General features: G+C 43.5%; 2 protein-coding genes, 1 long non-coding RNA gene and 1 other non-coding gene across 5 annotated transcripts; all 4 read right to left on the reverse strand.

Annotated features, from left to right (window-relative positions):
- Positions 1–10,599: 10,599 nt before the first annotated feature.
- Positions 10,600–14,632, reverse strand: KCNA2 (potassium voltage-gated channel subfamily A member 2). Its single transcript, XM_055403535.2, has 2 exons — positions 14,025–14,632; positions 10,600–13,570 (listed from the first exon to the last, which is right to left on the reverse strand). Exon 2 carries the CDS (start codon positions 13,405–13,407, stop codon positions 11,908–11,910), a length of 1,500 nt encoding a protein of 499 aa, XP_055259510.1. The 5' UTR covers positions 13,408–13,570; positions 14,025–14,632; the 3' UTR covers positions 10,600–11,907.
- Positions 14,633–48,946: 34,314 nt separating this feature from the next.
- LOC148778082 (uncharacterized) lies at positions 48,947–57,660 on the reverse strand. 2 transcript variants are annotated; one of them, XR_016037122.1, is made up of 4 exons: positions 57,354–57,660; positions 53,291–53,501; positions 51,003–51,370; positions 48,947–49,893 (listed from the first exon to the last, which is right to left on the reverse strand). It is a non-coding gene; the product is annotated as an uncharacterized LOC148778082 (long non-coding RNA). The 2 variants fall into 2 exon arrangements; XR_016037123.1 differs by lacking the exon at positions 57,354–57,660 and adding an exon at positions 56,852–56,869.
- A 20,090-nt stretch (positions 57,661–77,750) lies between these two features.
- Positions 77,751–100,855, reverse strand: KCNA3 (potassium voltage-gated channel subfamily A member 3). The gene is made up of 2 exons (XM_055403088.2): positions 97,339–100,855; positions 77,751–83,634 (listed from the first exon to the last, which is right to left on the reverse strand). The coding sequence occupies exon 1, from the start codon at positions 100,707–100,709 to the stop codon at positions 98,976–98,978; it is 1,734 nt and encodes a 577-aa protein (XP_055259063.1). The 5' UTR covers positions 100,710–100,855; the 3' UTR covers positions 77,751–83,634; positions 97,339–98,975.
- Positions 100,856–141,165: 40,310 nt separating this feature from the next.
- On the reverse strand, positions 141,166–141,238 carry TRNAK-UUU (transfer RNA lysine (anticodon UUU)). Its single transcript has one exon. It is a non-coding gene; the product is annotated as a tRNA-Lys (tRNA).
- Between the last annotated feature and the right edge of the window lie 2,941 nt (positions 141,239–144,179).

Below are 144,179 nucleotides of genomic sequence, written 5' to 3' on the forward strand. Positions count from 1 at the left end.
TGCTACAAAGGGAACAGATTAATGGAAAGAGATGTCCCAGGAGCAGGTCTGGCTCTGAGTTGGCTACTAACTTACTGCTGGTGAATTTCTGTCTTGCCCTAGAAGACCCACAAGGGCAAATTATCCTAAGGGCCAAGTACAAATCTACTTTTTGAATAAATGAAAATGACTCAGAGGAAATCACTTTTTCTTCCTGGACATTGTGGAGGAGGTGATAGGTCTAACTTTGACCAATCATTCTAAGTTTAGGGGCCATGGACAGCTGCGGACCCTCTCCATGGAAAGATGACCATATGGTAGCACATTGTACATAATTTCAGAAGTTTCCTAGAAACTTTGAAATAAATTCTTGTACCTTTTAACCCAGATGAGGAACCTCTGGATCAGAAGAGGTGGAAAACTCCTTTAACTTTTACATCTTAGATTTCTGAGAATCCTGGGCCATTCTTTCTGGAAGTATTCGCTATTGCTGTTGGGCTCCCAGTATGTGCCAGGCACTCATTTAATCTTCAGCAGATAAGGTAGGCATCAGATTCCTTTTACAGAGATAAGAAACTGAGGTCAAGGAGAATGATGTGGTATGCCGGGGTCTCAGAGCTGATGGACAATGGAGCTGGGATTCAAACCCAAGCCTTCGGCTCCAGAGCCTTTCCCCTCTCACTGGGATTAAATTAGTTTCTCAGTTGTTCCAAAGCAGCTTCACTCCTCCAGCCCACCACACTGGCCCCAGGAACATATGGGCTGTCCCTCTCTCACCCACCCCCCAAGCACCCCCCTTCACTGGAAGGAACTAGGTGGGCAAATGCCAGGGTTCCAGCCTTTGTGGTGGGGAGTGAATAGGGCAGGTGCTCCAGGCCTACTGAGGAAGGGCCCAGTGTGCTCAGGTGGCCAGGCTGCTCTGCACTTGAACTAAATGAGCCCTCGCCCCAACACAAGTGAAGAATGGGAACTTTGAGGCTGTAGCTTCCACGCATTCTTGCCCCCCTCAGTTTCCCCTTGAGGTGTTTACCTGACAGAATCTAAACACTCAGGGAAAGATGAAATCCTCCTGAGCTGTCAGCTCTCAGCTCCTTGGAGGTGGGAGTTCCCTGTCTAGCAGGAGAGACTGACCTTGGAAGCCTGACTCAGCGTCCCATTTCTTTGGGGAGAAGAGCCCCTCCCCGCAAGTCTGCCTGGGGCTGTTCTGCAGCTGTCCAGAGCTCTTTGGGGGTACTTCACACTCCCCCTCCATGCTGGGCGAAATGCCTGTTGGGCAAGGGTGCCAGCAGCAGCCATTGTTGTCCTAAATGGATCTCCTCTCTTTCTCACCCTCTCCCTTGCCACCTCAGCACCTGCTGCCCAGAACAGAGCTTTTCTGAAGGTGAAGTGGGAGGGAGCGGGAGGGCCAGGTGCTTCGGTTGGCCTGTTTCCCGGGGGCAGAGTGTGGCGGACCGGAATGGGTATAAGTCAAAATCATTAATGAGAGACTTATGTGAGGGTGGGAGTGTGGTTAGGGGTTAGGGGTGTTGGGGTGGGGGGAAAACACTATATTGTCACAGCCCACACCATGGCCCTTTTTGAGCTCTGTGAGTACAGGGGAGCTCAGCTATGAACTAAGATAGCCCTCAGAGGAAATGCCTCAGCAACGTGTGGGTGTGTGAGTGTCAAAATCTTCTCCAAGGAGGTGCCACTGCATGGCTGGAAGGCCCCTCCTCCTTCAAAGGCATTGGCAGGAATGGGCAGAAATGGGGGTGGGTTTGAGAAAAGGATCTGGAAATGTGGGTGCAGCTGGAGTTCAGTGACTCCCAGGGGTCTGATTGCCTCTGGCTTTCAAATGGGGTTTCCCTTCCCCACACATCCCCGAGCTCCACAAAAGACACAGGAAGCACTCGTACAAACGGGAATCTCAAGCCCTCCACTGACTCCCATCCCCACCTGCTTCATGAGCACTGAGCTCTCAGGACACGAGCAGGTGAGCACGTGGCCGGGGCAGTCCCTGACGCCTCCAGGAGAGCCCTTTCCTGTCCTGCCCTGGTCTCTGGATGGGCCCTCACAGCTGTAGAGACTGGACTGAGGGAGGGGCAAGCACACGCGCTTGGTGGAGAGATGGTAGTTCAGTCGGGCAAGAAAGAAGTGGAAGCCATCAGGGTCTGTCAAAAATTTTATTTCTTTCTTTCATTTCACACAGAATGATGTTAAAATAAATCCTCAGTAATATATATTTATATACTTATTTACTTGTGTTGATATTTACAAAAGACTGTGGAGCTCCATGAAGTCTATGTACACCTATGATCAGGTGGACAGGCAATGTTCATTGAGGCACATATGTACACATTTATGTATAACCTATGTACAAATATCAGACCCTACTGACACAGAAACTCTCAGCTGCAGAAGTCCTGGGCGGGGCAGTGTTGGTGGGGCTGAAAGCTTCCAGAATATGTCAGCAAGAATGATAATACCTATACATCCTGTGCAAGGCGGTTATAGCTGGTGTCTAAATTTTCACGAAGCAAACAAATAGTTAAATGACTCCCAACTCCCATGAGTCTTCCCCACAAGTCCTGCTCCGCCTTCAGCTCCCATTGGTCCACAGTGTCTTATCACCATGGAGACCCCGATTCCCTTTTGGCATCATGCTTACGGAGCTTTACCATCAGCCCTGGAGTTCCTTCTCCTATTGATCCCAGGGAGGCTTATTTATCTGCCTCTCCTCTTTGAGTTTTCAGAAATTATTAGAGCTAGGACACAGAGGCATCTGTGGAGCCATGCCTGAGCAGCAAGGAAGCCAGTGCAAACCCTAATTGGAATCTGTGCTGTGTGAGCCTAAGTGAGTGGCCATTTCCACATTTTATATATATATATGTATGCAATATATAAAATCTCCAGAGACAGCCTATAAAAGCACATATGCACACAGGTCTAGAAAAGGAAATAGCATCGTGCACTCATGAGCTTTACAGCTGTGTCCCTGATGAAAACTAGAGAATCCTCCTTGGTTGCTGGCACGATTAATCCAGATTGTTCCAAGATTACCCTTAGTGGAGCAAGGGGTACAAGGATGCAGAAACCCAGTCAGAGGCCAATTTGGCCAGGGCATTGTTTGCTCAGCAGGCTGGAGCTGGATCATGGGACTCTCCAGCTTCCTGGGGCCCTTCAAATGAAGGAATCATCCAAGCACGACAACAAAGGGAAACTGGGTCGCCGGATCCCACGTGAAGGCAGAACTGGGGCAAGCACGGAGCATGTTCAGACCCTTCAGAGTTGACACTCACCCTCACCACAGCCAGTCAGGCTTCTATCCCTGCTTTTCTCTCCCACTTCTTGGCCTGCGGCTGCTTGCTCCTTTCCAGCCCTACATGGCAATCACAGTCTTCACCCTGTACTTCACAAGCTCAAAAGGCAGGCATGTCAGCACTGACATGGAAATGAGTAGTGGAGTGAACCCCTGAAAATCCTTCCCTCCCAGCTCCCTGTCTCGCTTTCTCTAGCAGCCCAGAGTGTTTATGTGCTCACTCCAGCAAAGTCACTGTCTGGGGAATCATCTTCCAGGAGAGGCAAGGCTTACAGTCCTCTCAGGAGAATGGAGACAAGACCCCAGGACCGAGTGCTCTCTGAGTAGCTGTCAAAGGTCCTAGCTCACAGCCGCATTTACACTGCCCTCAATTACCTAGACGTTGCAGCAGCTGTCCACACTGTTATGTAATTACACCTGCCTGGTGCATCTGTCCGTGGAATGATGCAGGCAGTTCTCAGCTGCACACTTATCTGGAACATATCTGACTATTTTAGGAGTGCAGAGGAGCACAGAAAGTTATATCCGTTTCCTTGCTGAGGTTCAGGCAGTGTAAGAAGGAACCATCCAGAGAAGCTGCCTCAGTTGCTCCAGTTTACCAGCTGGCCACGCTAAGTCTGGTTTATGAGATTCTACTAGCTGACTGCTACTACAAACACTAATGCTGGGAGTGTTGAGAGAGGGCAAGCACCCTGCTCCATCTCAACTGCGTCAGATAACGGGAACCCCTCCCACCTGTGTCCAGGCAGATCACATGCAGTCAGTTGCAGGAGGCAAGGCTGGAGCTGTCTCCCACGGGTCTAACACTCTGCCAGGGAGATGGAGGATGAAAGCGCAGTCCAGCTCAGACCCAGGTGTTCCTCCAAAGAGGCAGCTGAATTATGGGTGCCCTGCTGCCTACGCCCATGACCTAGATTCGCTCAGACTCAACAAGAGGATGGGTTTGTTAGTTTCATGGGTTGCTACACATCTCACCTTCCATGGGGCAGAGGCGTTCTTTAGCTGTTATTTTCAGATCTCATGAAATTCAAGCCTAGGTTACCACCAATGACAAAGAGAAAGGAAAAGAGATCCGTCCTTTGCTAGGTCTTTAAGCTTTCCCCTCACCCAGAACTACAAAATTTGTAATAACTGTTCCTGTCGGACAGGCAGAACAAAGGATAAAGCACTTGGCCCTTAGATCAGACTTCCCTTTTATCCCTGAGTCAGGCAACCATCTGGGAAGGGAAAGATGCTGGAGCCTGATCTTCTGTTATGAAAGAACTACCTTCTAGAGAAGTCCCTGTGCAGGAGAAAAAAGTTGAATTGAAGTGATGGTAAGAATGCAAGGTCATTTTAAAAATTCAAATAAGTGCAGTATTTCTTGGGTTGCCAAATGTATTCCACATTAGTGAAGCTAAGGGGATTGGTCACTGTATAACTGTATAATTTTTTGAAACAATGGTATACATGTATACATATACTATACATATATATACACAGATATATGTATATGTGGAAAACCTCGGATAACTCAGAACCAATTAACCAAAACCTTGACTAACAAGAATTATGTTTTCTTACTCTGCTTCCAGTAGAAAGAGGCAAATGATAGCAAGGGTATTATCTAATGAGCCCAAATGTCCAACTTCCAGAGATGTCTTGTAGCCAGCAGACACTTAGCCTATTTCTTTGGTCTTCTCCACCCACAATTCTGTACAATGAGCACTGAGGTTGAGAATACTGACCCTGAGCAATGCAAGGTCTCCTGTCAACTTCTAACATTCTGCTTACTAAGGCAGGAAAGTTTATACTAACCTACTCAGGAAAGATTTTTTTCCCCCATAACAAAGGTTGAACCAAAACACATTTTCCCCTTCCCACCCCCAAAACCCATAATTGTAAAGCCATCAGATGGCTTCCTTCCCTGAGGATTTCCCCGTCAGTTAACTGAGGTTTTGCTGTATACGCGGGTATAGAGCAAGGTAGATTGAAAAGGAATGTGGTGGGACCCTGGAGTTGCCAGCCTTCCCTGATTGTCTAGTCTGAAAATTCAGCTGCACAGATTTTTTTTTTTCAGGAAAGGAGGCTCTTCTCAAGTCCCCAGTTAACATGTGCAAATATTTGTGCAACAGTACACTATAGTGGGTGGTGGGGTCTTTGATTCGCTACTGTCATGCCCTAACCACCCACAAACACTGTCCTTGTAGACCTCCATCCACAACACTTTCTTTCCTCCACAGCTCTCAGGGCAGACCTTTGGTTAAACAAGTCAGCTTATTTTGAAGGGCAGCCAGAGGGCAAGTCCCCAAAGCAGCCCAGGCGACCCATCTCAGGTGCAGGCCTCCAGGCCATATTCCTCTAGCATCCATCTCCCAAGGGAGGGGAGGGAGGGAAACAAATGGATCAAGTAATGGCTTTTAGTGCATGGAAATGATCTTCCGTAATGGCTCAGGATGCTTTATTCTTATCTATTGGTAAATGCTTTCCTGCAGGCTTCCATTACACCCTGCTAGTCTGACTGAAAGTCCATGGGATGGGCTGGTGTGAGGTCACTCAAACTCAAGACTTCAGTGCCCAGAGGTCGTGAGAATGCCATGTGAGAGCAGGCAGAAGGGGGCAGGTGGAAGGTGAGAGGGACAGAGATGCACGAGAGACAGAGAGAGGTGCTCACGGGGAGGAGTCAGAGTGACAAAGGAAGTCTTCTCCGGGACCTTCCCTGTGCAGATATCAGGCCTGTGCGTGTTTACGTTGCAGAGGGTCAGGGGCTCAGAGTGCAGGGGTCACGTAACCATGTGGGAGGAGAAGGGAGTTACAGAGACAGTGAACTAATGCCCAGAAGCCAAGGGCATTATCTGAGAATCCAGGTACTATCACTTTTCAGTCCTGAGAACAAGGTTTTGAAATAGCTATTGCTAAAGAAAACAGTCACTATTTAGTTTATTGCACTTTTCCTCTTTAAAAAATAAACTATGAGAGATGGAGCTGAACGTTGGTGGGAAGGGAAGCAGAAAGAAGGGAAAAGATAACTAGGTTCATTTGATAAAGAGACTCATTCCAGCTTGTCGGGGATCCCTCACCTCCACCCCTCTCTGCTTGCTGCTCTGATGAGAGAACAGGGCTGGTTTCAACAAGGGCCAAGTCCATGGATCTAGATGAAGTTCACACTAGCCATTTGGACACCTCCCAGCATCCAGCGCTCTGCTGGTTGGCTCAGGTGGTGAACGATGTTAATGAGGTTGAGTTTGTGGGCTCAAATCTGCCAATGGACACTTTGCCAAGGCTGGGGGAACCTCCAGTGTGTAACCAAGGAGCACCCTGGACAGTATAGCCTATGTGGACCAGTCCTCTCAGACCAGATAGTCATCACCAGGATGGAGGCTGTTATGGCAACGGGCTCCAGGAGAACCAGAGCTGGGGCAGGGCTCACCATCTCCACTCCTGGGGAAACAATTCAAAGCAGTGTGCTCCTCCCGCCTGGCGTGGGGGTCTGGGGCCACTCTCATATACAATTTGCAAACTATCCTATGGTTTCCTTTGGGAAAAGTCAGTCTCTGCTCCTTTTCCACTACCGTGGGCAGCAGTGAAGCCCCAGCCTGCCCTCTATAAAGATGCTAATGACATTTTATGGCTGACCATGAGTGAGGAAGTTGGCCAAAGGCCTCAGTACAATGGAGTGAGAGATTCAGGGAGAGAGACAGGACAAGCTAGTCTTGCAGCCTTCCCTACATGGGGCGGCCACACGAGCACCCAGGCTGGAGGTTCAGGCCAAAAAATCTGTCCTGGGAGCCCTTTCCACATCAGGTCAATGAAGTCTAGGGGCATACTCCTTTGGGGCCCCCTTTCAAGGCTAACCTCCTGGTTTCATGCCTATTCCATCCTCGAGGCCCAGCTGAGATGGGCAGAGGAAGGAGAGAGGCAGGGTGTATCAAACACCACAGAAGCTTCAGGAAGCACAGAGCCTTCATTATGACCTTAACTAAATTTCAGCTCCTAAACAGTTGACTCTGAAAGTTACACTTTCTTCCTGACACCCTCTCCATCCAACCTGGACCTCTTTCTCTTTAGACTCCTGAGAACTCCAACTTCCTTGAAAGTTTGAGCCAAGGAGGCACCTGCTGAAGCTAAAGGGAAAATGGGTATTTTGACTTGAAAACAGTTGAAAGGCCAAGCACGTTGCACTAAGCATGCAAATATGGATCCACACGCCTATCCCCTTCTGCTTCCTTCCTGGAGACGGGGAGCTGCAACCATGTTTAGGAGGGCAGGTGGGACACAGCCTGGATGGCAGCAGGAGTAGAGGCCATGAGGATCTGATTTCGATCTGATGCCTGACTTCGACTTCCCAACTTCCACCTGATGTGAGGCCTTTGCCAAAACACACCTAGCTCTCAGCTAGTTCTACTAGTGGGAAGAGCCAGCTCTGTGGGTAACCCCAAAACAGCACATAATCTTACAAAGCATTTAAATCTGGCCTTAGGATATAGGATATGAAACAGGCCTTCTAAAAAAGACTTGTTTGCTTGTGTAACATTAGGTTTACATCCTCAACCAAGTTTTGCATAAGCTGAATTGGTGTTTCCTCAAGGTACAGCCATCAGATGGAAGACAGGTGTCCGGGTGGAGCTGGGGCAAGTGGAAAAGCCTGCCTGGGATGGCACACTCATGGGGGGAACTCAGGAGTTGACCCCACTGGGCTTACACCCAAGAGCAAGTGAGATGCCACAAGCAAGTAAAGGTGACTCGTTTTAAGATATAAAGTCTATACAGGGTCTTGACTTTCTGACCCAGCCCCCGACAAAGCCACTGGGGATGGAGGAGCAGTAAGATCTGTGGGCTGAAAGAATGTTGGGGGCATCTTCACTCTCAATCTGGGCCCAGGATCCTGCAGATTTTTGAGCCAACACTGCTTTCAAGAGGATGGGGATGAATCCAGAGATCCCAGGGGTTGGGAGTGGGGGCGCCTGGGCTATTGCACTGTCTGTGTGGATTTTCTTTGAAAGAAAGGGCATGGCCAGGTGTATATTAATGGGCTGTCAGTTGTCCCAGGTCCTTCCACACTTGGCGCCCGGGTTTCTGGTGGGAGGAAGGTGAATAGGTAGAAACCCAATGAGATTCCCAGTCTTAACCAGAGATCTGCTTGACCATGGTGGCCCATCTTTTTGCTTTAAGCCTTGATGTTATTTTTCTGAAATCTGGGAGTAACAGGGAAAGAGATTAGGGGAAGAGACTTCTTGAAGGATATTGAGGGGGAGAGATGCAGGCTAGGGAGAAGTGATTAAATCTGATCTTTTGTTTATGCCTATTTATAGATATGGGGGGATAGGAATGGATCTCAGGATATTTGAGGTGGGTGTTTGTGTGTAATTTCTTGGGTATGTATGCTGTATTTTGTGTGCCTAATACGAATAGATGTATTGGGTGTATAAACTGAGTTTTTGTGTATTTTGCGTGCAAACAATAGCAAATTATCTTGGGTGTATTCCACATGTATACCCATGTGTCCATTTTTTTTTTTTATTTTGCATCTGAGTTGTGTCTTTGTACATGGTGTATGCAGGTATTTGTGTACACTCTGTATGACCATGTCATTTTGTATGGTTTGCATCCGAGTTGCAGGTTGTGTCTTCTACATGGTGTTTGTAGGTCTTTCACGTATGTTCGATATGTACATTCCATGTCTGGGCTGAGTGTGCATATTTTGGATACAGATATAAGTGTATATCTTTTGAATACACCTTTTTCATTAATTTGGTCTCTGTGTATTTTGCATGTGTGGTGAGTATTTTGTATTTGTGTATGGCAACAATGTAGATCTCTTTTGTGGTGGGTGTGTATGTCTGTGTGCCGGTGTGAGTAAACATTTTATAATTTAGGTCAAGGGCACTGGGATAAAATATCTACCACCCGACCTCGGCATCAGGTATAGGTTATTTTACCATTTATCTTTTCAAAGTCTGCGTCCCTCCAGCCCACGCCTTGGAAATACAGCACCGTCTCCCACGAAGGAGAGGAAGAGAAGCACGGAGGCTTTGTGCTGGGCCTGGGGTGCCCTGTAGACCCCTGGGGATGTGGGTGACCAGGAACTAGCGAGCACCCTGGGCTGGTACCCCACCCCACAAAGTAACTGTAGATGCTAAAGAGCCAACAGTGAGGCCAGGGCTGGAGTGACAACTGGCAGCCTGACCACATAGCGCGCTGTGTTTGGGAAATTTAAGCAATGATGTTGAAAGGCAAAGAAGCCTAGTTTGTGAGGCAAAAGCTTCCCCATCTGCACCCATTCCAGAATCAGCCAGAACTCTACCTTTGGGCGGTGTGGCCTTCACTCTCAGTCTGCTCTAGGGGTGGGGAGTGATTCTTTACCCAGCCTTTGGTTGCTTACGCAGCCTTGGTTGCCAGTTTAATGGGGGAGACAGCTTGAGCCTGGTGACCAAAATGATGCCTGTGGATCAAGTAGGGACTCCATCTCTTGGTCCTGAACTTCAGAAATTCCCACATAGAGGAGGTTCCCTTTTAGCCTAGACCTGTGAAATTGGGGCCCCAGGATCCCTCCTCCTCCGTGTCCTTGGTTTCAAAGCAGGCGATCCATTCTGGCTCTTTAGGGAAAGGTTCATGGAAGTGACTGATGCAGAGCCAGACGACCATGTCATTTTGCGTATTTTGCGTCTGAGTTGTGGGTTATGTCTTTGACATGGTGTTTGTAGTTCTCGTGTGTATGTTCTCTATTAGTTAAATACATTCTACGTCTCAAATGAAAACCAGACAGGGCAGGGACAATGAGAATGGAGATGATGAAGGTGATGGGCTGTAGAGGGGCTGCCTGGGGTGGGTCTGGCCCAGGTCAGCTGGAGCTGTGAGGGCCCTGGGGCCCTTGTGCACTCGGTAAGACAAGCTTCAGCTGAGGGAAACTGAAGCTGCAGCACATGAAGGGCAGAAAGACAATTCGAACATCTAAGAATCCATGAAGACTGGAGTGTTGGAGGCAATGGCAGCAAACCCAGGCCCAGTGGGGTGACCAATGAGACAAATTAACCCATTAGGTCTCTGAGACAACCAACCCACCAAGCAGTGGATTTGCTCCTGAACCTGAACTCCAGAGGATGACTATATATGTTTGTGTGTGTGTGTGTGTATATATACATATACACACGTATGCATGTATATATATGTATATAAATATATATATGTGTGTATATACACTCTAGTGCACATAGTCAAACACATGCATATATTGCCCTGTATCAGAAATATTGCATAAGCTTATACAAGGTTCAAATGCAATTGTTTCTATAGCTAGCTAGGGAAAGGAACTCATGGAAGAGACACTAGTTACATAGGTATATACACTGGATCCACAGATCCGCCTGTGCTCAGGACAACGTGCCCCAGTCAGCTGTACAGTCTTGCCCATGACTAGGTTCATTCCTAAGGTGCAGTCACGTGAGGTGTTAGACACTGCTTTCCCTGCTCACTCTCCTGGCTGTGCAGAGGTCTGTGCCCCCACTTGGAAGAACAGGGATGGGGGTGGGCGAGAGGGCCAGAAGTTTTGGTTCCTCACTCCAAACAGTCTGTTTTGTTTTTTTTTCTCTCTTGATTGAGGGCTTTTTATCTTCTGATGGGAAAGGAAAAAAAAAAAAACCCTAGTTCAATGCCATTCCTAGGCTATTAATACTCTAAATATGAATACTGTGTAGGTTACTAAGAAAATAGGTTATCTCCTGTGTTTTAAATATTGAGATTCATGCAACAAACACCCATGCAGCTCTATCGCATCACTGGTAGATTTCACTGCAGTGTCAGTGTAGCTGGGCCACAGCACTAGAAAGCAGATGCCTGCAAACTCCAATGTAACAAAGAAATCAGACATGTTTTTGTGACCCTGAAGTCTGCAAAAATGGTGAAATCTGAAGCTGAGAGGTTCCTTGGTTTGTTAGCTTCTCCCTGTAGGGCGAAGGGAGCAAATGTGAAACTTGACAACTCACATTCGGTCATCCTAACTGTCCCTCCCCCGGGGTTCCCTCACTTCGACACTGCAGAGAAAAAAACCAAATGCAGCATTTTCCGTTATGAAACACAAGCCTCCGGAGCATCTACTTGGCAACTGTAATTCACAAACCCCCAGCCTGTGACACAGAAAGTAATTCCAAAACACAGCACTGTGTGTTCTTTTCAATGCAAAAATGAGAATGACCTTTTGAATAATTACCAGAACTTTAAGGCTAAGCCACCGTGGTTTTTCTCTGTGAAGGGGGAGGTAGGCTCAAGAGGGGTGGTGGGGTGGGAGGGTGAGGGTGGTAGTGGTGGGGAGCTGCATCTCTGAGATGCTGTGTGCATTTCATTAGGAAGAAAAGGTGACACTGATGTGATGGGTTCTGTATCTGCTATGAGGTGGCCTCAATGTGTCCTTCTGAAATCCTGGCTTCCATAGGTGACTCCCATCTTTGGAAACCCCTAAGCCGGTGATGAAGATTTGCATGAAAGCCATGGATAGATATTCTGTGTTCTAAATCAAAAATCAAAAGTCACTTGCACGACTATTGCTTTCCATGCAGAACCAGATACACACTGTAGAACACACTGACTACAATGCAGGCTATTATGCAATATCTGCATTAGTTCCACTGAGCTGTGAGTAGGTTAATAGGGTTCAGTCAGACATCAGTTAACATTTTGGTAATATTCACATAGTTTGTATTAGCCAGAGTGCAGTTGGCTGTTTTCAAGTTTTCCTCTCTAAAGTCCTCGTTACTGTTGTTTACCCCCTCCTGGATCTCCATGTAATCAGACTTACTAATGGTAGAGGCACTTCTACTTTTCTTTAGGTCTGGGGAGGATGGGATCTTTGGACAGCTTGTCACTTGCAAGTACTGGGCCTGCTCCTCTCCCTCTGTCTCCCGGTGGTAGAAGTAGTTGAAATTGGACACTATGACAGGGACCGGTAAGGCAATGGTTAAAACACCTGCAATTGCACACAGGGAACCCACGATCTTTCCCCCAATGGTAGTCGGAACCATGTCTCCATAGCCTACAGTTGTCATGGAGACTACTGCCCACCAGAAGGCATCCGGGATGCTTGGGAACTGGGACTCCCTCTCATCGGCCTCTGCGAAATAGACAGCACTAGAGAAAAGGATGACCCCGATGAACAGGAAGAATATGAGGAGGCCCAACTCTCTCATGCTGGCTTTGAGGGTCTGACCTAGAATCTGGAGGCCTTTGGAGTGTCTGGACAACTTGAAAATCCTAAAGACTCTTACCAACCGGATGACTCGAAGGATGGCCAGTGACATGGCCTGCTGACCCTGCTGAGCATCCTCTGGCTTCTCAGCCAGCTCTGTTCCCAGGGTGATGAAGTAGGGGATGATGGCCACAATGTCAATGATGTTCATGATGTTGGTGAAGAAGCCGGCTTTACTGGGACAGGCAAAGAACCTCACCAAGAACTCAAAGGAGAACCAGATGATGCAGAGGGTCTCTACGATGAAGAAAGGGTCGGTGAAGGAAGTGGACTGCTGGTACCCGATGGTGCTATTGGAGTAGGTATGGAAGGTCACTCCACTGCCATGCATGTCTTCATTCTCATCCCGGAATATGGGCAATGTTTCCAGGCAGAAGCTGACGATTGAGATCAAGATCACCATGACAGACACAATAGCTATAATCCTGGCAGGCCCTGAGCTCTCTGGGTATTCAAAGAGAAGCCACACCTGTCTCTGAAATTCATTTTCGGGCAGAGGACGCTCTTCCTCTTTGATGTAGCCTTCATCTTCCCGAAACATCTCCATTGCTTCTTCTCCCAGCTCATAAAACCGAATTTCTTCAGAGAATATATCTAAGGGCACATTCACGGGTCGCCTTAACCGGCCCCCAGATTGGTAGTAGTACAAAATGGCATCAAAGCTCGGGCGGTTCCGATCGAAAAAGTACTCGTTCCGGAGTGGATCAAAGTATCTCATCCGTTTCTTTGGGTCCCCTAAGAGGGTCTCTGGAAACTGGGCTAAGGTCTTTAGCTGGGTTTCAAACCGCAGCCCTGAGATGTTGATCACCACCCTTTCACAGCATTCGTGGTCTGCTTCCGGGTCATAGGTATCCTGCGGGTGCCCAGGGAGGGCAGCAGCCTCATCCGCTGGGTCTCCGGTGGCCACTGTCATAATTGGAACCGGGAGAGGCGCCTCTCGCTGCGCCTTCTAGCTGCCTGGTGGCCGGGAGCTTGGGATGGTGCTTACGGCCCCAGGAAACACAGCGGCATCAGCCTGGGTTCCAGTGGCAGAGCCCCCAGGGCTCCCTGAGAGCTGGAGAGAGAGCCTTGCTTGGCTGAAAGACAGAGGCGGTTAAGAACATAAGACCACTCAGCACTGGCAGCCCGACCTAGGGTGCTGGTTTGTTTTTTTTTTTCCCCTCTCTTCTCTCAGCCAAGAAGCTTAAAAACATTATCACCACCACCGATACCACAAAAAAGTAAGATTTATGTTTACCTGGACTGGGGATCAGAGGGGAGCAGGTGGTGGTCTCTCAAGAAAGCTCTGGAATGCCCTGAGCTGGGGGCAGGGAGTTGACATAGGTCCCTCTGCACTGCGCAGGCTTCATGGAGCACAGCCCCATACAGGAGGTTGGAAGGGAGCCCTCTCCCAGGCACTAAACTAATGCCTTGCAGATCCCTGCACCCTGAGAGGTATTTGCAGTGACAAGCCTTGGGCCTGGGTCTCCCTCATTGCCCCCACCCCAGTGACTCTACACACGGCTGTTATGAAACAACAGACTGATTTACCTGGCAAGGCAGGAATCTGAGGCTCTCTTCCTTGCAGAGCTGATCCGCTGCTTCAGAAATCCTAGATATACAAACGGGCAGCCCGACACCCCATCACGTCTTCTCACTTGAGCTAGAAATAATGGTGAGTCATTCTGGGCAGGAGGGCAGGCTCCAGGGCCTGGAGGTGAGCTCTAGGGCTGGGCTGGGCTGGAGGGGTAGTGGGATGCCTGGTTAGGGGCACACAGGACTCGGGGACAGGTAAGTTGGGATCTGGAGCCTTTGAAAGGAAGGAGGTAAGATGCAATGCTCAGCAAAAGCCGGAGTCCTCCTGGCTGCCCTCAGGAGGTGTGACGTTGCCTGGAAAAAACAGCAGCAAGGTGGAATCAGAGTTTTTGGGCAGCTGGTGCCAAGATTCAGGAGAGCTCTGGCAGCTTCTCATCCATGCCCATTTTCCATTCTGGTGTCATACCTGAGAACTATCCCTCAGCCTCCCAGCCTCTTCTGGGCAGGCTTCCATCCATTGGAAGCATTTTCTCCCAGGGAACAAGCCTTTAGACTTGGCTGGGCCTGTCTCCTTCAGGGGCCTTCCCTGGCTCAGCCAGGTTCCCCATTGGTCCTCTGCAGCCATCAGGAGGGACTCTGGGCAAAGCCCTCCCATCCCGAGGTCAGGACACAGCATCTCCCAAGGGGAGAGCTTCCCCCACTCCCAGCTCTGACCTCTGCAGAGTCCTGGAGGAAGATCCGCTCCCCCCGAGCCTGGCTCCCCCCAACACACACTCCTCCAGAGCTCATCTAGGGAGACTTCTCACACAGAAAGGTCGATCTCCAAAAGCTGGTTTCCTTGGTCCCAGGACTTCCTCTCCCTCAGGGACCCCTACACTGCAGGCCTCCCTCCGGCAGGGTGGCATTCGAACCGGGCAGCGCCCGACCACCGATTTCTCCCCAAGAGAAAATCCCTCACGTCTCCTGGGCAGTAAGTGCAGAACCAAGTCTCAGGCAGCCTGGCTGAGAGGCAGCTTGGCAGCAGCTAGAGGGGGAGCCTGGAGGAAGCCAGCTTCCGGGCTGGCCCCCTGCCGGCCCAATCCCGCCGGCCCCAGGGCGGGGAGGGGTCCGGGCCCTCTCCCCATCGCTCGGGTCTCCGGCCGGGATTCCGCCCCGCGTGCTCCGCGCTCGGCTCCGCGCGGGTGGACCTGACCCACCAGCTGGCTGCTGCAGCCAGCTCCACCTTAACCCCCTCCTGCCCGGTCCGGAGGTGGGCTCTAGCGGTGGGGCCCGAGCGCAGCCCAGCTCTTTTGCCCCTAGGGTCCGAGGGACCGCTGAGGCTCCATCTCCCTCCGGAAAACACTGGAATCTAAACTCTGGGGGTGGGGAGTAGGATGCTGCCCCAGATCTTGGCTTTCCCCTAAGAGCGGGGGCTCCCCGGCAGCCCACGGCCCCAGGGAAGCGGAAAAGCCCTTCTCTGCCGCAAAGCCGGTTTCGTTCCGAGCCGGAGAACGGAATGCAGCCCGGCCGTCCCAAGTGATTCGGGTCCTCCCAACCAGCGCTATTTACCAGACATGGTTATGTCAGTTGCGCTTCCCATCACCCGCCAGCTCCTCTCTCCGCCCTCCGCCCCGCGGGCCAGGCACTGCCCGGAGGGTCCCCGAGCCCTTTGCCTGTTCTGTCCTTCCGCTGGGCGCCAGCACCCCCATCGCCCGCCCCTGCTCGGTCCGGCCCAGGCTCGCCCGCCCCGGACTGAGCCCGACCCCCCGCGCTGCAGGCTGTGCCGCTCGGTGCCCCGCAGCCCGGACCGGAGGGCGGCGGCACGCGCAGTCGAGCGCCCCGACACCCATTTACCCTTCCCGATGGGCACCCGGAGCCTTCATGTTTCTGGATGACCGCAGGAGGCGGCGTGCGGGCGGCCAGCCGGAGCCGGCTCTGCAGTCCCGCGGGCGGCGCGTACGGAGCACCCGGCCGCCGCCCGCAGCCGCACCGCGCCACGCAGCGCCGCACCTGGCCGCCGGCGGACTCGAATTAAAGGGGCCGGCGGGGGCCCGAGGCGCGGGGTGCCGCCACCCGGCTGTCCGCTCAGTGAGGCCCCCGGGCCTGGGCCCCCTCCCCGCGAGGAAAGCACCCCATCCTTTGGCAGAGCTCAGTTTACTAACCAGAACCTCGCGGAGGGCTGAGCTGGGTGCTGCGGCGGGCCGGGGAACCGGGGACCAGAGTTGAGGAGCGGTCATGAGAGACTCCTGCCAGCCCTAAGTAAGCCAAGGAGGAAACAATCAATACAGCTATCCCAGGCCCGAGAAGGGATCCAGCCGCGTGGGAGACGTGTTGCTATTATTATATGATGCTGCCAGACAGAACCCGCAGACCCTCTCCTTGCCCTCTCGCGCCGGCTTGCCCCCTCCTGCAGCTCTGCCTCTCCACCTCCCGCTTACCCAGCCAAAGCTCAGGCTTCGCAGAGGGGAATACAGCAGGTGTGGGCCGCAGTGTGGCACAAACTCGGTGTTGTGTTCGCCCCCACGGGGAGGAGCCGCAGGAACCCGGCAGAACTGCAGCGCCGGCCCTCTGGACTCCCTCCCCCGGAGGAGCAGGGGCAGGAAAGGCTGGCGGTGGGGGCGCGGGGGGGGGCAGCTGCCCTAGGCAAGCGCCAGCCAGCTCAATTCAGTCACTCAGTCCGACTCTTTGTGACCCCATGGACTGCAGCACGCCAGGCAAGCGCTAGGTTCCTTATAAAATGGGCCCCTCACAGATCTTAGAAAGCCAGCTGGCCTACGGGGCTCTGAAATTGGGGATGCAGCTTATGGTACCCCTGGGTGTGTGGTGGAGGATGCTCTTTGCTTTTGTAAGAGTGTGTGGGAAGCCCAGGCTGCCCTCTGTTCAGATGGTGGGCCTGAGAGGGTCAGGGGTGCTCTTGGAAGGCCCATGACAGCCCCAAACACCTGCCAGTTCTTGTCTCCTGTCTGAATTATGGTTCCAAACGGCGGTTCCTTGAGCCCAGATCTGAAGCAGACATGGAATCCTGCATGCAGAAGGCCTCTAGTCCCAGGGAGGCTGCTGCTGATCCTTCCTTGCTCGGTGAATCCTCCTCTTTAGGCCTGTAGTTTCAGAGAGAAGCTTTGAGAGCCCACAGGGTCCAGGTTTGTGGGATTCCAGTGTTTCATTAAGGTGCATGCATGCCTGCTCAGTTGTATCCGACTCTGCGACCCCATGGACTGTAGCCCACCAGGCTCCTCAACCCAGGGATCGAACCTGTGTTTCTTAGTCTCCTGCGTTGGCAGATGGATTTAAGACTGGGGCCCACCCAGAGCTACAGGGGGTAGTCTGGGTGGGCAGTGACCTCAGTGAGCTCTGGGGACAACAGATGACTATCAGGTAGGACTGGTTTGGTTTAGGGCCCCATAGATGCTGCCCTGGCAGTGTCCTAGCCTGTGTGGCCTGGGTGTTTCAGAGCCAGCCAGGCTGGGACTTACATCCTGGCAAGTTCATTCACATCTTTGGACCTCAGTTTCCTCATCTGGAAAATGAAGATTCTTCACAAGCTGTTGTGATGGCTCAATTGTTTACAAAGAGTTTAGGCCCCGGGCAGACATGCCACAAGTGAGTCTCTCCACTCTGCTTCCCTAGGGAACTCCCATCTTAATACCCAGCTTGCTGCTAAGTTTTGGCTCTTTCTCAATCACCAGGCCCTCTCTGCTTCCCAGTTTGCCCCACCCCTCTCTTTCCCTGAGGTCTCAATCATTCCTGCCTCCTTCACAAGTTGTCCTCCAGAACCTTGCTCCACACTCCTTCTGGAAGCTTCTCCTGACCAGTCCCGCAGGACTCTGTTCCTCCTTCTTGCCACATTGGATCTGTATGTCAATTAATGCACAACAGTCTTATCCATTTGATCAAGTCTATGTATTTTCTTTGCCGTCCTTTGTTGAAATGAAAGCCATGGACAGAGAAAAACTCTCAAGGGAGAATTAATAATCATGTTCGTTGGTGACTTATGCTTAACATGTGCCAGACACTGTGCCAGGCGTCTCTAGACCAATGGGACATGTAATCCCCACAGCTCTAGGAGGTAGGTGATATTTTTTTAAATTTTTTAATTAATTTATTTTAATTGGAGGCTAATTACTTTATAATATTGTAGTGGTTTTGGCCATACATTGACATGAATCAGCCAGGAGGTGATTTCTACATCAGAACCATCTCTTGGGCTTCAATGGTGGCTCAGACAAAAAAGAATCTGCCTGCAATGCAGATCTGGGTTTGATCCCAGAGTCGGAAAGATCCCCTGGAGAAGGGAATGGCAATGCACCAGTATTCTTCTGCATTGAATGCCAGTATTCTTGCCTGGAAAATTCCATGGACAGAGGAGCTTGGTGGGCTACAGTCCATGGGGTCGCAAAGGGTCAGACACGACTGAGTGACTAACATACACACAATCTCAGGGGAAAGGAAATAGGAAGAGAGATGAAGCAACCTGCCCAAGGCCACTGAGTGGTGGCTCTGGGACTTGAATCAGGTCTTAACACATACCTGTAGTCGCCACACTCACTGCTCAAGTAGAATGAGCAGCCCTTAATCATTCCCCTCTTTGGGATATTCCTCTGACCCTCCTTCCATCTGATTGAACTCAGGGATATGTCATCCTTGTCATTTAGTTGCTCTGCTGCTGCTGCTAAGTCGCTTCAGTCGTGTCCGACTCTGTGTGACCCCATAGACGGCAGCCCACCAGGCTCCGTCCCTGGGATTCTCCAGGTGAGAACACTGGAGTGGGTTGCCATTTCCTTCTCCAATGTATGAAAGTGAGAAGTGAAAGTGAAGTCGCTCAGTCTTGTCCGACTCTTAGCGACCCCATGGACTGCAGCCTACCAGGCTCCTCCGTCCATGGGATTCTCCAGGCAAGATACTGGAGTAGATAGCTGTTTCCTTCTCCAGGGGATCATCTCCACCCTGGGACTGAACCTGACTCTCCTGCATTGCAGGCAGAGTCTTTATCACTGCACCACCTGGGAAGTCCAATGTCGCCCCACCTCTCCTCATTAAAGCCTGATCTAAGTGTGAACAACACCAAAAAGAAATTAACTAAAGAAGGAAAGAAAGAAGAAAGAAAGATAACAGAATTCTTACCCCTGACACTTGCTTGCTAGATGTATGAGCTTGAGCAAGTTATGTCAACCCTCTGAGCCTCAGCTTCCTCATCTGTCGGTAAAATAGCAAAACACTTCATGGGGTGGTAAGGATTAAATGAATTAAGCCAGCTAGCTTAACCTAGGTGTTTAATCGCTTTAGCTTGAGGTCACAGTTTTTTATTTTGGTCACAAAAGATCAGCCAGAATGCCCTTTGAAGCCTTCCCTGGAGTGAGTCAAACCCCAAAGACCACTCCTTTCTCCTTCAGTCTGGTTTCCTTCTTGGAGGCCAGACCCTGCTTTCAGCAGAGGGGAAGACTGCTGAGTGGCCATCACAAGAAAGGAGTCCATTGGTTCCTGCCCTCCAAGACTACAGCCATTGAAAGGAGTTTATGACAGTGCGTCCATGCCCACACTGACCCCCACACCCACCCAGGCACCACAGGGACAGGAGGGAGGGTCTTAGGTCTTTCCACCACAATTTATGAACATAGGAGTATGGGGGGAGGGAAATCACTCCTGGAGGACCATCTCCCCCTTCTTGCGTGACTGCCACCTCTGTTGATACTTGCTGCAAAATGGGAATACTTCATAGGCTGTTGTGAAGTTTACCCCCCTACCCACCCACCCAACGTGGCGGCACAGCCTTCAACGGCCCACCGGAAGCAGGGCAGGGAAGCAAGGAAATTGAGCCCAGGCACTGGGCTGACAGCTCTCCATAGATCATTTGATTTAATCCTTGCCACCACCCAGTGGGAAGGATGCCATTATCTCTATTTTACAAATGCAGATCCTGAAACTCAGAAAAGGCCAGTTGCTGTCCAGGGTAATTTAGTTGGTAAGTGGTGAGGCTAGGATGGAACTGGACTGTCTGACTCCGCAAATCACCATTCCTTTCTGCTGGCTGCTTCCACTGTTAGCTAGGAGCCAGGCCTCTGGGCTGACTTCCTGGTTTTAGGAACGTGGATTCAATCCAGCAGAACTTGCAGAGCTGTAGGGCGTACCCACACATCCTACAGAGGATGTCCAACCCAACAGGAGGTCTTTTTAGAGGGGCATTGGTGCTGATGGTGTTTAACTGTTCACACCAAGGGAGTTAGGCAGTGGTACAAGATTCAGGACTTGAAGGCCCCTCCTTGTGCCCTTTGCTAGAGATGCTCTACTGATTCTTCTCTCATCTGCAAGATCCAGGGCTCAGCATCCCTCACCCTGGCAAAGGCATATACAATGCAGAGCATCTGACCAGGGCTGTATTCTTAGCATGTAGAGCTATGTGATCCAAAGTTGCTCACTTGACCTTTCTTGCCACAGTATACTTCTTAAATAGGAAGGATAGAATTACCCTCACCACCTCATTTGTTTCACAGGATTTAAAGTGTACAAGGGGACTTTCCAGGTGGCACTAGTGGTAAAGAGCCCGCCTGACAGTGCAGGAGATGCAAGAGATGTGGGTTCGATCCCTGGGTCAGGAAGATCCCCTGGAGGAGGAAACGGCAACCCACTCCAGTATCCTTGCCTGGGAAATCCCGTGAGCAGAGGAGTCTGGCAGGCTGTATAACCCATGGGGGTCACAAAAGAGTTCGACATGGCTGAGTGACTGAGCACGCACAAAGAGAAAGAGGGAGAAAGGAAGGAAACTAGCATTCGTGTCGGTGTGTATTACAATCTCACTTATAAGGATCAAAGAGAAGAATATGCATGTAAACACTTGGAAAAACCAAAGAAAACCTGATCCGTGTGGGACAGCACACTGCTCTTGTGATTGTCATCACGGCTGTTGTGACTGTGCTCTGCCAGTGTGCCTGATGCAATGCCTGACATCTGAGGACTGCCCCCGGAAGTGCAAGCAGCATCATTCCAGCCCCCTACTTACCTAAGAGCTGCCTTCTACAGGCAGTTTCCTAAGGAGGTCAAGGGCTGCCTTCTGCAGGAAGCCTTCTGAGATTAATTCCTGCTGCCTCCAAGGACCTCCTGTGTGGAGCCGACGCCTTCTGTGTTCCTGGCCACATCCCCTGGACCACCTATAATTTCAGCTGCCCAGGGAGGACAGTTTCTGGGTGTGCTGGCAATGCCCCTTTCAACCACAGTCTCATGGGCTCCTTGACTCAGGGCTCTTTCTGAGGCTGGGGTGGCTCACTCAGGTTGCTTGGCCTGGCCTGGCCTGGATGTCAGGAGAGGCAACTCTGAATGACCCGACCTCCCGGCTGTAAGAGGGACAATTTGAGTTCTCCAGCCGGCTCCGCAGATGGCTGCCATCTGTACGGAGTCCCGGTGACTCAAGAGGAAACCAGCTCAATCCCATGAGCCAGCTGGCCCAGGTCAGGTCAAGGTGAGGGTAGCAAGGTTGCATGACCTCTCTCCTCGGCCCTGCCCAAGACCAGTCCCTGGGAGCTCTGTCTTTGGCCCTGGCCTGTCTCCAGAATTGTAGCTCATCAGCCCCACTTCACAGCCCTGCTTCTCCCTCATGTGCCCTGCATTGGGAAAGATGCCACATTTTACCCTGTTGCCCAAACCAGAAACCTGGAAGTCCTTAAAAGCTCTCTTTGCTTTCCCCATCCTGACATCCTCCATAGCCAATAAGTCACCTGGTCTTGGCATCTGTTCTCTTCTTTCCGACTCCCTCTCCCTCTCCTGCACCCTGGTTTAAGCTGTCTGTAGGCATGATCTGCCCCACTGTATCCTTTCCTGGTGCCTTACCTTCAGACTAGTTCCCTGGTCTCTTCTCCCCTCAATTGCCAAAGTGATCCTCCTAAAGTGCAGACTCAATCATATCACTTACCTCTTAGCTCCTCCTTGGCTCCCTATTGTGTGCTCAGTAGCTCAGTCATGTCCAACTCTTTTGCGACCACATGAACCGTAGCCTGTCAGGCTCCTCTGTCCGCGGGATTTTCCAGGAAGGGATACTGGAGTGGGTTGCCATTTCCTCCCTTAAGGTATCTCCCTGGCCCAGGGATTGAACCTGCCTCTCTTGCATCTCTTGTATTGGCAGGTGGATTCTTTACCACTGCACCACCTAGGAAGCCCCGATTGCTATGATGCAAACTGCATGTCCTAAAAGGCAGGCAAAGCCCTTCCTGATCTGATATTCCTCTGCTCTCCCTGTGTCACCCATTTCAGAAGTCTAAACTGGCATCAAGGACTTCCCTGTAGCTCAAACAGTAAAGAATCTGCCTACAATGCAGGAGACTGGGGTTTGATCCCTGGGTCAAGAAGATCCCCTGGAGAAGGGAATGGCAATCCACTCCAGTATTCTCACCTGGAGAATCCCACGGACAGAGAAGCCTGGTGAACTACAGTCCATGGAGTCACCAAGAGTTGGACATGACTGAGTGATAACATACTTACAACATACTTATACTGGCATCAAACTAAACTATCTTGAAGGCTGGAACTGGCTTAAAACATACAGATTAGCTAAAGATCTGAAGTCAGACAGGCCTGGGGTTGAGTCCTGGATCTGCTGTTTGCCCCTTATGTGACCTCAGGTAGGGTATTTTTCCTCTCTGATTTCCAATCTGTAAAATGGGAATACTAAGACCTAATGCTCACTCCAAGGATCAAACAAGAGGATGTGAACAGGGTGTTTATCCCAGTGCTTCATCTGCAGGGAGGGCTCAAGAACAATGAGCTTCCAGATGGTTCTAGCCCCCTTGCACAGAATACCTTGCCTCCCTGATCACCCCAGTGACTCCTTTTCTAAACATTCAACTGTCACATCCTTCTTGAAGCATTCCTGGATTGCCTCCCTGGACCCCACCCTCTAAGGCAATGCCTGAATGCTGCCTGGGAGACAGGTCATTGCATCAAGTTCTGGGGTCTGTCACTGTCCCCACACTGTCTTCCCCTGGGTGGGGAGCATCCTGAGGGCAGGGACATGTGTCTTCTGCCTGCATCCCTGTGTCTGGTCCAACCAGGCACAGACAGAGCAGCTGGCCCAACAGTGTTTGTGAACTAGTGATTGCCCGATAGCTTAACCATCTCTCCTAGCCTTTCAGCCCCCAGACTTGGCATCTCTGGAAAGCCCTTGCTTCTGAAGAACCCTGAGTCACTGCAGGACCAGAAAGGGCTGTTCCTGACTCTTGCTTTAGGCCTAGAGTGGTCAAGAAGGAGGGCTGGCCATGTACTAACCACCTCCAAGGGTAAGAGTGCTCCTTGCATTCAGTTCAGTTCAGTTCAGTCGCTCAGTCGTGTCCGACTCTCCGCGACCCCATGAATTACAGCACGCCAGGCCTCCCTGTCCATCACCAACTCCCGGAGTACACTCAAACTCATGTCCACAGAGTCGGTGATGCCATCCAGCCATCTCATTCTCCATCGTCCCCTTCTCCTCCCGCCCCCAACCTTTCCCAGCATCAGAGTCTTTTCCAGTGAGTCAACTTGTTGCATGAGGTGGCCAAAGTATTGCAGTTTCAGCTTTAGCATCAGTCCCTCCAATGAGCATCCAGGATTGATCTCCTTCAGAATGGACTGGTTGGATCTCCTTGCAGTATAAGGCACTCTCAAGAGTCTTCTCCAACACCACAGTTCAAAAGCATCAATTCTTCGGCGATCAGCTTTCTTCACAGTCCAACTCTCACATCCATACATGACCACTGGAAAAACCATTGGCTTGACTAGACGGACCTTGGTTGGCAAAGTAATGTCTCTGCTTTTTAATATACTATCTAGGCTGGTCATAACTTTCCTTCCAAGGAGCAAGCGTCTTTTAATTTCATGGCTGCAATCAGCATCTGCAGTGATCTTGGAGCCCAAAAAAATAAAGTCTGACACTGTTTCCACTGTTTTTCCATCTATTTCCCATGAAGTGATGGGACCAGATGCCATGATCTTTGTTTTCTGAATGTTGAGCTTCAAGCCAACCTTTTCACTCTCCTCTTTCACTTTCATCAAGAGGCTTTTGAGTTCCTCTTCACTTTCTGCCATAAGGGTAGTGTCATCTGCATATCTGAGGTTATTGATATTTCTCCCAGCAATCTTGATTCCAGCTTGTGCTTCTTCCAGCCCAGCGTTCCTCATGATGTACTCTGCGTATAAGTTAAATAAGCAAGGTGACAATATACAACCTTGACGTACTCCTTTTCCTATTTGGAAACTGTCTGTTGTTCCATGTCCAGTTCTAACTGTTGCTTCCTGACCTGCATACAGGTTTCTTAAGAGGCAGGTCAGGTGGTCTGGGATTCCCATCTCTTTCAGAATGTTCCACAGTTTATTGTGATCGACACAGTCAAAGGCTTTGGCATAGCCTTGCATTAGAGGATGGCAGAAGAGTGCGGATGATTGCCCAGAGAGACATGGCTCCATCTCTATATCACAGAGGTGTTAGGCAACTTGCTCAAGGTCACACAGCTAGTCCAGGCAAGAGCCAGGGTTTAAATTCAGGCTCCAGAATTCATGCTTTTAGCTATTCTGCTGTGCTGTTTCATAGTTTGCATATCCAGGCATGCTGCGGGCTGGGCTTGATCTCATCCACTTGTCATTCTGTGCTGTAAGATTTTCAAGGATTCCTAAGGACTCTTTGACTCTTGCTTCTCCCGTTTCTGCACACATACCCACAAGGAATGGTGCTTACTGCCTTTCATCATGGGTCATTCCAGTTTTGGACAGAGCTAGCTTTTTGTCTTCTGGAATTTTCCTTCCTGAAGCTTTCACCTAGGGGTTTTTATTCCACTCGTGGCCATAAAGTACAGCTCTGCACCCCCTCCCCAGTACACAGTTGCACTTCACAAAGCTGAAGAGAGTGGCCAGGAGCCCTATAGCCTCTGTTCTTTGGGGTCATCCCCTTTAGGCCCTCAACTCCTCCTAAAATGCCATGGCTTGGGATTTTGTATCACTGTGCCCTTCTTTGAAAATTACCCAACTTTTAAGTGTGCTTCATATAGGTCCCCAGAGGAGAGTGCTTTGACCCAAGCATGGCCCAACCGGCCCAGAGGTGGGGGCAAGGTTCCCTCTTTTGCCCAATAAATGAAGCCTAGCACATGATGTCTCCTTAGTGTCTATGGCCCATGGCCTGATTGTTATGATAACCCCTGTACCCTTCTCTTCTCATTATGGCCTTTGGTCCATAGAGAAGGGGCATGGAGCAGGCAAAGCAAAAGTAACTTGATATCATGGAAACACAGTTGGTTTGGCATTTCAGTCCAGCTCTGCCACCACCTGGGTGATCTTGGGGCATGTGACCTTGAGTAAGTCACATCCCCTCTTTGGCCCTCACCTTCTTCCTTTGTAAAATGGGAAAGATGGATTACATTATATATATATATATATATATATATACACATACATGTACACACACACAAAACCTCTTCTTGTTTTATGACTAGTTCCATGACTTTGCACCAGCTAAGGAATGGGAGCTTCTTATAGACAAATGGACACATCTCATTTATGCTCCACTAGTATTTTTATTTTATTTTATATCTTGAAAGATGATGCTGTGAAAGTGTTGCACTCAATATGCCAGCAAATTTGGAAAACTCAGCAGTGGCCACAGGACTGGAAAAGGTCAGTTTTCATTCTAATCCCAAAGAAAAACAATGCCAAAGAATGCTCAAACTACTGCACAATTGCACTCATCTCACACGCTCATGCTCAAAATTCTCCAAGCCAGGCTTCAGCAATACATGAACTGTGAACTTCCTGATGTTCAAGCTCGTTTTAGAAATAGTAGAGGAACCAGAGATCAAATTGCCAACATCCGCTGGATCATGGAAAAAGCAATAGAGTTCCATAAAAACATCTATTTCTGTTTTATTGACTATGCCAAAGCTTTTGACTGTGCGGATCACAATAAACTGTGGAACATTCTGAAAGAGATGGGAATACCAGACCACCTGACCTGCCTCTTGAGAAACCTATATGCAGGTCAGGAAGCAACAGTTAGAACTGGACATGGAACAACAGACAGTTTCCAAATAAGAAAAGGAGTACGTCAAGGCTGTATATTGTCACCCTGCTTATTTAACTTATATGCAGAATCCATCATGAGGAATGCTGGGCTGGAAGAAGCACAAGCTGGAATCAAGATTTCCAGGAGAAATATCAATAACCTCAGATATGCAGATGACACCACCCTTATGGCAGAAAGTGAAGAGGAACTCAAAAGCCTCTTGATGAAAGTGAAAGAGGAGAATGAAAAGGTTTGCTTGAAGCTCAGCATTCAGAAAACAAAGATCATGGCATCTGGTCCCATCACTTCATGGGAAATAGATGGGGAAACAGTGGAAACAGTGTCAGACTTTATTTTTTTGGGCTCCAAGATCACTGTGGATGCTGATTGCAGCCAGGAAATTAAAAGACGCTTACTCCTTGGAAGGAAAGTTATGACCAAACTAGACAGCATATTAAAAAGCAGAGACATTACTTTGCCAACTGAGGTCCATCTAGTCAAGGCTATGGTTTTTCCCGTGGTCATGTATGGATGTGAGAGTTGGACTGAGAAGAATGCTGAGTGCCCAAGAATTGATGCTTTTGAACTGTGGTGCTGGAGAAGACTCTTGAGAGTCCCTTAGACTGCAAGGAGATCCAACCAGTCCATTCTAAAGGTCAGTCCTGGGTGTTCATTGGAAGGACTGATGTTGAAGCTGAAACTCTAATACTTTGGCCACCTCATGCGAAGAGTTGACTCATTGGAAAAGATCCTGATACTGGGAGGGATTGGGGGCAGGAGGAGAAGGGGACAACAGAGGATGAGATGGCTGGATGGCATCACCGACTCAATGGACATGAGTTTGAGTGAACTCCGGGAGTTAGTGATGGACAGGGAGGCCTGGCGTGCTGTGGTTCATGGGGTCGCAAAGAGTTGGACACGACTGAGCGACTGAACTGAACTGAAGTATTTTATTTTTTAAGATTGTTTTTGATGTGGACCATTTTTAAGGTCTTTATTGAACTTGTTGTACTAGTGCATCTGTTTTATGTTTTGGGTTTTTTGGCCACGAGGCATGTGGTATCTTAGCTCCCCAACCAGGGAGGGAACCCACACCACCTGCATTGGAAGAAGTCTTATCCACTGTACCTCCAGGTATGTCCCTCCACTAATATTCAAAGTGAGCCGATTATACTAGAGGACATAGAGGCTCAGAGAGGTTGTATGACCTGCTCAAGGTCACACAGCTCTAGTAAGTGGCAGAGCTGGGATTCAGGCCCAGGCCTCACTGATCCCCAAGTCAGCAGTTCCACCATCACAGCTCACTGCCTGTTTAAAAAGGGAGGAAGGAATTTTGGAACTGTCAAATCACTTTGAAATGAATCCTAAAATAATTCAAAACAGTGCAAACCTGATGCTCAGCGCATCCTAATAATATTCTCTGAGTCCAAGGTGGGTCATTACAAGGAGAACTCAGGGAGTCTTCAATTCTGAGATCCTATTGAGAGAAAATGGGTTTCAACCACAGTGAGAGTGTTCGGTTAGACATGGGGGGAAATGGTGGACTCTGTGGGACATTTAACCTACCAAGGGACCAAAGGAGACCACTAAGAACAAGGTAGGGGCCTGACTGCCTGCTCTACATCACTTAGGAGTGGCCTCCCCAAGAATGCTGAGAAAGTAGTATTTTGTACAGTCACACAGTTGTGTCTGACTCTTTAGATGGGTGAAAGATTGGACAGGAAATTACTGGCTAGCAAATCTGTGTTTGTTGAATGGAATGAGCTCTAGTTTGGAGAGGCGGCAGGGCCTGGTTCAGGGTACTCAGATCTGGGGTTCTGGATGACTCAGCCTTTCTTTTGAAGAAGGGAAAGAAAGGGAAGATAGAGTATGGAGGGGATTGAGCCATCCTGGCAACTTTCCAGGTGTTGCAGAGCCAAGATGCACCTGGAAAAGTGAAGGGAAGACACTCTATGAACGAACAAGGGGCTGGGGCATGAAGAATGGCTAGTAAGGAGGGAAAGACAGTGGGGATGTATTCTCCTACTCCTCCATGCTCCCAACCCAGAGCCTTGGCTTGCCAGCTTGTCACCTGAAATTCCAGGCTCATCCAACAGTGCCACCCAGCGGCTATTTGGGTGAAATGCAAGAGGTGCTCAGGGTAGCCAAACCAGATAGAGGATCAGAAAAGTACACAGCCACTCAGAAAAAGAAAACTCCGGGCTTCTTTCCTCCTTGAGGATGTGGTGCTGGACTCCCCAGGGGTCTCTGGGTATAGGCCTAGATGTTCTCTAAGACTCCTGCACACCCCAAAGGATTTGCTCTCTTCCCTGAGCTCTAGCCCTTAGAATCTGCTGGGGTAAGACAGAGCTTCCCTGATCCATAGATTCCCAAAGCCTCCCTAACATGTTGTTGCTGAGTTGCTAAATCATGTCCAGCTCTTTGTGACCTCATGGACTGCAGCGAGCCAGACTCCTCTGTCCTTCACTGTCTCCTGGAGTTTGCTCAGATTCATGTCCAATGAGTTGGTGAAGCTATCCAACCATCTCATCTTCTGCTGCCTCCTTCTCCTTTTGCCTTCAGTCTTTCCCAGCATCAAGACAGAGTTTCCCTGATCTGTGGATTCCTGAAGGCTCCCTGGATGTAGACCTAAAAAGGCAAGGGTGTCTGTAGCCCCTTCCCCAGACCTCCCTTTCTGGGATGATAAGAGGCTGAGAAGGCAAATGCCAACTGCTTTCACTCCCCCTGCCCTGTGTTCATTGGGCAGCCAAGGTCATGGTGAGGTCATGGTGGTTGCCAAGTCAGCACAGCGGGATCTCTGGGGCAGCAGGAAGGGGCTGGGAGTCACTTCACAATGAATTGCATACACTTGTCTTCCAGCTTCATCCTGTCCAAGGTCCACGAACTTCCAGGAACTAAGCAAAGTTCTTTCTCTAGGAAAAGTGGGACCCCAGAGTTAGATGGTAAGATGGTGGCATGAGTCCTAAGGAAAACACAATAGAACCTGGGAATGAGAGTCTAATGGAAACTCTTTCCTCCAGGCTTCTGTGATACAGATCATACCTAACAGGGGTGAGTACTATTTTTCATTCCCATTTTACCAATACAGAGACTGAAGCTTAGTGAGGTTGAGTGACTGGCCAATGGCCACGTGGCCAGTGACCAGGCGCAAGAGGCAGGAGCTGAACTTCGGTCTGTCTGACTCACCAGCCCAGTTCTAAACCGAGCATGAGCAAGCACTGTGGGGACATCCAGAGCTTGGCACACAGGAGCCAATCAGATATTAATTGAATGAGTAGATCCTTCTCTAGAGCTGGAGAGGGCAGTGGACTTGTCAGCAGTTGACTTTAACCTGAGGCAGAATGAACTAGCCTACATTCAGGAATGAAGTACAGAAAGGCATACAAAAAGGGAAGATCCCCTGGAAAATGGAATGGCTACTCACTCCAGTATTCTTTCCTGGAGAATCCCATGGACAGAAGAGCCTAGGGGGCTGCAGTCCATGGGGTTGCAAAGAGTTAGGCAGGATTGAGCGACTAAGAAAAGGGAAGCCTTCATAAAAGTTGGGGCACTTGAGAGGCGTCTTTAAGGAGAATGCCTGCAGACTGGAAGAGGTGTTGAAGCCAGGATTGAGGCTTTCTGCCCGGGAAACCTGGATACCTCCCTGCTACTTCATCCATTCTTTCACTCCCCTGCAGAAAGGCTCTCTGGAATAGCCCATCTCACACAGCAAATCCCACCTCTCTGCATCTAATCCTGCTGTTTTTCTCTTCATAGCATTCATTTTGACCTGCTGATTTGCTACATATTTGTTCATAGTCTTATTTCTCTGCTCCTAGAATGCAAATTCCATTAGGAGGGTGCTTGGAATGCTGTGGGTGCTCAATACATAATTGTAAGATAAATGCCTAAATGAATGAGTGAATTCAAGGGTTGGAGGGCAACAGGGACAGAGCACAGAAGCAGCTTCACCTGTTCCGGAAACACAGAGTCAGGCAGCATGGAAGGACCCAGCAAGACACAGGAAGGGTCTTTGGGGAATATTGGGAATGTCATGCTAAGGAGTCGATTTATTTTTGTCCTGTAGGCAAAGGAGAACTCCTGAGGGTTTTGTGTTGGAGTGTGACAGGAGCCAACATAGGTTTCAGGAATGTACTGTAACTTGTAATGAAAACCTGGATGATCAGAAAGGAGTAAGCATAAGGTTGCTTCTCCAGGTGAGAAATGACAAGGGGTGAAGGGATGGAACAGTGAGGTTGGTCGCAAAGAGAAGGCACCGACAGGGAGTCATTACAGAGAGTCAGTAAGGCTCCGTGGCCATGAGATGGGAGAGGGAGGGGGAACTTGCTGGTGCCTTGGACCAAGCAGGGCACTCAGAGGGTGGCGTGTGCAGATGGCAATGCTGGCCTGATGCTCGGGAGAGAGGGGATGGAGAGTTCAGAGTCGTCACCGGGAAGGGGTATTTGAAGCCACAGGGGAGAATGAGATCCTCCTGGATGGGAGCATGTTGCTGTTGCTGTTGTTTAGTCACTAGGTCAAGAGAAGGAGGCTGAAGTATCTAGAACACCTACACTGTCGGGAAGGGAAGGGAGAGGAGGGGAAGGAGCCAGCAGAGCCCTGCTTGGAGGAGCAGGAGGAAGGTCTGAGTGCCATGGCCCAGACAGCTCCTTCTGGGCCAGGGCTGAGCAGACACTTACATCCTCTATTGACAGGACTTCACACCCCATCCAAGTCCCGCGGCCTCATCCCTCCCACACGAGTACCGGACATGGCAGAGTCCAACAGCACTGGGTCTCTGTTTGGGGTCAATGTTTGTACTACATCAGGGTCAAGACTTCTACTTCATGGAGAAAGAAATAACTTTTTAGTGTCATCTGTAGAGCTAAAAATAATACATTGCATATTGGTAAAATTGCATAAGAGTTTTATCCAAAGTAACCTTGTCCTTCCCGTTCATCTATTTGGAAGCATGGACTGCAGCATAGAGATGGGCCTGAGGCAGGAGACAGACGGGTCCCAGGGTGAGCAGCCAGAGTCTGTCCTTGTGGACAGATACTCCAAGATGAAGAGAATAGCAGGAGCAGAGAGGAGCTGAACCCTGCGCAGATAAGAGAAAGGGAGACCGCATATTTCTCATTCTCAAGGTCCGGGAGACAGTCCCAACTACACAAGCACAGAAATGCACCTTGGGGGTCAAAAAGGAAGGGGGTGTCACTCCGCAGTGGGTGATGTCAACCTACCCATAGGTCTCTTTGCCAGACTCCATCTTGACTGAGAGATGCACACATGTGGGGGACGACCCTGAGATAAACCAAACACAGATTCAGAACCAGGCAGAGCAAGGCGATTGGCCAAAGGAAACCGGAAGAAATGCCCTGTGTCAGTGAGTCAAACCATCACTGAGGGCGCCGCTCCCTCCCTGAGTCTGCTCTTGTGAGCCTACTCATACGGACCGTTTTCCCTCCTAATAAACACTGTACTGGCTTCCTAGGTGCCACAGTGGCAAAGAATCCACCTGCCAATTCAGAAGATGCAAGAGACACGAGTTTGATTTCTGGATGGGGAAAATCCCCCTGGAGTAGAAAATGGCAACCCACTGCAATATCCTTGCCTGGAAAATTTCACGGACAGATGAGCCTGGTGGACTATAGTCCATGGGGTCGCAGAGGTAGACATGACTGAGCACGCGAACATTTTACTTCTTTCTTAACTTTCTGTGTCACTGTGGAAATTTATTTCTACAAAGCTGATGGGCCGGGGGTCTTGTCAATGGCTACTGTCCCTGGAACACTAAAGGAAAGAAATGGCAAGGACCTAACAGAAGCAGAAGAGATTAAGAAGGGGTGGCAAGTATACAAAGAACTATCCAAAATGGTCTTAATGACCTGGACAACCACAATGGTGTGGTCATTCATCTAGAGCCAGACATCCTAGAGTGTGAAGTCAAGTGGGCCTTAGGAAGCATACTACAAATGAACCTAGTAGAGGTGATGGAATTTCAGCTGAGTTATTTCAAATCCTAAAAGATGATGCTGTGAATGTGCTGCACTCAATAAGTCAGCAAATTTGGAAAACTCAACAGAGGCCACAGGACTGGAAAAGGTCAGTTTTCATTCCAATCCCAAAGAAAGGCAATGCCAAAGAATGCTCAAACTACTGCACAATTGTGCTCATTTCACATGTTATCAAGGTAATGCTCAAAATCCTTCAAGGTAGGCTTCAACGGTACATGAACCGAGAACTTCCAGATATTCAAGCTGGATTTAGAAAAGGCAAAGGAACCGGAGACAAAGTTGCCAATATCCAATAGATCACAGAAAAAACAAGAGAGTTCCAGAAAAAATTTACTTTTGCTTCATTGACTATGCTAAAGCCTTTGACTGTGTGGATCTCAAAAAACTGTGGAAAATTCTTAAAGAGATAGGACTACCAGACCACCTTACCTGCCTCCTGAGCAACCTGCATGCAGGTAAAGAAGCAGCAGTTAGAACCAGACATGGAACAATGGACTGGTTCAAAATTGGGAAAGGAGTTTGACAAGGCTATATATTGTCACCCTGCTTATTTAATTTATATGCAGAGTACATCATGAGAAATGCCAGGATAGATGACTCACAAACTGGAATCAAGATTTCTGGGAGAAATATCTACAGCCTTAGATATGCGGATGATGCCACTCTAATGTCAGAAAGCAAAGAGGAGCTAAAGAGCTTCTTAATGAGGGTGAAAGAGGAGAGTGAAAAAGCTGGCTTAAAACTTAACATTCAAAAAACTAAGATCATGGCATCTGACCTCATTGCTACTGCTGCTGCTGCTGCTGCTAAGTCACTTCAGTCGTGTCCGACTGTGTGTGACCCCATAGACGGAAGCCCACCAGGCTCCCCTGTCCCTGGGATTCTCCAGGCAAGAACACTGGAGTGGGTTGCCATTTCCTTCTGACCTCATTACTTCATGGCAAATAGATGGGGAAAAAGTTGAAACAGTGACAGATTATTTTCTTGGGCTCCAAAATCACTGCAGATGGTGACTGCAACCATGAAATTTAAAAAGATGCTTGCTTCTTGGAAGAAAAGTGATGACAAATCTAGACAGCAAATTAAAATGCAAAGACAAGACTTTGCCCACAAAGATCCATCTAGTCAAAGCTATGATTTCTCCAGCAGTCAGGTATGGATGTGAGAGTTGGACCATAAAGAAGGCTGAGCACTGAATAACTGATACTTTCAAACTGTGATGCTGGAGAAGACTCTTGAGAGTCCGTTGAACTGCAAGGAGATCAAACCAGTCAATCCTAAAGGAAATCAACCCTGAATATTCATTGGAAGGACTGATGCTGAAGCTGAAGCTCCAAAACTTTGGCCAGCTGATGCAAAGAACCAACTCATTGGAAAAGACCCTGATGCTGAGAAAGATTGAAGGCAGGAGGAGAAGGGGATGGCAGAGGATGAGATGGTTGAATGGCATCACTGACTCAATGGACATGAGTTTGAGCAAACTCCAAGAGATAATGGACAGGGAAGCCTGGTGTGCTGCCGTCCATGGGGTTGCAAAGAGTCGGACACAACTGAGGGACTGAACAACAACCACACTGTCCCCGGGGGTCTAGTGGCTAGGATTCGGCACTCCCACTGCTGCAGCCTGACTTCAATCCCTGGCCGGGGTACCAAAATCCTGCTTCAAGCTGCTGCAGGCCGAGGCTACCTGAGATCAGGACCAGTATCCAGCTGTGGAGAGTTCTGAACAAGGTGTTTGAGGAGGAAAGGACTGGCAGAGGACAGAGGAGGCAGCCTTCTGCAGGCACTGCTGCCTACAAGGGGAAGTGGTGGTTGCCTCCCTCTCAGGGACCGCAGGATCCCACACTCTGCAGTAGGGTGGTCCAGCCACATAGAGAACAACTTGTTAACTTGTGGTGAAAGCTTTTCCTCCTCTTCTAGCTCTTCTCTGGTGAGTCACGGGAACCCAGAATCCCAGCCTCCTCCCCAGCTTTGCCATTCAGGTGAAGTTGCACCCTGGAAGATCACTGAAGCCCTCTGATCTTTCTATTTGGCATTATTGCCCTGGGTGGGCTTTCCTTTGGAGAAACAGGATAGAAGGTGCTTGGCTCTCTGATAAGAGACACAGGAGGGTTTTGAAGGAGAGAAGGAAGAGGATGCTCAGATGTATCTTACACCATCACTTACACTTTTAATAGGCAGCCAATTAGGAACTTGCAATGGAATTCTCATTTTGTCACCACACCCTCAAGCCTGACCCTCTTCCGTGTCTTTAAACAGTGCTCTCTTCACTCAGTTGCCTAGGGCCCAGTCCCTGGAGACAGCCTTTGACTAACCCATCCTGTGTGCATGTGTGTGTGCTCAGTCATGTCCGACTCATCGGGATCCCATGGACTGTAGCCCACCAGGCTCTTCTGTCCATGGAATTTTCCAGTCAAGAATACTGGAGTGGGTTGCCATTTTTTACTCCAGGTGATCTGCTTAATCCAGGCAGGGATCAAACCCATGTCTCTTGGTTTTCTGTATCGGCAGGTGGATTCTTTACCACTGCCTAATCCATCAGCAGCTTCTATTTATTGTCTCTGTTTTCAATGTATCTTGAATGTTTTGTCTTATCTCCTCCAAGAATGATTCAGGTACCAGACACCCATCTCTCACCTGGGCTCTCAACAGGTCTGATTTCTACACTTGCCTCAGGCAGAGGCCAGAGTGATTTTTTAGAAACAGAAATCAGGTTATGTCATGCCTTTGTCCAAGACCCAATGGTTCTCAGCGCCACCTTCAGCCTTTCCGTGGCCTGGAAGGTTCTGAACCATCTGTGCCCTGGATACCTTTCTGACCTCATTTCCAACCACCCTCCTACGTTCATTTGGCTGGACCAGCTGCCTCCTTGCCCATCCTCAAACCCAAGTACATCCCTGCAGCAGGGCTTAGAAGGCCTGTTTCCCAGACAGTCTCAGGACTTGCTTTCTTTATGGCATCTCTGCTTGCACATGACTTCCTAGGAGAATGCCTAGCACATATTGGGGAAATAAATGAATGGATAGTAATACCTATATTAACCTTGTGAGCGGCACCTAAGAAGCACTTACTAACCGGCGTGTAATAACAGTTTGGTCTAAGCGCTCTTATGCCTTTGAAATCTGCTCCCACTCCCAGGGGTCCCACTGGACCTACGCAGCAAAAGGGATCCGCTCGGAACAAAGAACCAGATGCATGAGCAGTCCGTGGCCACCAGAGGGCGCCACAAGCGGCGGCATCTCCGCACTGCGGTACAGTCTGCGGCTGCAGCAATGCTGGAGGTTGAAGCCACCCTTCCCTCTCCAGTACCGGAGAGAAGGGAAGTGAGTATCCACAAGCCATGGTTTCTAAAACTGCACGTGACTCCCTGCATCTTTGCTAACCCAGATCCCGAGGCTTTTTAAGAAAGGGTGGGAGAGATTTTAGTTCAGTTCAGAACAGTTCAGCCGCTCAGTCGTGTCCGACTCTTTGCAGCCCCATAGACTGCAGCACTCCAGGCCTCCCTGTCCATCACCAACTCCCAGAGTTTACTCAAACTCATGTCCTTTGAGTCGGTGATGCCATCCAACCATCTCATCCTTTGTCGTACCCTTCTCCTCTTGCCCTCAATCTACCCCAGCATTAGGGTCTTTTCAAATGAGTCAGTTTTTCGCATCATCCGGCCAAAGTATTGGAGTTTCAGCTTCATCATCAGTCCTTCCAATGAAGATTCAGGACTGATTTCCTTTAGGATGGACTCATTGGATCTTTTTGCAGACAGATTTTGAGAGTAAATTAAAATGGGTCCCCCTGCCCCTACTATTTGTCAAACTCCAAACCTCAGCACTTCCAACTCACCTGAGATCAGCTTGCTTGACAACAGTCCCTTCCTCCCCGCAAACACAGAACCCAGAAATGGGGAGCTTTAATTAACACAAACTCCTCTCTCTGACAAACCCCTGCAGTCATCTACCCACCCCAGGAACAGTGTTCCCAGCCCGCCAGGGTGACTTGGGACTAATCTCCTAGAAGACCACTGCTCCACGTGACACCTTCCGCAGCAAATTCTGCTGTGAACTATGATTCTGTCAGCCTCCTGGAAGCAGAATCTGGCTTAATGAGGGTGGGGAGTGAGGGAGAGAGAAAGAGATTAGCCACTAACATGGGCTAGGAGGCTCCTTTCTGTCTTCTCAGCCCTCAGAAAAAGTCTGACATCTCTAGCATCCAGACTCAGTCCCTGCCCTCACACACCCTGCCTCTTCTCCAGACCCTCCCTGTTCCCTTCCGGGTGAATCCCATGCAGGCAGGTCAGCCCTGCAGCCTGGATGCTGGACAGCATCTTAGAGGTCACCTCACCATTCCCGGGGCGCGTGCAGCATGCTGAGAACCCACTGCTCACTCCCCTCCCTGCAGGTCCTCGTGTGGTGATTTGGCCCGCTGGGCTCCGTGGACCGTCTTTCTGATGGTATGCACTCTGTTTCCCAGGCACAGGCTGCACATGGTCTTGCCTATCTTTCCCTCTGCCCCTTCTAGGGGTGAACTCTGTGCCGTTCAGAACGGGGCCCTCACTTGGCAGAGGGCCAGAGGATGGGCCTGGGCAGGGCAGGGAGTGAGGTGGTGAACTGCTGCTTTAACCAACGGATGACCTGAAATGAAGATGTGGCTGGGAGGTGAGTGCAAGCATCAGGGCATGCAGCATCTGAAGTCAAGACCCCCAGGTCTTCCCGTCTTCCACATGGCTCCTGCTTTTTTGTCCATTCCCCCTGTAAGTTATTTTTAAAATACCCTCCCCAGGTACCCCATGTGTGGGATCACTTTGCCTGCAAAACAGACTGCTTTCATTATGTAACAGTGAGCGTGTCTGTCCACCATTAACAACGTGAACGTTTATAAGGGCCAACACAGCTTCTGGCCAACGTGAGAGGCTGAGGATCGCCTCGCTGAAGTGTGAGAATTCAGCCTAAAGTAAAGTCACTTGACATTCTCTTTTGCTTGGGCAGCCTTGTAACAAGTAAAGGTGTGACTTTTCCTTGGGCTTTTTGAAATTCTAAAATAACTACAGTGCCTCGGTATTACCCACCCACCCTTCGCCAGACACCAGTCTCTGGAGATTTCTGAGTGTGAATGCTGGCTTTGGCACATGACTTGTTCTGTCCTGCAAAGTCCCACTCTTTAGAATGCTGTTCTTTGCTGGGTGAATAAAGGTTCATTTACTAATTTTTCACGAGCTCCCATGAAAAATGGATTAGTGGGCTAATTTTAACCATAGCCCTTGCCGATAGCATAATGCTTTAACCCAATAAAATACAGCTATCTCTGGAACATAAAATTGTATGTACAGCATGATTATAACTCCATTAAAAACAAAAACAACTTTTAGCATTTCCAGCCATGACAGAGTGAAAAAAAAAAAAAGAAAATTGCTAGTCGTTCAGTCGTGTTCAACTCTTTGTGACCACATGGATAATAGCCCACCAGGCTCCTCTGTCCATGGTATTCTCCAGGCAAGAATACTGGAGTGGGTTGCCCTGCCCTTCTCCAGGGGATCTTCCCAACCCAGGGATCAAACCCGGGTCTCCCACACTGCAGGCAGACTCTTTACTGTCTGAGGCACCAGGGAAGCCCCATGGCAGAGTGAAGACACTGGCAAATCCTCTCATCCAAAAATAATGTTAAACTGGACAAAATGGTCATAAACAATCATTTCAGGGCTGGCTCTGAAAATTGATCAAATATAAATGACACATTAAGAAAAATTCATTCATAAAAAAACGGTTGAACTTCTGGCAAGAACAATGAGAGTTTGAGGTGCTCTTGCTTCAGACTGCCCCCTCCCATCTGACTCGGGAGAGATAGATCTAGTAGAATATGACTGGCTGTGAAAACCAGCAGTTTCACTGCTGGAGGAGGCTGCTTGATTCACAAAGGAGGGCAAAAGTCCCATGTTCAATAGAGTTTCAGTAAAAGTAGCAAGCTTGGTGTAAGACAAATGGGAAAGCCCACAGCCCTGCTTGTTTGAAGTTTCAGGTGGGCAGCAGATCTGTAGAGTATCCAGAAACTTAACAGGAAAAGCTGGAAATAAAATAGCTCCAAAGGGACGAGATAAACTCTGCACACATTTCTGGCTGTCTGGGAGTCTGTTCCTGGGAGGACCTGGGAGGAAATAAAGCTGAGATAAAAACCTTCTCGAAGCTTCAGCTGCATGCAACAAATTCTGATACATTCTCTTTTCATTTTTATTGTTACATATATTTTCTAATTTTCCTTGTTATGCCTTCTTAGGAAACACCCTTCATTTAAAAGTGGACATTTAAGTTCTGAATACATGTGGCTTTTAAAGTATCTTTGATATTAATTTCTCATTTTCATATTAACTTCTCATTTAAATACTTCTCTGCAATCACCCTCTGTGTTTGTTCAGTCTTTTAGCTTTATTGAGGCTTTCAATGGATAAGTCTAAGATCTCTCTTAGTAAATGTCACATTGCACTTAAAAATAAACGGGTTATTTTCAAATATCTTTTGATATTGATTTCTAACAAAATTCCACATTGGTAAGAGAACAGACTCTGTATGATTTCAATACCTTTCAGTTCAGTTCAGTTCAGTCGCTCAGTCATGTCCGACTCTTTGCGACCCCACGAACCACAGCACGCCAGGCCTCCCTGTCCATCACCAACCCCCGGAGTTCACTCAAACTCATGTCCATCGAGTTGGTGATGCCATCCAGCCATCTCATTCTCTGTTGTCCCCATCTCCTCCCACCCCCAATCCCTCCCAGCATCAGACTCTTTTCCAGTGAGTCAACGTGTTGCATGAGGTGGCCAAAGTACTGGAGTTTCAGCTTTAGCATCAGTCCTTCCAATGAACACCCAGGATTGATCTCCTCTAGAATGGACTGGTTGGATCTCCTTGCAGTCCAAGGGACTCTCAAGAGTCTTCTCCAGCACCACAGTTCAAAAGCAGCAATTCTTCGGCGATCAGCTTTCTTCACAGTCCAACTCTCACATCCATACATGACCACGGGAAAAACCATAGCCTTGACTAGACGGACCTTGGTTGGCAAAGTAATGTCTCTGCTTTTTAATATGCTGTCTAGTTTGGTCATAACTTTCCTTCCAAGGAGTAAGCGTCTTTTAATTTCATGGCTGCAATCAGCATCTGCAGTGATCTTGGAGCCCAAAAAAATGAAGTCGGACACTGTTTCCACTGTTTCCCCATCTATTTCCCACGAAGTGATGGGACCAGATGCCATGATCTTTGTTTTCTGAATGTTGAGCTTCAAGCCAACCTTTTCACTCTCCTCTTTCACTTTCATCAAGAGGTCTTTGAGTTCCTCTTCACTTTCTGTCATAAGGGTGGTGTCATCTGCATATCTGAGGTTATTGATATTTCTCCCAGCAATCTTGATTCCAGCTTGTGCTTCTTCCAGCCCAACGTTCCTCATGATGTACTCTGCATATAAGTTAAATAAGCAAGGTGACAATATACAGCCTTGACGTACTCCTTTTCCTATTTGGAACCAGTCTGTTGCTCCATGTCCAGTTCTAACTGTTGCTTCCTGACCTGCATACAGGTTTCTCAAGAGGCAGGTCAGGTGGTGTGGGATTCCCATCTCTTTCAGAATTTTCCACAGTTTATTGTGATCCACACAGTCAAAGGCTTTGGCATAGTCAATGAAGCAGAAATAGATGTTTTTCTGGAACTCTCTTGCTTTCTCCATGATCCAGTGGATGTTGGCAATTTGATCTCTGGTGCCTCTGCCTTTTCTAAAACCGGCTTGAACATCCGGAAGTTCATGATTCACATATTGCTGAAGCCTAGCTTGGAGAATTTTGAGCATGACTTTACTAGCGTGTGAGATGAGTGCAATTGTGCGGTAGTTTGAGCATTCTTTGGCATTGCCTTTCTTTGGGATTGGAATGAAGACTGACCTTTTCCAGTCCTGTGGCCATTGCTGAGTTTTCCAAATTTGCTGGCATATTGAGTGCAGCACTTTCACAGCATCATCTTTCAGGATTTAAAACAGCTCAATACCTTTAGACCATGAAATTTTTGCACATTGTTCTTTGTCCCTGAATATGTTCCAGTGTCTCCTGGTTTATGGTCTATGGGAACTTGAATAGAATTTGTATCCTGCTATTGTGTGAAAGTTCTATAAATCTTAATTATGTTAAGTTGGTTCATAGTGCTTTTCAGGTCTATTATATCCTTCTACTTTTCTGTCTATTCATTCTGTTAACTTTTTGAGAGTTTGATATTGAAATTCCAACTAAAACTCTTAATTTATCTACTTAAAAACGATTGTAATATATAGTGGAACTATATGTAACTTTGTTCTATATTTTCCAAGTCTCCTGTAAATGTATTACCATATTTTCACAATTTCAAAAATAAAAAAGAATGAAAAATAAAACCTGCCTGAACTTTGAATATGTTCCCCAGTACACACTCAGATTGTTGGTAGAGGGTGGAAGCCATACTGGTTCAAGGTGCTTGCGCACAACCTCTGACCATCCACTGCTGATCACTAAACTACGTCTACACTGCTCTGTAGATAGCCTTCAAAGACAGGCTAAACTGAGCAGACATATCAGCGGAAACACATGGCAAAATGACTGGTAACCACAGAATAAGTTCAGGTAAATTATTCAACAAAACAAAGCAAAACTGGGAAAAAACCTTACAGGAATAAAATCGGGGTCAAGAATTGCTACAAAATATTATCTAAAAATGTCCAGTTTCAACAAATTATAAGACATGCAAAGAAACTGGAAAGTGTGTTCCATACTCAGGGGAAAAAAGCAATTTAGATGTTGAATTCAGCAGAAAAATCTTTCAAAGCAGCTATTATAAATGTTTAAAGGACTAAAGGAAAATATGACAATGACCCAACATGTAGGGAGAGAATCTAGGTAAATAAAAACTCTAAAACAGGAAGCCCTGAATGTCCAGTTTGGAGAGTTCAAAGGGCTGCTAATGCTAGGTTGCTTCAGTCATGTCCGACTCTGTGGGACCCTACAGACTGTAGCCGTCCAGGCTTCCCCAGGCAAGAACACTGGAGTGGGTTGCCATGTGCTCCTCTAGGGGATCTTTCCGACCCAGGGATTGAACCTGGGTCTCTTGCATTGCAGGTAGATTCTTTACAATCTGAGCTTTACAACCTTGGTTTCCATGGTGGCTTAGACAGTAAAGAATCTGCCTGCAATGCTGGAAACCCAGATTCAATCCCTGGGTTGGGAAAATACCATGGAGAAGGAAATGGCAACACATTCCAGTATTCTTGCCCAGAAAATTCCATGGACAGAGGAACTTGATGGGCTACAGTCCATGGGATTGAAAAGAGTCAGACATGAATGAGAGACTAACATTCAGTTCAGTTCAGTCGCTCAGTCATGTCTGACTCTTTGTGACCCCATGAATCACAGCACGCCAGGCCTCCCTGTCCATCACCAACTCCTGGAGTTCACTCAAACTCATGTCCATCGAGTCGGTGATGCCATCCAGCCATCTCATTCTCTGTTGTCCCCTTCTTTTCCTGCCCCCAATCCCTCCCAGCATCAGAGTCTTTTCCAGTGAGTCAGCTCTTTGCATGAGGTGGCCAAAGTATTGGAGCTTCAGCTTTAGCATCAGACTAACATTAACACACTAAAAAAGGACCACATGTAAATTCTAGAATTGAAAGTATAATAACTGAAATGAAAAATACACTAAATAGGTTTATTTAAGATGTCAGAGAAAAGGAACTGGTGAACTTGAAGGCAGACCAATAGGAATCATCCAACATGAAAAACAAATAAAAAAAGATGGAAGAAAAATGAGTAGAGCTATGACATCTTTGGGACAATATACAGTGTATCAGAATTATGTGTAATAAGACTCCCAGAAGGAAGGGAGAGAGATTAAGGAGCAGAAAGCATTTTGAAGATTTTTTTCTGTGGTTGAAAACTTCTCAAATTTGATGAAAAATTATCTGCATACCCAAGAAGCTAAAAAAACCCAAATCAGGGTAAACACAAAGAGATCCACACCTAGACACACTGTAGTCAAAGTGTTGAAAGTCAAAATAAAAAGAAAATCATGAAAACAGCCAGAGAAAAATGACTCAAACAAGGGAATAAAGAATTAAGAGCTGACCTTTCCTGAGAAAGAGTGGAGACATACAGGCGATGGAAAATAAGTTCAAAGTACCAGGAAAAAAAGTAAAAAAAAAAATTCCTTATCCAATCGAATATCTTTTAAGAATGAAGGCAAATATAACTAAGATTAATTTTTAAAAATCATACAAAAAGATGATTAAAAGAGAAATCTAATGCATCAGAATAATTTGGAATGCCATTAAAGCAGTACTTAGAAGAAATTTATAGCCTTGTACACCAATCTTCTTGAAAAGAGATCTCAAATCAGTAACCCCAATTTCTACATTAAAGACAATGGTAACATGCACACACACACGCAAAACAAATTAGGAAAATAAGAGCAAATGAAACTCAAAGTAAGCAAAAGGAAGGATTAGGATGCAAATCAATACAATAGAAAAGAGTTGATGAAGCCAAAGCCAATTCTTTGAGAAAAATCAATAAAATTGATGTATTTAGTTACTTTAACCAGATGAAAAGAAAAATAAACAATACTATATATAAAAGAGATGATATTATTACTGATTCGGCAGACATGAAAATAATAATAAGGGAAACATTTAGTGAACAACTTTATACCAATAATTTCAACAGCTTGGTGAAATGGATACATTCCTTGAGAGACAAACTACCAAAGCTCGCACAAAAGAGACAGCCAAATAGTCTGCTGCTTATTAAAAACATAAATTTGTCATTGAAAACTTGCCCCTGAATAAAATTTCAGGCTCAGCTGAATGCTACCAAATATTTAAAGAAGAAATAATTCTACACAAACTCTTTCAGAAAATCAAAGAAAATACTCCATCATTAACCTGATAGTAAAACCAGACAAAGACATAACAAGAAAAGAAAACTACAGAGCAATATGCTTCATGAACATAAATGCAAAGCTTGAACAAAATTTATCAAGTCAATAAAAACAACAGAAAAAAGATAATACATCATGACCAAATGGGGTTTATTTTAGGTATGCAAGTTTGGTTTAACTTTCAAGAACCAATGTAATTCAACATACTGAAGAAATAAAAAAGAAAAATCATATGATTATCTCAACAGACACATTTGACAAAATGCAATACTCCCTCTTGATAGAATCTCAGCAAACTAGGAATAGAGGGCTTTTATTTTTCAACCTCGTAAAATGAATCTATAAAAAACCTTCAGCTGGGATAATACTTCGTGGTGAACAATGGAATACTTTCTGCCTAACATTAAGAAGAGAATGATGACCACTCTCACCATTTCTGTTTAAGATTCTGTTGGAGATTGTAGCCAGTGCAATAGGCAAAAAAGAAAGAAAAAAAAAAAAAACAGCATCCATATTGGGAAGGAAGAAGTAAAATTATCCTTATTCACAGATGACATGATTATGTAGAAATCCAATGAAATCTACAAAAAAAGCTACTAGAATCAATAGTTGAATTTATTCACGGGTCAGGTTACAAGATCAGTGTACAAAAATCAACCACATTAGTGCTAAATACTATCAACAACCAGTTAGAAATTGAAATTAGAAACATCATTTACAATAGCATTAAATATGAAATGCATAAGGACAAAACTGATAAAAGGTGTGAAAAACTTTACACTTAAAACTACAAAACACTGCTGACATAAAATGAAAGATCTAAATAAGCAGAAGGATATATTACATTCCAAAGTCAGAAGACACAATATCGCTAAGATGCCAGTTCTTCCCTGGCATTGAGTCAATATATTCAATGCAATCCTAATTATAATCTCAGCATAATTTTTAATAGAAATTGACAAATGGGATGCAAAGGACCTTGGACTAACCAAAATAACTTTCAGAACGAACAAAGAGGGCTAACATTTCTGATTTCAAGATTTATTATAAAGCTACAGTGACAAAGATACTGTGATACTGATGTCAAGGTAGACAAATAGATTCACTGAGCAGAAAAGAAAGCCCAAAAACTGACTTACACATATATGGACATTTTTTATAAAGATGGGAAGGCAATTCAGTGTATAAGGGATAGTCTTTTTAAGAAATAAGGCTGGAACAACTGAAGAGTTGTACATAAACATGTGAACTTAGGCTCTTCCCAATACCATAGACAGAAATCAACCTCAAAATGGATCATAGATGTGTGTAAAAGAGCTAAAGCTGAATTACTGCTTGAAGACATGTAGAAAATTTGGTATTGGGAAATTCTTAGATATGACTAAAAAGACATGACTTATAAAAGAAAAAGATTGACAAAGCATAATTTACTTCACCAAAATTAAAAACATTTGCTCTTCAAAGTTATCATTAAGAAAGTGATAAGAGAGTCAGGCTGGGAGAAAATATTTGCAAATCCTACATCTGATAAAGGACTCACATCCAGAATATATAAAGAATTCCTACATTTATTCTTGAGCATTTATTAGGTTAAATTTATTCCTGAGTATTTTATTATTTTGATGCTGCTTTAAGTAATTTTTTCTTAATTTAAAACATATCTATGAGTCAATAATAAAAAAAAAACCCAATTTAAAAATGGGCAAGAGATTTGAAAAGACATCTTGGCAAAGAACATATACAAATGGCAAATAAGCACATGAAAAGATGCTTGACACCATTAGTTATCAGGAAATACAAATTAAAATCACATTGAGAAACCACTACACACTACCAACTATAATAAAATAATACTGACAATACCAATTTTTGATGATGATGTAGAGAAACTGAAATCTCACACTCTGTTGGTAGCAGTGAAAAATGGTAAATCCACTTCAGTAAATAGTTTGCAGCTTCTTTTAAAAATAAGCATACACCTATTATACTAGTAATTCAATCCTACATATTTATTTAAGAGAAATAAAAGCATATGTCCATCCAATGACTTATATGAGAATGTTCATAGCAGCACTACTCATAATAGCCACAAAGTAGAAACAGTCCAAATGTCCACCAACTGATTAATAGGCAAACAAAATGTAGTATAGCTGTACAATGTATATGTTAGTTGCTCAGTTGTGTCCGAATGTGTGCGACCCCACAGACTCACAGACTATAGCCCAACAGGCTCCTCCATACATGGGAGTTTGCAGGCAAGAATATTGGAGTGGGTTGCCATTCCCTTCTCCAGGGGATCTTCCCACCATGAATCAAACCTGGGTCTCCTGTATTTCAGGAAGATTCTTTACCACTGAGCTAGCTGGGAAGCCATCTGTACAATAGAATATTATTTAGCAGTAAAAAATGAATGGACTGCTGGTATATTTGCTACAAGTGTGCCTCAAAGCATGCTGCTGCTGCTGCTGCTAAGTCACTTCAGTCGTGTCTGACTCTGTGTGACCCCATAGACGGCAGCCCACCAGGGTCCCCCGTCCCTGGGATTCTCCAGTCAAGAACACTGGAGTGGGTTGCCATTTCCTTCTCCAATGTGTGAAAGTGAAAAGTGAAAGTGAAGTCACTCGGTCATGTCTGACTTGTAGCGACCCCATGGACTGCAGCCTACCAGGCTCCTCCGTCCATGGGATTTTCTAGGCAAGAGTACTGGAGTGGGGTGCCATTGCCTTCTCCGCAAAGCATGCTAAGTGAAGTTAAACACAAAAAACACATATTGCATGATTCCACTCATGCTAAATTTCCAGAAAAGATATGTCTATAGGGAAATAAAACAGATCAATGGTTGCTGGGGCTTGGACGGGGGAGAGGTGTGAAGGTTGACTGCTAAAAGGTAGGAGTAAACTTTTTGTTGTGATGGTCATATAATTCTCTAAATCTATTACAATATCATTGAATTTCAGGCTTAAAACGAGTGTGTTTTATAGTGTGCTAATTGTATCTTAATAAAGCTGTTCAAACTGCACAAGAACAGCAACTACTACATAGGCCCCAAAAAAGACTGAAAATAATATACCAACATATCAAACATGGTTGTTTGGAGATTCTGTTATGAACGTTTTTTTTTCCTTTCCTTCCTACATTTTCAATAATCTGTATTACATTTATAATGGAAAATGTCAATATTTAAGCAAAAGTGAATCTGGGACTACCTTATAAAGCTGGACATAGTGGCAAGTCTTGGAAGTGGGGGTTGAAATTGGAGAAAGATCTGGTAGGGAAAACTCTTTCTAGGCTTCAGAACCTTCCAGGGGCAAGGCAACCCAAAGAGCTGGGGCTACCGATCCAGAAACCTTGGAGTTATTCTGACTTCTCATTCCTCCTTCATTTGTTGAGACTTCATCTCCAAGCCCTGACAATTCTTCCTTTAGAGTGGTGGAGCTTCTGCTTCTTTGACCATTCGGATCCACTCAACCCTTGGACCACTGCAGAAACATTCCAATGGGTCTGCTTCTCTCTCTGCTCAGTTGCTCAGCTGTGTCTGACTCTCTGTGACCCTATGGACTATAGCCTGCCAGGTTACTCTATCCATGGGATTTTTCTGCAGTTTCTTTAATTCACCAATAATCTAAACACACTCTTTTAATGAGGGGAGAAAAGCCCCACTAATCATCACGGAAGTGAAAAGTGTTAGTCACTCAGTTGTGTCTGACTCTTTGTGACTGCATGGACTGTGGCCCACCAGGTTCCTCTTTCCATGGAATTCTCCAGACAAGAATACTGGAGTGGGTTGTTATTTCATGCCACACTGTAAAACCTCAATATTTAGAACAATATGGTGATCTTGGATCATGAATAAATGGGCCAATGGATTAGAATAGCAATTTCAGAAATAGCCTGAGTGTCTATATGAATTTATATGTGATGAAGGTGACACATCACAACAATAGGGGTAGGGCTGACATCTTAATAAATGGTATAATAATTATTGAGTAGTCATCTGAAGAAAAAGTTGGATCCTACCTCATACGCTTTCCCAGTGTAAAAAGTTAAGGAGATCAAACCAGTCGATTCTAAAGGAAAGCAACCCTGAATATTCACTGGAAGCTGAACATCCAATACTTTGGCCACCTGATGCGAAGAACTGACTCATTAGAAAGTTAGGAAAGACCCTAATGCTGGGAAAGATTGAGGGCAGGAGAAGGGGATGACAAAGGATGGGATGGTTGGATGGCATCACTGACTCAATGGACATGAGTTTGAGCAAATTGCTGGAGATAAGGAAGGACAGAGAAGCCTGGTGTGCTGCAGTTCATGGGGTCTCGAGTCGGACACAACTTAACAACTGAACAATAACAAAGCTCCAAATGTAAAAAGTGAAATGTAATACTAGAAGAAATCATGGGGTAATGTTTTATGATCATAAGGTAGAGAATGTCTTTTTATATATGACTCAAATTTGTTTACTGGCATTCTCTCAAAATATTAGAGCAATAACATAAAAAATGATAAATTCAACAACAATAAAAATACAGTTGTACATAGCAAAAAATACAGTAAGCAAATTCAAAAGACAAATGACAAATTAGGAAGAATATTTGCAACTCGTAATCCAAAGAGCTAATCTCCTTCATAAATAAATATCTGAAAGAAATCAATAAAGAAAAATATAAGCAACAAAATAAAAAATGGGAAGTGACCATGAATAATCAGTCCACAGGCAAAGAAATGCAAATGTCCCTTGATGTATGAAAAGATACATTCTCTCTCTTTAGTTAGGATAACAGCTATTTATACTACACAAAGGTATCTTTTTTTTTTAACCTATCAATTTGACAATAACTCAAAAATAGGACTACGCATCTCACATTCTGGGGTCTGGATTGTCAGTGGGAGTGATAATTGATTTGACTCCTGTGCAGGGCACTTTGGTGTTAGTTTTCAAAATGACAAATGCATTTACGTTTTGCCCCAGCAATTCCAGGGATTTATCCTATGGGTGTACCTGAGTTTATCAAAATGACATAGGCACAAGGTCAGTCGTGGCAGAATGACCTGTAGTAGCAAAAGACTGGACAATGCCAAAGTGTTTGTCACTAGGACACTAGTGTTCGCAGTATGCTGATGTTGGTCAGTCACCAAGTCGTGTCCAACTCTTCGAGACCCCATGGACTGCAGCACACCAGGCTTCCTTGTCCCTCACAATCTCCTGGAATTTGCTTAAGTTCACGTCCATTGAATCAGTGATCCCATGAAACCATCTCATCCTCTGCTGCCCTCTTCTCCTGCCTTCAGTCTTTCCCAGCATCAGGGTCTTTACCAGTGAGTTGGCTGTTTGCATTAGGTGGCCAAAGTATTGGCGCTTCAGCATCAGTCCTTTCATTGAGTATTCAGGGTTAATTTCCTTTAAGAGTGACTGGTTTGATCTTGCTGTCCAAGGGACTCTCAGAGTCCTCTCCAGCACCATAGTTTGAAAGCATCAATTCTTAGGCACTCAGCCTTCTTTATAGTCTAGTTCTCACATCAATACATGACTACTGAAAAGACCATAGTCTTGACTATACAGATCTTTGTTGCAAAGTAATGTCTCTGCTTAAGTACAAACTCTTAAGCCTGCTTTTGACAGTCTGTTTCCCAGCTTTCCCTCACCCCTCAGCCCTGCCCACGCTTCAGACTCTAGCTAAACCAGGTTGGTCCTGAGTCTCTGAGAACACCATGTGCTCTGGGGCCTGTGTCTTTGTTCTTTTCACCTACTTGGATGGAATGCTAATCCTTTCCACATGAAAAAAATCCATCACTTGCTGTCTGCTTCCCCTGCGAAGCTTAAATAATAAGACTATTACAAGGACGGTGATGAAGATGGTGGAAACGGCTACTGTTTATTGGGTACATTTTCAGTCAGTTCTTTACTACATCCCATTTACTATTCCCACCAGCCGTGTGAAGGAGAAATTGCTGTCCCTATTTCACACATAGGAAACTGACTCCGAAGGTGGTGCAGCCCTTGACCCAAACCTTGATGTTTGGGCTCGCACAGGCCTGGGCGAGACTCCCAGCTCAGCTCTTTCCTGGCTCTGTGACTTTGGAAAGTTATGTAACCTACAGAAACTTTAATTTAATTATCAGTAAAACATGAATAATAAAAACTACTTCAAGGAGTTGTTAAGGATTAAATGAGACCTGGAAGAAAGCACAGTGCTTGGCACATGGTAGGTGTTCAGTTAATGGCCAGTCACAAAGACCCTGTAGTTCCATATTCCATCTACTGGCCCATGTTAAAGTCTCCTTCCCTTGAAATGGGAAGTCCTAACCACCTAAACTTCCTGTTTATATCAACAAGAGTTTGCTGACTCAAGCCATGTTTTTTTTTTTTTAACTTTTTATTTTATATTGGAGTATAGTCTTTTAACAATGTTGTGCTAGTTTCAGGTGAACAGGAAGGGACTGAGCCATACATATACATGTATACATTCTCCCAAAACTCCCCTCCCATCCAGGCTGCCACATCACACTGAGCAGAGTTTCATGTGCTATATAGTAGGACCTTGTTGGTTATTCATTTTGAACATAGCAGTATGTATATGTCGATCTCAAATTCCCTAACTATCCCTTCCTTCCATCCTTCACCAACCCCGAAAATCATAAGTTTGTCCTCTGAGTCTGTGAGTCAGAGTTTGTAAGAAGTTCACGTGCGTCATTTACTTTTAGACTCTGCATGCAATGGATAGCGTATGGTGTTTCTCCTCCTCTGTCTGAGTTACTTCATCCAGTGTGACAGTCTCTAGGTCATTCCATGTTGCTGCAAACGGCATTATTTCACTCCTTTTAAATGCCATGCTATCTTGATCTGCTTATGCTTGTCCTTATCTCATCTGTTAGATTCTAAGGCCTTCAGGACAAGGACTAGCTCCTGGGTTCCTCTATAGTCCATGACTGAAGCCAGCACTTAGTAGATGCTCAATTAAGTGTTTAATGATTCATTAAATCTGAAAAAGGAGAGTAGGGAAAGAAAAGAAAAATGGTGAGAGAAGAAAATGAAGACAAAACTGGGGACATCTAAAGACTCATTTAATTATATAAAATGTTAGTGCCAGGCTTGGGGTGGAGAGGAAATGAGAGAGGCAGAAACTCCTGTGAGGTGAACAGGAAGTGAATAACAAGGACAGGAATGGGGAAAGAGGGTACAGAAAGTCGTGCAATGCCTTAGGGCAAACATTTGTATTTAGAAGGATGGCTCTTGAGCAATACTGAGTTACCCCTTTTCTTGAATTCAGTACAAGGATGACTGAAATGAGATGAAAAATTCACTATCAGTTCCCAAGTGCCTTAACCAACAGAACCTTACTGTTTGGAGGTGATGGTGATGGTTGAAGGGACTCTTAACTGACCCCAGGTTGCACACGCACCCTGAAAAGGGGAAGGGAGTGTGCAGCCACAGTGTTAATCTGTATGGGCCACACAAAGACCAAGGGGCAATCGGCAGCTCTGTTCTCCACAATGGGCATGTCCTGAGTGGGAGCTGGCATCTCAGATTTGATCCATGGGCTTTGAAGAAAAGAGAGAATAGGAGAAGAGTCTAGCAAAATAGGGGAGGAGAAAATGCTTTCCCCATCCTCCATGTTCACCTTCTGAATCCCACCATCTGTTAAGGTTTGCTGCGTGAGGGCTGACTTGACCATCCTCAGTATTCCTACAGCACTGGTTTCTACTCGGAGACAGGGCTCACCCCACACTGTTTTGTATGAGAAAAATGAGAGAGAAAGACTTCATCCCCCTGAATCTGTGAACCCTTTGAGAGCAGAGCTCCGTCTCACTCATCTCTGCACTACCTTAAGGGGCTCCACCCAGTGCCTGGCCCCTTGTGCCTGGCATATAATGGGTGCCCCATGGGTTTCTGTTGGTCTAGTTCTCTTTGTGGAGGGCTGCATAAGAGGAGAGGACTTGAAAGGGGGAAGGAGGCCAGATAAGATGTCCCACTGGAGTGCTTTTTTCATTCCCTGGGCCTCCCACATCTTATTGTCAATCACACAAGATTCTCTTGAATGTTTTAGACCCATCTCCCTAACCAGATCCTTGAGACCACAGATTAGCTGACCTGTGCTCAATGGAGGCACAAGTGAGTGCCAGATGATTGCTGGGTGAGTGGACGCAACTTCACACACCATTGATAGACTTAGGGCTCAGCAAGGGTTGCTTGAAGGTCATGGTCTTGCCCTTCAGACTCAGGAGCGAGTCTCTGGCTGCAGGACCTCCCATGCTCTCCTCAAACTTGCATTTAGCTCCATGCTCCTTCCAAGCCAGATCCTTGAGGATCTTCAAGAGTGGTTCTCAGAGTCAGCCTCCTGAGGGAGATTTTTAAGGTTCCTGGTATCCAGGTCACATTTCAGATCAATTAAATCAAAGCGTCTGGGATGAGAAGCTTGACATCAGAGATTTTAAAAGATCCTCAGGTGATCCTAAGGGCTGATAAGTTTTAGAATTACCTATTTGGGAAATGCATTTTTGTTATTGAAATTGAGTAAGTCTCAGTAAAGCAGAAAATTAAATTTAACAAGACAGCATAAATAGAGGTCCCATCAGTTCAGTTCAGTTCAGTTCGGTCGCTCAGTTGTGTCCGACTCTCCCCGACCCCATGAACCCATCAGAGGACATTTATTAAACAGTCAAAGAACTGGTGTGATGGTCATGATCTGTCCAGATGCTGCTGATGTTTGCAGATCACCCTGAGCAGTAGGCATCATTCGGTGCCTCTGCTCAGCACAACTGTTCTCTTTCCCTGTGTGCTCATTCAACATTCGAGTATTTGTTGCCATGTTTCGCCCTTCCCATGAGTACCGTGAGAACAGGAACTGTGTCTCATAAGCACACTATCTGGACCACGGTGAATAAGTGACTTATGTTTGTGACATAAATGCGTCCGTGAATTCATTCATTCAGTGATTCACTCATTCGTTTATGTAAGCATGTATTCACCAGATGCCGATAATGACACACAGAAAGTTATTGCGTTGGCAGAGAAGAGTAATTGATCAGGAAGAGAGAAAAGAGAATAGATCCCATGAAGAGACAGAAACAAAAGTAGGGAAGTAAAAGCTAAAGGAAAGAAAAGAGAAAAGAGTATACATCTGTGTGATGTGGTGGTAAGTTAGTCAGGCTGGGAGAGTCAAATGTTTTTAATCAGAAGGACTTAAAAGTTAAGATCCCCTGGAGAAGGAAATGGCAATCCACTCTGATATTCTTACCTGGAAAATTCCATGGACAGAGAAGCCTGGTGGGCTACAGTCCATGGGGTTGCAAGGATCGGACACGACTGAGCACGGAGCACACAATAACATCTGTAAGTACTCTGTACTTTTCCTCCTGAATGAATACTTTTAGGGTATTCATCACAATTAAAATCCATTAACTACTATGGAGTTATTTGCATCACCCCTCTCTTCTCCTCACAGGGGTTAACTCTAGAAGAGTTCCCACTCCTGGCCTTCCCCTCCCCATCCCCAGCGTCTAGCACCCTATGACACACGGTGAATGCTCAGCAAATACTCACCGAATGATTCAGTGAATTGCTGTTTCAGTTCCCTCTTCCATTAAAAAAAAATCATACTATTTTCCACCTCAGGGTTGTTATGAGATATAACCTAGATAATATAAATAAGCACCTGCTGCATCGTAGGCCTCCAACAATTGTTAATGAATTATTTTTGTTGGAAAAAACAATAAATACTAAGCGCCTCAGTTCAGTTCAGTAGCTCAGTCGTGTCCGACTCTCCGCGACTCCATGAATCACAGCATGCCAGGCCTCCCTGTCCATCACCAACTCCCGGAGTTCACTCAAACTCATGTCCATCGAGTCGGTGATGCCATCCAGCCATCTCATTCTCCGTCGTCCCCGTTTCCTCCCGCCCCCAGCATCAGAGTCTTTTCCAGTGAGTCATCTCGTCGTACTCTGTGCCTAACCCTGTGCTAAATGGTGGCCATACAAGGGATGAAAAAAGGGCAAGGAAACTGCCCCTTTTAGAAAAACTAGATTTGAGGACCCCAGTGTCACCACTTCTCCCTAAAAGCCTCAGCAAACTCTAGCAGCTAATCACAACACCCTCCCTGGCCGCACCTCGAATTCCAAGGCTTGGAATCACTCAGACTGGCCTTCCGTTCCACCACCACCAGATGGCAGCACAAAGCCCACGGACAGCTGGGCCTATGGCAGGCCAGGCACTGTCAAAGCTCCGGGGAGGATCTCTGTCTGAGAAGAAGGGGACCCAACCTCTGCCCCTCTGGCCTTGATATGCTGGTTGGAATTATAGTTAATGCTTTGGGACTGGTCCCTCCCTTTCCACTTCCAACGCCCAGAGTCTAGCCCCTCATCCTGGGGTCACCACATACCTGCAGTGTCCTTGGTCAGAATCCTTCTCAGAGCACCTTCCTTTCACCTCCGTTCCCTCACAGATCCCTTGCTTTTGTGAAGACTCAGAATGGCCTGTTTGGCTTTTAAGGGGTGCCTCCATCAAAGCTCACTTTCTCGTATCTTATATGCCTCAACATGACCTGAGATTCAGCTTCCATCCTCCCGGCCTTTGCTCACATCATTCTTTGTCTGAAAACGAAAAAAGTTAGTCACTCAGTCGTGTTCATATCTGATTCTGCAATCCATGGACTGTAGCCTGCCAGGCTTCTCTGTCCATGGAATTCTCCAGGGAAGAGTACTGGAGTGGGCAAATAATATCCATGCTCGTATTTGTTGTCCCACTTTTCTCCCACCTCCTTGGAAACTGAGCTGTAGGTTTACTTTTAGGAAATCTTCCAGACTGACACCGGATGATGGTTTACCCTTCTGTGTGCTCCATCAGCACTTCCTTTCTTGGTAACTACTCTCTGGGTTTCAGGTTTGGGTTGACCTGTTTACATAATGCTTTATCAGCAATCTTCAGGCGTTTCCTGTCCCCTAGCAAGGGAGGGCAAGAATGGGTCTCTCTCTTAAAAGAAAAACAAGTCCCTTCTCTCTGCCTAGTCTGTACCCTTGTGTACAGGTTAACTTGCTTCAGTCGTGTCCGACTCTTTGCGACCCTAAGGACTGTAGTGCGCCGGGCTCCTCTGTCCATGGGATTCTCCAGGCAAAAATACTGGAGTGTGTTGCCATGCCCTTCTCCAAGTCTGTACCCTTAAGAACCCTTCATAGTCACGGATAGGCTGAAGGAAGAAAGAAGGAGGTCAGTGAGCAATGATGATGCCCAGGAGCCTGAACGTCAGGGTGACGCCTAGACTCGAGGGGAAGCCTGCGGGGCAGGAGCCAAGGCTCGCGAGGACTGGGGAGGGACAGATTGTTGACAGATGGTCAAAAAGCAAGGGAATCTGGTGCTGCACTAGGTCCAGGAGCCTCCCAAGAACAGGGTTGTAACAGGAGGGCTGCGGGCCATGACTCTAGGGACAGGGGCGTGGGGAACACTAGCCTTCACCATTTGAAAGGGCAGCAACTAAGTGCCGTCAGAAGTGACGGGGTGTCCCTAGGGTGAGGAGTGCAGGAGCATCATCAGGCAGGTGAGGGTCCAGGTGCAGGGGGAGCTATGGGAGACAGGAGAGGCGCAGACGTGGGGTGACAGAAGGATGAGCAGAACCTGGTTGCAGGTGGAGGCCCTGGGGGGCTGCATCCCCTCCCAGGGTTCTGCCTCCTCCTTCCTCCTGTCCTCTGCTTTTTCTTCATTCTCCACTCCTGCAACCAGAGCAGAGCGCCAGTCTATGACCTGACGACAGCCACGGTGACTAAGAACTGCAAGAGAAATGCTGAACCGTCCGGGGTGGGGGTGGGGGGTCGGGGTTGCCAAGCCACAGCAACCTGCCTCCTGGGCACACCCTTTTGTCTGGAACCCTGTTCTCCGCCCACTGGCAGTTCTGTTCTTCTGAGTCCTTGTCATTTTCTAGATGCTGAAGTTTGACCAGGAGAGGCCTCAAGAAACTGCTGGACCTAGCCCCAGTCTTAAGTCAGTTGAGATGGAGGGCTGGTCTGAGTATAGGCAGCTGCAAAATGGCAAAAGCAAAATTAAAATTCATCTTGTGTGCAGATTCTCTTACTCTTCTTACCTGCGGGAGCTACCATTTGTACAGATGTTTTGGTTCACTGAAGGCTCAGTTTACAAGTCCTTTTATTCTGCTGAGTCTGTACTATGTATTCACCATGTGACCTTGGAAAATGCACGACACATGCTCTGGGCCTGTTTCCTCCTCTGAACAGTGAGGGATTGAACCAGTGTGGTGGGTTGTCAGCTGTGTCAGGTGGAGCCCAGGACTCGGCAGAAGAGGCTAAGGGACCCCGCGGATAGAGGTTGGGAGAGTCTGAGTTGGCATGGTTCTGGCTCTGCCCGGGTTTCCGCCTGAGTGGCAGCTCTTGGACCTTGGTTCTGCATAGGATTGTGTTTGGACTGAGGGTTCAGCTACTAACACCATTAGAATCCCTGGTCTTTCCTAATGCTGACGCTGCACGAGCCTGATGCCATTGTGCCGTAAGTCACGTCGTGGTACTGTGTCCCCATATGCAATCCCCAGCCGTGGGTATGCCTAAGCACTTGCGGGGTGCACGGGCAGCTTCAGGACCTCTCTGCTCAGTGAAAAGCTGATACTCTTTGGTGGTGTTTGTGATGCTATCTCAGAAATCTGCTTTTATTAAAGTGGTTTGATGGGCTGAGGGATCAGGTTCCCCATAGTCACCTTGCTGATAAATTACATCCTGAGTCTAGTGACTGGGGAAGACAGGTTCCATAGCCAAAGGACAAAGCCCAGATCTGTATTTTGTCACCCTGCTGCACCAGCTGGAATCCCTTGTCGCTGGGCTAGCAGCTGTGAGGAATCACTTGGCCACCAGGAAACCTCCCCAGCTGGGACCTTTCTGAGAGTCTGTGCCAGACATACGACATCTGTGAGTCTGCTCAGGGGAGAATCCAGCTGCTCGGCTCAGTCCCAGCCCCAGTGGTCATGGGGAAGAACCAGGAGGCAGAGTGAGAGCAGAAAATGGGCTGCTTTGCTTTTCTCAGTTTCCAGCTCGGCTCATCAGATCTACATTTCCCCCTTTCACAAGGGAAGTTGGCAGGTAGGACTGGAACCAAAAGAGGCCCCTCATTGCAGCAGATGGTGAAGCCCACGTTTGTCAAGTATGGACGGTTTGTTCCCTCTGACCCTCTGAGTTTTCACCTTTGACTCATCCCTTTGGCTTCTGACCCATGGTGACTCCAGCCAGGCTTTTAGTCTGCGCGTGGTATGTTTGGACAATGAGTATCAGGCAATGGGGAGAATCTTTGAACGTAATGAGTCATAGAAAAGTCCCCCAAACACTGGGACAGAGGCATGGAGGGGGGTGGGGTTTGTTTCACAACTCAGCGAGTTGGATTATTGGTGGCAAGGGCTCTCTTCTCTCAAGGGAAGTTTAGCCAAGCGTGGGTTTCACAGCCATGGGTGTTAGAGGGCTAACCCCGGGGCAGTCCCTGTAGGACTCAAGTGATTGTTCAGGGCCATCTGGTGAAGGGCTGGTGGCTGGGGGTGACACAAGGGAGACAATGGACACTGGGGAGAGGGGCTAGGAACCTTTCACTAAACGTGAGGTGAATTGTCAACCGCCAAAGAAGTCAAGTGACTTTGGGTTCCATTCTTGGATGAATCTTTGTAGTAAAGAGAGCCGGCCTTGTTCTCCATGGCAAAGACCATTCAGGGAAGGTAGGGCTCAGTTCCAAGCAGTGGATTTAGGGAGTCATCAGAGTGGGCAGGAGTGAGTTTGGGGTCAGCATGGCAAAGGTCCTGCCAACCAACCAAAAGAGGATGCTTAAAAGGGTTGGGGTATTTAGTCTAGTGAAGAGGATAGGAGAAGAGTGATTTGGAATCCCTGCTGCTCCTGATGTCAGAACTGAGGCCACAGATGAAATAACAAGAAGAAAAATTCTAATTCACCAGAGCTAGACCTACATGATCATTTGAAGACAGCAAATCCCACTGGCCAAGACCCTGGGCTTTAGAATAGCATTACAGTGAGCACCATCAGATGTGGTTATGAGACTTTTCAGTGTTGGCCGGCACTGCAATTTAAAAAAAATTGTGTCAATAACCAAATGCAATTGGGAGGTTATGTTTATAAATCTATCCTTATAACCTCAGATCTGAAGATCTGATCACCTAGGTTCATATTCTCTCATGGAACGAGAAATGGAACTTGGGTGGCAGCTGCCTCCTCCGAATAAGGTAAATACACCCCAGACCATCACAGGTCCCACCTCCCTTCACCTTTCCTCCTGTGTAATTTCACTGATCTCCAGGCAGGGATGATAGTTCACAAGCCTGTTCTAGTTAAGAACTCAGAGTGTGAGTCTTGGTCTGGCCACTTTTGAGCAATCGTGATCTTAGACAAGGAAATCTTCTTCTGTAAGCCAGAACTTCATTATCTGAATCTGGAAATCATAACAGTACTTACCTGGGAGAGTTAGAGAACTCCTGGAAAGCAGCTGGCCCAGAGTGTGGCACACAGCTAGAGCTCACCAACTCGGAGATGCTTGGGAACTGTCCACCAGTGGAGGGGGGCAGTCTCACAAAGATTTGGGGACTCCATCACCAACACCAGCCTTGCAGAAGCCAGGGACTGCAGAGGATGGAGAGCCCCGCCCCGTGCCACACCACCCAAGAATCTCTGAAATGAATGGGCCATGCACCAGTTCTTCTTGAACTTTTCCCAATGACCAAGTCAATGGTGTTGGTTTAGGGCTGTCCTGGATGCTCACTGATATCAGATTTGATCTGGGGAAAAATGTGAGGAGTAGGAAAGAATGTGTCACTTAAAGTAACTTGCACCCACTTGGGAGGCTGTAGTGTGCTCAGTGAGGCAGGGGTTCCAGCCCCAACTGGCAGGTGGGAGTGTCTCCCTGCCACTTCCTTTTCTGTTGCAGAGTTGCTCTGTGCTCACTGGCAGCACTTCCTCCCTGGGTAACAGCTCATCAGCGAGCTCTGCAGGTAGGTGGACCCATCACCATCCCTCAACTCCATGATAGAGCATTGGTACATTAGGACATGCCTGAACCTTGATTCTCCCCACACCACCCCCCACCCCCCCACCACTGTGTCCCAGGTGGGGTCTGGTTGGTGTGGATGGTCTGGACCCATCTTGATAAGAGACACTTTGGTAACTGGTTCCCACTGGGCTCTGAGAAATCCCCTGTTGGAGCATCATTAAGTAACTAAGAGATTCCATTCTGTATCCACCTCCATGGATTTGCTGGCTCTGGGAGCTGAGTCTGCTTTATGGATTTGGGATGCTGAGCAAGGAGTGGACCCAGTCTTCTCAGAGAGGGATCAGAGGAGAGGAAACTGAGTCTAGAGGCTGTGAGCACAGAAGAACGAGGGAAGAAGGTCCCTGAGCAGAAGCATGGGAGAGAGGGAGAAATCATTGGGAGGCTATAGGAAGGCAGTTTTTTGGGATCAGGGACAGTGGCTAAGATGACATGGGTGCGAAGAACTAGCAGGGGAAGTGAAGTGAATTGAGTAAGCCGGGAAATTCGTGCTCTGAATTTGCTTCCCTCACTGCCTTTCCACGCCTCCATCCTCCATTCCCTCTCCCCTTTGGCATTCCCCGTGGCCCTGACACCTAAACACTGTTACAGCCTCAGTCTTCTCACCTCAGCCCTAGGTAATGTTTCCATGCTTGTATCTCCCTTCTGGCTGGTCTGGGGAGAATGGAGCAGTAAGAGTCTGATGCTGCTGCTGGTTCAGAGCCCAACCTCCTACAGAATCATCAGACCAAGCCCTGACTTGGCAGGCTGACTTATCCAGATGTCAGGGCTCAGGCTGTTTGGTTCCTACACTTGAGCTAATTGGTCTCTTTGGAGAAGCTTTTCAGCCTCTGCCCTCTGGGCACTTGTCCCAAGGGAGTGGTTCCTCTTTGGCCTTTGCATTGGGCCTCTATGGCTGCTGAGTATCATCACAAGTCTTGTCTGATGGCCTCTGGCTTGCATCTGGGAAGTTGGGAAGTAACTCAGACAGTAAGTCTAAATTAAATATTAGGTCTAAGAGACTTTCACATTTTTCATAGCATGACCTCATTGGGGTATTTACTTTTTGTTCTCCTGGTTCTCCCAAATTAATAATTGATTAAATCCTGTTTTGACATTCATAGCTGATTTGCTTACATTCTACTGAACTGCACCTGTTCTGTGAGAGAGTAGGTGTGCATCAGGAGGCTGGGAGAAGTCGGGGCAAACAACAGAAGCTTTAAAGGAGGTGTGTAGCTTGAGAACTGACTTTACACATGAAAATACAATTCAGTTCTAAAATTGTGGGTCATCTACTGTATGATAAGCCCTAGATTAGACTCCAGAGGCAGAAATAAATCATGGGGCGTACTGCCTCCTCTCTGGAAGCCTGTGTTGGGAAAGAAATAGCAGATATACAAACACCAGCTAAACTGAAGAATGCAACCCGGCTCCCCCATTGCGTGGCTCATACACTCAAAATCACAATCACAATCAAATACACATCTGTGCATGTCAGGTCGTACCTGTGAAGATCAGCCCAGGATGTGGTTTTGCTATTTTGGCCATTAAAACCTAGGAGTAAACTGTCACCATTTAGAATCTGCATTTCATTACACCATTGTGGTCAGAGCATGGGCTTTGGAACCAGAGGTTTGGGGGTGAGAATCCAGGTGCCTCCAGTCTAGCTTTGTGAACTTAAACATACCATTGAACCTGTCTGTGTTTCAGTTTCCCCATCTGTGAAACAGCAATTACCATGCCAACTTTGCAGGGTTGCTGAGAGGTTTAAACAAGTTAAACAAATATGTGGCAGTGCTCAGAAGCTATGACCATTATTCCAAAGATCTCACTGCTGGCAGAGGATAGCTAACCACCTCATCCTCTGCTGTTCCCTTCTCCTTTTGCCTTCAATCTTTCCCAGCATCAGAGTCTTTTCCAATAAGTTGGCTCTTTAAGTCAGGTGGCCAAAGTATTGGAGCTTCAGCTTCAGCTTCAGTCCTTCCAGTGAATATTCAGGAATATTCAGGGTTGATTTCCTTTAGGATTGACTGGTTTGATCTCCCTGCTGTCCAAGGGACTCTCAAAAGTCTTCTCCAGCACCACAATTTGAAAGCATCAATTTTTCAGCACTCAGCCTTCTTTACAATCCAACTCTCACATCGGTATACGACTACTGGAAAAACCATAGCTTTGGCTGTACAGACATTTGTATGCGATGTGATGTCTCTGTCCATGGGGTTATCCAGGCAAGAATACTGGAGTGGGTTGCCATTTCCTTCTCCAGTGGACCACATTTTGTCAGAATTCTTCACTGTGACCCATCCATCTCGGGTGGCCCTGCACAGCATGGCTCATAGCTTCACTAAGTTGCCCAAGTCTCCTCACCACAACAAGGCTGTGATCCATGAAGGGGAAAAACAAAGAGGAGAACATGATAGATACCTCAAAAATTTAAGAAGCCTCATTAAGTTGTCAGTAAGGGGGTTGGAACACCCAGGATTGATCTCCTTTAGAATGGACTGGTTGGATCTCCTTGCAGTCCATGGGACTCTCAAGAGTCTTCTCCAACACCAAAAGCATCAATTCTTCAGCAATCAGCTTTCTTCACAGTCCAACTCTCACATCCATACATGACCACGGGAAAAACCATAGCCTTGACTAGACAGACCTGTGTTGGCAAAGTAATGTCTCTGCTACTTTGGCCACCTCATGCGACGAGTTGACTCACTGGAAAAGACTCTGATGCTGGGAAAGGTTGGGGGCGGGAGGAGTAGGGGACGACAGAGAATGAGATGGCTGGATGGCATCACCGACTCTGTGGATATGAGTTTGAGTGAACTCCGGGAGTTGGTGATGGACAGGGAGGCCTGGCCTGTTGTGATTCATGGGGTCACGGAGAGTCAGACACGACTGAGCGGCTGAACTGAACTGAACTGAACTGAAGGGGGTTGGAATCAAGATTGCTGGGAGAAATATCAATACCTTAGATATGCAGATGACACCACCTTTATGGCAGAAAGTGAAGAAGAACTAAAGAGCCTCTTGATGCAAGTAAAAGAGGAGAATGAAAAAGTTGGCTTAAAGCGCAACATTCAGAAAACTAAGATCATGCCATCCAGTCCCATCACTTCATGGCAAATAGATGGGGAAACAGTGGAAAACGTGGCTGACTTTATTTTTCTGGGCTTCAAAATCACTGCAGATGGTGATTGCAGCCAGGAAAGTAAAAGACGCTTACTCCTTGGCAGGAAAGTTATGACCAACTTAGACAGCATATTAAAAAGCAGAGACATTACTTTGTTAGCAAAGGTCCATCTAGTCAAGGCTATGGTTTTTCCCGTGGTCATGTATGGATGTGAGAGTTGGACTATAAAGAAAGCTGAGCCCTGAAGAATTGATGCTTTTGAACTGTGGTGCTGGAGAAGACTCTTGAGAGTCCTTTGGACTGCAAGGAGATCCAACCAGTCTATCCTAAAGGAGATTAGTCCTGAGTGTTCATTGGAAGGACTGATGTTGAGGCTGAAACTCCAATTCTTTGGCCACATCATGTGAAGAGTTGACTCACTGGAAGAGACTCTGATGCTGGGAGGGATTGGGGGCAGGAGGAGAAGGGGATGACAGAGAATGAGATGGCTGGATGGCATCACTGACTCGATGGACATGAGTTTGCGTGAACTCTGGGAGCTGGTGATGGACAGGGAGGCCTGGCGTGCTGTGGTTCATGGGGTTGCAGAGTCGGACACGACTGAGCAACTGAATTGAACTGAACTGAAGGGAGTTGGGAAAGACCTCACGTGTGCTGGAAGGGGTGTTGCAGGTATCAGGAACAGCAGGCGTCAGAACAGGGAGGCAGGAAGGCTTGGGATGTGTTTGAGAAGATGGTAGTGGCTAGTGTGGTGGGAGCAAACTATGGTAAGAAGGGTTGGTTTGGGCTACCAATGGAGAGATGAAATGCATGGATAGTGTGAGAGCCGGCTCCTCATCAACAGGCAGCAGAGGACCCCTGAGGGTTTTTGAATAGACTAGTAATGAGAGAGATGGAAGGAAAATCTTTATACTTTAAAACTAGCAGAATACCATGGGTGAGGAAGATGGAGAAATCTGAGATTACAACACATTTTTCTAGCTGGGTGACTGAAGGTGGTATTTCCTAGAAATAAGGAGGACAGAAGGGGCTGATTCGGTGAGAGATGGTGAATGCTTTACCTGGACAGGTGGGATTGGAAGTGCCAATGAACCATTCCAGGTGCTGCTCCTGGCAGACTGTTGCAAGTGGAGGAGCTTAAGAGTGAGGCTAAGGATAGAGATATGGATTAGGGAGTTAGTCCAAAGAGAGTAAACCCATGGAATAAATTTGATGACCCAGGAAGGGATTGGAAGAGAAGAAAAGAGGACTGAGGGCTGAACCTTGAAGATATAGCACTGAAGGGAAAGGCTGATGAAAAGGACCCATGAGGAAGATAAAAGGAATGATTAGTATCGAGGGAAGCAAGGCAGTTCAGTGTTGTGGAAGCCAAAAGATGGAGACATCAGGAGGGCAAGACCTTGAGAGAAAGCTACCTGAAAGCTGTGGTGACCCTTGAGCACAATCTGCGTGGGGTTCTGGGACAGTGCACTATTGAGGGTCTAAGTAGTTTTTGGTTATTGAAGGAAAAAGAGACTGAAGAATGAGGGAAAGCGAGGAGAATGAGAGGATAGTCTGGAGAGGAGGCAGGTCAGAGAGGAAACTCGAGAGCCTTCATGGAACTGAAGGAAGAGATGAGCTGCTGGCCCATTTAGTCCTGCCTACCTTCCCAACATGCAAAGTTACGATCAGAGAAGAGAACCAGAGCAAGATGCCAAGTGGTTGCCGGATGCCAAAATATTAAGAAGTTCCTGTTAGTGGATGTTAGTTGCAGAAATGGAGAGAGGGCATATGTTAACTACCACCGAGTAAACATGACACAAGACAGAATAGCTTGATTATGAACTGAATGCTAATTCAGTTAAAACATTTTAATATGAAATATTTATTCTTTTTTAAACGTTTATTTTTTGTGTGGTGAAAGTCACATAATATAAAACATACTATTCTGACCATTTTTAACTGTACAGTTCAGTCGTATTAACTACATTCACATTGTGCAAATTTCAGCATCGTCCATCTCCTGAATTTTCAGTTTCCTAAACTGAAACTCAAGAAGAGAAGGGCAACCCACTCCAGTATTATTGCCTGTAAACTCCCATGGATAGAGGAGCCTGGTGGGCTACAGTCTGTGGGGTCGCAAAGAGTTGGACATAACTGAAGCAGCTGAGCAAGCAAAACTGAAACTGTCCTCATTAAACACTAGGTCCCCGTTGCCCCTTTCCATCTCCCCCACCAGGCCCTGGCATCTACCAATGTACTATGAAACATTTATTCTTGAGGAAAATAACTTGGACAACAGCAGAGATATCTTCAGTGTTGGGGAGGCAGAGGAAAGCTGTTCATGTTTCCCTAACCCCACTGTTTACCAACTCTGTGAGTTTCTGTGAGTCACGCATCCACCTTTGGCTCAGGGTCTCACCTCTTTCGTAGGGACAGTGACACTTCCCAAATGGTTGCCGATGTAGGGACTGAAGGAGTTATTGAGGAATCTGAATGCATGAGAGTTATTATCCCATTGGCTTGCACGTGGTAAGTAGGTGCTCAGTAAATATTAGTTATTGTTACTGTGAGCTTTTCTTGGGAGTCTTTTAGTTAATGCAGTCTTGGAGGCAGCAGTTTGGCAGTTGCAGCCCTGAGATTTAGCTGGTCAGATGCTCAAACACTTGCCCTGGATTAATAAACGCAGCTGATGAAGAAGTGAAAGACTGTGTGGGACTAAACGAAAGACAAAAGGGAAGAGAAAGGAGAGATTTGGGAAATAACAGAATACATTGTGTGAGGGTGTGTGTGTGTATGTGTGTGTGTGTGTGCTTGCAGGGGGAGATGATAAGACTAGGGAGTATTTTAAGCAGCATTTTATGTCTGGTAGAAATGGATCACTTAATCATATAAATGAGCTTATTTACAAAGCAGAAACAGACTCACAGACTGGGAGAACTAGTTTATGGTTGCCGGAGGGGAAGGGATGGTTAGGGAGTTTGGGATGGACATGTACACACTGCTGTATTTAAAACGGATAACCAGCAAGAATCGACTGTATAGCAAATGGAACCCTGCTCAATGTTATATGGCAGCCTGGATGGGAGGGGAGTTTGGGGGAGAATTGATACATGCATATGTATGGCTGAGTCCCTTTGATGTTTACCTGAAACTATCACAACATTGTTTGTTAATCAGTTATACCCTAATACAAAATAAAAAGTTTAAAGAAAGCAAACAGAAAAAAAGAAATGGATCATTTCAACCATTTCATGGTTGACTTAGTACAGGAAACCCACTGCTTATGGCTTCATAACTTGAAGTTGTGAATATCGGTGTTCTTCATCAACTTCCCCAGCTGAACCTGCAAATATATAATTCAAAACCACAGATTTCTCTCAATTTGACTTTGCAACCATGTCCACCTAATTAATGAGTTTCTATCCTGCCCCTCAGCCCTACGACTGCAACTGCCACTGCAAGAAATGTGAGGAATATTGAGAGAAGCAAAAGATTGGGTGCACAGTTCAAATTCATGGTCTACCTTCTTTGAGTCTCAGTTTTGAGAGAGTTAATTCTTAGATAAATTGAAAAGAAGTCCAGGGTCCCCAAGGAGGAGAAAGGGGTCTGGGGCTCTCCAGAAGGAGAAATGGACAAGCATTATTTTTTTCTACTTTGTTTCCTCTTAGTCACATTAGAGTTTATTTTCTTTAAGCCCAGAGCTAATGATTACACAACACAACAACTCATCTTGATCCAGAGTATGTTTTTCCTTAAGCTCTGTGCTAATGACTATATAATAACAAACGTATCTTGCTTGAGGACATGTTTCTCCTTCTTAACAGGAGTTCAGTTCAGTTCAGTTCAGTCGCTCAGTTGTGTCCGACTCTTTGCGACCCCATGAATCACAAGCACGCCAGGCCTCCCTGTCCATCACCAACTCCCGGAGTTCACTCAAACTCATGTCCATCGAGTCGGTGATGCCATCCAGCCATCTCATTCTCTGTCGTCCCCGTCTCCTCCCACCCCCAATCCCTCCTAGCATCAGACTCTTTTCCAGTGAGTCAACTCTTCGCATGAGGTGGCCAAAGTATTGGAGTTTCAGCTTTAGCATCAGTCCTTCCAATGAACACCCAGGATTGATCTCCTTTAGAATGGACTGGTTGGATCTCCCTGCAGTCCAAGGGACTCTCAAGAGTCTTCTCCAGCACCACAGTTCAAAAGCATCAATTCTTCGGCGATCAGTTTTCTTCACAGTCCAACTCTCACATCCATACATGACCACGGGAAAAACCATAGCCTTGACTAGACGGACCTTGGTTGGCAAAGTAATGTCTCTGCTTTTTAATATGCTATCTAGGTTGGTCATAACTTTCCTTCCAAGGAGTAAGCGTCTTTTAATTTCCTGGCTGCAATCAGCATCTGCAGTGATTTTGGAGCCCAGAAAAATAAAGTCTGACACTGTTTCCACTGTTTCCCCATCTATTTCCACAGTATCTTAACAGGAACCTTCTGATTAATCTCGTTATCTTAAGGGGTATGTTGTGGGAGTGGGTCAGGTAAGACCTTCCGATTGTTAGTTCTAATCTTGTTAATTTAAGATACATGTTGTGGAAGTGGGTTTGGTAAAAGTATATTAAGACCTCGATAAGGCTAGTGAGTGGGGCACTCTCCGGCCCCCTTCTGATGTCTGTCAGAACCTCTCTCTGTCCTTTTTCACTGTAATATAGCTTCTGCCACACAGAAGTTCTGAGTGATCAAGTCTGGTCCCTGGTCCCAAAGCTAAATCTTCGTTTACTGTAGGCCATCAGTTCTATCCTCTGAAAGAAGACCTGATATGTACCACGTTGAATGTCTGTGGCCTTACTGAACTTACTTCCCCAAGTGTTCAGCTCTCCGGGAAGAGCATCCTGGAACATGATGATCAAGTGTGCCTTTATCTCACCGAGAACCTTCCCTCTCGTCCATCATGTTTTTCCAGTCTGAGGAGGCCCTGACTCTGCCTGGAGGGCAGTTTCTCTCTGGCAATGCTTTTCCCTTCAGCCACCACATCAGCTTTCTTGAGCCATGCCTAAGGCTTATGAGGCTTGTGCTTGAGATCTGACCAGTGGGGAGGCTGATACTATACTCCAGATGTATGTGTTATGGCTCAATGTTCTGCCAGGTGATCAGTGGATTCTGGTATCTGGGGCCAGTTTTTAATTCCTGCCTGCTTCCCTCCTAACCCTGTACTTCCCTGGTAGTTCAGATGGTAAAGAGTCTGCCTGCAATGCTGGAGTTCAGTTCAGTTCAGTTCAGTCACTCAGTCGTGTCTGACTCTTTGTGACCCCATGAATCACAGCACGCCAGGCCTCCCCATCCATCACCAACTCCCGGTGTTCACTCAAACTCATGCCCATCGAGTCGGTTCAATTCCTGTGTCGGGAAGATCCCCTGGAGAAGGAAATGGCAACCAACTCCAGTATTCTTGCCTGGAAAATCCCATGGACAGAGGAGCCTTGTGGGCTATAGTCCATGGGGTCGCAAAGAGTTTGACACTACTGAGAGACTAATGCTTTCTCTCCTAACCAACTTCCCATTGCTATCTTGTGCAGAGTGTATGGAGGGAAATGCAGTCTCACTTAAAAATTATCTCAAATATCTGCTAGTAGCCTCTACTACAATGTATGTCACAAATTTGTGCTTGTGCTCATTCGCTAAGTCGTGTCCGACTCTTTGTGACCCCATGGACTGTAGCCTGCCAAACTCCTCTGTCCATGTTATTTCCCAGGCAAGAATACTGTGGTGGGTTGCCGTTTCCTTCTCCAGGGGATCTTCTTGATCCAGGGGTTGAATCGTGTTTCCCGCTTGGCAGGCAGATTCTTTACCATTGAGCCACCTGGGAAGCCTATGTCATGCATTACAAAGTCCTAAACTTATTTTTGGACAGTCTTCTGTTTATCTCCAGCATGACTCTCCTCTGTTAGCAGAAATAGTGTAAAGTGCTGTGTGTGTGTGCTTACACATCTCTTTCTCTCTTTTCTCTCTCTCACCACACACACACAGAGACACAGACAAATTTCAAAAAGCATGAGTGTTAATTAATGGGGATAGAGCATTGTTCAAGCTGTCACAATGTGTGGTGAAGGCACTGAAAATGCTGTAAACCATCAGCGTTAATTCCATTCTCCAGGAGAGATGGAAAATTCTTGCATGCAGGAGAGCTTAATTACTTTACTTCAGTCTGAGTTGCACACCAGGTTTTGTGGGCTGCTGCAGGGTTGGGTAGTCCCAGCTTGCTGAAGCTGCCCCCATGTATCAAATGAGATAATGCAAGTATACTTGGTGTCCTGTAAAATGCTGAGTAAGGGTTATCCTTTCACCCTAGTTTCCCTTAATATTTTTAATTTGTTATATATGAATTCATCTAAGGTATTATAGAAACTTTCCTGGTGGTTCATATGGTAAAGAATCTGCCTGCAATACAGGAGATTCGGGTTCAGTCACTGGGTCAGAAAGATACGCTGGAGAAGGAAATGGCAACTTACTCCAATATTCTTGTCTGGAGAATTCCATGGACAGAGGAGCTTTCGTGGGCTATAGTCTACGGGGTCACAAAGAGTAGGTGTGAGTGGGTAGCATTCTGAATGATCCTGACATTTCTTGATCTGCCCAGAATCAGTCAGCAATGCTAAATTGAGGGGTGGGCATGAATAATAGTGATCCCAGAAGCAATATATTAAAATATGCACAGAGATCATGGTGGGTAATTCCTAGGAGCATGCCAGGAGAATTCCTGCCTCCTTGTGAGAGTTGTCTATCCAAAAATCAAGAGCCACATTGTTTGGTGGCCTCTATGGCCCAGCCACGCCGCAAAGCTGATGACGAAGGTTTGCCTTCACCAGGTTCCTTAATCTTTGAGGAAGGACAAGACCTTGTGAAGCCCAGTTCTGCTTCCCAGCTCATCACTGTATTTGAAACTCGTCCTTCTGAGCTCTCATTCCATTTGCGATCGCGTGTCATCCAGACTTCCTCTATTTCCTTTTCTTTATTTACTATTCCTTGGTCTTCCCCACTCTTTGAAAACCGAGGGATGGTTGAGTTGCCATGGCAACCCCCTACCCCACCGCTTCTCTGTTTCTCAACAATTTTTCTACATTTTAATAAAATCACTATTTATAGTGTACAAAGCTTCATTCCCCTCCACTGCAACTCTTCAAGGGAGGTTTCCTGTCTGACCAGAATACTAATGATGACTAAAACCTAGCTTTCCAGTGAGGTTGCAAGGAGGTCCTACAGATTTGTGTCTGTGTTCAGGATCAGGGTTTGACTTGTAAAAATGACAGATCACAGTTGACAGGGCTGCAAACCCATCCTTGGAAAATATACTGTGCTGGATACATATAAAGTACACGTTGGATATGGCTGGAGGGGAGGAGGCATGAAGTGAGGTGTTCTTACCTTTGTTATGTTGACAGAGGGAACCGAACTCCTGAGCCAGCCTGTTAAGAAGAGCCGGGAGACAGCATGAACTCAGGGGGAAACACAAAGGTTTCATCACATCCTAGTCTATGAGATCTTGGTGTTCTCACACTATGTACACTGTGGAGCTGTTGTGAGGGGCAGAGATAACATACACCTGGTGTTCGGTGGTATTACAGCCTCAGCATTAGGTGTCTAGGCTCTGGAAGGGGTCTCAGATGCCAGCTGTGACACTGTGATTTTATGACCAGAGATAAATTACTTAACCTCTTCATGCCTCAGTTTCCTGATCTCTAAAACAGGGATTATAATGATAGAACCTATGTTTTAGGGTGGTTTTGAAGATTCAGTAAGTTAAATAGGTAACGGTTTAGAACGATGCCAGATAAAGCTGTTGTAACTTGTTCTTGGCACTTGACAAATGAGAACTACTATTTTACCAGTTTATCAAGGTCCAAGACTAGCCCAAACCTGGGTTTTACCAAGGATTAACAGCCTTTGAGGGACAGGCTTGGTGGAGAGCTTTGGTAGGATTCATTTTGTAATGAAATGAAATGTTTGACTTCATTGAGAAGCAGAATCTAAACAGAAAAATGTAGTAGATCTCCAATACTTAGAATTCAATAGTGATAAGACTCGTTCCTTGCCAAGTTACTTTTGGACTAAAAAAAAGCAAATTTACATAGGTACAGGATGAGCTAGTTTAAGTCTAATTTGAACTGAAGATACTGTTTATCCATTCTGATAGTTCACAGGTGCAATGTCTCAGTGAGATTATACAGTAGTACTGATAATACTGGAGAAGGAAATGGCACCCCACTCCAATACTCTTGCCTGGAAAATCCCATGGATGGAAGAGTCTGGTAGGCTACAGTCCACGGGGTCACAGAGTCAGACACGACTGAGTGACTTTCTTTCACTGATAGTACTGCTTTTGAGACTTTCATGGGTATGTGAATCACTTGAGGATTTTATTAAAATTCAGATTCTAATTTAATGGGTTTGGGTAGAACCTGAGATTCTGCATTTCTAACAAGCTCTTAGGCGATGCTGATGCTGCAGGTACCTGGAGAACAGCATGTAGCAAAATAGTGAGATTTTTGAGGCCAGCTCTTCCAAGACACCTTGAAACCAAGGTGAGGGTTTAGAGGAAAGGGTTCTTCCATTTCCTATTCAGATACAAAGCTAGAATTACCCAATAATAACAGAACTGGGCCCTCATGAGGGAAAGAGATCGAGAGGGACCAATGGAAGCTTAACGCCTCTTATTTACTGAGGCCTTTCTGACAAAGGAAGTCAGGTAAAGCTATGTTCAACTGTTAGACTTTTTGCCTGGCTGCATTTTGTAAGGGGCTTTCTCTTGCTTTATAAGTGTGTGATTATAGTGTTTTTTTTTTTTTCTTGAAGTCTTTTCAGAATTCGATAAAGCTCATCATTATTAGGATTCTTTTTTCAGTATTTGATTTATTCAGGATATTTTGAAGAGATGATCGTTGGACCAAATCTTGAGTGAAATTGAGCCAAATAAAGACATAATTATTAAAATATTAACTTGAAAATTCAATTCCTGCTTAAAAGCATTGCTTTCTGGCAATGTCTTATTTCAGTCTAAACTTGCATAAACAAACAAACAAACAAAAAAACCCTAACACCTCAAAACAAAACTCTTGACATGTTTTCAAGAACTAACAACAATGGTGACATATAACAGCTGCAAGCTCATGTCTGAATTACCAGTGGAGCAATTAAAGTCCGTGTTATAAGATGAAGGGTTTAGTGACTTTGTAAGATGAATCAGCCAGTGACTCACAATTACAAGTTGTGTGATTTAAAAATCCCAGTAGTTGTAAGCTTTCTGGAGAAGGGGCAATCTTCAAAGGAATGTGATGTTAGAAAAAGAAATGGGAGATACACTTTAAATTCTAACTGACCATGATTCGAAAGAGCATGGTAAGACATCTCCGTATGCTCATTTCATTAGAAAAGATGTCTCAATTGGATTCAGGCTTCTAGTCATGTAATATCCCCCTTTACTGAAAGGCAGTTTTGTATCCTACAGCAGACAGTCATTTCTCCTAGGTTATTAAACAGGTCTGCATCATTCTTAAAAAGGCCCACAGATCAAGATACACTGAAACCAGTTAAGGGGAATTTGGCTTTTTAGTGGCAACTTTAACCATTGCAGATGCCTATTCAATCAACTAGTAACAACTCAGATGTGAGATGGACAAATATGGAAAAGATGGACAAGAATATGTATTTCAAAATACAAAGTTTTTAAGCAGCATTGGACGTTAAAAGTCTTTTCAAAGAAAACCACAGAGTAGGATTCCAGATTAAGATCTTCTCAGCTGGCAGATAACTTCTGGGGAAAATGAAATGAGGTTTATCTGACAATGGCTCTCATCCTTAAAGGAGAAGAGCTCTGTTCCTTCTAAGCTAATGGGAACCGTTTACAGTAGCAGCCTTATAGTTTGTAATTGAATAAGTCACCAGGTGACATTAATTATACCTTCTTCTTAGGCTCCCTAAATTCCTTTTTAATAGACCTGAAAGAATTGCAATGATTAATATGGATTAAGAGTCATTTGCAACTTTTAGACTCAGTATTTTATTTTCTAATAAATCTATATTCTTTCCCTCTTATTGCAGGTAGAAAAATCCATATTTTCAAATTTTGTTAAGGAGTTTTCTTAGAATTACCAGTAACCAAAATCTTATACTATGTTAGTCAATGCTAAGTCACTTTAGTCGTGTCTGACTCAGTGCGACCCACAGACGGAAGCCCACCAGGCTCCCCCGTCCCTGGGATTCCCCAGGCAAGAACACTGGAGTGGGTTGCCATTTCCTTCTCCAATGTGCGGAAGTGAAAAGTGAAAGTGAAGTCGCTCAGTCGTGTCCGACCCTTAGCGACCCCACGGACTACAGCCAACCAGGCTCCTCCATCCATGGGATTTTCTAGGCAATAGTACTGGAGTGGCTTGCCATTGCCTTCTCCAATGTTAGTCAATGATTCTTGGCAATTGTAATGATCTAAAGTTTGATATCTCTCGTAGACTAATTTCTCACAGATTCCACAAGGATAAGAGAATGTATGCAACTTTTTGACTGGGAGTCATTTTGACTGAGGATTTATAGAGATATCAACAAACAAATTCTGTACAATTTAAACACAAGAACTTTTGTCCAAATGTAATACTTCAAAGGATTGGAGACTGAAGTAACCCTTTGATGAAACCTAAAAACTACTGGAAATGTTTAAATACTGAGGTTAAAATTACATTGGAGATAAAATCTGATTTCCTGTTTCTAAGTCTAAAAGCTTCCAATAAGGACCCTGGAGTTTCCTGGAATAATACACAGATCTTCTAAAACAGCAACTGGATGAGGTAAGTGTGGTTGACTTGAAAGTACAGATTAATTTCTTCAACACTACTCATATGTTTCAAAATTAAGAGGGAAAATTTCCAAGAGTGAGACATATTTGGGGTTTTATTGAATCCAAAATATTTTTAAGTACTCCAATAGCTTGAAAAGTTTTTTAAGGTTTTCCACTGCTAAGACAGCTATCTAGTTTCCTTGGAGTAAATTTGTTTCATGAATCTAGTATTGAGAGCCTTTAAACTGTGGTACATCAACATGTAGCAGCTTTTGCAAGTTGTGAAAGATAAGTAGGCTGGCACTGGCTGCAAGTGGCTCAGCAGCCTTCAGGAAATAAGACAGGCATTCAGGCTTGATGAGAAAGTAGAAATGCCTGTCTTATTTCCTGAAGGTCCTTGGACAAAGCCAATTATTCTTTTCAACTTTCTCATAGTACCCCATGTCTACTTGGCATAGAATTTGATACCATGCCATATACATAGGCTTTTTCATTTTTCACTACTTCCATAAGGTCTTTGAGTGCAGAAGTTAAGTCTTTTTGGTGTCCTATTTATTCAACAAATGTTTATTGAGCTTCCGCTATAAACTGGGCACTGTATTGTAATTACAACAATGACTAGGGCAGCGTTCAAGTTGCTCACAGTTTTGCAAGGGAGACAGAAGAGTAGACAGTTATATTTTGTTATATTTTCTTTGACAAAGGGCTATTTCAGATACATCAGAGGGATACTTAGCTGATGTCTACCTCGAGGAGACATCATCTAAACTTGAAAGATAGTTAGCCATCACCCAGCTGAGGAGAAAAATGTGGCTGGGTGGAGAAGGGGGCAAAAAAAAAAAAAAAAAAAAAAGGTGTGGGCAGAGGAAGCAAGCAAACGTGAAGGTGTGCAGCAGAGAGAGCATGTTCCATGCAAGGAATTCACAATAATTCACGGTGACTGGGACAGAGCGCACCTGCTGGAGAGTGACATGGGGTGAAGTCAAAGGTCAACAGAGCTAGATTATGAAAGGCCTTGGATGGCATACTAAAAAGTTTAGGCTGAATTCTAAAAGGATAAAGAGGAGTCACTGAAGTATTTTAGCCAGGAAAATCACTAGCATATTTGTGGTTTACATAGATCATTTTTGCTGTAGTACAAAAGTTTCCAAGGTTACTGCAGCAAATATGCAAGAAACAACAAGAGATTGAAACGATTCAGAGGAGGAGGCGGGGAAGGAAGTTGTTTCAAGAATTTATTGGCCACGAGGAGTGAGAAAGAGAAGTCTGAGATTAGATTTCCAGATTTCTAAATGGTAGTATTAAGGAGAAATGGTGGTTCCTTTCTCTCAGATAAGAAATACAGTTAGGGTAGGATGTGGTGCTGAGTGCAGGAAATGAGTCATTCTGGGTTGGCCATGTTGAGTTTGAAGTACCTTGGATAGTCTCAAGATCAACTAATATGATGCTTCTAGCAAGGAGATTGTTATGCAAAAGATAAATTGTCCATGTGGTCAGGAAATTCTGTGAAGCTGGTTAACAAAATCCTGACTTTTTGGAAGGTTATGGAAGAATCTCATAGATCTCAACAGCAGGGGGTAGAGTTGAGGTTCCCACATATTAGAAATTTGTCTGCATCTACTGTTCATCTTTCACCGAGGCAGAGTGGTTGTTCTGCTTCATTTCTGCTTCATTCTCTAAGCTTCTCTAGTAGGCTTAGTTATTGCTTCACCATGGATTACATGGATCTAGGGTTGTCAAGAAGCTGACCTTGGCTCAACTCCATATGACTTAGATCTCTGCCTACTTGTTTCTACCTCTAAGTCTCCAAGTCTCAGTTATGAATTCCAGTGAGAGAGAATCTGATTGTCTCTCTTTGGGTTAGGTGACCGCATGTGGACAGAGGATGGGCTTATGTGGGTTCTAGTGCTATCCCTTCCAAACTGTGGATTCTAGGAGTGGAATGTGAGCAGGTAGGAAATGACGGGCTGAGAAAACAGGCACCTGGAGTACAGTAAGAAGAGTATTCAGTACATAAGTTTGAAAATGTTAGTCACTCAGTTGTGTCTGACTCTTTGTGACTCCATGGACTGCAGCCCGCCATGGAATTCTACAGGCAAGCATACTGGAGTGGGTTGACATTCCCTTCTCCAGGGGATCTTCCTGACTCAGGGATTGAACCCTGTCCTCCTGCACTGAAGGCAGATTCTTTACCATCTGACCCACCAAGGAAGCCCACATAAGTCTGAGCTGGAGATAAAGATTTGGGGAAGTAGTTAAAACCAAAGTATTGGTTGATATTACCTGGGGAAAAAAAAGATCAAGACTGAAAAAAGAACCTTGGGGAACAGCAGTGTTTAAGAAGCAAAAACAAGAAGATAAGTCAGTGATAGAGACAAAGAAAAGAAGGGTAGTGCTACAAATACTAAGAAAGAGGAAGAGACCAACAGGGTCAAACCCTACAGAGGCTGAGTAAGATGAGAACAGAAGAATGACAAGGAAGCTAGTAGTGAGGAAATATCCAGTGAGAGGTGGAGATAGAAGCCAGATTACAATGGGATGACATGAGTAGAAAGTCAAATAAATGAGAGGTGAAGGAGTAGAGACAATTTCTTTTTTAAAAAATTTGTCTTTGAATGGAATGGGGAAAATAAGGCTGAAGATGGATTTATGGTCCAGGAAACTTTTATATACTAATCAAATCTCCCCAGATTCTGGGCTGGGGAGATATCAAGGACAGAGCCAAGACAGTCAATATTTGATGAAGGCAAGTTGGGAGGGGGTTTAATAAGATGAACTGGAGCTCCAGAGATTGGGACAATTTTCCACTGAAGTGACAGGGGAAATGGCGTATCAGGGGCTGTGCCGTGTGTGTTACTGACTATATAAGGGGGTAGTCAGTAACTATTATTGAATAATAAATGAATAGACGCGTGGAGTGGTGATTGAGCCAGTTTGCAAAACTTAGGATTCCATTTCTCTGGGGTCTTACTTTAGGGCAAGAGAATAGGGTGCTAAAGGCAGGCTGAGGCAGGGCTTGGCTTGCCAGCTTGAATGCTGAGTAAGACAAACATGGTGGAAAGGCCTTTCTCCTGTTCTTCAAGATACCCGGATGGAGGGAGGTGTGGGGGAGGGGGCATATGTATACCTATGGCTGATTCATGTTGATGTTTGGCAGAAACCAACACAATACTGTAAAGCATTTATTCTTCCATTAAAAATAAATAAAGAAAAAAGATACCCGATGGCAACACCTTCAGTTACCTCACTTCTTAAGGAAGCCAAAACTTGGGATAGCAGGAACAGTGAGGACTAGGGATTATGGTTGTGAAAAACAACCTTGGTTTAGGGGTCAGGAAACCCTAGATTCTAGCCACTTTCTGAAATTTACCGGCCACATGAGCTTACACAAATTGTTTAACTATGTATCTAGTTTCTTTATTTGTAACAAGTATGTGATGTGACCTTCTCTGCTCATTTTAGAGTACAGATTTCACAAAATGCTTTCAAATATACGTCTATGTGGGCTTCCGTCTATGGGGTTACACAGAGTCGGACACGACTGAAGTGACTTAGCAGTAGCAGTAGCAGTATGTATTATAAATATTGTAAAGCACAGTGCAGCTATAAGGCCCCATTAATTTATACTCCAGGAATTCTGAGAGTGTGGCTTGCTTGTGCAGAGTCCCCATGGAGCTAATTCTAAGCATACAGGACTGTGCGCCAGGTTCCTTTTTGGCTGCTACATGTATTGAGAGCTTGGCCTGACTGAGAGTGTAGAGCATTCCCGCTGGCACAGAAAGTGCCTGGAGGGAGAAGCATATTAAAATCACAAACTCATTACTTTCTCAAGATTAGGACACATAAAATTCAAACAGCTTTAAAAATTGCCTCCAGAAATTGTAAGGCAAAAATTAACTCTGCCTCAAACTTTACATCTGCATTATGAATGCCACTTCCCTCTCTCTCCTAATTATGTCCATCTCCGTCACCATAAATCAAAAGACAACACAAGCATTTCCCTCTGCAGAGTTCCCCAGCTTCTCTATAGGAATGAAAGAAAACTAAAGACATAGGTATATTTATCATCTTTTATCTCAGTTTCTGGATTCCCATTAGGTCCTCTGAGTAACTTCCATTATTGCTTGTAGATTCAGATCATGTGGAAATAACTGCTGGTTTTCATGGCTGGCAGAACGCGTACAAATTAAACTAGTAATACCTGGCAGCTGCATCTCGCTAACATTTTAAAGGTTAATGAGATAGTGCTTGTCAATCAATTTGTGTTCCTCATCTTCATCTGAAAGCATTTATTATGCCAAATTGGACCAGACACGAGTGAGGGACTGTGCCATGTATATGTATTTCCCTGTCAATTGTGTGTTTTGAAATCAGATTTCTGGGTTTTTTGTTTTGTTCCTTCTCTGCGGCTTTATTTCCAAAACAATGACTTCACTGACCTTAAATTGTAAAAGCCAGTATCGTCACCAGAGGTTTTAGTTCTTCATTTGGCCTTTTCTCCTACCTTTTTTTCTACCATGACTCAAGTTATCAGATATCATTTGGAGTGAACAAAGAAGGATTGTTTTAAAAACAAAATAATGTAACCCATTTGGGCTGTGATTAATGGAGCTTATAAAGAAATGATAAATGGATGTAAGGGAGAGAAAGGATCAGTATTGATAAAGGTTATAATACAAAAGAGAGGGCCCTAATCCACAGGAGATGTACAGCTATAAAACTATGTACAAATTTGTTTCTATTGAAGTCCACCAGAAACGTGAGAGTTATCCTGGATGAAGGCATGATTCAAAGAGGATGGCTGTAATCCACTGGAAACCACCTGCATTTCTTAATTCATCCTGTAAATGTTTGCAAAAGACTTTTAAGATTTGGCTTCTTAAAATGAAATACTTACAAATTATGGCTCATGGAGTCCACAACCAAAGCTGCATGGCCAGAAAGCTTAAAAACAGCTATTTCTCATATCAGCTGGAGACTCAGAAAAATGTGTTTTGTTCTTTTCTCTAATAGCTAATTACTACATGTGTAAGACAGCATAAATCCGTAACTTTTTTAAGACAAAGTAAAATTTCAGATGGAAACAAGAGGGCCTCTATTTTGGTGATGTAGCATTTGTTGACATTCCAAAAGCACAAATACATTTGAATAACTAGCTGCTATTAGAAAAAAGATTTAGGATCAACATGGCTAAGTACAAAATAAGAACAATGGGTATATAAATGCTGATTCAGAGAAATTATAGTGTGTCATGGTGGAAAAAATACTGGACTTACATACATGAAACTTATATACTTATGGAAAACAAAATGATCTTATTTAATACTTGACAGTTCTAGATCTAAATAATGAGAATCCTAACCTATAAACTCAGGAATACATTACTGCCTAGACTCTAAGTTCTCTGAGAGCAGGGTTGCCTTCTTATTCACACTGACATCCTCTCATAGTGCTTTGAACAGGGGGGTGCACATAATTGATGCTTAATATACATTTTGGATGAAATGATGTACATTTGCTTTCTCACCTTGTTCTGATATAACTGACAGAATGTGCCAAGGCAGAGACATGACATTTTTTTCTCCCTTGAGATGTTTCTGGGTCCCCAACAGTGTACAGTTGGCAGCAATAAAGGAAACCTAAACCATGCTGGCATTCAAGACTTGCTGAGTGTAATGCAAAGAAGTGTCACCACAGTCTCGTGAGAGGACAGTGTGCAGAGCTGTCCAAAGGCAGCTGCCACGTGAACTGCTGACAACAGCTCAGCTTTGGTGTTTCCTATTTTGAAAAAAAAAAGAAAAAGAAAAGAGAAATGAAACACAGAGAAAGAAAGAAAAGAAGGAAGGAAGAAGGGAGAGAGAGGGAGGAAGAAGGATCTGGAGCTAATTATTAATATGAGTATTAGGATTTTTTGGTATTTTATTGAATTCTGCATGTAACATTTCCAATGAAAACACTTTAAATCCAATGACAGATTTATAAAAGAAATCAGATGAAAATATCACATAATTAACTCACAGGTATTTACTGTTATTTACTTAACAGAAGGCCCAAAATTACTATGTCAGGAACATTACAGAACATGGCATAACAGTTTATTTTAACTTTACAATAATACGTGGTAAATTAACATAATTCAATGTCAAAGGAAGACACATGTAGAAAAATATAAAATGTTTTGATCTTACATTTTATCAGCACTCCATTATTTATTATGTCATTGTTTAAGAATGACTATTATTTCATTCCATACAAAATAATTCTTGTTTGACTTATCTGTTTGAGGAGGAGAACTAAACTTAAGGTTACAAAATTTTAAATTCTGATATGCTATAGCTTATATTTCATTTAATTATTCACAGTAACACTTCATTGCTAGTCAGTAAAAGTACAGAATGTATCACAGACTGTTGATTTACAAGGGAAAGCAATTCCAGTGTCTATTATTTGAAAAAAGAATTAGAATGTAGCACTATGCCATTGATTAACACATGAATGTTATCCATATTTGAACTGAGAGGTCATCAGATTTTAATTTTATCCAGGAAATTACTTCAGTGAATTTTTAAATATGTGCATCAACTTTACCATATATTTGAACTATGGCTAAATGTTAATAATCCTATTGTCTAATACTTGATATCAATTCTTTTTGAACAGTTACAGGAAATAATGAGGTTTTCTTAAAAGAAAGGCAGTTTTTCTACTCACTCCCCATTCCATGTCCTCCCCTAATCACAGAACACATTTGATGAAAAACAGTAAGCTGAAAAATGGCCAATATGGTGGGTCTTAGAGCATGCTTTCTCTGAATTAGAATGTCTGCAGTTTCTTGGGTTGATTATTGTTTCTTTGAACTGTTCATAAGTCAGTCATTATGATGGACTTTTTAAAAAGGTAATTAGAAAGAAGACCAGTGGAGAAGATAATTTTTCAGTCCAGCATTTTGATATCATTTGGATTGAATGTCTGCAGTCAGAGTGTAGGGACTTAAATATGTTTTAGATGGAAAATGTTTGGCCATCACCCTGTGGGAGGACTCTATTTTAGAACCATTTAGAAAGGTCTGACAATAACAGCAACAGTGCCTTGTGAAATTTCCCAGTGTATCATTTGGAATTAAATTTTAGTTAAAATCTTAAAGATCATGGCAGTGGTAGGAAAGAAAAAACTTGACAGAGAATGAAAAGTGTAAAGAACGTGAAATGTAAAATCATTTGCTGCCCTTATGATCTTGGACAAGTCATGATCTTTCTAAACCTTGGTTGTTTAATCTCTAAACTTCAGATAGTATTATTACTTTAAAAGGATATTTTAAAGGTTAAATAAGATACGTGAATGATCTTTGCAAACTGAGATAATAAGCATGTATGAGACATCTCTGTGAAAAAACTGAAGCGCTGTAGTTATATTTGTTACTCTGTTATCTGAAAAATCATTTTCTATCTGCATAAGATTAAAACATGGATTCTAAAACATTTAGCATATTACACAGAAATAATACATACACTGTTTGCTTTCCCTTATATGTGTAGAAACTTTTTAACAGAAACTATGTCATTTTATGGGATAACTTCAAAAATAGTCTATACAGTGCCTTTAATAGGTTATTCCTATTTTGTTTATAATCATACAATTTTATGGCATTTAGGAAAAACAGTTCAACAGTTAGTTTTATGTAAACTAAATACGTAACCTCCCCACCCCAAACCCAGTATAAGAGATCACACCATGGAAACATTTTACCAGAAGAGATACTACTATGGTTTGTTTTCATACGGTCAGTTCACAAATTGTTGTAAGATACACTATTAACACAATATGCTAGAATCACCATTTAGCAAATTTTATCAACTTTAAAAAATCAGTTAAATTACTTCTTACAAAGATTACTAACACATACATATAAGACTCAGTTACAGCTAAAGTGAAAATTCAGATTCACGTAACCAAAATGATCAGATTAAATGTTTTAATGAATAGTTCCACTAATCAAAACATACATTTCCTATTATGATAGAGGCCTTTAAAAACTGCCCCCTTTTCTGAATGGAAGGATATAAGACCATATTTTTGGACAGATATCTCAGTATGACAAAATATTTCTGTATTATTCAAATGGACTATCATTTAAACAATTTCCCTAGTGTCCATATTTTAGCGTCTTTCTATCCTTATTTCTTTCTACCATAAACCAGCAACCAGAATATACTCTTCTTTTACAGTGGGTATACGTGTCTCTTAGCTATGTTGTGCAAAACCTATAGCCTTTCATTTTCCCAACCATCCACTAAAGCCAAACAGAAGTGTTGGTTTATCCCTGAATTTTGTTTCGCACTCCTGAGCAAAATTAATTACAATATGGCTCTATCAAACCTCTTTTGTATTCACAAAAATTTATAAAATTTTGTGACTATTATTTTAAATTATAGCCACTGTTTCTGGGGCCAAAAGGATATTAACTTTTAAATGTGACAAAACCGCACCTTACAATCAGCTCCAGTTCACTGGGAAGCATATTCAATTCTGATTTGCTAAGTGTTTACTCAACTACAAAATTTTTTCATAAGGTTCACTTGAACAGACATTTCATTTAGATAATTAGCAACATTAGAAGAGGAAATGATAAATCATAATAATTAAACCATGGTCAAAATAAAAATATTTACATGCCTTATGTCTTGCTGAGGTCGATTAGCAATATTGGAAACATTAACATTTGGATTTGCAGTCTGCCATGAGTAGAGATGTGGCATCTAAGTGATTGGAGGGAGAGACATGGACATGGACATGGACATGTATATTACAGCAATCCTAAAACAATACAGAATTCTCAAAAATGTAAGGAAACATACAGATGACTAAAAGAAATTGGGGCTCAGAGAGGTTAAAGTAACTTTCCTCGGGTACATGAGAGTTATTGGTAGAGCCAAAATGAAAGCACAGAGATATCTGCTCTACCAAACTGCGGCTTATGTGGAAATAATCAAGAGATTGTAAGGCAAACACTCCTATCCCTCCAACCTTTTCCCACCTTCTCCTACTCCCATGGTTATAATGTTGAGTATGATTGCTCTGTTGCAGTTTTAGCATTTCATATATGATTTCAAATCATCTTAAATGTCAAATTAAATTTAAAAAATAACCTCCCCTCCTTTCCAGGTACTTCATTAATCTGTTTCCATTCCACAGAGTGAGTTTTTAACTTTTTCATGATCCCATTTAGAGACTAGTGACAATTCTTAGAGGAGAAAAAAAATCCCATATCCTTTCTCACAAGCAACTTGAAGAATGATATATTTATGACACTTTCAAGACTTAAATCTCATTTCAATTTATTCATTCTTTCAAAAATACCTAAGAAAATCTGAGTACTTAAGTCTGCTTCAAAGACTTCAAATGCATATAATGAGAATTTGGGGACTGGAAAGGCCTTTTGAGATTAACCCAGAACATCCATTTGCAATTGGGAAACTGAAGCCTAGCAATATAAGTGATGCATCTAGGGTCCCACAGGCAGAAAGTGGGTAAGAATTCTGGTCTCCTGATATCTGCTGCTGCTAAGTCACTTCAGTCGTGTCCGACTCTGTGCAACCCCATAGACGGCAGCCGACCAGGCTCCGCCGTCCCTGGGATTCTCCGGGCAAGAACACTGGAGTGGGTTGCCATTTCCTTCTCCAAGGCATGAAAGTGAAAAGTGAAACTGAAGTTGCTCAGTTGCGACCCCATGGACTGCAGCCCACCAGGCTCCTCCGTCCGTGGGATTTTCCAGGCAAAAGTACTGGAGCGGGTGCCATTGCCTTCTCCTCCCGATATCTAGAGTAATACTATTTTTACTACCCATTTGGTGAAACATATTCACTATGACAGTTTCTTCATCTGGTACCATTCTGTGCTTTTATCTCAAAACTCCAGGTTTTATCTTTATTTGAAACTGTAGCCTATAATAATGTGGATATGATATTAAACTTGCTATAATGCTTAAGGTTGTGTCATTGGTATTTTATAAAGGTAGCTCCTGTGTCTTATTTGGTAACACCTATTGATCTTTACTAAAACATCCGCATGACTTAGACCTCCTATTAGACAGTTGATTGGTTTGTTTCAATCATCCCAATAGCTGATGTGACCGGGCTGTGATCATTGGTTATGAGATACTAAGGTGGTTGGAAATGGACTAGTCTGTGGGCCAGTGTCTACTACAAGGGCTAACACAGAACAAAAACACCTTGGTGGCTGTATTTTCATCTTAATCACAAATTATCCAGATTGGAGGTGCACATAGCTCAAATCTGAGATAGTTGTCATTTTTTACTTCAGTTTTTTCCAGAGTGATCTCAAAGTTTTGACCAGAGAAATTACCAGCAGATTGTGCAAAATCATTGTAGACATTGCCTCAAAAGAAAGTTACCTGGATTGTATCTTCTGTTTGTTTTGCAGCTAGTAGGTATAAGATTGTTTCAGTTTACTGATTCTTATATATTAACAATGAAATCCATGACCCGTATTTCCTTCTATGGGACATCAGAAAGTATTATAATTTTGCCTTCCCTACCACAATATTTTGATAGTAATTGAAATTCTACGAGTGCTCTTAACTTAGCATTCTTATGCATTTAAATAATAGGAGATGGGAGCTTTATGCATTTGGTCACCATATTTTAGAAATGAAAAGAGTCTTCTTTATATTAAATGTTCACAGTTTGACTTTCTATAAGGCTTATTAAATAATATACAAATAGCTACCATTCTGCTGAAATGTCACAGTAAATACATTAATAATGGCACAGAAGTGAAATGTCCCCAAATGGGAAATCATTTTCATGACGTCCTAAGTTACTTTTCCAAATAAAGCTTTGCTTTTCTTTTTTAACTGAAAAAGTTCCATTTCTAAAAGAATATAAAAATAGAAAATGAGTCAAGAAGCATTTTACAGCTATGATTTTTAAGGAAATTCTAAAAACAGTAGATCAAATATATCTTTAAGAATGTGCTTTGTCTCGCCACATCAAACACTGCATAAAAACTAAATTAAATGAGTATATTATATATGAACTGTTGAAAAGTATTAAGATAGATAACTTAAACACATAATAAGCACTAGTATATTTTTTAAAGTTAAACTCAGCTAGAACCTACCTACAAGACTAATTTACAAATCTATCATTTTGAATCAAAAAATAAAAGAATGTTTAATCAAGCAAGGCACATTTCTTTTAGGCAAGTCTGTCTTTAATACCATTCATCTGGGCACAGTGTAGACTTCACTTATTTACACATAATGGACTAATTTCTATGAGAGCCTTTGGTACAAAACACACTTTCACAAATAAAGTTGTACATAGAAGATAACATTAACACATATCATGATTAAACACAGTCCAGTAATTAACTGAAAGAAGAGAATGGTATAATAAGTTGGCTTACGGAAACAAGCATTTAGGCTTTCTTTATCAGCAGTACTGATTAGTTTTTGGATGATTAAATATCATCAAAATGTCAAATGATACTTTAATATTTTGAATGTTCTTCTTTATCTCTTGTTCAATACCTTTTCTATGCACACAATTTGAAGAGAATCCTCCAGCTTCAGAGCTGTTTCTTTTATATGAAGCATTTGATAGAGACATGTTATTTAATGTCAACTGAAAGTATGTGTCGGCAGACATATCACTGCTCATCAGCAATATAATCGACACTGTATTCATTGTTCTAGGCAGTTTAAAAAGAGCATTCTACTGGTCAGTGCAGCTCTACAGTTCTTTATGTGGGGCTCTTCTGGTATCTGTTGGACAGAGTAAACACAATAATGTACTGTAATTTAGTTTTCAAAAAATTATAGACTAGGTCAATATAAAATATTCTATTCATTACACTTTTAAAAACTATTTACTGTTATCTTGAGAAGTTTGAGCAATTTAATTTATGAAATGTATTAACCACATATTCAGTGCTTTTAATTTATGTCAGAAAAAGTTTCAGAGTATTCAAGAATTATGACTTTCCCCCCCTTATTAATACTGACCTCCAAATGTAATCTAAACCAATGTGATTGTTCTTTGAATAGGAAAATTTATATTCATCTTAAGAACCATCTGAAATGTATCAAGTACCAACTGATTTTTAGAAAAAGACATGTATCAATTTCCTCAATGTATTTTCAAGGTCTTGCTTCTTTTCTGTACATTCCACTGTAGTAATCTAAGATGAGAACTCCTTCAAAGTGAATTGAAGTCTCATGCTCAGATAAATGTTGTGAAGAGGGAAAAAAGGAGAGAGCAAAACAGTCTCAAAATTAGTGTTTTGATAACCATGTTCTAGGTACAGTGTCTATAGTACCTAGAACTACAGATACTCTGTATGACCAAATATTACAAATAGCTTTCAAATATCACAGATAGCTTTCAAATCTACTGATCCTTTAAAATATGAACTCTGCCCCAGAATACTGGAGTGGGTAGCCTTTTCCTTCTCCAGGGGAACTCTGCATAGTTGTATACTATTTTAAGAAATAAAAAATTAAGACAACAATAACCACTTAACCAGGGTTTGTGGAGAACCAAGAAATAAAAGTTCAAGTTTGTTGTTTTCTTGTCACTAACTACTGTTTCTTGTCACTACTTTCATTATTTGGAAATGCAGACAGTAAAGTGTTCCTTAAAAATAGCATAAAGCAGCACAACTGTCTTATTCACTGCTACATTCAGAATCTAGAACAGTGTCTGGCACACAGACACTTTATATGCTGAGTGAATGAATAAATCCCTACTACTTTGTACAGTGTAAACTGGATATATAATTTACTGTGAAACTTAGAAAGACAAAAACAGAAAATCCTACACCCAGCTTCAGGTTTCAATATGTGAATATTATCCATCATAATACATAGAGAAGACTGTTTCCCATATGTACTCTTGGTTTTAGCAGGGATCTCAAAACCAGTGATAAACTTAATGATGCAATTTGGAATCTGAGTTTGCTTTTCATGGAAGAATCATTCACGCACTGAACTACATGTTGTATGCCTACCATGCTGGGAAATTATCTAGTGAAAAGTCTTCCCTTTTTGGCCTGGGTTATACTTGCTCATCCTTCACAAAAGAAGTAACTTCTTTTTAACGCTAGTCTTTAGTTAAAAAGTAAGAGTACATTCTTGCATCACAGTACACTTAATGTTCATTTATAAAAGTTTGAAAATTACAAAGGTCTACTGGCTACTGATGACTACTAATTACAAGAAAAGTAACACAATGGAGAAGGAAATGGCAACCCAATCCAGTGTTCTTGCCTGGAGAATCCCAGGGACGGCGGAGCCTGGTCGGCTGCCGTCTATGGGGTTGCACAGAGTTGGACACGACTAAAGTGACTTAGCAACAAAGCAACATGATGATATAATAACCTTTTTATATCCACAGTGCCTAGCTTCTGCTCAATGCCAGTACAGCTTCGGCTGTCTTGAGATTAAACTATTCTTTTCTTGACACACTCTTTTTATATAAGGGGATGGGGCTTTCTTTAACCTCATGAGTTAATACCTGCCTCAAGGCTCTTAGGATTAATAAGTCTGGTACAGCTTGCCACCCTAATAGACTGAAGGTGTGGAAGGAGTAGTAATTCAACAGAAACAAAACAAAAAAAAAGCAAAAAGTAAAAGTGATATTTAGATGGTAATTATATTGTTTAGGGCTTCCCTGGTGGCTCAGATGGTAAAGTGTCTGCCTGCAATGCGGGAGACCTGGGTTCAATCCCTGGGTCGGGAAGATCCCCTGGAGAAGGAAATGGCAACCCACTCCAGTACTCTTGCCTAGAAAGTTCCATGGATGGAGGAACCTAGTGGGCTACAGTCCATGGGGTCACAAAGAGTTGGACACGACTGAGTGACTTCACTTATATTGTTTATATTAGGAGCGAAGAAATGGGTTGAAGGACTTAGAAAAATGGACTTTGGCCATATCAAAATTACAAAAGAAAGAAAGGAAGTATAATAAAAAATGGTGACTTATAATTGAGGCTGTTTCACCAAATAAATGTTCTAACAAAAAAAGCAAGAAAATAGGATAAGAACAGTCAAATTTTAACAGCGACTGAATCTGTGTACAAGCTCCTGTGTCCCTGTCTTTTGAAGTAAAATGCTGACTCAAGAGTTAATGATTGGGGGCTTTGCTGGTGGCTCAGTGGTAAAGAATCCACCTGCCAATGTGGAGACACAGGTGCGATCCTTTATCTGGGAAGATCCGACACACCGTGGAGCAACTAAGAGCATGTGCCACAACTACTGAAGCCCCCATGCCCTAGAGCCTGTGCTCCACAACAAAAGGAGCTACCACAAGAAGCCCATGCACAGTAATAGAGAGCAGCCCCCGCTCACCACAGCTAGGGAAAATCCCGTGCAGCAACAAAGACCCAGCACAGCCTAAATAAATAAATAAAAATTTTAATAAAGAGTTAATGATTGGGAAATGTGAAGATGTAGAAATGAAGAACAGCCCTTGGGCCAGGAAACTGGTAACAATTTAGACTATAATTCTGCCACATAGCAGAATCTTTGAACACCCATTTCCCTGAAAGATATAGATAGAAGCCTGATACACATTCCTAAGTTGCTTTTACAGGAAGCAGACCCCCTCCAGATGAAAGCATTGACTACAAGAACATGGACCCCAGACTGGTTGAAACCAGAAAGCTGATGATGCTTGAAACTTCACTTGATGCCAACCAATCTGAGAACTGTGCATGAGGTGATCACACTCCTTGAACACTATAAAACTTCTTACTACCCCCTGGGGGTGGGTCACACAGACTTGTGGGCGCTAGCCTGCTGTGTCCTCATTTGCATGGAAAAGCAATAAAAGCTACTCTTTTCTACTTCACCCAAAACTCTATCTCTGAGTTTCTATTCAGCACCGTGAACAGAGGCCAAATTTTGGCAACACTATCAAGCCTGTGAAAAAGTAATTAAGACTTCTGCCCAGGCCTAAATGAATTCTTGAATGAAAACTCAGTATTCTTGCTTCAAGAACCCCATGAACAGTATGAAAAGGCAAAAAGATATGACACTGGAAGATGAATCCCCCAGGTCGGTAGGTGTTCAATATGCTACTGGGGAAGAGCAGAGAAATAGCTCCAGAAAGAATGAAGTGGCAGGGCCAAAGTACAAACAATGCTCAGTTGTGGATGCGTATGGTGGTAAAAATAAAGTCTGATGACATAAAGAAAAATACTGCATAGGAACCTGGAATGTTAGGTCCATGAATCAAGGTAAACTGGATGTGGTTAAGCAGATGGCACGAGTCAATATCAACATCGTAGGAATTCGTGAACTAAAATGGACAGGAATGGGTGAATTTAATTCAGATGACCGTTATATCTACTACTGTGGGCAAGAATCCCTTAGAAGAAATGGCATAGCCCTCATAGTCAACAAAAGAATCTGAAAGGCAGTACTTGGGGATAATCTCAAAAACAGCAGAATGATCTCAGTTCGTTTTCAAGGCAAACCATTCAACATCACAGTAATCCAAGTCTAGGGCCAACCACTAATGCCAAAGAAGCTGAAGTTGAACAGTTCTATGAAGACCGACAAGACCTTCTATAACTAACCCCCCACCCCCGCCCCAAAAGATGTCCTTTTTATCATAGGTGATGCGCATGCAAAAGTAGGAGGTCAAGAGATTCCTGAAGTAACAGCACGTTTGGTCTTGCATTACCAAATGAAGCAGGGCAAAGGCTAACAGAGTTTGTTCAAGAGAACACACTGGTCATAGCAAACATCCTCTACCAACAACACAAGAGATGATTCTACACATGGACATCACCAGATGGTTCATATCAAAATCAGACTGATGATATTCTTTGCAGCCAAAGATGAAGAAGCTCTATACAGTCAACAGAAACAAGATCTGGAGCTAACTGGCTCAGATCATGAGCTCCTTATTGTAAACTTCAGGCTTAAATGGAAGAAAGTAGGGAAAACCACTAGGCCACTCATATATGACCTAAATCAAATTCTTTATGATTATACAGTGGAGGTGATGAATAGATTAAAGGGATTAGATCTGGTAGACAGAGTGCCTGAAGAACTATGGATGGAGGTTCATAACACTGTATAGGAGGTAGTGACCAAAACTATTCCAAAGAAAAAGAAATGCAAGAAGGAAAGTGGTTGTCTAAGGAAGCCTTACATATAGCTGAGAAAAGAAGTGAAAGGCAAAGGAGAAAGGGAAAGATATACCCAACTGAATGCAGAATTCCAGAGAATAGCAAGGAGAGATAATCAAACTTTCTTAAACGAACAATGCAAAGAAATAGAGGAAAACATGGGAAAGAATGGGAAAGACTAGAGATCTCTTCAAGAAAACTGGAGATACTAAGGGAACATTTCATGTAAAGATGGGCACAATGAAGAACAGAAACAGCAAGGACCTAAAAGAAGCAGAAGAGATTAGGAAGTGGTGGAAAGATTATACAGAAGAACTATACAAAAAAGGTTTTAATGACCCGGAAAACCATGATGGTGTGGTCACTTACCTAGAGCCAGACATCCTGGGGTATTAAGTCAAGTGGGCCTTTAGGAAGCATTAGTATGAACAAAGCTAGTGGAGGTGATGCAATTTCAGCTTAGCTATTTCAAATACTAGAAGATGATGCTGTTAAAGTGCACTCAATATGTCAGCAAATTTGGAAAACTGACCAGTGGCCACAAGACTAGAAAAGGTCAGTTTTCATTCCAATCCTGAAGAAAGGCGATGCCAAAGAATGCTCAGACTACTATACAATTGTGCTCATTTCACATGTTAACAATGTAATGCTCAAAATCCTTCAAGGTAGGTTCCAACAGTATGTGAACCAAGAACTTCCAGATGTTCAAGCTGGATTCAGAAAAGGCAGAGGAACCAGAGATCAAATTGTCAACATCTGTTAAATCACAGAAAAAGAAAATGAATTCCAAAAAATATCTACTTCTGTTTCATTCACTATGCTAAAGCTTCTGACTGTGTGGATCATAACAAACTGGAAAAGAGATGGGAAAACCAGACCACCTTACCTGTCTCCTGAGAAACCTGTATGTGGGTCAAGAAGCAAAAGTTAGAACCTGACATGGAACAATAGACTGGTTCAAAATTGGGAAAGGAATACATCGAGGCTGTATTTGTTGCCCTGCTTTTTTAATGTATATATAGAGTACATCATGCAAAAATGCTGGGCTAGATGAATCACAAGCTGGAATCAAGATTTCTGAGAGAAATACCAACAAACTCAGATATAAAGATGATACCACTCCAATGGGAGAAAGCAGCAAAAAGGAGTTAAAGAGCTTCTTAATGAGGGTGAAAGAGGACAGTGACAAAGCTGGCTTAAAACTTGACATTCAGAAAACTGAGAGCATGGCATCTGGTTGCATCTCTTCATGGCAAACAGAAGGGGAAAAAAGTAGAAACAATGGAAGATTTTATTTTCTTGGGCTCCAAAATCGCGGTGGATGGTGACTGAAGCCATGAAATCAAATTTTTCATTGGAAGAAAAGTTATGACAAATCTAGACAGTGTATTAAAAAGCAGAGACATCACTTTGCTGACAAAGGTCCATATAGTCAAAGCTATAGTTTTTCCAGTGGTCATGTACGGATGTGACAGTTGAACCATAAAGAAGGCTGAGTACTGAAGAATTGATGTTCTTGAAATGTGGTGCTGGAGAAGACCCTTACGAATTCCTTGGACAGCAAGGAGATCAAACCAGTTAATCCTAAAGGAATCAATCCTAAATATTCATTGGAAAGACTGATGCTGAAGCTGAAGCTTTAATACTTTGGCCACCCGATGCAAAGAGCTGACTCACTGGAAAAGACTCTGATGCTAGGAAAGATTGAGGGCAGGAGAAGGGGGCGACAGAGGATGAGTTGGTTGGATGGCATCACCAACTCAATGGACATGAGTTTAAGCAAACTCAAGGAGATAGTGAAGGACAGGGAAGCATGGAATGCTGCAGTCCACAGGTCGAAAAGTGACTTACCAACAACAACAATTTGTATTTGATGAGGAAAAATTTGAAATCTTTCTGTAACATGGTTTTATGGGAACTTGGTTTTCATGAGTCTATACTTTGATATCTACTAAATAACTTGGGGTTGGCTGCACATCAACGACCTCTACAAATTCTACCAACTAAGTGGTCATGAATTAGCCCCAAAGACTAGAAAGAGTTCTTGCTGAATTATGTATAGTTCTCTGATTGGCCTCTTGGAAATTATATAGTCTTGGCAAGCAAAAAACGTTTTAAGTCACTTAGTAATTAAAACTGGTAATGTGCCAAGTTGTAGAACTTTCAAAAATCTGAAAGTCATGAGAAAATGAGCGGTGAGGTGTAAGCAATACAACTTACAGCAGTATTTAGGCCTACTAAAAATAAATCTCCTCAAAACACATAGCTACACAGTAATATAAATTGACCTTTCAAAATGACTTAAAATGTTTGCAGGTATAAGGTTTATAGAATCTAGGAATAGAGCAATCCAAACACAGTTCTTACTTGGAGAAATTGTTTCTGTCTATGGGTTTTAGTTGCTTACTACATTTTGAAATCTGACATATAGTCACTCTTGACTGATTTTAATTACAATTTTTTATAAAGGTAATAGATTAGTGACTTCCTCAAACACATACTGCTCTTCCTCAAATACACCAGGCATTTTGTTTTGTCCTGTACGGAAGAAGGCAGGGGGCATGGGCTTGGTGGGGGTGGGGGGTGGGGTTGGAGGGGTCAGGGCTGAGAAGGAAGCTCAGTTTTGGACATATTAAGTTTGAGATATCTATTAATTATGCAAGTGGAGATGTTAAGTGAACAGTCAGAAATTCAATCTGGAGTTTAGGAAAGAAGGCCAAGTGGGAGATACAAATTTATGTGTAGGTCTAGATCTAAAGTTATGAGAATAAGGCTGAATGGAGAAGAAAAAGAGGTCTAAGGACTAAGTCATGGCCCATGGGGTTCTTCAACATTAAGACCCAGGAGGGATGCAGAAGAACCAGTAAAAGAGACTGAACAGGAGAGGTCAGAGAGGGAGGAAGAAAATTTAGTGTGGTATCCTGGAAGTTAGATGAAACATTTCTTCCTAGGAGTGGGGATGTATTCTATAGGGCCACATGCTTCTGATGGGTCAAATGAAGTGAGTCCTGAGAAATGGCCACTGGATACAGCTACAGGAGGTCACCATGACCCTAAACAGTATGATTTTGGTGAACTGGTAGGGGTGAAAGCCTGTCTGGAGAGAACGGGAAGGGGTTCAATGGTAAACAAAGAGAGATACAGTCCCCATTCTTATACAAGAAACAGACACTAATTATATAACATAATGATTGGGGAGAATGGAATTGTAGCATGTATATTATCATAAGTGACCAGTCCAGGTTCGACGCATAATTTTTCCTCTGTTCATTTCTTTGCATTTGTGCTTTTTTAATAAAAATACTTTTAACTGTAAAGAAAAAAAAATTATAAAAAAAAATAAATAAATTTTGAGAAAGTCACAAAAAAATAAATAAAATAAAATAAAATAATTAAAAAAAAAATTACAGCTATGTCAAGATAACATACTATAGTAATTCATTCTAAGACACATTTTTCCAGATTTGAGCAGCTATGAAATTGGGATGTTACTCAAAATCTCTGGTACTTTCCCTTATAACTGGCAGTTTTTCTCTTCTTTTTTAGTGGCATACAAAATAAGTCTGGCTCTAGCAAACAAAAGCACCTTAAATTTGATGAACTATACCATAACAGACGAACAGATAAGACTAGAGTCATGAGAGATAACTTGGAGGAAGTACCAAAGTAAAGATAGAAGTGAATGGGGTGAGGAGGGAAGGAAGGGGCTAGCAGTGGGAACATTTGCAAAAATCCTCATTGCTTAAGGTAAAATGAGAGCTTATTCTGTAAGTGGAAGATCAGGGTTGTTGGAATACAATAGAATGAGGGGAGGAACACAGGTATAGGATAGGGCTAGATATGAGGGCTGAGACAGGTCATGTGGTGCCTTGATGTTAAGCCTTTGGGAGCCTGATGGGCTACAATCTATGGGGTTGCAAAGAGTCGGACATGACTGAGCACACACATGAGAGACCCTAAGAACAAGAAAACGATCTTGAAAAAAATTTAAGCAGAGGCAAGTGATATAATTAGATTTGAATCTCAGAAAGATCGTTTTAGTTACCAGGTGGAGAAAGGGTCAGATTGGCCCCAGGAAATGTGGGAAGGCCAAATGAGAGACCTTCACTGTTATCCAGGTTAGAGATGATAGGAATGTGGACTAAAGTGGTGGTGGCAGCGGTATAGAAAAGTGGGGTTTTTTTTAGAGACATTTAGGAGATGAAATGACAGAGCTCAGTGATAGACTGAATACATGTACTTCTCTTTGAATTTATTACTACATTAATAGATATTGATACACTGAGACTACTTGACAATAAATCTTCCTTTTAAAAGGGTTTAAAAATATTAAAATGATTTGTAAATGTTTATGCTACACATATGAATGAAAACAAATATTTTAGAAATTCACTAATTGTCAGAAAATGAATTAGACTTTAGATCTACAGATAAAAAGCATTTACAGATAAAAATCATATAGGACAGGGTATAACTTATGAAGAGGTGAAGTGTGTGCATGTAATAAATTAACCCCATGGGCTTCTCTTTCGAATTAAATGCTTTAATTTAAGGAAATGTTTAAATGTATAAAAATAAGAACCTTAGGATGCTTAAAGGAAAGGAGTTTAAAATAAACTTAACAGAAAACAACTGAAAGAGCAGTGCTGATGGCCCTATAACACACAGGCGCAATGCTGATTTTCATTCTGAAGAGGTAATGGGGGATCTCCATAGAGATTCCCCAGAGCCTTTATACTCTCAAGGAAGGAGTGAGGGGAGGTTGGGAGCTCATCAGAAGAGAAAAGTATCTCTTCATTTCCTACCACCACGCTGGGGGCTATGATCCCTGGATCTGCAAAGTCAGAGCCCTGCATACACAGATTTATTCCTAACATTCTTTAGATAGGATGAAATGTGATCTTTTGTTCACTTGAATGCTATCTGACTAACAATCAGAAATCCCAAGATTTATTTTTCAGGCAAGAGTTCCTATTCTGCACTATTTAGGTGGCAGCAATAATAAAATGGCTCCCAAGAAAATGATGGAGCCTCTTTTTCAGATCACTTCTTTAAGGCATTTGATGGTTAATAGTACAAAATCTGAAATGTAAGAAAAAACACATCCAGGACCAAAAAAAAAAAAAAGAGAAACCACAAAAAAGTTTTCTTTTTTTGCAAAATGCTTTTTCTTTACAATGTCAAAGACAAAATTTGTTCATAGCATCACTGAAAACAAAGGCAAATATCTGAAATGCTCTAACCTGTCTAAAACATTTAAAGAATATTATTATCATGTATACTATATGGCAATTGCCATTTTCAGGCAGGAGGCTTGGGGCTGAGTCACAACCATACAGTTTGGGCTCTGCGTGGTTTTCTCTCCTTTCTGTCTTCTCATTTGCTTTCTCTCAAAGACTATCAACCATTTACAACAGGTTATTTTAAAAAAGTGATTTATTATATATAAAATTACTAAATGAAATGTAGGAAATTAGTAGTTTTTTAAATTTTGTTTTGGGGTACAGCTGATAGTTTCAGGTGAATAGTGAAGGGACTCAGTCTTACATATCCATTCTCCCCCAAACCGCATTCCCATCCAGACTGCCACATAATATTGAGCAGAGTTTCATTTGCTCCACGGTAGGTCCTTGTTGGTTAGTTAGTTAGTTAGTTAGTTAAATATGGCAGTGTGTACCTGCCCATCTCAAACTCCCTAACTATCCCTCCCCTTGGGTCACCAAAATCTTGTTTTTAAGTCTGTGAGTCTGCTTCTATTTTGTATATAAGTTCATTTGTATCATTTCTTTTTCAGATTCCACATATAAGGGATGTCGTATGATACTTCTTCTCAGCCTGACTTCACTCAGCATGACATTCTCTAGGACTATCCATGTCACTGCAAATGGCATTAGGAAATTAGTTTTAAAGCAATAGTTTTATCTTCGTTAGTTTAAAAGGCCAAATACAAAACAGGAAGAAAAAAAAAATCCCACCCTAAAATGCAATCTCTAAATATCCTCTTCCCATTCTTATGCTCCTCACTTCTATCTCACAGTGTTTGCATAAGTCTTCAGACTGGGGGACACGTGTGCTTCTTTGCATTTCTTACTGTGAGGGATTAGCACTTCTATTCACAGCTGAGAGATGGGAAGATCTTGGAATTGCTGTAGAAAATGTTGAAATTTTAAATGTATAGGAAGTCAGGAAATTATAGTTATGGTTCTCAAAAGAATAGACTACTGGTATATAGTATATATATTGGATTTACGTACAATCAGCAAAGCAATTACTTGAGTATGCTATATGCCAAAGAGGCAAATAATAAGTTTTATGTAAACGAACCATAACTTTAAATTTCTTCATACTGTGCATTTAAAATTTCAATCCCCAAATTTTATTTCAAATTTGAGAAATAATTAATGTAACACTCCTCTTATGTGTAGTCATTTGTGATTATATCACCTTAGTTGGTGGGTATTTAAGTTTGCTATAATATCTGTTTAAAACATCATATAAAAAATAAAACAATGCTATTGTTTTTATCTCTGGATTCTCCAGCTGTAGGGTATATATATTTTCCCAGGGTGCTGATGGATATGCACTGATCCAGTCACATCTCCTCCCATGAATCTCTTGTACATACAGACATAGGTATACCTTTCAACATCCAGGACATGCAACTGAGCTCAGTGAAGTCTATGGTTCAACAAAGCTAACTAGCGTGTGTAAACTGAGGCTCCATAGCATTCTGCTCTAAGCCCAATTCACTATCCAATTTCATTTTCTAAATGCTTTAGGACCTTGAGGAAGGGGCTACAATTATTATGTAGGACACAGCTATATCCTGATGTTATTTTTTCCAGCACAGATGTTCTTAAAGATCATGGAGTGGTTAAGTAAGGCAATAATGTCAAATTTCAGTGAAAATGGCAATCTCCTTCTGGCGTCCCTGTGTTTGTTCTATGTAATTTCCCTTTTCTTAATAAGGGAGAGTCAAAATGTTTATACTACTTTCTGGCATGGTTCTTCAGTAGTCCAATTAAAGAATGAGAAGATAGAAAAATAATAATCTGCATAATACTATCATCTATTGTAGAGTAAAACACATAAAAATAGGAAATTAATCTTAAACCTGAAAAATATCCATTATCCATTGGATAATGTCCCAATAACCACTGTATCACTGCCAAGACTGATTAAATATAATATTAAATCTAGATAAATCAATTGGGTAAGAAAATAATCTTTTATCACTAGAAAAGTCAATCTCTTCATCTGATTTAAATACCATATTTGGTTCTTATGGTTAAAAATATCTGATGGTTTAAAAAGGGTTAATTTTCAGTACACTGAATGAGTAGGTTTCTGGGGCTATGATCTTTCCATGAATTCATTAATTAGTAACATGGGCTGAAGTCAAATCTAAACATATAAGTAATTTATTTTCTCAGTCTCTTTCAAGTCATTCAGTAAAAGAACATGGGTTTTGGGGCCATGCTAGATCTCTTGCTAGCTGTAAAGTCTTGGGTAAATCACTTAGCCTTAACCATCTATTTTTTACCCTCCTAAGATGGGGTTAATACCACTTACCTTGCAGAGTTGAGAAGTGTTCTGGATGTGATTGACCCTTAACAGATTGTAAGTATTACTGTTATTATAGAAAGTAAATAGTAAGACACTGATTATGTTTTTCACACCATTCACAAGGCTCACAGGTATAAGGCCTGTGAGTAATGATCCCAATAATAACGTAATCTCTTAGCAAATAATGTAATAATAATGTAAAATAATGTAATCTCTTGGCAAAATCTCTGATACAATATACCTGTATTAACATTTAATATTTACAACAACCCTATGAGGTATTATTTATTATATTTATTGTACAAATAAGGAAACTGAGGCACAGAGAGATTATATAATTTGCTCAAGGTCATACAGTAGAGTCAGGATTCAAACCCTGGCAATATGACTGCAGAACTTATGCTATAAATCACTTCATTAAAAACCTGAAAACAACATTAATGTAAGATAATGGCCATTCACTCATCAAATAGGTACTGAATACAAACACAATGCTACATTTGGTGTGGGGCACTAGAGTCCAAAACTTTGTCAGGACTATGGAACCTATAACCTTCAAGGAGATTACAATATGGCGACCAGAAGCAATAATACTACCTTAAAATCATGACTCAAAAGCCATATTTTTCTGGCTGAAAAAAAAAAGTCTTCTTTGTATTACTGTTATTTAAAAACCATACAATTCCAAAATTGTAGCACAACCATAATTTACTTATAGAACTATCAGGGTTTCTATATCTTCTGAATAACTGTGAATAAAATTGTCACTGCACTTCATTTATCTTTATGCTTACATCTTTTAAGATCAGACACAAAAATTATTCTTATGTAATGACTGTTGTGTGTCTAACATATCACCACCAAAATGGGTCATAAAAAGAATTTCTGGTCATTAAAAATACCAAATGTTTGCTCAAAAGGTGGATCAATGTTAAAGGCTCAAATAAGTAGCAAAGGGAACTAGATAAAGGAGTTCTTATTCAAAGCTTATATATAAGAACAATGACTCTATGACCAGGTACACAGATTTCCTGCTTTCTTTTTTTTTTTGTCTTTCCTTTTCTCTTTCCCCTTTATAGTTTTAATCATTATTTTTTACTCTCTCAAATGCACAAATAATAGAGTAAGTAGGTTTCTGACTACCTGAAAATATTTTATGAGCTTTAAAAATAGGGTTACTCTCATTTACCCTAAGATAAAAGAGTTAAAACTATCAATCCAAAAAGCAATTGTGGATAATGTATAACGTATAATTTATATAATGTATATAAAATAACATGATTTATATAATGTATATAAAATAACATGTTAAAGTAAAATGTTACCCTTGTTGCAATTTTATCCATCTTTGTTTTGAAGAACTGTACTACTGCATACTACTACATAATTATGTAAATGAAATCAGACCTATAATCTAAAAGCAGGTCTGCCTTTTACCCCTTTTTCATGGGAAACAGCTTGTTCAGAAGCCAAGGAGGTTAGTAAAAGGAATGGAGTCATTTTCAGCTCAGTTTGGGTGAAGGTTATTCTGAAGAGAAATTACTTTTTTCCCCACTTTTTTGCAATAAATAATAGAAACCAAACAATAGTTGGCAACCTGGACATCAAACAGAAAAAGTATTATAAATGATCTTCAAAAGGCACCTAGCCTGCAATAAATATAAGCCTATTGATTTTGCAAGTGAGCACAAATCTAGATATGAATGGCATCCCCCTGGTTCCCTGTAGAAAAAGAGAGTGCTCCAGTAGCCCACACAGTGCTCACCTGATGCTGTCTGTCTTCTGGCCACCCCTGGCACATGGCTGAAACTTGCAGGCATTTCCCCAAGGTTTGGTTACTTCCTGTGACTCCTTTTCGTTGATTGTCTGCAATTCCCTCAGTTAAAAGCATGCATCCTTTATACTTTTCAAATACATTTAGTTTTTCAAGGGCTGTGATGGTGAGTGTTGTTGAGGGATCTGGATACTTTTTTAAAAGAGGAAGTCTGGAGGTTCCTTGTAGTAAAGTTTCAGGTATACTGATTGAACATTTCATTTGCCTATGTGCAGAATGCTTTTACATTTGCTTTTTAATTTCATTTGTTGGCTTGAAACTTCTCGGGGAAAGAAAACAGTAGAGAAGCATCTTTAAAAATGATTGCCCAATTACTGGCATTTCATTCAAATCATGGCCTATTGTGGTGTATGTTTAACATTCCAATGTCGACATTTTCCTTTTCTATTCAGTCAGTATGGGATGACATCAATGATTTTTTTTTTTTTGTAGTAAAAATAAGCATTTTGTGATTCATTTCACCGCCTCGAATCCTCAGACTTCACTTTATTTGTGCGGTTTATTCAAACAGTGGTTTTCCTTGTGAAATCAAGTAAGGAGGAACCATCTGGAAAGGTTACCGTGGAAACGGCTGGGGCTAGGGGTGGGGCTAGAGAGCAAGAGATGCCATGACGACCTTTTTCGGGTTTCCCGGGAAACAAGGGTTGCTATGGGAACTGCATCAGTCAGATCCGAATTAGTAACTTCCGCTGGAAGGAGTGTCTGCCACTTTAATCTTCTTGTGATACTGCAGAGGCTTATCTCTCAGACACATTAGGAAAAAATTTTTTTGTTTCTCTAAGCAGTGCTGAAAACATCTGTTTCTAGACTTTGATAATGCTAGCTGGAATGCACACAGTTTCACAGGAATCTGTTACTCTAATACTTTCAAAAGGTTTAACAAGCCCCAAAGAGTTAAACTAATTAGTCAGATTAGGACATTTTAGGCATTTCCCTTAGTCCGAAGTTCTAGAGATCCTTAAAATTCCAGGGGGGAGGGTCCAAATAGAAATTCCAGTTGAAAACCAAATAAATTTATGGTGGGTTTACAAGTCATTGTTCTAAATAGACTTTTCATTCAAATATCCACAGTGTTGGCAATTCAACTAAATATTCAACAATGTTGAAGGGTCCATCAAACTGAAGCATCCTTTAAGAATATTCCTGCTTTACTTAGTAAAGAAACAACTGCCTGTCGATTCTGAGGTTAAACAGTTATTCTAACTGCTCTTCAGTTTCATTTCCTCCCAGGATGTACAGTTTGGGTTTTTTTTTTTTTTTGGTTGGTTTTTGCTTTTTTCTTACAGAGCGTGTGCTAAAAATCAAGTTTAAAGTAAGTTTGTTGCCGAAATATTAAGAGAGGGAGAGACGGGTTAAAGAAAGGAGAGCTGAGAGAATGCAGCCCACTTGCAAAACAGACACCTGTTTCAGTATGAAGCAGTAGGGAGAGGGAGAATGAAGTGTGCTTTCCACTTCTTCATGTCCTTTCCTCGATGAATGGTCTGAAAATGTATAAAACAAGGGCATACACAGACCAAGGGGGCACGTTCCACACAATACTGGGCACAGCATGTCACTTGTTTCATATATTAAACATCGGTAAATATCTTTTTGATGTTGACACAGGAGTTGGGATTATTGTTCGTGGTGCAGGTGGCCGTGGAATTGCCCGTTTTGAAGGGTGCCTGGGGGAAAGCGCTATGGTTCATACCTCCCTCTTCGATCACCATATACTCCGACTTACTCAGAGTGGAGTTACTTCTTGCTTTCCGGAGCTCCTCAGCTGAAGGGGAGAGATGCTGGCAACTTCCCACGTGCAAGTACTGGGCTTGCTCTTCCCCTTCTGTCTCCCGGTGGTAGAAGTAATTGAAGTTGGAAACAATTACAGGGACTGGCAAAGCAATGGTCAAGACACCTGCGATGGCACAGAGTGACCCCACAATCTTGCCCCCTATGGTCACTGGATGCATGTCGCCATAACCTACTGTTGTCATGGTTACCACAGCCCACCAGAAGGCATCCGGGATACTGCTAAAACCTGAAGTGGGGTCGTCCGCCTCGGCAAAGTAGACAGCGCTGGAAAAGAGGATGACCCCAATAAAGAGGAAGAAGATGAGCAGCCCCAGCTCCCGCATGGAAGCCTTTAGCGTCTGCCCCAGGATCTGCAGCCCCTTGGAGTGGCGGGAGAGTTTGAAGATGCGGAAGACCCTCACCAGGCGGATGACTCTCAGGATTGCCAGGGACATGGCTTGCTGTCCATTGCCCTGTCGCTCAGCTAGCTCGGTGCCTAGAGTGATGAAATAAGGGATGATGGCCACGATGTCTATCAGGTTCATGATATTTCGCGAGAAGGTAGCTTTGCTGGGGCAAGCGAAGAACCGCACCAGCAGCTCAAAGGAGAACCAGATGATGCACAAGGTCTCCACCACGAAGAAGGGATCCGAGAAGCTGGAGGCTCCCGCGGGGCCCCCCGACGTGCTGTTGTTACTGGCCGCCTCGAACAGCTCCTGCGACGGCGACGCGGTGTAGTACTTCTCGTCGCGGAACTCGGGCAGCGTCTCCAGGCAGAAGATGACGATGGAGATGAGGATGACGAGCACGGACACGATGGCGATGCCCCGGGCCGGCCCGGAGCTCTCCGGGTACTCGAAGAGCAGCCACACCTGGCGCTGGAAGTCGCGGCGGGGCAGGGGCCGCTCTTCCTCCCGCAGGAAGCCCTCGTCCTCGCGGAACTTCTCCATGGCCTCCTCGCCCAGCTGGTAGAAGCGGATCTCCTCGGAGAAGATGTCGATGGGCACATTGACAGGCCGGCGGATGCGACCCCCGGACTGATAGTAGTAGAGGATGGCGTCGAAGCTGGGCCGGTTGCGGTCGAAAAAGTACTCGTTGCGGAGCGGGTCGAAGTACCTCATGCGCCGCTTGGGGTCGCCCAGCAGCGTCTCCGGGAACTGGCAGAGGGTCTTGAGCTGCGTCTCGAAGCGGAGCCCCGAGATGTTGATGACCACTCGCTCGCCGCAGCAGTCCTGCTCGCCGGCGGCCGGCAGCGCGGGCGGCAGCGGCTCGTAGCGGTCGCAGCCGCCGCCGCCGCCGCAGCCACCCTGAGGCGGGTCCCCGCCGCCGTCGGCCGCCTCCGGCTCCAGCAGGTGGTCCCCGGGCACCACCGTCATGTCGGGCGGCAGCTCGGAGCCCGCGGCGGGCTCGGCGCGGCCGGGGTTCAGCAGCGCGTGGGCGCCGCCGCCGCTCGCGGGCTGCTGCGGAGGGTGGGCGCGCTGGCCGGCGGAGGGCTGCGGCGGCGAGCGCAGGAGGCTGAGGTGCTCGTCCATGCGGCGGGGAGAGGCGGCGGCGGCGCGGGGCCGGCTCGCTCCTCCTCGCGCTCCCCGCCCCTTCACCGCCTCCGCCTCCCGCCGAGCCCGCCGCCTGTTGCTGAGCCGCAGCCGTCGCCGCCGCCGCGAGGCTCGGCCTGGGTCTGGCGCGGGCCGCGCGGCTCCTCGGAGGAGACGCCTCCTCAGCCCGCCCCCTCCCGCCCGCGCGGGGCGCGCGCCCGCCCCTCCGCGTCCCCTCCGGGTTCCGGCCCACCGCGCGGGCGCGCGCCCCGCTCCCCGAGCGCCTCCCGGCCGGACCCCTCCCTCCCCGCCGGTCTGGGTCCCCCGGGCGCTCACATTTTGCACGCCCCTCGCCCCGCCAAGGCAGACCTCCTCCGCACCCCGTTCCCCCCGAGGCCGCGTCCCAGTCTCGGGACCTCCCCATCTCGCCCCGCACGCGCCACCTGGGCGGGCGGGAGGAGGCAGGCCGGGAGGGGAGGACGGCGACTTGCTCTGGGGCTGCCGCGTTATCCAGGGCGGGTGGGCGGGGGGAGTGGCAGGTCAGGTGGGCGCCTAGGACAAGAGGTAAGCTGGGTGCCCACTTGAGGGTGAAAGAGCTCCAGGCCGGGAGGGATAATTAAGCTCTTGTTTGGTTGAGAAGGCCAGCGGAGTAATGGGAGTTTCGCACCCGGAGTCTGAGGATGGTCATTAAGACATTCGGATACTTTGCTTCTGCAGTGAATAGTTGACACTACCTTTGGTAGCTGAGATTTTAGCCATTAGGAAGAATCGAGGACCAAATTAGGTTTGGCGAGGGCAGCTTGGTCATTCCAATCCAGTAAGATTTCCTATCCATGCGAATATGAGAGGAAAAAGAGAAAGGAAGTTCACATCTCAAGTCCTTAGTGGGAGGGGCGTAAGCCAGACCCTCTGCCTGGGGAATTTGCCACGCTCTAGTTGTTAAACTAGGACAACAGTCATCCCACAACGTGTATCTCTGTTGCTTGATTTTAGCCTGGAGATAATAATTTACAGTTCTCCCCTTTGAACATAAACTATTTCTCCAAATTGTTGTGGGCACACTGAACACAATTTCTGTTTCCAGACATTTCAGCAGCTTCAATTTAGAGTCAACCGTAGGCTTAAAAATGTGTTTTCCATGGTATCACTCAAATAATTTACAAAAGAGGAACTCTTATGTAGACAGTTCCCTCATCTGACAATTCAACTTGAAGTAAGCGTGATTTGCGGTCATTGTTTTCCATATCATTCTCAACTGTGAGTTTGTCTAGAGCACAGCCAGATCTTCAGTTCAGTTCTCAGTCGTGTCCGACTCTTTGCGACCCCATGAACCGCAACACGCCAGGCTTCCCTGTCCATTACCAACTCCCGGAGTTTATCCAAACTCATGTCCATCGAGTCGGTGATGCCATCCATCCATCTCATCCTCTGTCGTCCCCTTCTCCTCCTGCCCTCAATCTTTCCCAGCATCAGGGTCTTTTCAAATGAGTCAGCTCTTCTCCAGATCTTAACCCAATTTTATATTCCTTGAAACTACGAAAGTCCCTGATAAATAGTAGGAACTCAGGATACCTTTGTTGTATTGAATTTCCCTACAAGTGATGCTTTGTATTTCTATCTGCTCTGAGCCCAGGATCACTGGGTTTCCTGGGACTGAGGGGTGGGGAGAAACTGAGCTCCCAGTACAGCACATTCTTCAGTTACTCCACAGGGTTTCCACCTCTGCCTCTTCTGAGTACAAATAGCACCCCTGTACTTTACTGTCTTTTTATCTTCCATGTCACTTCCAGGTCAGTACCAGGCACTGCAGGCAGTAACATGTTAAAAGTAGACAACCGTGTAAAATACTCTCTAACAAAACTAAAACACTGTATTTGAACTGATAATACAGTTGGGTAGCAGTATAATCAATCATTCATATATTTAAATCTAAGAATAAGACAGATGACTTACTGCAAGGATGGCTCGTAGAAAGAAGACCCTATTTTTAAAGACCAAATGTTTCATGCACTTCTATGTCTGACTTCGAAAGTGATTAATTTCTCCATTTGCAGGAATTAGTCCTGAAATTAATATTAATCAATGGCAAGGAAGAGCAGAACAGAGGATGGTCCTGTGATGGATGGTCACAACTTCTCCCTGCTGTGATCTCTCTCCTTTAGAAATGACTATTTCCATTCCTTTTATCCATTTGCTGTGTTTGGAAGACTGCTTATGAGTGACTTAGGATGGCCCTTACTTTATATTTGAGGCCCAGAGAAGTTTAGCAGTTTGTTCAAGCTCAAGCAGCTGGTTAGTGGCAGAGTTGGGCCTAAAATCTTGGATCATTTCCAAATCTAGTGTTCACTCTACTGTATCACACTGTGAAACTCTTATGTTAATCACTGTGAGTGCTTAATAAATACTAGATTCTAACAGCAGTCTATTTTCTTCTGATTGCTGACTAGTTCACTTCAATTCGTATTTATTTTAACTGAAAACCACTGCCTTCTGATGGCTAGTCTCTTGTTTATAGGAAATAAGTTGGTGGGCAAATTCCAGCCCTGTTGGACGCCAGAACCCATCACAACAAATTAATGTTGAAAATGGCACTTTAAGAGGAACACATACCATTTATTTATAGTAGCCCCCCAGTGGAGTAGCTCAAAGTAATTTGAAAATGTCTCATTAATCCTCATGACACCCCTGTGGGATAATAATAATATTACTATAATGTTTAAGTGCATAGAATTGTGGCAAAGCCGACAGCTTCTCCAAGTATGTGAAGAATTTCCTTATATTTCCATCTTCAGTGTTGGAAGTAAAGCCATCAAGTTTACAAGCAGCAAAGGTAAATCTTGGTATTTGGACTTTCTGTGATGCTTTCAAGGTAGCTTGAGTTTCTTACTGATCACAGCAGTACTGCTGCTGCTGCTGCTGCTGCTAAGTCACTTCAGTCGTGTCCGACTCTGTGTGACCCCATAGACAGAAGCCCACCAGGCTCCCCCTTCCCTGGGATTCTCCAGGCAAGAACACTGGAGTGGGTTGCCATTTCCTTCTCCAATGTGTGAAAGTGAAAAGTGAAAGTGAAGTCGCTCAGTCGTGTCCGACCCTTAGCGACCCCGCAGACTGCAGCCCACCAGGCTCCTCCATCCGTGGGATTTTCTAGGCAAGAGTACTGGAGTGGCTTGCCATTGCCTTCTCCGCACAGCAGTACTAGAAATAGCTTGTTAGCGAGTTACTACATATTAGCAGCCTCTGGAATTAGCCCAGAAAGGTTTGAGAGTGGGACAAGACAGGCCTTGAGACTACCACTAATTACAGTTATACAGAAATGAGTGGAGAAAGAGCTTCTACTGTGCACAAAGCACTGTGCTAGGTACTGTGGAAGTATGAAGTTGGAACATAGGTATTGCCTTCCGTTGGCTCATGTGGAGTAGAAAGATGGGATATAATTCCAGAAAAAAAATCTTAGCAGCAGTATTTAGTTAGCAATACAAGACAACAGTACCAGAAGTGTCACCTGGGGGCTATTTGGTCTATTCTAGCCAACCCGGTTGCCTTGCTGTCTCTCAAACATACCAAGCTTGTTCCTACCTTGGGGTCTTTGTATTTGCTCTCCCCTCTGACTGAAACACTATTCCTCTGAATTTTCCTATGGCTTTCTCCATTACTTTAGGTCACCATTTAAAATGTCTCTTCAGAACTGGAGTATCTCTCTGCTTCCTAGATGAGATGTTGCTCAATGCATGAATCATTTAACAAAGACAAGATCTTCAAATTTACTTCGTCCATTGGTGGCAGTGAGAGGATCCAAAGCAAACTTCTGATGACTATCAGAGACAATGAGAAACCCTCTGGGTTCACTGTCTTTCTTGCCCTTTCTAGGGAGCTATTGGTAAATTCCTGTTTGAGCTCCACCCTCTTTGCATTCAAGCAGCTGGCTTTCCTTTACAGGGCAGGTCATCCTGAGCGGGCACAGGGTTGGACCTGGAGCTAAGCCTTCAAGAAGACCACAGTTTCCAAGAAGGGAAAGATCACATGTTTACGCTGTGTTGTGAGCGGGACACTGACATACCGGGGATTCCCCACGCGGTGTGCCAGGGGCGTGGCAACAAGGGGCTTCTATTGCAACAAGACAAGGAAGCCGATGTGTCACGATGGAGACCGGGACACACGACACGGCATTTCTGTTGCAACCAGAGCGCGCCTGCCCCTTCCTGTCCCGGTGGTCCGTGGGATGTCGCGACCCCCACCGCCCTGTGACAAAAAGTCGCACCATGAGTGTTGGGTTCTGCCACGAAAAGTACGGCGAGATATGCCAGGGCAAAACCCAAGGCCTGCGACAGAGCCTGGTCTGTCACGACACCCCGTGTCCTGTTGCGACACGGGGAAGGCCTGACAGGCGCCATATGCTTGTTGTGTCGTGGTGTGTGTCATGGCATGTGTGTGTCGCGGTGCACACTAGCATGTCGATGTTTGCAATATAATATACATGTAGATATTTATAAAATCCTCATCCTATCAAATTCAGAAAATCAATCAATCAGTGCTATTGCACAATTAATATTATATGCAATAGCAATTAATATAAATACGTACTGAGAAGGCATAAATAAAATGTCACTTCATCAGAGCTGACTCCCTTGGTGACAGCTACTCAATTTCAGGAGTTCCCCTTCGTCTCCCATCTTGGTAAATCTCTAACCTACTTTATTTTTTCCTTATTGCATTTATTTACTTGGAATTTTATCTTTATTTCATTACTTGCTTATTGACTGTCTCCTGCACTAAAACATAAACTCTCTGATGGCAGGGTTTTGACTTTTTAAGCTCGGAGTCACCAAAATCTAGAACAGCACCTGGCACAATAATAGATGCTCAATCAGTATATATTGGATGGAAGAGAGTAAAAAGGCAGAGTGAATGCACAAGGCATATGAAGGTTCTGTGAGTGAACCAGTTTTGCTAGTGTAGACGGGTTATTTTGGAAAAGAATCTGTCCAGTTCTTGTTCTGCTCCATAGAACCTGCTGAGCTGTGTGTGTGTGTGTGTATATATATATATATATATAGTTTTGTAAAGTGTCACTTTCTCCCTGTTACTGTACTTTCCCTTCTCCTTATCATCATGGATGGGTCTATCTTGCCCTCCAGAATTACATTTTAAACTCCCTACTTGGGTATTTTTCCTGCAGATATCCCAGACTTGATATTTATAGCACCAAACTCATTATCTCTCTCTTTCCAAACTTGCATCTCTTCCTTTTTTCTTATTTCATGTGGGGATGTGAAGTCACCCCTGAATCATTCCTCTGCCCCCCACATCCAGTCAGTCACTAAGTGCTTTCTATTCTCTCTCCAGGTCCCTCTGTATTCTGTCCTTACCTCTCCATTCTTGCTGCCATGATCATTTCGTAACAGGCTCCCTGCTTTCAGTCTCTCTTTTATGTATTTCATCCTCCAGGAAGTAGCCAAGTTATTTTTGTAAGACATACATTTGATCACATTGTTCTCTGGTGCTGCTGTGATGATTGGCCCTGACTTATCCTTCTGGTGGCCTCTTCTGTGTGCCTTCCATACCACTTGCTGGTCCATGGACGTGCCACCCACTCACACACTGCCAAGCCTTTGCCCACACTATCTCCTCCTGTCCACCTTTTCCCCACTAGTGAATTCAATCTTCAGGGACCAGCTTAGCGGTCACCTCTTATGAGACCCTCAGTCTTGCTGTCAGCCATGATTACTACTTCAAAAAATGCACAAAATGAAACTGATTATGAATAAATTCATGGTTCCCTTTCTCATCAGAACTTCTGTGGTATTTTGTTCAGAGTTCCATTATAGGACTTTACTGAACTATATTTAGTACATATGGTATGATCTGTCTCCCTATGAGCATATGAACTCCATAATACTAGTAGCTAACATAATGAGCAGTGAATACCCTGTGCTAAGCCAGTACTGTGTAAGCACTTTATATATAGTAACCTTCGATAGCCTTGCGGGTGGGTCATATTAGTACTATACTAGTTCACACGTGGAGAAACAGTGCAGGCCAGTGGCATCACTGTGGCAAGAGCACATGACCAGGAAATGATGGAACCAGGATTCAGACTGATAAGTCTACAATCTCAAGCCCTATCTTAGACTACCTCTGTGAGGATTAGAGGGCTTGTCTTACTCATCTTCATATTTCCAGGGTCTAATATTGTGCTGATATGTAGCAAATATTTTCTGAATAGTATAGTAGAAAAAAGTGGTTATAAAGCACAAACACTTATTCATTAAAAGGCTGAATGACCATAATGAAGGTGTTAGTCCTATTCCCCAAGGCAAAGATTAAGAATATGCTCTCCTGAATTTGTATCATTTTTTAAAAGATGAAGTGAGGAAGTGATTCCAGAAGTAGATGCAGACTCCTGAGGTTTGGGGCCCTGATTTGGGGAAGGGTGGCTCTCTGATGTTGTTTAGTCCCTCAGACTGACTCAACAGCTTGTGTTCATGGCAGGCTTATTTTTCTGGAAAAAATTCTATTGTTAGATGACTGAATTCTGTCAGCAAATGTGCCCACCAAAGAGTTAAAATATATGTTAGGGAAGCTTTTAAGTAAGTCCAATGTTTGTTCTTGGGCTTCTGTGTATAAGAGGATGCAATCAGACACTGAAACACCTGCAAGGCTTTTTCTGGTTTTGGTTAATTTATTGAAAAATCAGTCACCTTCATACCTCTAATCATAGACTTGAAATGGGCAATTAATGGTGAGACAAGCAGTGAAGCTCCCTGTTATGTGCCAATTATTTGTTTGCAGCTGGGAATCTTAACATTTGTAAAAGCAATTGAATGGCTTTAGAACACTACAAATGTCGTCACTTTCTTTTGGTTAGATGTACATTACATGTAATACTTTCACCATGTTTTTCCTCAAAGTGTATTTGACCAAGAATGTTTTGAAATACCTAGAAAACTTTTGTTTCCTCTTGTTCCTCTGTGATGAACTTTGTTGTGAGGCCATGAGTGAGCCACAATGAAATTAATTTCAAGAGCTAAAAGGGATTATTTTAACTACGTGATTGAGTTGATACTAATGTGAACTTTGAGCATACATGGACATAAAATTGCAAAAGCTTTAGCAGACATTTATAGAAATCCATTGAAATGCTGTAAAGTCAAGGTTAAATTTTGACTGTGATATTTTTTGAATTGACATTCTGGTGAAAACTAAACCATAGTTTATTAATCTACAGACATAATGTCACAGTGTTATTACTTTGTCATTAGGTTTTGCAATGATACTGACAAAGCAATTCAACAGTATTACAGTTTTATTGAGTTTTCATTACAATGGTAATAATGTTAATGAAAGTATACAAAAGCTCAGAAAGATCCAATAAGTACTGAGTATTATAATGACAAAAGAATACGAATGCAATTCTTTGGGGACTTCATCATACCTGAGATAAAATGCAAAGAATACATTACTTGGTTATAAGATGGATGCAAATAAAACTAAACCCCATTGTGATATATTAGATCCAGACTCAGCTGCAAGTATCAAAAATCTTTATTTGTAGTCTTCACTCAGGAAAGTTCTGTATATGAGCCAATTCTAAGCAAACTTGTGAAAATATGTTGGAAATCTCTTTCTTACCCTTACCCATGACAGTGGGTCTAGAATCTATCTGGTTGCCCTAAGCTGAGTGTGCCTGGGATGCAGCCCCCATTGCCTGTAACACTTCAGTCTTGTGCTGAAACTCTGACATATTTTGCATGGCAATAGGACCAGACCTCTACTTAGCTTGCTACTGTCTCTCCAGTTTGCCCATTGAGACAAAAAGGCTATCTTGAAACCCTGACTGGCTTGTTGAGATCCCACCTCTCCTTTTACCCCTTAGTAGGTCCCCCAAAAGCTGAACTCTGCCATAAGCTGGAATTCTAATTTATGTGAGGTGGTCCTCCTGGAATTAGACAGATTTCACCCAGCTGAGTACTTAGATTGCCATTGTTGCCTGTCCTGTGGCCCCACCTCTGCCACTGGTCTGGGCCCCGTGGATAATAAGACTTTCCCAGCTTGCATGCAGATTTTATCTCCCCTCTAAGAATTTTGGGATTCCCAGGTGGTACAGTGGTAAGGAATCTGCCTACCAATTCAGAAGGCACAAGAGATGTGAGTTCAATCCCTGGGTTGGGAAGATCCCCTGGAGGAGGAAATGGTGACCCACTCTAGTATTCTCACCTGAAAGATTTCCATGGACAGAGAGGAACCTGGTGGGCTACAGTCTATGGGGACACAAAGAGTTGGACACGACTGAGCACATATGCAGCGCACCTAGGAATTATGACTTGAGAAGTTGGCCACCCTCTTTGGGGACCTATGCTAAAGGTGAATTTATTCTCATAGCCTGTGTTCTCACCATTTCCAGCTCCACTTCATATCTTTACCAGTCAACTGAAGTCCTAGAATGTCTCATGTCTGAGTTACATGGGTTGATATACACAGCTAGAAATGCTCACCCAATTTAAGGTGAAGTCTGTTGCTTATATAGTCATTCAAATGAACTGGACTTCTCTGGTGATCCAGTGGTTAAGAATCTACCTGCCAATGTTGGAGACATGAGTTCGATCCCTGGTCTGGGAAGATTCCACATGCTGCAGAGTAACTAAAGCTTGTATATCACATCTACTGCATTCATGCCCTAGAGCCTGGGGGTAACAAGAGAAGTCACTGCAATGAAAAGCCCAAGTACCACAACTAAAGAAAAACCTTGTCAAGCAATGAAGACTCAGTGCAGAACAAAATAATAATAAACTAATGAACTGATATATATATATATAAATAACCAAATATATATCAATTTATTTAAATATATGTTATATATCTATATACTTCAGTTCAGTTCAGACACTCAGTTGTGTCCGACTCTTTGTGACCCCATGGACTGCAGCACGCCAGGCTTCCCTGTCCATCACCAACTCCCAGAGACTACACAAACTCATGTCCATCACGTCAGTGATGCTATCCAACCATCTCATTCCTAGTCATCCCCTTCTCCTCCCACCTTCAATCCTTCCCAACATCAGGGTCTTTTCCAATGAGTCAGTTCTTCGCATCAGGGGGCAAAAGTACTGGAGTTTCAGCTTCAGCATCCGTCCTTCCAATGAATATTCAGAACTGATTTCCTTTATGATGGACTGGTTGGATTTCCTTGCTGTCCAAGGGACTCTCAAGAGTCTTCTCCAACACCACAGTTCAAAAGCATCAATTCTTTGGCACTCAGCTTTCTTTACAATCCAACTCTCACATCCATACATGACTACCGGAAAAACCATAACTTTGACTAGATGGACCTTAGTTGGTAAAGTAATTTCTCTTCTTTTAAATATGCTCTCTAGATTGGTCATAGCTTTTCTTCCAAGGAGTAAGCGTCTTTTAATTTCATGGCTGCAATCACCATCTGCAGAGATTTTGGAGCCCCCCAAAATAAAGTCTCTCACTGTTTCCATTGTTTCCCCATCCATTTGCCATGAAGTGATGGGACCAGATGCCATGATCTTAGTTTTCTGAATGTTGAGTTTTAAGCCAACTTTTTCACTCTTCTGTTTCATTTGCATCAAGAGGCTCTTCTTCGCTTTCTGCCATAAGGGTGGTGTCATCTGCATTTCTGCAGTTATTGATATTTTTCCTGGCAACCTTGATTCCAGCTTGTTCTTCATCCAGCTCGGCATTTCGCATGATGTACTCTGCATATAAGTTAAATAAGCAGGGTGACAATATACAGCCTTGACATACTCCTTTTCCTATTTGGAACCAGTCTGTTGTTCCATGTCCAGGTCTAACTGTTGTTTCTTGACCTGCATACAGATTTCTCAGGAGGCAGGTTAGGTGGTCTGCTGTTCCCATCTCTTGAAGAATTTTCCACAGTTTGTTGTGATGCACACAGTCAAAGGCTTTAGTGTAGTCAATGAAGCAAAAGCAGATGTTTTTCTGGAACTCTCTTGCTTTTTCGATGATCCAGTGGATGTTGGCAATTTAATCTCTGGTTCCTCTTCCTTTTCTAAATCCAGTTTGAACATCTGGAAGTTCATGGTTCACGTACTGTTGAAGCCTCATTTGGAGAATTTTGAGCATTACTTTGCCAGTGTGTGAGATGAGTGCAATGTGCACTAGGTTGAATATTCTTTGGCATTGCCTTTCTTTGGGATTGGTATGAAAATCCCAGTCCCGTGGCCACTGCTGAGTTTTCCATGTTTGCTGGCATATCAAGTGCAGCACTTTCACAGCATCATCTGTTAAGATTTCAGATAGCTCAACTGGAATTCCATCACCTCCACTAGCTTTGTTTGTAGTGATGCTTCCTAAGGCCCACTTGACTTCACATTCCAGGATGTCTGGCTCTAGGTGAGTCATCACACACCATCATGGTTATCTGGGTCATGAAGATCTTTTTTGTATAGTTTTTCTGTGTATTCTTGCCACCTATTCTTAATATCTTCTGCCTCTGTTAAGTCCATAACCATTTCTGTCCTTTATCGAGCCCATCTTTGCATGAAGTGTTCGCTTGGTATCTCTAATTTTCTTGAAGAGATCTCTAGTCTTTCCCATTCTGTTGTTTTCCTCTATTTCTTTGCATCGATTGTCGAGGAAGGTTTTCTCATCTCTCCTTGCTATTCTTGGAAACTCTGCATTCAAATGGGTATATCTTTCCTTTTCTCCATTGCCTTTAGCTTCTCTTCTTTCCTCAGCTATTTGTAAGGACTCATCAGACAACCATTTTGTCTTTTTGCATTTCTTTTTCTTGGGGAGGGTCTTGATCACTGCCTCCTGTACAATGTCACAAACTTCTGTCCATAGTTCTTCAGGCACTCTGTCTATCAGATCTAATCCCTTGAATCTATTTGTCAGTTCCACTGTATAATCATAAGGGATTTGATTTAGGTCATACCTGAATGGTCTAGTGGTTTTCCCTAATTTGTTCAATTTCAGTCTGAATTTGGCAATAAAGAGTTCATGATCTGAGCCACAGTCAGCTCCTGGTCTTGTTTTTGCTGACTGTATAGAGCTTCTCCGTCTTTGGCTCCAAAGAATATAATCAATCTGATTTTGGTATTGATTATCTGGTGAATGTCCATGTATAGAGTCTTCTCTTGTGTTGTTGGAAGAGGGTGTTTGCTATGACCAGTGCATTCTCTTGGCAAAATTCTGTTAGCCTTTGACCTGCTTTGTTTTGTACTCCAAGGCCAAATTTGCCTGTTACTCCAGGTGTTTCTTGACTTACTTCCAACTTTTGCATTCCAGTCCCCAATAACGAAGACGATATCTTTTCTGGGTGTTAGTTCTAGAAGGTCTTGTAGGTCTTCATAGAGCTGTTCAACTTCAGCTTCTTCAGCATTACTGATTGGGGCATAGACTTGGATTACTGTGATATTGAATGGTTTACCTTGGAAATGAACAGAGATCATTCTGTTGTTTTTGAGATTGAATCCAAGTACTGCATTTTGGACTTTTTTGTTGACTATGATGGCTACTGCATTTCTTCTAAGGGATTCCTGCCCACAGTAGTAGATATAATGGTCATCTGAGTTAAATTCACCCATTCCAGTTCATTTTAGTTCACTGATTCCTAAAATGTTGGTGTTCACTTTTGCCATCTCCTGTTTGACCACTTCCAATTTGCCTTGATTCATTGACCTAACATTCCAGGTTCCTATGCAATATTGTTCTTTACAGCATTGGACTTTGCTTCCATCACCCATCACATCCACAACTGGGTGTTGTTTTTGCTTTGGCTCTGTCTCTTCATTCTTTCTGAAGTTATTTCTCTACTCTTCAGTAACATATTGGGCACCTACCAACCTGGGGAGTTCATCTTTCAGTGTCATACCTTTTTGCCTTTTCATACTGTTCATAGGGTTCTCAAGGCAGGAATAATGAAGTGGTTTGCCATTCCCTTCTCTAGTGGGCCATGTTTTGTCAGAACTCTCCATCATGACCTGTCCATCTTGGGTGGCCCTACAGAGCATGGCTCATAGTTTCACAGAGCTAGACAAGGCAGTGGTCCATGTGATCAGTTTCGTTAGTTTACTGTGATTATGGTTTTCATTCTGTGTATTTATAGGAATTAATTTGTATATATAAATCAATTCCTGTAAATGTCAAACAGGAATATATATATATATAATAAAGGATAAATTGTCCTGATTTCCCACCCCCATAAAACTCCATTTAAATCTAGGAATCCACCAGCAAGATGCCAGTCTCAATGTGCATATGAACAAAACTTTCTGCCAAATGCTTTTACATCAAAGGTTAGCTTTCAGAAAAGCCTGCTATTTGAGTGTGTTTATCCATTATGTTGTTCAGAACAAGCTGATGTTATGATGTGCCACAGTGCACCCCAAAGGGTTGTATCCTTGGAGTCAAACTATCTGGAATTAAAGTGACCTTGACAAATCCATTTGACTTCTCTGTCTCAGTTTCTCATCTGTCAAATGAATGAAGAAAATAATATTTAAGCTGCATAACAGTTAAATGAAATTATTTATGTGAAATTACTCAGTTCTTGCTCTTGCATACACTAGGTGCTCAGTTGTGGTTCATTCACTCATACTTTCCACACAATATAAATGCATGGTGTAGGGACTGAGCATGGCGCTGTTGAGATCATTGTGAAATTGCAATCATACTTCTGATTGTGAAAGGCCATGTGCCATGCAAGCCCTTTATCTGCTGTATCTCAAAGAAGGCCACATCTCTCACTGCTGGCTTTAATCAACTTGTGACCAGGAGCACCCCCACTTAGCAGGGCTTACAGAACTCACCAGAGAACAAAGGGCATCCTTTACAGCCAGAACTCTGGCATTTCCTAGTTACTATCATCTCAGTCATTTCAAAACTCAGTGCTTTGCAGTTAGCAGTCATGTAAAAAATGTTTTTTTTTTAAAAAAGATGATTTAGTGTAACATAGGCTTCAAGTGGCACAAGTTTTAAAGAATCCAGCTGCCAATGCAGGAGATACAAGAGACGTAGGTTTGATCCCTGGGTCGACAAGATCCCCTGAAAGAGGCAATGGCTACCCACTGCAGTATTCATGCTGGGAAAATCTCATGGACAGAGGAGCCTGGTTGACTACAGTCCATGGGGGTCACAAAGAGTAGGACATGACAGCAGCCACTCGTGCACAAGTGACTGAACAGGAGTCTAACACACTGATTTTATTGATGAAGTAATTATTGTCTCAAAATGTAAGTAACTTCTATTCAAAGTCCAGCATCTGGTTAGTGACAGAGTCAGAATAGAATCTCAGTTCAGTTCAGTTCAGTTCAGTCGTTCAGTCGTGTCCGACTCTTTGCGACCCCATGAATCACAGCACGCCAGGCCTCCCTGTCCATCACCAACTCTCGGAGTTCACTCAAACTCATGTCCATCGAGTTGGTGAGGCCATCCATCCATCTCATTCTCTGACGTCCCTGTCTCCTCCCACCCCCAATCCCTCCCAGCATCAGACTCTTTTCCAGTGAGTCAGCTCATCACATGAGGTGGCCAAAGTATTGGAGTTTCAGCTTTAGCATCAGTCCTTCCAATGAACACCCAGGATTGATCTCCTTTAGAATGGACTGGTTGGATCTCCCTGCAGTCCAAGGGACTCTCAAGAGTCTTCTCCAGCACCACAGTTCAAAAGCATCAATTCTTTGGCGATCAGCTTTCTTCACAGTCCAACTCTCACATCCATACATGACCATGGGAAAAACCATAGCCTTGACTAGACGGACCTTGTTTGGCAAAGTAATGTCTCTGCTTTTTAATATGCTATCTAGGTTGGCCATAACTTTCCTTCCAAGGAGTAAGCGTCTTTTAATTTCATGGCTGCAATCATCATCTGCAGTGATTTTGGAGCCCCCCAAAATAAAGTCTGACACTGCTTCCACTGTTTCCCCATCTATTTCCCATGAATTGATGGGACCATATGCCATGATCTTTTGTTTTCTGAATGTTGAGCTTCAAGCCAACCTTTTCACTCTCCTCTTTCACTTTCATCAAGAGGCTTTTTAGTTCCTCTTCACTTTCTGCCATAAAGGTGGTGTCATCTGCATATCTGAGGTTATTGATATTTCTCCTGGCAATCTTGATTCCAGCTTGTGCTTCTTCCAGCCCAGCATTCTCATAATGTACTCTGCATATAAGTTAAATAAGCATGGTGAGAATATACAGCCTTGACGTACTCCTTTTCCTATTTGGAACCAGTCTGTTGTTCCATGTCCAGTTCTAACTGTTGCTTCCTGACCTGCATACAGGTTTCTCAAGAGGCGGTCAGGTGGTCTGGTATTCCCATCTCTTTCAAAATTTTCCACAGTTTATTGTGATCCACACAGTCAAAAGCTTTCGCATAGTCAATGAAGCAGAAATAGATGTTTTTCTGGAACTCCCTTGCTTTCTCCATGATCCAGCGGATGTTGGTAATTTGATCTCTGGTGCCTCTGCCTTTTCTAAAACCTGCTTGAACATCTGGAAGTTCATGGTTCACATATTGCTGAAGCCTGGCTTGGAGAATTTTGAGCATGACTTTACTAGCGTGTGAGATGAGTGCAATTGTGTGGTAGTTTGAGCATTCTTTGACATTCCCTTTCTTTGGGATCGGAATGAAGACTGACCTTTTCCAGTCCTGTGGCCACTGCTGAGTTTTCCAAATTTGCTGGCATATTGAGTGCAGCACTTTCACAGCATCATCTTTCATTATTTGAAATAGCTCAACTGGAATTCCATCACCTGCACTAGCTTTGTTCGTAGTGATGCTCTCTAAGGCCCACTTGACTTCACATTCCAAGATGTCTGGCTCCAGGTGAGTGATCACCCCATCGTGATTATCTTGGTCATGAAGATCTTTTTTGTACAGTTCTTCTGTGTATTCTTGCCACCTCTTCTTAATATCTTCTGCTTCTGTTAGATCCATACCATTTCTGTCCTTTATCGAGCCCATCTTTGCATGAAATGTTCCCTTGATATCTCTAATTTTCTTAAGAGTTCTCTTGTTTTTCCTATTCTGTTGTTTTCCTCTATTTCTTTGCATTGATCACTGAGGAAGGCTTTCTTATCTCTCCCTGCTATTTTTGGAACTCTGCATTCAGATGCTTATATCTTTCCTTTTCTCCTTTGGTTTTTGCTTCTCTTCTTTTCACAGCTATTTGTAAGGCCTCCTCAGACAGCCATTTTGCTTTTTTGCATTTCTTTTCCATGGGGATGGTCTTGGTCCCTGTTTCCTGTACAATGTCACGAACCTCCGTCCATAGTTCATCAGGCACTCTATCTATCAGATCTAGTCCCTTAAATCTATTTCTTCCACTGTATAATCATAAGGGATTTGAAATAGGTCATATCTGAATGGTCTAGTGGTTTTCCCTACTTTCTTCAATTTCAGTCTGAATTTGGCAATAAGGAATTCATGATCTGAGCCACAGTCAGCTCCTGGTCTTGTTTTTGCTACTGTATAGAGCTTCTTCATCTTTGGCTGCAAAGAATATAATCAACCTGATTTCGGTGTTGACCATCTGGTGATGTCCATGTGTAGAGTCTTCTCTTGTGTTGTTGGAAGAGGGTATTTGCTATGACCAGTGCGTTCTCTTGACAAAACTCTATTAGACTTTGCCTTGCTTCATTTTGTACTCCAAGGCCAAATTTGCCTGTTTTGTCCCTATTTTTCTTCCTTATTAATTTACTTATTTATTCAGTGACCACTTTCCCTCTGTTCCTCCTTTCTTTCACATGCTATACACCCAAAATTCAAGTTGGATGAGATGTGTCTGCTCTCAGATATGCCTGAGATGTCCTGCCTTACCTCACCTCCCTGGTCCTACCCTCAGTCCTGTCTGTATCTTCAGCACCAGCTGGGCTCTTTTTGTACTTTCTGACTTCTCTGCCTAGCCCTTTTTACTCCTCCAGACTTTCTACAGCTTCTGGACTTACCCATCCATAGGGCGGGGTTTCTTCCCTGGACCTCCTCTTCTTTGGCCCCATAAATTCTAGCACAGTGAGAAGCTTAGCCAGAGCTGGTATATGTATTAGTCGCTCAGTCATGTCCAACTCTTTGCAACCCCAGCTCCTTTGTCCATGGAATTCTCCAGGCATGAATACTAGAGAGGGTATCCATACCCTTCTCCAGTGCATCTTCCTAACCCAGGGATCCTTCCTGACCCAGGTCTCCTGTACTGCAGGCAGATTCTTTACCTTCTGAGCCACCATGGAAGCCCCAAGGCAGAGTTAAGATTCTCCCTTTTCGTGATTTTACTGGTGCCCCCTGCTGGGGAGAGCGTGACAACCTCTGCCTTCAACCATAATATTGAAGCCTCTACCGTTGAGAAGATCAGTACTACATGATTCTTGGACCCATTCCAACTGGGGCAGCAACCTCAACAGCACCAGCTTACTGGGGCCTGGAGTAGGTCATAAGTCCTAATTCAGATATGCTGATGTGAACCTTAAGGTATCTGCATGTCCACCAAGCTGTGGTCTGCCCCACCTCCTGTCCTGCTCACCTAGTTCTTAAGACTTGAGTTCTGCCACATTTTCCTTTTGTTTAATTCCTACTAGCTTCTGCCAGGCTCCTCCTTGGACGACAGGACGACAGGCCCTGCTACCTGTGCCACCAACTGTTGTCCGAATCTGCTCTCCAAGGCCTACCCTTCTAGTCATCAAGCTGTCTGGACTTCTATTGCAAAACAAACCCCAGTGTGGATGAGACTAGACATGGCTGATTCCCTTTCCTCTACCTCCCTGATGAGGAGATGCTCTGTCAGGTTAGACCCTGGCAAGATGACAGGTTTCAGAGATGGGTGTATTGCTTTCTTGCACTCAGGAGAACAAAACAGCAAAATCTGGAAAGAGAGAGTCAATCCCCAAATGTCAACATCTAAGAGATGTAGCAGCTTACTGTGCTGTGGTGGTACATATTATTAATGGGTAGAAGTGCCCCTCTGTGTCCAGAAAACACTGGCTACATAGCTTTGGGCTTTGGGACATAATGCATTCATCTAAGAGATGTAGCAGCTTACTGTGCTGTGGTGGTACATATTATTAATGGGTAGAAGTGCCCCTCTGTGTCCAGAAAACACTGGCTACATAGCTTTGGGCTTTGGGACATAATGCATTGCTAAATACTCTTGACATTCCATTGCAAGGTTGACTTCTAAACAAATGGACTGAAACTCAATTACCCCTAATTCTGAAGCACAAGAGCTCTGGGCCCACCTCAGCATGAAGGATGGAATCAAAGGTTCCAACTAGAGAGAATATTCCAGATGCTCACATTCAAATATGTAAACTGAGAATATTTTAAGTGCATCTGAGTACTTTAGTGCTTCACGAATGGTCCAGCTACATTATCAAGCCTGGATATTGAGAAACTAATAAGTGAACTGTTCTCATTTGTAAAATACTGTGTGCCTGAGTCAGAGGAAAAGCAGAGGGTGATTAGATTACTGGAATATTCCTTTTTTTCCGTCAGTTGTTGCTGAATCCAGATTGACTTTGGAGGTCAAAAAATCTTAACTATATGTCACATAAAATACACTGTAACTGGGGGCTTCTGAGTTTTCTAAGAAAATACACATTCTAACAGGAAACTGATGGCAAGACCAAGAAACATGAAACAGTCGGTTTGCCAGTTTTTCTTAATTTACCTGGTAAATGATCTCCTGTTTAGGAAACTCCAAAACAGGCTGGTTTTATAAACTCTCTGTTTAGATTACAGGAGCCCAGCCCTTCCCTTCTTCAGTGTTTCCCTCCTCAGTGCCTGGTAGAGTGCTTTTCTACATAGCAGGCCTCCATAGATATTAGTAGAATGCTTAATAAATTATTCATTTTCTGTATTGACCAAAGATCCAGCTCACAGATCCATTTTAACATATTTTTTTGCTGCCTGAATGCAGTCTTTGTCATAGTCTGCAACCACTTATGTAATTTCTCCCCATTTTAACATATTTAGAAATACACATTTTGTACCAGGTCTATAAAATCTCTGAGACAGAGTGTGAAGTGCTAGGTCAATGCTACTTTTGCACCCAAATGCAAACATCAGGAGAATAAGGTGGATTTCAAGCTCTACATTTCAACACAACAATGATACAAAGACAGATTAGCATTTGTTTTTAATCATCTTTCTTATAGTTTTATCTCCACTCACCCTTCCCCAAAGTCTGATAGCAGCTTTAGAAAGATATATACTTATTTATATGCACCTTACACATAGTATGGAGTTTGATGCAGTAAAAAATTCACAATACTCCTGTATAATATAGAGCAGGGAGAAGCAGGGCCTTTGGCTCTGGGGCTAGACTATAAAGCAGTTTCAGTTGCTAAGATAGATTAATTCTTGAGAGTCAGAAAACAGTCTTCAATCCCAGTTTTCAATTTCTGCCAAATAACCAAGAAAATAAATGCATCATTCTTCGAGGACAGAAGACATGTTGGAAATCAGGTAACTTAATTTCGGATATGAAATAAATCTAATTGATTTGCAATACTCTCCCTGGTGTACTGCCCATTGAGGATGCAATATTCTAAGGGTTCTCAGTCTACAATTCAAGCTAAAGCAAAACATCAGCTGCCACTCCAGCTTAGGAGACAAGAAGACAAAGAAAAAACACAATGGACAGTGATGCATGACTAGTAATTCTTGTGGGTTGCTGCCTTTATCAACCAGAGACTAGCGGCACACAGACATATTAGGAGGCCAGTTTGGTTCTCAGCTACAGCATCAACTAGTGTGTGTGAACCAACCTGGCTTTTAATGGAAATGGAATGACAGAATTCAGATTAGGGTGTGAACAGGCCAAAGAAGCTGTCTTTGGCAGGAGATAAACGTGTCTTTTAGTCTATCTTTATCTGGCTTATGAAATAATATTACCAAGCAGTGATTTCTTTTCTTTTGTAGTCTGACTTTGGTCTTTTTTTTGCCCTTAGAACTGTATTAAGCTGAAGGAGTGGGCCTTCAATTAATATTATAATAATCCTCACTGCCGATAGTCATTTTTAAAGCTCATTGCCATCAGATTTCTGCATGATGTTTTAAAAGATGCTCATGAGATTAAAAATCCTGATTAAATATTTCCAGTTCTTTCTAATATAAATCTGTACAGCTTAAAACTATTAATATGATATGTGCTAAGAATAACAAATTTCACAATAAATAAATTTACCATTGTAAATTGCGATATTTATTTATTTTCCTGAATGATGTCTTGGACTCCAAAAACAGACTATTGTAGTTCTGCTTGATATAAAAGGCTGTCAGAAATAATTTTGGCTAGCTACATGAAGACCAATTTATATGATGAGTACACAACTGCCAAACATTTAGCATAACAATCAACATAGAATGTTAGAAGAGATATTGTTACAAAAGTAAAAACCAAGGCCATAGTTAAATCAATGGTTGTTTAAAATATGTTTGTTACATCTCTTAAAAATTGGACAACCAGCAAAAAATACTAATAAATTTTAGCATTCACTTTTTTTTTTTCATGTAAAAGCTATGATAGTGGATTATATGGATACTTGCTTTTTGAGATAAGTTGAGGTTCTATCCTATGAATGGGGAAACTGACCTGAACATCAGAGCTACCTTTTGAGGAGGTTGGTTTAATCAAATTCTTAAACTAGCTGTTTTTTAAATTTTATTTTTAAAGTACAGTTGATTCACAGTATTGTGTTAGTTTTTGGTATACAGCAGAGTGATTCTGAATATTGAAGACAGTTCCCTGTGCCACACAGGACTTTGTGGTTTATCTGTTTTATATATAGTGATTTGGATCTGCTAATCCCAAACTCCTTTTATCCCTCCCCACTCCCTTTCCCCTTTGGTGACCATAAGTTTGTTTCCTAGGTCTGTGAGTCTGTTTCTGTTTTGTAAATAAGTTCATTTGTGTTGTATTTTAGATTCCACATATAAGTGATATCATATGGTATTTGCCTTTCTCTTTCTGACTTACTTCATTTAGTATGATAGTCTTTAGGTCCACCTATGTTGGTGCAAATGACATTAGTTCGTTCTTTTTAATGGCTGAGTAGTATTCCAGTGTGTGTGTGTGTGTGTGTGTGTGTGTGTGTGTGTACATAACATCTTCTTTATCTATTCATATATCGGTGAACACTTAGGAGCTTCCATGTCTAGCTTTTATAAACATTGGCTGCTATGAACATTGGGGGCATGTATCTTTCCGAATGGAGTTGTTTAAAATGTAAAAGATTAGAGATAATATTCTCAAAGCATCAAAGTACCTCACATAATACTGTCTTAACATCCATCTATTTATCTGTTATGTATATTTATACATACATATATAATATTTATGCATGCCAACATATAATATGGGGCTTCCCAGGTAGCGTTAATGGTAAAGAAACAGCCTGCCAATGCAGGGGATATAAGGGACTCAGGTTCGATCCCTGGGTGGGGAAGATCCCCTGGAGGAGGGCATGGCAACCCAATTCAGTATTCTTGCTTGGAGAATCCCATGAACAGAGGAACCTGGTGGGGTACAGTCCATAGGGTTGAAAGAGTTCGACAAGAATAAAGTGACTTATGCACACATGCACATATATTTAAATATATGTATATATACTCTTTTAAAAATATAATTACTAATAATAGTATTAATTTAATGTTTTCTGGAGCTCTTAAATTATTTTCATACATAGCCCATTTTGGCCAAGTATATTTATAGTATTTTATTTTTGGCACGGAACTTTCCTAATGATTTGATGAGTGTTTGATCTTCTGAATTGATTTCAAGGCAGGGCTGAGCCCCAGCTCCAGACTTTTAACAGGCATGTCAGGCTGCTTCACTTTTAGAGACAATGCGCCCACTTTGATGTTTCTCAGTTTTCATTTCGCTTTAGTCCCTCTGTCAGAGCACCACATTTACTTTTCTGTGTACATGTTTGTGACATTTCTATTCTGGGGATATCTTGTACAATCAACTCCATTGCATTTTCTTTTTTTTTATGAAGTGACATAGAATCTGGACCAATGGGCACATTTGCATGTGTTCTGGTTCATTTCCTTATGGAGTAAGATATCACATTCTTCTTTTAGTTAATCCTTATGTTCTTGCTGTTGCCTTGTTTACAGATTATTTCATTAGATTGCCCTCTAATTCCAAGCTTGTATAGTCTAAAATCTGCCCAGTGTATGTGCAAGTAGAAGTCCACAGGAGTAATAAGAAGAACTCAAGACTCTAAGTGCAGAGACAGGGTATAAATCCTGGCTCCCTGGTTTCCTAAACCTCTCCAAGCCTTCAGTTTCTTCATCTGTTATTATAGGATGATAACAACCAGTTTACAAGGTGATTGTGAGGATTAAATGAAATAAGATACAAAGAGTACCTAGCATAATGCCAGTTAAATATTTAATGTGATATGCTCTAAAAGTGCTTGCCCATTTTTGCTGGAAGCAAGATGTTGGCACTCAGCATCACCTCTCACTTGAGTGGAAGAACTGGCTGCTGGACAGAGACAGCTGCGTATCAACAGTTGGCCTGGGTCAGTTTAATTCAATTTGAGTCAATGAATAATAATCGTCCACACAGCACTTTGTCCATTAATCAGACCTTTATACTTGCCTGGATTAACTTATAGAGCATATCCCTGGCTGCCAAATTTCCTGGTTTTGCTGAACTAGACCATTTCATCTACACGCACATCTACCTGCCTTGAGAGATGAGATTCACAAATTCATCAGCAAACCAGATGAAGAAAATCTTTGAGCACAGAAATAAGATCTGAGCACAGTGGAGCTCAACTAACTCGTCTCTGGCAGGCCAGGCTGTTCCCTGCAAATTGCCCATTTCAGCTGGTTAACCTATCTTTCCCAAGGACTGTGTTACACATAATCCACACCTGGGAAATAAAAACGACGTTTGCCTTGCCTTCTTTTCCCCTTGTAATCAAAGCTTATGGCCTCCAAAAATATGACAAGTAGTGGGGGAGAGAACCAAATGAGAAATCAAAGAGCCAGGGAAGGCAGCTGATGATGGGGGTTGGGAAATGCAACAACTACCAGTTTCAGACCAAGCTGAATCATTGCCAGGGAACCCAAGTTGACAAGTGTGAGATACTGTTGAGGTAACTAGAAGCAACTGTTGCCAGTTTAGCAAAAGAGCAGTGCTTTTGAAGCCAGATTTGGAGAGCAGATTTTGTGAAAAAAATCTAGAATTCTGCTGCCTCCCAAGACTCAGTTCTAATTTTGGTTTGGGGCTGTCCTCAAAGCTCCCACCTCTCTCACGCATTCATTCTATTTGGGAGCTTATTGTGGAGGAAGACAGCTAATGCTACGTCCAGGAAGAGAAAAAGTAATTCCAAATATGTATTTTTCTTTTTGAAACAGAAACACAAATTCAGAAGTATCTGTGTTTTATGTTTACAGCTGTCCTTCGTCACCGGCAGAGCTCACCAGTCTGCTCATCTCAGCCTGCTGTGAGCAGATATTTCACTGACATTTTTTTGCTTACTTGTAAATCTCTTTGCAGCTCAGCACTCATTCCCCACCTTTCTCCCTCCTGACTCTGCTCTAATCCCCATGCCTTCCCAGGCTCCCTGGGGCTAATGTTAGGAGAAAGGAGGGATCCAGGAGTCTAACAAGAGGCAGCCTTCTGATATCCACTGATGTGGATTGGTGGGGGGGTGGGGGGGGTGGGGTGGGTATGGCAGTGGGAGGCCGTAGGGCAGCGTGACCATGCCCCCTGCAGATGTGATTTTTCCCTTGAGCTTGGCAAGCATCCCCCATGAGCTTGTGCTAGGCATTCCAGGTGCCTATCTCTTATTCTCAGAACCTCTTCTTCTGCCAAGACTCGTGAGAGCCTAAGGAGTGAAGTCTGAGGCAAGGATGAGTCTGAAGGACTCAAGGCGGCCAGTGGGTTTAGTCCTGATTTGGTTCTGGGGATGAGCATGTTGTACAAGATGATAGTTTGATTTTCCCACCCCAAGCCTTTGGGTGTTCTGGCTCCTTCAGTATATGGCTATGTGCTGAATTAGGCTCCCGGAATCCCCTACATACCCACTGGACTGTGTGAAGTGGTCCTGTGCTGTGCTGTGCTGTGCTTAGTTGCTCAGTCTTGTCTCTGCGACCCTACGGACTGTAGCCCACCAGGCTTCTCTGTCCATGGGATTCACCAGGCAAGAATACTGGAATGGGTTGCCTTCCTCCAGGGGATCTTCCCAACTCAAGGATCGAACCAGGTCTCCCTCATTTCAGGTGGATTCTTTACCATCTGAGCCACCAGGGAAGCCCAAGAGTACAGGAGTGGGTAGCCTATCCTTTCTGCAGGGGATCCTCCTGATCCAGGAATCAAACCGGGGTCTCCTGCATTGCAGGCAGATTCTTTGCCAGCTGAGCTACCAGGGGAGCCGGTGAAGTAGTCCTAGTTCCATCTTAACGCTAAAGAAGACCTTGCCTTCATATGCCCATATGATGGCTGAAGAAACTGTCTGAGATGGCATTTTCCAGATCCCTTGACTGCTTTATGATTTATAACAGGGCAGATTAACGATAGGTCTGTTCTGTGTATCTAAAGTGACATGCTTCGCTTCTCTCTAATCTCTGAATAGCTCTCCAACACCTCTTTTCCTCTTTGAACTGTTTTCAAGGATCTGGGGACTGCTTTCCTGATCAAGACACAGCCTAGGGATTTATTCTGAATTCTTTGTCTTTATCTCAAGTGCTCTGAGCATCTTAGCTTGGACTTGGAGTTGTGGCTGGACATTGGGCCTTGACTGGATTTTTCTTTCTCAGTGGAGTGTAGCTGGCTTGGTTATGTTTGGAGATTCTCCAACTAAGCCCCACCCTCAGAGAGGGTGCCATGGCTCCAGCCATTAGAGAAGGAGTCAGGAATCGTGGTAACAGCAGCTTTCTCAGAATCCACAGGAGACTGAGGGGGCAAAACAGAGAAAATGAAAAGGTTCTAGAGAGGTGGGATTTTCTTCTTTTTCATCAAGATGTTTCATCATCACATTTCCCCGAATGTTGCCACACTGTTGCTTTATAAACTCCACGTCTAATTCTGGCCCATTTGGAAAAAGGTTCACTTCAGTTCAGTTGCTCAGTCGTGTCTGACTCTGCGACCCCATGAATCACAGCATGCCAGGCCTCCCTGTCCATCACCAACTCCCGGAGTTCACTCAAACTCATGTCCATCGAGTCGGTGATGCCATCCAGCCATCTCATTCTCTGTCGTCCCCTTCTCCTCCCGCCCTCAACCTTTCCCAGCATCAGAGTCTTTTCCAGTGAGTCAACTCTTCACATGAGGTGGCCAAAGTATTGGAGTTTCAGCTTTAGCATCAGTCCTTCCAATGAACACCCAGGATTGATCTCCTTTAGAATGGACTGGTTGGATCTCCTTGCAGTCCAAGGGACTCTCAAGAGTCTTCTCCAACACCGCAGTTCAAAAGCTTAGCTAGAATCATTTCCCACTGAATTCTCTTTATATTGCTTCTCATACAGGCTAGGCCTAGAGTTGTGATAACAATTAAAGCTCTGACTAAAGTAATATTATTACTCATAATAGTTATGAGCCATCCCAAGGAAAGGAACTTTTGGTAAATAAAAAATTTATTTTGTAAATATTTTGTAAATATTTTACCTGTAGGTTGTTATTTCCATTTTACAGATAGGGAAACTGAGCCTCAGGACTCATAAAAATGCTGTGAGAGTAGAATGAACTAATGTCTGAGAAGTGCTCAGGATACAGTAAACAACTTGATATAATTATTGTCATTATTTTCGGTTTTATCTATTCTCATTTGAGATGACAAATAGGCAAATAAAGGCCATCATTTAGAATCTTTTGGAGAGAGCCAACCGGTCTCTCAGCCAGTCCTTGAAGGATGAAGACCTTAACTGACCTATCACAGTTGGCCCATGGATTCGAACCTTTGGATTACATGGGAAGTAGCTTCAGAGCCTAAAGAACTAGTGATTCCTAGGACCCATCCTAGACTTCCCAATCAAAATCTCCAAAGATAGCCCTAGAAACTCATATTCAGAAAAACAACAACACTTGGTCAGCTGATACTGTTGGGCACAGACTCCGGGGAGGGCTGACCTCTATTTTGGGTCTTGGAATATTTTTGCCAGAGGTGAAAAGTTTTGAGAGATGCTTATAGTTAGCTAGAGTTTAGAGATAGACATTCTTATACTTGGCTCATTACTAGAAAATAAACACAATCTTCCTGAACACCTTTTCACACAAAATGTCGGTAGCTACTAGGATGTTTCTTGACACTAATAATAATGCAAAAAATTGGAAGCAAATTTGGTGTTCAATGTGTTCATAATTATATATACACATAACAGGATGCTATATAGTCATGGTTTAGAATAAAATTTACATTAAAATCTTCACAACGCATTGTTAAGCAAAAAAGCATGCTTCAAGACAATGTGGCCAAATTATTGTGTTTGTGAAAATAGATACACCAAAATGTTAACATGAATTTCTCTGGGTGATTAGATATGAATAATTTTTTTTACTTGTCTAGCTATATATATATTTTAAAAGTTTTATCATAAGAACATACATTGATTTTATTATAAGAAAAATTAAATGAACATTATCATGAAAACCATAATCCAGGTAAGTCTCTCTGAAGTTAGATCCAGGTCATCATACTTCTATTTTGGGTAGTCTTCAAATACAGATTTTGGAGTCATGTTATTTCTATAAATGGTGACTATCATTCATTACCACTTGATCTGTACTGACTCTGCTCACAGAAGATAATCCTAATTTCAGTTTTGGTGTTCATAGCTGTCGACTCCTGGTGTTGTGCACACAATTTGGCTACTCTGATGGGGACATTTGTCCAACAAACATTTATTGAAGACTTTCTCTGGGCCAGACTTTGAGGATTGTTGTTGTTGTTTAGTCACTAAGTCGTGTCTTACTGTTAAGTATATGTCTGACCCCATGGACTTACATAGTTAAATAATGTATAATTATGGCCCTAAAGAGTGCTGAAGGCAGGAAAGAACAAAATGTAAAAAAGATTATGTGTGTGTGATCAGTTCTGTCTGACTCTTTGTGGCCACTGAATTGTAGCCTGCTAGGTTCCTCTGTCCAATACTGGAGTGGGTTGCTGTTTCCTACTCCAGAGGATCTCCCAGGCCCAGGGATCAAACCTGTGCCTCTTGTGCCTCCTGTTTTGGCAGGTGTATTCTTTACCACTAGGGCCATCTGGGAAGCCCCCAGAAGAAACTCTAAGTGACCTAATAGAGGTGAGACTATGAGAACCCAGAGCCTTGACGGAGAATCCAACTTTTGCTAGGAAAGTCAGGAAAGGCTTAATTAAGGAGATAACTTTCAAGCTTGGTTTTAAAGGTGGAAGTTTTCCAGATACAGAGGAAGGGCGTTTCTAGGAAGAGTGAGCCACTCATACATTGACTCAGAGTAGTGAAAAGTCACCATGGGGAATGCTGAGAAATCAAGTGTGACTAGAGCATAGGATGGGCTGCCCTGGTGGCTCAGACAGTAAAGAATCTGCTTGCAATGTGGGAGACCAGGTTTGATCCTTGGATTGGGAAGATTCCCTGGAGAAGGGAATGGCAACCCATTCCAGTATTCTTGCCTGGAGAATTCCATGGACAGAGGAGCCTGGAGGCCTATAGTCCATGGGGTTGCAAAGAGTTGGACAAGACTGAGATACTAAGACACACACAGACATACACAGACACACACACACACACAGCATGGGGTAGTAGGGAGAAAGGAAGGGAAATGGGCCAAGAGTGACAAATTAATACCTAATAGTAAAGAGTCTCATGTGTTATGATATAGATTTTCTTTCGGGCAATGGAAATTGACAGATATTTATAAGCAAGAAAGTGAGAAAATAGATCTATGTTTAAGGACAAAACTTGGGGGACTCTGTGGAGGATGGGCAAGGTTTGGGGAAAGGCTGGCTATCGGAGATACATGAGAAGCTATTGCAGTAGTAAAAAATGAAGGCTAATAAGAGTTTGGTCTAAGTTGGTGGCCCTGGGAATGGAGAGAAAAGGCTTGATTTGAGGGGCCTCTCTTTAGTCAATAGGGAGGAAATTTCCCCATTCTCTTGCTATGTATTTCCATGTATTTTAAAGATGTAAACCTCCATATTGAACATTACTCTGCCAACCAAAACTTGAATCAGTACATAAGCACCTGTGTTTGACAAAGCCCAGTGGATCCAAACCCAGTTTGCATTGAGTTTCCCCCCTTAAAAAATGAGTAACTGCTGAAGTGTACATAACAAAACCACCCCCAACTCACATGTGTTTCTGTGATTCCTTAAGAAGCAGGAAGAAGATGAAAACAGTTTCCAGTGCTGGTTTTTAAGAAAATGTCAGATCTAAAACATTCAACCATATTCTCCTTCTGACTCAACACGCCTGGAGTATTCAGTGAGGCACCTTTAGAAATGATATAATCTTTTCAGTTGAGAACTGTTTACTCATGAAAATGATATAAGCTTTGGTTCCAGACAGACCTGGATCTGTAATAATTGTGATCTTTGGTAAGTTACTCAATTTATTAGTTTATTAAATTGCAATACTTTTACTTTTCTTTTCAAGACTGTTGGAGAATTGCAATATATATAAAGCATCTTGTACACTCTTGATCCACCAAAATAATATTCAGAAAATAGCTTTTTATTTATCTGTAATAATTGTGATCTTTGGTAAGTTACTCAATTTATTAGTTTATTAAATTGCAATACTTTTCTTTTCAAGACTGTTGGAGAATTGCAATATATATAAATCATCTTGTACACTCTTGATCCACCAAAATAATATTCAGAAAATAGCTTTTTATTTAAGACCAACTTATTCTTTCATAGGAGAAGGTAATGGCAAGCCACTCCAGTACTCTTGCCTAGAAAATCCCATGGATGGAGGAGCCTGGTAGGCTGCAGTCCGTGGTGTCGCTAAGGTCAGACACAACTGAGCGACTTCACTTTCACTTTTCACTTTCACACATTGGAGAAGGAAATGGCAACCCACTCCAGTGTTCTTGCCTGGAGAATCCCAGGGAGTGGGGAGCCTGGTGGGCTTCCGTCTATGGAGTCACACAGAGTCGGACACGACTGAAGTGACTTAGCAGTAGCAGCAGAATTCTTTCATAAGCCTATTCTAAACAAACTATTATCTGAAGGGTTATGTTAATTTTTACTTATAGCAGTTTAGGAAAAATAATGGTAAGCTAGAATGCTTTAAGAGAAAGATGATGAGAATGGTGAAGAGTCTAGAAACAACTTTTTTGTAAGCATTCTGTTTCTGATATTGACAGCTATGTAAGTTCATCCTAAACTCTTTGTCTTAGCCGCCAGGAAACACAGAGCCATATTTGATATTCAAATCCAGAAACCCTTTGGATTGGTATATTTGCTTCATTCTTAAATTTTCTTGGGAAAGAGTAGTATATAAATAAATTTAGGAAATAATAAAATGTTATATGAAGATTTGTAGAAAAAACTGAGCAAGTTAAACATGCAAAATAGAAATCTAAATGGGGAGTTAATATTTGTCTTCAAGTATTGAAAAACTGTCATGTGAAAAAGAAAATAGACTTAAATGAATTGTTCCAGATATCAAACACCTAAACAATAAATGGAAGATGCAGGAGAATTATTTAAATTAAATAAAAGAAGTATTTTTACAGCTATACTAATGGGATTGGATTTCTATTGGGAAAATGAGTTCCCCATCACTGCAAGAATTAAATTTACCACACGTGTTAGTTGCTCAGTTGTGTCCGACTCTTTGTGACCCCTTGGACTGTAGCCTTCCAGGCTCCTTTGTCCATGGAATTCTTCAGGCAAAAATACTGGCAAGGGTATCTATTCCCTTTTCCAGGGCATCTTCCCAACCCAGGGATTGAACTCGGGTCTCCCACATTGCAGGCAGATTCTTTACCATCTGAACCACCATACTCAGTGAATTAGATGGCCTCTAAAAATGTATCTAGCCCAAATTCCCAAGCAGCTGCTTTAGGACAGCTTGAAAAGATCACCGTCCATTAGTGGCCTAGGAAGCTCTCCACCAGGACTAATCTGAACCTGTTGATCAGCTGGTTGGTGATGAGTCACAGAAAATTAGTGTGAACTTTAACATACTTCAGAAGAATAAGCCCAGTTTTTATCTTTGGTCACCACATTTGGTACTTGGCAAATATCTGTTGTGTCCCACATAGTTAGGCACTGTGAAGGAGCCATGGGGTTCTCAAAAGAAAGAAGATCCCCTTGCAGCCCCAACCAATAGCAATGGAGACTCATCCACAGTGATGAGCACACTTCATATTTAATAAATGCCATCTGTATTGGGTGGCTCCTGCACCCAAGAGATGACAATTTACTTATGTAATATTAACTTTCTATTTTGAAACGGTTTCAGCTCTGGGATTTCATTTCATGTTCTTTTAATGTGGTTCAGTATATTGGAGCTGGATAAGAAAGCTGGGTCACAGAAAGGCAGGCTGTCATTATTGGTTATTAATGTTGGCTGCAACAGACAAATGCAGTACACCAGTGACTTAATACAATAAAAGTTTATTTTTCATGTCACCATTAGATGCAACTCAGTGATCTTTCTCCATCTTGTAGCTCTGCCATTTGGAACAGGCAACCTCCAAGGTCACAGCAGGGAGTGAGAGCATGAGGATGCATACTGGTTCTTAACCACCTTGGCCTGAAAGTAGCAGAGGCCACTTCTGTTTATATTTCACTGGCAACTACGTAGTCACATGGTCCTAACCCAAATAAATGGGGTGCTGGGGAAGGTAGAGGATCCCATGGTATTTGGTGAGGACGAACTTGGATATGGTAAGACCACATAGCAAGTTCATGACTTAAATAGAACTAGAAATCAGACTTCCTGATTTCCAATCTTTCATTTTCTGCTGTGAACCATGCTGTCTGATCTTCCTGTTCAAATGAAATATGGTGTTTAGGGATCAATTCAGAGCATTTTGAGGGCCAGGGAATTTGGAGTCAAAGATTTGAGCTTAGAGTCTGGGGGGCCATGCTATAGCATCCCACGCAGTTTTCAAATGTGTCTTTTCATACATTGACTGGCTCAGGGTCACCAAACAAGAAGAGAGGACATGTATGAGGAGTCATGAACGCCCAGAACCATGGAAATCCACTTCAGAGGAAGGTGTTGGTCAGAGGTGGGGAAGGAGACTAGATCTAGGAAATTCCCCACCGTGAAGTATTCTCAGGGCCAACCAGACTGCAGGCTAATAATGTAGCTATTCTTCAACTCATATTTGTTAAATATTTTCCTAATTATTTAGAGGAAAAGATGAATGCTGTATAGAAAAAGACAAAAAGAAGACAGCAGACAGATGGCACACATTCTCAATGGTCCCAAACAATTTATCTTTGGTCCAGATGGGCTCTTTTAACTTGCAGAACAGAATCTCTCTAGTTAAATGGACTCACCCTTTAGAAATCAGTTCGTAATCTTAAGCATAACTCTTAAGAGCCACTGCCTCAACCCCAAGGGAATTTATAGAATTTTAAAATTCTGGAAATACAATTTTCTCCATCTTGCTACCTTCCTAAGAATGTTTTAGTGTCCATTATTGTTTGGTGTCTTATGCTTCTTCTGGAGACCAACTTTGGATCCCCAGATGCATTAATGGAATAGTCTGGACATGGCCATCTGTTGCCTTCTTTCATTTAGAATACCCATGTCCAATTTCCCTGACTTAGTGTGTATTATCTACAGAAGGAGTCAGCTTTGACTTTTGTTTATTTCATCTTGACCTAAATTCTGTACCTTCAGCTACCATTTCTGCAAGGCTTCGAGACACTCTTTTCTCAGCCAGAGCCACCCTGAGACATCCAGGATGTCTCAAGCATCACCAGGAACCTGCAATGATGATGCTCAGAGTGGGAAATGTTTATGCAAGAAGAGAAGTTAATGTAGTTAGGAGAACTTTGATTTTTTTATTTCTTGACTTACTTAAAGAACTCTACTCAGAAATACATTGTCATAATTTTATATGGAAGGCATTAACACACACACACTGATAGATTTCTGTCTTGGTTACTGGAAGAGAAAGCAGATGAAATGATGGAATATTGTCTTTCATTTGTACATGTCAAAGAGTATGAAACAAGAATATATGCCTTTAAGTAGATTCTTTTCTTGTGTAAGTTCTGCAATTGGAATTTGGTTTACTCAGGAAAAAATCAGTTACTTGTTTTTATCTCACACAGCTGTGAGAAAATGAGCCTACTAAACTATACAAAATGATTGAGAACATTTGTTTCTCAGCATTTCAGATTGGCTGGTGGCAACACAGAATGATATGGCTTTTAGGCAGTACTTTTCCAAGCCTTCCTCTTGCTTATAAAGCTTTACATAGAATCTGTAAATGTTTGAGATACACTTATTTGATTTTTTCACAGAAAAAGGAATTTACAGAGAGTCCTCGAAAAAAAGAAAAGTAAAATATGCTGTTAGAAAGCAGGGCCCTTACCCCACCGCAGGACAGAAGCATCCTCATAAATAGATGGATTTTTAATTCCCTTATTAATTTAATTAATTAGCTCATGAATTCGCTATTTCATTATTCAAGTAGATGTTGGGTATGTTCTACCACATGTTTTACCACTGCTTTATTTTTTATTCTTAATACCTAATATTAAAACGTTGAGAGATTTTATTATTAAACACTATACAGCTCATGTTTTTTTTTTTTTTTTCTTCTCTTGGTAGCATAGCTTTCCCACTTTCTAGTATAAAGTTGCATACAGTGAGTTCAAGGACACACATAATCCCTGCTGCGTGAGTTTGTGCTTGTGAGAGAGAGGGGTTCAAAAGCTCATGCAATCAATTGTGGGAAGTGGCAGAGGAGCTTTCATATTACCCAAGGGCCTGATCACATGTTTGCAACATTAAGCTTTTCTTTTCAAGGGTTATTCCGTTTCTTTAGTCCTTTGGCCCATCTTAGGGGGGCTCTAGGGAAATTTTGGCATCCCATCCTATTCTCACCCTCCTATTGAAGGTTGGATTATCATTTTTCTTTCTTATCATTTTGCCCACTCCACCAAACCTAGATTTCTCTGTATTGCTGGCCTTACTCCCCCAAGACCACACTTCTCTCTTCCTGTGCACCCTATTGCGTATCTGTTTCCCTGTACATTGTCTTCATCAGAGCCCTGGCTTCAGGTCTCTCAGACTCAAGAAACTACAATAAGCTGCCTTGGAAATGAACTCAAAGAAATATTTTTCCAAAGTGACTGCCTTCCATGACCAGAAGCAGAGGCAGGCTGGAGAAGGAAAGATGCAAGCATCAGCAAGTATCTAAGTGCCATTCACCGATATTCAGCCTCTGAGAAAGTCAAGACCACTGGAATCTTTGAGATCATTTGGCACAGCCATTTTGTTTCACAGAAAAAGATACTGAAAACCATAGAATTGGGAGACTGACGTAAGTCCTCACAGCTAAGAAGCACCTAAACAGCCCCCATCTCTTGACTCCTGACCCAGTGCTCTTCTGCCATGCAGAACTGCCTCTATAGCTAATTGCTATCTTGCTGCCCAAGACTGAGGCTTAAAGAGGGGTCTCCTATTTCCATCAAGAGCAAAGCAGCTGAAGCTTTCTATTGTGATAAGCTGGCTCTATGGCCAGTTTATCACCAGTGTAACTCTTTGAAACTGAATGCAACCCCCACAAAGTCATGGAATCAAGAGGGTTGGAATCAGCATCACTGGGCAGCTCTTAGAGGGCTCCTCTCAACCCCCTGAGTTATTGCCCTGGTGGTTCCCAAGAATGCCAGAAAGTCCTCAACATTTTCAGAAGCTTGTTTTTTGAATTTGTACCTGCTGATTAAATAACTGAAAAAAGCTACTGAAGCACAAACATAATGTCACCCTGTGTTAGTCATTCCTGGATGGAGAAGAGGGAATCATGTTAATGTTGGCAATTTCTATTCTGCTCATGGCTCCGGAGCCCATCACTCTGGCCCACAGAGCATGAGCTCATGAGCTCATGGTTTAATTGGGTTAGAAATTAAATGAATGCTCTTTTTCTTCCAAAGGAGAAGGAGAACCGCCCCATACCAAGACTGGCAATTAAACCTGGAAGAAGATACTTGGCAGGAGTGTCAACAGTGAGGCACACACGCAGTGGAGAGGAACAAAAGCTCTCACCTGCAGAGTGAGCCAGACAGCCGAGAGAAGAAAATCCTCAGTGTTGATAGGTGTGGGGGTTGATGTGGATTTACAACAATCTAGATAAACTCAAAGACAGACATACGAGAGAAAAGAGAGTATAAGTATAAGTATAGCATAAATTATGCTATACTTATGTGTTTTTATTCTTCCAAGAAGATGAAAGACACTTCTAAATGGAATGACGAGTTGTTGAAATGATTCTAAAATGCCTTCCAAGTCTAAATTCTGTGGTGTCACATGAGACTCAAACCTAACCTCGTGAGCCTATTGTTTCTGATGACGCACTCTCAAAGTGCCTCCGTTATTACTGGGAGTTCCCACATAAGTGTCTCCTGTGTGCCCCCAACCCAATCTGTCAGCCTCAGCCACTGTGAAGTACCTTGTACTTGCCCAAGAGTCCCCAAAATAGCATCACTACTGGCCCTGCTCACTCCTGGATATCGTTGTCATCCTGGGGGTTCTACCTCTTCAAGGTTCCAAAGCTGCCAGACAAAGCTGGGGGGAATTTTCTGCTCAAAATCTCAGAAAACTTCCAAGAAAAAAATCCTAACTTCAGGCCTTCATCTTTCCAGCCCTAAATATTCAGACTCAGTCCAAAGGGACATGTGAACAACCCAATGAGTCAATCTTTACTGATTGCCTGTTATGTGCCTAGCACTTCTAGAAGCTGGAGTCGTTGTAATGAACTCAGAGACTTGGTCACTACCTGTATCACTGTCCTCCTTTTATTTTTCCTCTGCCCCTAGCTCTCACTCCTCCAAATCCTATTATCCCACCTTCCCAAGTTACAAAATAAAAGTTCTTATAGATATTAATAAATGAAAAAGATCTTGGAGAAAATGATATTGGGGAGAAAGGAAGTCTCTGTGGGGCAGTGTTGGAACTTCAGCTCAGCCAGGCAAGATGCCCTGAACATCTGAAGATCCCATGTACCTAAATTGCTGAGACAATGTAATTGTTAATGTACTGGTCAATGTTAACTCAATTTATCTGATAGTGTTAGTATGTGGGAGGAAGGAAGGAGTTTGGAAAAACAGTTTAATAATTACAGTGAATATTTCAGTCTTATATATTTTGTGCATTTGCGGAATATGGTAGGTTTGTAATAAAATATGCCTCCACCCCTCACACTGATTCATTCATTTAGAAAATACTTTTTGGGCATCTATTATATGCCTAACATTGGTCTAGTCAACTGGAAGTGTAGTAAAGGACAAGATAGACAAAAATGCCTTCTTTTGGAGAGTCTGTCAATAGAAATGATAAATAAGTAAAACTAAACAGTATGTTAATTAAATGTGTTAATTAAATGTCAATAGAAATGATAAATAAGTAAAACTAAACAGTATGTTAATTAAATGTGTTTGGGAGAAATATGGAACAAGACAAGGCATGGGAAATATTGAAGGAGGAGATGTAGGTGATAAGGGAAGGCCTTCCTCAGAGAGTAACATTTGACCCCTGAAAGTGACAAGGGAGCAAGCCATACAGCTATATCCCTAAAAGTATATTCCAAGCTTCAACAACAGCAAATGCAAAGACCCTGAGGTGAACTGCTGCCTGGAATATTCATGGAAGGACAGTGTGCTATGGATCAGAGTCAGAGATAAGACCAGAGACATACGGGGCCAGATTTTGTAAGGCTTTGTGGAGCCTTAAAAGGACCTTGACATTATTCTAGGAAAGAAAGTCATTGAAAGTTTTGAGCAGAGAGTGAGGTGATCTGACTTTTGTTTTCACCGCATTAATTCTAGCCACTCTTTGAAGAGTAGACTGAAGGGCCAAGGATGGAAGCAGGGAGCCTAATTAGCAAACAACTGAGATAATGGAAGTGGGAGGTGATGGAGTGAGTCTTGAATGGGGAAGGGGAAGGTTTGGGAGGGGAGCAAATGGGGAAGGGGAGGGATTTGCCAGAGGGAGCAAGAAGGAACATGTCATTTTTTTTTTTTTTTATAATTCAGAATGCTAATTTCATTATGCCATATTATAACATTTGGTATCTCTGGCAATATAAAGTTCCTGTTTTTGATGATGAAGTGAGTTAATACATGTATAAAATCGACCCCTGGCCTATGGCAACCATTTGATTAGTGCTAGTTATTGCTTATTTTCTAAATTTTCTACCATAGCTATTTCTAAAAGGGATTTGATATAGCTAACAACCAACACTGTATCCATATACATAATTAGTTAAAATGAAAATAAAGATCAGAAAATCATGTATAGGAGGAAAGGATTGTAATTGGACCAGAAATTAGATTATTACTGTAATTAAGCACTAATTCAATTTTTGTGTTTCCTGACAGTCAAGACAAGAAATGAAATCCCATAATTTATAAGATTCTGTCTGACAGAGGAAACAGCAGTTTTTAGGAGACCCAGAATTGTTCTTGGCACTAAAATCCCATGGATTCTTAACATAAAGTCTCTGATTATTATTAGTATATAATGTCCTCAACAGTAATTCAGCAGGTAAGACGAGACATTCTTTGTCTGGGTGTTTCTTTTATTGATTCACAATAGAATTGTTACATAATAACTCAGTGGAAACATTAGGGAGAGAGCATGGTGTATTGAAAGACACTAGATGAGTTCTCAGAAGAACTAAGCTTCAGTTCCTCTGTACCTGTGTCAGCTTTAGCACACTTAGCCTTTTTGACTTTAGTTTCAACATCCATAAAATGGGCCCTATACTAACTCCTTCTCTGCCTACTTGGCAAAATTCTGAGGAGTGAATGAGATGATTCATTTGAATGATACCTTCATCATTCAATCAACAAATATTTACTGAGGGTCCTCTATGTGGCAGTCACTGTTAAGAAGTGTTGAGTGAATAAAAAAGTCCAGGCCCACCCTTCTGAAACTTTTGTTCCAGTAGGGAAGACAAGCACATAAAAAACACCTTTACTTTCTGTCTGGCTTTCTTCATTTAGAATGATTATCTCTAGGTCCATCCACGAGAGAGAGAGAGAAATGGAAAGAGAGAAACAGGGAAATAGATCTTGCATATATGTAGAATCTTAAAAAAAAAGATACAAATAAACTTATTCACAAAACAAAAATAGACCAACAGACATAGAAAACATATTTATGGTTCAGTTCAGTTCAGTCGCTCAGTTGTGTCCGACTCTCCGCGACCCCCATGAATCACAGCACGCCAGGCCTCCCTGTCCATCACCAACTCCCGGAGTACACTCAAACTCATGTCCACAGAGTCAGTGATGCCATCCAGCCATCTCATTCTCCATCGTCCCCTTCTCCTCCCGCCCCCAACCTTTCCCAGCATCAGAGTCTTTTCCAGTGAGTCAACTCGTCGCATGAGGTGACCAAAGTATTGGAGTTTCAGCTTTAGCATCAGTCCTTCCAATGAACATCCAGGATTGATCTCCTTTAGAATGGACTGGTTGGATCTCCTTGCAGTATAAGGGACTCTCAAGAGTCTTCTCCAACACCACAGTTCAAAAGCATCGATTCTTCGGCGATCAGCCTTCTTCACAGTCCAACTCTCACATCCATACATGACCACGGGAAAAACCATTGCCTTGACTAGACGGACCTTGGTTGGCAAAGTAATGTCTCTGCTTTTTAATTTATGGTTACAAAAGAATAAAAGGGGAGGGGAGGGATAAATGAAGAGGATGGGATTAACAGATACACACTACTATATAAAAAATAGATAAACAATAAGGGCGTACTCTATAGAACAGGGAACTGTACTCAATATTTTCTAATAAACTATAAGGGAAAAGAATCTAAAAAAGTATATATGTATATGTATATATATATATATATATATAATTGAATCAGTTTGCTGTGTACCTGAAACAAACAACATTGTAAATCAACTATAATTCAATTAAACAACAGCAACAACATGTTTACTAAAGTTAAGTGATAACAAGGGACATACAAAAAAATTAAAGGGGACAAGAGAATGAATCTAGAGAAACAGGGTTAACGTGGGCTCTGGCTGCCATGCCAAAAAACACCCGCCATCTGCACTTTTGACTGGGGTCTACTTCATGCATTTATTCATTTTTTTCAATAAAAATTTACAAAGCTACTTCCATGGCCTAGAGTCTGGGCAGTCAGTTGAATAATTGCTAGTTTATTGTCAAATTGATCTCCTCATATCTCCTGACTTGCCACCTTAAGACTCACCAACCAAGTTGCCTATGCCTGGTCAGTTCAGTTCAGTTCAGTCACTCAGTCATGTCCGACTCTTTGCGAACCCATGGACTGCAGCATGCCAGGCTTCCCTGTCTATCAGCTTGTTCAAACTCATGTCCATCGAGTCGGTGATGCAATCCAACCATCTCATCCTCTGTTGTCCCCTTCTCCTCCTGTCTTCAATCTTTCCCAGCATCAGGGTCTTTTCCAAAGAGTCAGTTCTTCGCATCAGGTGGCCCAAGTATTACAGTTCCAGCTTCAGCATCAGTCCTTCCAATGAATATTCAGGACTGATTTTCTTTAGGATGGACTGGTTAGATCTCCTTGCAATCCAAGGGACTCTCAAGAGTCTTCTCCAACACCACAGTTCAAAAGCATCCATTCTTCAGCACTGAGCTTTCTTTGCAGTCCAACTCTCACATCCACACATGACCACTAGAAAAACCATAGCCTTGACTAGACCGACCTTTGTCAGCAAAGTAATGTCTTTGCTTTTTAATATGCTGTTTAGGTTGATCATGGAGAAGGTGATGGCACCCTACTCCAGTACTCTTGCCTGGAAAATCCCATGGGCGGAGGAGCCTGGTAGGCTGCAGTCCATGGGGTCGCAGAGTCGGACATGACTGAGCGACTTCACTTTGACTTTTCACTTTCATGCATTGGAGAAAGAAATGGCAACCCACTCCAGTGTTCTTGCTTGGAGAATCCCAGAGACAGGGGAGCCTGGTGGGCTGCCATCTATGGGGTCGCACAGAGTCGGACACGACTGAAGCGACTTAGCAGGAGGTTGATCATAACTTTTCTTCCAAGGAGCAAGCATCTTTTAATTTCATGGCTGCAGTCACCATCTGCAGTGATTTTGGAGTCCCCCAAAATAAAGTCTGTAATTGTTTCCATTGTTTCCCCATCTATTTGCCACGAGGTGATGGGACCGGATGCCATGATCTTAGTTTTCTGAATGTTGAGTTTTAAGCCAACTTTTTCAGTCTCCTCTTTCACTTTCATCAAGAAGCTCTTTAGTTCTTCTTCGCTTTCTGCTGTAAGGGTGGTGTCATCTGCATATCTGAGGTTATTGATATTTCTCCTGGCAATCTTGATTTCAGGTTGTGCTTCATCCAGCCAGGCATTTCATATGATGTACTCTGCGTATAAGTTAAATAAGCAGGGTGACAATATACAGCCTTGAAGTACTCCTTTCCCAAATTGGAACCAGGCCTGGTACCCAGCTTTAAAGCCTTGATATGCAGTTGGCCTCAGGTGTTGCTCCCTCTCCTTTCTGGATGAGCAACTGGTGGCCTGGACCGTGGTCGCATGAATGGGGTTTATGTGAAATCCAGCATGGAAAGAAGGACTGTCTGTACCTTTTCTTTTTTTAACGCCCAAACCATTCTTAGACAATAATGGAAGGCCCTTGCTGCTGTTGCTGTGTGCATGCCCATCTGCCATCTGGTAGCTCCCTAGGCCTGTGAGCTGGATTAGTGGATATCTCTCAAAAGCAGGTCAGTGTTGTGGCTAAAAGCCATGGTCTCTAATTCAACCTGCCTGGGTTGAAAACTCAGCTCTGCCATTTACCAGCTTTGTGGCCTTGAGTAGGTTTGACTTAACCTGTCTGTAAAGTGGGATAAATGACAACATCTTTCTCATAGGATTATTATAAGGAGTTGATAAGTTAGTATATGGAAAAAACTTGGAATGGTACCTGGAACACATTAGCTATTCACTTAGTGCTAGGTATTATTTCCGGTACCTTTGTGACAAACTCTTGCATTGATTTCAGCTCATGATTTATAAAGGACCAGCCTGTATCATTTTTATGCCTCCAATGCAACCCCACAAGGTGGCCTTCCTTTGCTTCCGTTCCGTTGCTCAGTCGTGTCCGACTCTGTGACCCCGTGGACTGTAGCCTACGGGCTTCTCCATCCATGGGATTCTCCAGACAAGAATACTGGAGTGGGTTACCATTTCCTTCTCCAGGGGATCTTCCCGACCCAGGGATCGAACCCGGGTCTCCTGCATTGGAGGCAGACGCTTTAACCTCTGAGCCACCAGGGAAGCCCTTCATTTGCTTAGCAAGGAACTTTTTCCAAAATGCTTTTCTCTAAGGCAGTGAGTGAGATTTAAAGGGGGAAAGTATAACTTTAAATTGGCCAAATTTTTCTATTTCTCTCCACTTCCTGGGCTATTATCCTTGTGCAAGATACTTTAACCTTTAGTTTGAACACTTTCCAGGTGCACGCATCCACTCTGATTCGCAACCCCTAAATTCTGTTCTCTGTTCAACAGGCAAAGGGATCTCTTTAAAATGTAAATGTGATCAAGTTATTTCTCTGATGAAAATATCCAATTTCTTCCTATTACTCTTGAGATAAAACCAAAGGGTTTCCTCTGGGCTGCAAGGCCCTGCGTAATCTATCTTGACATTCTCTCTGATACTCCGCCATGCCAAGCACAATTTCTACTTCATTGTTTTCTTCCCTCTGTCCCTTCTGTTTGAGTACTCTCTCCAGATCTTTGCATGGACGAAGGCTTATTATTCGGATCTCAGTTCAAACAGAGGCAGTGAAGGGGAATGGTCACAAGCATGACTTTAGAGCCAACCTGCTTGGATCTATATATCTTGGGCTTCACCACTTTCTAGCTGTGTGACCTTGGAAAAGGTACTCAGCCTCTCTGTGCCCCAGTTTCCCCATCTGTGATAGGTGTGATAATAACACCTACATCATAGGATTTTTGGAGGTCTAAGTGCATTAGCATTTGCTTAAAAAAAAGTACAATTTAAATGTTTCTTTAAACAACTGAAATGTTATTTCTGCAAAAAATCATTCTTTGGCTTATTCCAAGTTATTACCTTCCCCATTTGGAAGGTGCTCAGTCATGCCTGACCTTCTGTAACCCTTTGGACTGTAGCCCACCAGGCTCCACTGTCCATGGGATTTTTCAGGCAAGAATATAGAAGTGGGTTGCCATTTCCTCCTCCAGAGGATCTTCCTGGCCCAGGGATCGAACCATGTCTTCTGCTTTGTAGGCGGATTCTTTACCCTCTGAGCCATGAGGGAAGCCCAAGTTTAGTATTCTCTGGCCCAAGAAAATATAGGAACTTAGTGCCTGGACAGGGACTTGAACCCTGGGCCCTCAGATTAAAAGTCTGATGCTCTACCAACTGAGCTACCCAGGCTCTAACAATGTGAAGGTGTCTCATTTTTCTTTTCTTTGTGGCACTTGCCATTTTCAGTGATCATTTGTTTGTGAATTGATTGGTTCTCCCACTAGATTTTGTTCATGGCAACAAAAATCTTGTCTGCTTTATTCCTTAAGGATCTGTAATCCTGATTCTCAGGACAGAGTTTATGTTCTCAATAAACATTCATCAAATGAAAGAACTGGAGTTCAGTTTGTTACCAGTGTAGTGGCTTTTTATCTAGATATTTGACCTCATGCATAATATCTACACCTCCTTGCTGTTTGACATACACGCCAAACGTTAATGCTGATTATCTTTGGGAGATGGGATTACAAGGGATTTATTTTTTCATTTTGTTTATCTATATTACTTTTAAAATAATGAGCATGGATATTTTGTAATTAATATAACTTTAAAATTAAATAATATTTGTGAATGATTTAACACAGATTCATAGTGGGTTTAATAAATAGCCAGTCTTATTATTACTAAGCTTTTCAATAAGCCTGAAAGGGCCTCCTTTCTTAGTAGCGCTGGGCTGCTGACTCCTACTCCAATCTGAGGCTCGGGACTCAGTCACTACCAGACCCCAGCTGGAATGACCAGCCCACCTCTCCAGCCAGTTTCAGAAATTAGAATAGAAGTGAGCTGAGGGGCTTTCTGTTTTAGACCAGTTCCTTCTCACCCTTTGGAGGCTACGTTCGCCTCCGGATCCTGGTGGATGAGCTTTCAACATTGCTTAGTATGCACCCCACATCCTGCAGGGTGCAGAGAATATTAATATGGCAAATTCCATTGTTTATTTCCCTCCCAAATCATTTTCAGTGGTGAGGAAAGAGATCGTGCCCAGTTGCTGGAATGTAATCAGGAGCAGATCTGCACAGCCCTGGGAGATGGAGCTGATATAAAGCTGTGATTCTGCAGCTAGTGAATTTCCAGCACCAGGGCTTGCCCACCCCTCCCCAACATGGTGGATGGACCAAATGCTTATTATCTGTATCCTGGGGGAGGGAGTGGGACACCCCTGGCACAGAGCCATGCGCAGCTTGGTGGCTGATGATGCAGGAGGCAGGGGAGCTGGGGTGAGTCCTCATTTTTCATCAGGAATCCTATGGCTTTTGTTGTATTCAGGCTATCTGTCAGGGTTGCTGGCTCTAGCCGGGGCTTCTGGGTCCTAATGACCTGCTTTCTATTTGGCCCCCACAGACTGTCCATGATTATGCCTTTGAAGGTTAGCTTGAAATAATTTGAAAGCCATTGTTGTTCTCAGACAGCAAAGGAGAAATACAGTCTCTCAGAGCAGGTTAAGGATTCTGTGGCTTTCTCAAAGGGCTTCCCAGGTGGCGCAGTGGTAAAATGAATCCGCTTGCCAATGCAAGACACACAGGTTCGATCACTGCGTCAGGAAGATCCCCTGGAGTAGGAAATGGCAACCCATTCCAATATTCTTGCTTGGAGAATTCTATGAACAGAGGAGCCTGACTTGGTTTTCTCAAAAATGGTGACTTACAGGCTGTGGCTCTCTGGTCCATCCTACAAAGTAACGAGTGTTGTGTGTAAGCACAAGAGCACTAGGGTCACATTCTCTCAGTTCAAAGCCTGATTAGCTGTGTGTCCAGGGGCAAATCTCTGTGTTTTCACTGACACATCTGTAAAACAGGGTTGGGATTCTGCCTCATTTTTGAGAAATTCAGGAACCTGCAATTTGAAAGATTCCATGAATCTTTCTGCTATGTGGATAGCAGATTCCATGAATCTGCTATGTGGATTCTCAATCTAAAATTGATGTCACTGTAAAATTCCAGAGGACAGGCCAGCAGGCATAATCTGGCATTGTGGGGCCACTACCCTTGAACTAGTGTACTCAGCCTGGGATCGATTCCAGGGCAGACCCACAGTCCAAAGTATTGCTTTGGGACAAGGTGAGTTGTTTCAATCGTGTCTGACTCTTTGAGACCCTATAGACTGTAGCCTGCCAGGCTCCTCTGTCCATGGGGATGCTCTGGAGTGGACTGCCATTCCCTGCTTCAGGGGATCTTCCCCACCCAGGGATTGAACCCGTGTCTCTTATGTCTCCTGCACTGGCCAGCAGGATCTTTACCACTAGCAACACCTGGTATTGCTTTAATCATCTAAAATAAAGCCTGGAAAAGGAGAGACCTACCTACCACAGGTATCAGTTCATGGAGACCAGAACCAGTGGCGGAGATTCTAAGGATGAATTCTAGATTCTATCTTACAGCAACCTCATTCATTCATCCAGCAAATGAAGCAATTTTTAAGTGGTTGCTGCTGTACAATCCATCCTACAAAGCAGCGAGTGCCGTGTGTAAGCACAAGAGCACTAGGGTCACGTTCTCTGAGTTCAAAGACTGATTAGCTGTGTGTCCAAGGGCAAATCTCTGTGTTTTCGCTGATGCATCTGTAAAACAGGGCTGGGACTCTGCCTTACAAGGTTTTGTGAAGAGAAAAGAAGGCAATCTATGTTCTGCTGCTGCTGCTGCTGCTAAGTCGCTTCAGTCGTGTCCGACTCTGTGTGACCCCATAGACGGCAGCCGACCAGGCTCCGCCGTCCCTGGGATTCTCCAGGCAAGAACACCGGAGTGGGTTGCCATTTCCTTCTCCAACGTGTGAAAGTGAAAAGTGAAAGTGAAGTCGCTCAGTCGTGTCTGACTAGTAGCGATCCCATGGACTGCAGCCCACCAGGCTCCTCTGTCCATGCGATTTTCTAGGCAAGAGTACTGGATTGGCTTGCCATTGCCTTCTCCGAATCTATGTTCAGCATTTAGCATATTTGGCACTTCCTGCTACTGCTGCTGCTGCTAAGTCACTTCAGTCATGTCCAACTCTCTGTGACCCCATAGACGGAAGCCCACCAGGCTCCCCCATCCCTGGTATTCTCCAGGCAAGAACACTGGAGTGGGTTGCCATTTCC

Source organism: Moschus berezovskii, chromosome 4 (assembly GCF_049115385.1).
Source record: "Moschus berezovskii isolate FMDL1 chromosome 4, NW_MosBer_1.0, whole genome shotgun sequence".
NCBI classification, from domain to species: Eukaryota; Metazoa; Chordata; class Mammalia; order Artiodactyla; family Moschidae; genus Moschus; species Moschus berezovskii.

Coding starts and splice junctions, on each gene's coding strand:
- KCNA2 (XM_055403535.2), bottom strand. CDS start 13,407: ATGACAGTGGCCACCGGAGACCCAGCGGATGAGGCTGCTGCCCTCCCT.
- KCNA3 (XM_055403088.2), bottom strand. CDS start 100,709: ATGGACGAGCACCTCAGCCTCCTGCGCTCGCCGCCGCAGCCCTCCGCC.